The sequence below is a fragment of the Aotus nancymaae genome, unplaced genomic scaffold, assembly GCF_030222135.1.
Source record: "Aotus nancymaae isolate 86718 unplaced genomic scaffold, 86718_ANA_hifiasm-v0.15.2.pri h1tg000040l, whole genome shotgun sequence".
NCBI lineage: Eukaryota > Metazoa > Chordata > Mammalia > Primates > Aotidae > Aotus > Aotus nancymaae.
This window is the reverse complement of record NW_026988454.1, coordinates 56,346,657-56,453,017: the sequence shown is the minus strand read 5'-3', so window position 1 is coordinate 56,453,017 and position 106,361 is coordinate 56,346,657. Positions and strand designations below refer to the sequence as shown.

Genomic DNA, 106,361 nt, shown 5'->3' with positions numbered 1-106,361 from the left:
TTCCGATTTAAAACGCAGTACAAACTGTCATGTCAGGATTAATTATTTCAACAAGAAAGCACAAAAACCCTGCAGCCTATGGGTGGAGGTTGGCCACCACCTGAACCTGTTTCAACACAGTGTCTATTGTAAGAAGTGAAACTGCCTTAGGTGTTTTTTGAAAACTTATCTAGAGAATTCTAACAGCTGAGGAGTTTTTCCCACATTAGCTAAATGCCCAAATATTTTAGTTCTCTTATTTCCATAAACACCAAAGTTTTATTGGTTTCCTTCCACTGTACATGCACACACATACTTTTTCTTTGAATGTTAATTTTGGTAAAAGTTATAACTTAAAGAAAAGCACGCTGGTATGTAAAATATTTCAAACTTATGGGATTCTTTCTCCATAAAACCTATATTAATTCCTAGGTTTCTGATTGCTATTTTTTTTTCCTTGAGACAAAAGTCTCATTCTGTTGCCCAGGCTGGAGTGCAGTGATGTGATCTTGGCTCACTGCAACCTCCACCTCCCGGGTTCAAGTGATTCTCCTGCCTCAGCCTTCCAGAGTAGCTGGGATTACAGATGCGCACCACCAGGCCCAGCTAATTTTTTTTTTTTTTTTGAGTCGGAGTTTCGTTCTTGTTGCCCAGGCGGGGGTGCAATGGCATGATCTTGGCTCACCGCAACCTTTGCCTCCTGGGTTCAAGTAATTATCCTGCCTCAGCTTCCCAAGTAGCTGGGATTACAGGCACGCACCACCACACCTGGCTAATTTTGTATTTTTAGTAGAGACAGAGTTTCTCCATGTTGGTCAGGCTGGTCTCGAACTCCCAACCTCAGGTGATATGCCCACCTTGGCCTCCCAAAGTGCTGAGATTACAGGTGTGAGCCACGATGCCTGGCCTAATTTTTGTATTTTTAGTAGATACCGGGTTTCACAATGTTGGTCAGGCTGATCTTGAACTCCTGACCTTGTGATGTGCCCACCTCCACCTCCCAAAGTACTGGGATTACAGGGGTGAGCCACCACACCCGGCCAACTCTGATTGCTATTTTTAAAAATCATTTGCTTTTATTAAGTAATATTTGTACACAGTATATTCAACAATCGAATTCATGAAAACACAAATGGTACAAAAGGGTAGAATAAAAAGTCACTCTCTCTCTTATCTATATTCCCACCCAATTCCCTTTCTCAAGGTGTCCAGTTTGCCAGTTTCTTGTCAGAAAGTCTACGCATATACAAGCGTGTGTGTGTATGTGTGACTACACAGAACACAGTCTTAGTATCTCACTTTAAAAAAAAAAAAGTTTGCTATGTATATATATACACATTAGCCATTAAAAAAAAAACAGGAAAAAACAACAACAACTATAGGCCAGGTGAAGGGGCTCATACTTGTAATCTCAGCACCCAGCACTTTGGGAGGCCGAGGTGGGTGGATTACCTGAGCCCAGGAGTTCAAGACCAGCCTGGCCAACCTGACGAAATGCCATCTCTACTAAAACTACAAAAATTAGCAGGTGGTGGTGAGTGCCTGTAGTCCCAGCTACTCAGGAGGCTGAGACATGAGAATCACTTGAACCTGGGAGGCAGAGGTTGCAGCCAGCTGAGATCACACCAGCCTGGGTGACAGAGTGAGACTGTCTCAAAAAACAAACAAAGAATCTATACATTTTTTGCACCATGAAATATTATTTTTTTTAAACTCTATTTTTAAAACAGTTAACATATTCATGTGTTAAAATTCAATGTTTCCTTTGTTCCCTCCCTGTCTAGGAGGAGAAAATCTGTTAGACAAATTCTAAAAGAACTGTACAATTCAATAGGTTTCTCTTCTACGTTCTTGCTTCCATCTAGTTCTCCTAAACAACCAGCATTTCCAGTTTGTTGTGTTTTCTATGCATATACAGCTTGTTTTCCACTGATAACACAATCTTGCTCCATAAATTCAGGGACTCTGTCTATCTGGTTCACTGTTTCTTAACTGAATACAGTACCTAACACAGTTCCTGGCACATAGTAAATGTTCAATAAATCTTTTGGGGGGGCTGGGAGCAGTGGCTCACACCTGTAATCCCAGCAATTTGGGAGTCTGAGGCAGGTGGATTGCTGGAGTCCAGGAGTTGGAGGCCAGCCTGGGGAACGTAGTCAGATCCCATCTCTGCAAAAAGTAAAATAATTATCTGTCTTCTGCACAGAAAAAAAAAGAAAAAATTAGCCAGATCTGGTGGTACAAAACGGTTTTCCCAGCTACTTGGGAGGCTGAGGAGGGAGGATCGCTTAAGTCCAGGAATTCAAGGCTGCAGTGAGCTATGATTGAGCCAGAGAACTCCAGCCTGGGTGACAGAGCAAGACCCTGTCACTAAATAAATAAATCTTTTTGGAATAAAATAATGTATTTATCTTCCTATACCTTACCTCCATTTCCAAATATCTCTAGCAAGTCTAATTCTCTCATGTGAATTTTCTCAGCTTCATCCCTTTCTTGCTTTTTCTGTGATCACAGTCCCAGTTCAGTCTAATCACTATATGCCTTAGACCATTACTACGTCCTGATGAATCTCCTGTCTGTCTACCACACAGATACATAGCTCTGTGAAAGAGAAGCCATGTCACATGATGGTTAGAAGAGACACCAGGTTTAGATTCAGACAGCCTGAGTTTGTATTCCAGGTCTGCTATTTAGAAGCAGTGGGACATTGGGAAAACAAGTTACCCAGGATCTGTGCCTCAGTTTCCTTGCCTGTACACCAGAGATGACAGTGTCTTCTTTATGGGGCAGTTGTAAGATTAAATGGGCTAATATGTAAGGCACTTACATATAAGACATATAAGAAGTGTTCAACAAATATCAATTATGGCAAGAATATTCTTCTTCAAACACTGAATACTAAGTCCTTTTTCATAAACCTTTAATTGCTTTTAGCAGCTCTTCATATAAACTTTATTTAAATTATTTACACTAAAGCTCCTTATCAATTTAGCTCCTCCTCCTACCTACTCAACCAGTTTTTTTCTTTTTCTTTTTTCTTTTGAAATGGAGTTTCACTCTTGTTGCCAGGCTGGAGTGCAATGTCACAATCTTGGCTCACTGCAACCTCAGCCTCCGGCTTCAAGTGATTCTCCTGCCTCAGCCTCTCAAGTAGCTAGGACTACAGGCGCCCACCACCATGCCCAGCTAATTTTTATATTTTTAGTAGAGACGGGGTTTCACCATTTGTATGCTTTTATATATTTTAAATTGTGTGTATCCAGATTATCCCAGTAGATTATAATGTCTTTAAATCTGCCTATTCTTTTGTTACATCTTGTACATTATGTTCACAATGCATAGAAAAATATTTTCATTTCCTCCTTCCCTTCTTCCTTCCCTTCATTCCCTCCTTCCATTTGATCCTCCTCCAAATCCCCTGGCTTTCAGGAAAATGAAGACAATAACATACAGAAAAGCCTATGCCTGGGTATGGTCTCAGGCTGCAGGAGTCTGGAAGGGAAGCCTGTAGCAAGGTGAGAGCAAAGCTGTCACTCCCAAAGCGTGTTCCTTTTAGAAAATTTGTATCTGAAGTATTTCTGGGGGTTGATATAAGCAACTGGTAAACCTTTAACAGTAAATCACTTATTATTGATCATCAGGATCATCATCAAATATTTATTTAGCAACTTTGTTATGAAGGCACCATGCTTACAGGATACAAGGGAGACATTACATGCTTCTTCCCTGTGCTCAACTAAAAATCTAATGTGCTGAGATGGGAGGATTGCTTGAGCCTAAAAGTTCTAGTCCAGCATGGGCAACATAGGAAGACACTGTCTCAGATAAAATAAATAATAAGTAAATAAATAAAAATCTAATGTGGTGATAGAGAACCCACCCAATATGCTAAGCCACCTGAACGGTACAATAAATAAGAAAATGACATCAATAAGTGCTATAACAACCAATTAGTACTTCATAGAGAAGGATGACCCTCATCTGACCCCTGAAGAAAGGATCAAATATTTTCTTATTTTTATTTATTTATTTTTGAGACAGAGTCTCGCTCTGTCGCCCAGGTTGGAGTGCAGTGTCGCAATCTTGGCTCACTGCAAACTCTGCCTCCCAGGTTTAAGCAATTCTCCTACCTCAGCCTCCTGAGTAGCTAGCATTACAGGTGCATAATCCACAGCTAATTTTATCACACCAAGCTAATTTTTGTATTTTTAGTAGAGATGGGGTTTCTCCATGTTGGCCAGGATGATCTCGATCTCTTGACCTTGTGATCTGCCCGCTTTGGCCTCCCAAAGTGCTGAGATTACAGGCATGAGCCACCATGCCCAGCCCCAGGATCAAATATTTAACGAGCATAAGGAAAACCAAATATTTTAGGTGATGGGCACTATATAAATATTATATTTTAAAAAATTATATTATTTAATGTGAAATGCCATTTAAAAACCAAGTTTCTCAATTATTTACTAGACAGAGATCATCAAAGGACATTTATTGAGTACCCACTATCTGCAAAGTATTAGGTAAGGTACAGTGGGGTATAGATATGCATAGGATGTGATCCCTGCCCTCCTGGAGATTACAGTATAGTAAAAAACACCAACAAACTCCTGCAATGTGTACTATTTTATGCTTGACATCAAAGGACACAATAAGGAGACTGGTCCCATACTCTCATGTTGCTTATCAGATAGTGGGCACTGTCTCATGGAACACGAGGTTCATGACAGACAAATAGATCCTGTTAGTTTACTGTAATGCAGGTAAAAAAAAATTTCTTCTTCCTAAAGTAAAGTATATCCAAAGTTATCAGGGGCTGGCCGGGTGTAGTGGCTCATCCCTGTAATGCCAGCACTTTGGGAGTCCAAGGCAGGCAGATTGCTTGAGATCAGGAGTTCCAGACCAGCCTGGCCAACGTGGTAAAACCCCAACTCTAGTAAAAAAATACAAAAATTAGCTGGGCATGGTGGCAGGCACCTGTAATCCCAGCTACTCAGGAGGCTGAGGCAGGAGAATCTCTTGAACCCAGGAGGGGGATGTTGCAGTGAACTGAGATCGTGCCACTGCACTCCAGCCTGGGCAACAGAGCAAGAGTAGTCTGAAAAAAAAAAAACCTACAAAAAACAAAACAAAAAAACCCCAACAACACAAAGTTATCAGGGGCTTATGAAAAGCTGCTGATGATGCCTGTTTGTGCTCCCAAGTTAACAGAGTGACTTCCATGTAGAAAATTATGTGATGAATTACTATAGGATACTGTGATACTGAAGGAATCACCTTTCTTTTTTTGTTTTTTCTTTTTTTTACAATAGACACCTGACAGTAATCACTTCACCTCCTTTCTTAAAAAAAAAAAACAAAGGCTAGGCGAGGTGGCTCATGTCTGTAATCCCAGCACTTTGGAAGGCCGAAGCAGGTGAATTACAAGGTCAGGGGTTCAAGACCAGCCTGGCCAACATGATGAAATATGTCTCTACTAAAAATTAAAAAAATTAGCTGGGCATGGTGGCGGGCATCTGTAATCCTAACTGCTTGGGAGGCTGAGGCAAAGAATTGCTTAAACCCAGGAGGCGGAGGCTGTAGTGAGCCGAGGTTGCAGTGAGCTGAGATTTTGCCACTGCACTCCAGCCTGGGCGACAGAGCAAGACTTCGTCTCAAAAAAAAAACAAAAACAGCCGTGTAACACCTGAGAAAACAAATATAAACTGAAAAACAGAGCATGAAAGAGTGGTGTTCATTGCTTAAAGATGTCCTTTTTTTTTTTTTTTTTGACACAAGTTTCGCTCTGTTGGCAGGCACCAGGCTGGAGTGCAGTGGCGCCGTCTCAGCTCACTGCAACCTCTGTCTCCCGAGTTCAAGCAATTCTCCTGCCTCACCTTCCCGAGTAGCTGGGACTACAGGCACATGCCACCACGCCCAGATAATTTTTGTATTTTTAGTAGAGACGGTGTTTCACCATGTTGACCAGGATGGTCTCGATCTCTTGACCTTGTGATCTGCCCGCCTCGACCTCCCAAAGTGCTGCAATTACAGGCGTGAGCCACTGCACCCTGCCCAAGATGTCCTTTTTTTTTTTTTTTTTTTTTTTTTATGAGAGAGGATCTTGCTCTGTTGCCCAGGCTAGAGTGCAATTGCAGCCTCAACCTCCTGGGCTCAAGTGATCCTCTTGCCTTAGACTCTCAAGTGGCTGGAACCACAGGCATGCACCACCATGTCCACCTAATTTTGAAAATTTTTTTTGGGCCAGGCATGGTGGCTCATGCCTATAATCCCAGCACTTTGGGAGGCCTGAGGCAGGAGGATCACGAGGTCAGGAAATTGAACCATTCTGGCCAACATGGTGAAACCCTGTCTCTATTAAAATTACAAAAATTAGCTGTGAGGCCGGGCGCGGTGGCTCACGCCTATAATCCCAGCACTTTGGGAGGCCGAGGTGGGTGGGTCACAAGATCAAGAGATTGAGGATCCAAGATGGCTGATCACTAGCAGCTCGGGCTCATAGTTCCCAGTGAAAGCGCAGAGAATGAGAGGACGCCACACTTTCAGACGAATATTTGTTGCTCACGGACCAAGAGATCCCCAGCGGAGGAGCCCCACGGGTTGCCAGGGCGACTCTTGTGGCCGGTGAGGCGGTTTTGCTGGCACCTTAGCGTGGCAGTTCTTGGTGCAGAGTCCGGAGATTCCCGGGCAGAAAAGCACCATCAATCTTAACACTGCTGTTTTGGCCGGCGCAGTGGACTGCTCAGATTTCGGCGCAGGGAATCAACAAGTTGGACGTCTGCTCAGAGACCTAGTTAGAAAGTCGGTAATTACAAAGACGACAGAGGGATAAATATATAATGAAGGGAAGAAACCAGGCTAAAAAGGCAGAGAATACTCAAAATCAGAATGCCTCTCCCTCTACAGGGGATGGCAATTCCTCATCAGTAATGGAACAAGGCTTAATGGAGAACGAGTGTGTTCCAATAACAGAAGCAGGTTTCAAAATGTGGGTGATAAGAAACTTCTGTGAATTAAAAGAACTTGTTCTAACCCAATGCAAAGAAACTAAGAACCTTGAAATAAGGTTTGATGAAATGTTAACGAGAATGGACAATTTAGAGAGGAATATAGGTGAATTGATGGAGCTGAAAAACACAACACGAGAACTTCGCGAAGTATGCACAAGTTTAAAGAGTCGAATTGATCAAGCAGAAGAAAGGATATCAGAAGTCGAGGACCAGCTCAGTGAAATGAAACGAGAAGACAAGATTGGAGAAAAAAGGATAAAAAGGAATGAGCAAAGTCTCCAGGAAATATGGGACTATGTGAAAAGACCTAATTTACGTTTGATAGGTGTACCTGAATGTGATGAAGAGAATGAATCCAAGTTGGAAAATACTCTTCAGGATATCATTCAGGAAAACTTTCCCAACCTGGCAAGGCAGGGTAATATTCAACTCCAGGTAATACAGAGAACACCACAAAGATATTCTTCAAGAAGACCAACCCCAAGGCACATAATCGCCAGATTTATTAGGGTTGAAATGAAGGAGAAAATACTAAGGGCAGCCAGAGAGAAAGGTCAGGTTACCCATAAAGGGAAACCTATCAGACTTACAGCAGATCTCTCAGCAGAAACCCTACAAGCCAGAAAAGAGTGGGGACCAATATTTAACATCCTTAAAGAAAAGAACTTTCAACACAGAATTTCCTATCCAGTCAAACTAAGCTTTATAAGCGAAGGAAAAATTAAATCTTTTGCGAACAAACAAGTACTTAGAGACTTCACCACCACCAGGCCTGCTTTACAAGAGCTTCTGAAAGAAGCACTATACATATAAAGGAACAACCAATATCAGCCTTTCCAAAAATATATCAAAAAGCAAAGAGCATTAACGCAATGAAAAATTTACACTAACTAATGGGCAAAACAGCCAGCTAGCATCAAATGCCAGTATTAAACTTATATATATTCTAATTGGATAAAAAGCCAAAACCCATCGGTATGCTGCATCCAGACCCATCTCACATGCAACGATACACAAAGACTCAAAACAAAGAGAAGGAGGAAGATTTACCAACCAAACAGAGAGTAAAAATAAACAAATAAATAAAAAGCAGGAGATGCAATTCTCGCCTCTGATAAAGTAGACTTTAAAGCAACAAAGACAGGCAAAGAAGGACATTACATAATGGCAAAAGGATCAATGTAACAAGAAGAGCTAACGATTCTATAGATCAACAAGACAGAAAATTAACAAGGATATCCAGGACTTGAACTCAGACCCGGAACAAGTAAACAAAATAAACATTTATAGAACTCTCCACTTCGAATACACAAAACATACATTACCACCTCACACCTATTCCAAAAGTGACTACATAATTGGAAGTAAATCACTCCTCAGTAATTGCATAGCATTTCATAGGTTTAAATGAAATATTGGTTAGCTGCTTGTTTGTTCTTTTCTTCCCTTATTCCTTCCTGTCTACATCATTAAGTATAATTATTGGTATAAAAGAGGTTTTCAATACCCATTACTAAACTGCATTCTAGCCTGGGCAAGAAAGCAATACTCCCATTCTCTCTCTTTCTCTTCCTTTTTCTTCCTTTTCTTCATTCTTTAAAAAAAAAAAAAAAGAGATCGAGACCATCCTGGTCAACATGGTGAAACCCTGTCTCTACTAAAAATACAAAAATTAGGCCGGGCGCGGTGGTTCACGCCTGTAATCCCAGCACTTTGGGAGGCCGAGGCGGGTGGATCACGAGGTCAAGAGATCGAGGCCATCCTGGTCAACATGGTGAAACCCCGTCTCTACTAAAAATACAAAAAATTAGCTGGGCATGGTGGTGCGTGCCTGTAATCCCAGCTACTCAGGAGGCTGAGGCAGGAGAATTGCCTGAACCCAGGAGGCGGAGGTTGCGGTGAGCCGAGATCGCGCCATTGCAGTCCAGCCTGGGTAACAAGAGCAAAACTCCGTCTCAAAAAAAAAAAATACAAAAATTAGTTGGGCATGGTGGTGCATGCCTGTAGTCCCAGCTACCTGGGAGACTGAGGCAGGAGAATTGCTTGAACTTAGGAGGCAGAGGTTGCAGTGAACCAAGATTGTGCCATTGCATTCCAGCCTGGGTAACAAGAATGAAACTCTGTCTCAAAAAAAAAAAAAAAAAAAATTAGCTGGGCATGGTGGTTCGTACCTGTAATCCCAGCTACTCGGAAGGCTGAAGCAGGAGCATCACTTGAACCAGGGAGTCAGAGGTTGCAATCAGCCTAGATCACGCCACTACACTCCAGCCTGGTGACAGAGCAAGACTCCGTCTCAAAAAATAAAAAAAATTTTTTTTTTGTAGACAGAGGTCTTGCTATGTTGCCCAGGATGGTCTCAGACTCCTGGGTTCCAGCAATCCTCTTACCTCGGACTTCTGAGTAGTTGGTATTACAGGCATGTCCACTGTGCCCAGCTAAAGCACTTACTCTTTAGTAAATATCTATTGACCTAAAAGACTATATCAATTATTCTTATAGCTAGATTTTTATCTACCATTGTTCACGTTAGAAGATGCTACAATTTGAAAATGATGCTATCAACAATGATTATTATCTGAGTGGGTGTTGCTGAAAAGATGATACTTACTCTATAGTTAATTGGGTACTGTATATTTTTTCCAGTTAAGGATTAAGGTTAGAAGGGCATTATGTCTGCAACTTACTCTTAAGTTACTCAGAAAAAAAAAAAAAAGACATATATATGTAGCATCTAATCTGTATAAAATCTATAGATGAGATTTTCTACAATAAGATAGGCTTTACAAAGAAATGTATATATTATAATGTTATAATGACTATCTAGAAATTCATTGTACTGTTCCTGCAACGTTTCTGTACATCTGAAATTATCTTTAACTTAGAATAATGGTTTATGCAAGTGGATTATACATTTGATGAGTGACAGAAAATTATAATTATTTTTAAATTGATAGATAATTCAGGCTGGGCATGGTGGCTCACATCTGTAATCCAAGCACTTTGGCGGCCAAGGTGGGTGGATTACCAGAGGTCAGGAGTTCAAGACCAGCCTGACCAACATGGTGAAACCCTGTCTTTTTAAAAAAAAAAAAAAAAAAAAAAAAAAAAAGATAGACAATTCATATAACATAAGTCATTATTTTAAAAAAGAATCAAGATTCATTAAAACATCAACGAAAACTATTATGATCCTGATGGGCATGGTGTGCCCACCTGCAGTCCTAGGTACACAGGAGGCTGAGGGGGGATCTTTCAGCTCAAGAGTTTGAGGCTAGCCTGGGCAAAATAGTAAGACTTAATCTCAGAGAAAATTACTATGATCTAAAATAATTATAAAAAATATTACATAAGCAGAATATGTATGGTAAAAGAAAAAAGAACAAAAAGAAAAATATGTATTCACAGGCGCTTTATTAATTCTATATCTTATGTTTAACAGCAAAGCTTCTATTATACTTTCATTAGATAAAATACTAGAGAATTATACTTCGTGGGCTCTTTGTGTTTGTTTTGACTTTTGAGACAGGGTCTGGATCTGTCACCCAGGCTGGAGTGCAGTGATGTGATCTTGGCTCACTGCAACCTGTGGCTTCCAGGCTCAAGCGATCTTCCTATCTCAGCCTCCTGGGTAGCTGAGACCACAGGCGTACGCCACCATGCCTGGCTAATTTTTTGTATTTTTGGTAAAGATGGGGTTTCACCATGTTACCCAGGTTGGTCTTGAACTGAGCTCAAGTGACCCGCCTGCCTCAGCCTCTCAAAGTGCTGGGATTATAGGCATGAGCCACTGCGCCAGACCAATTTGTGTTTTTTATTCACTAGCTAGATTGTCAGAAAAATAAGTAATACCAAAAATAAAATATCAATGGCACTTACATTTTTGGCCTTCAGGCAAAAATTTCAGTAATTCTCCAATTTCAGCTTCAACTTTGTGAATTGCAAAATTAACTAAATTCCCCAAGTTTTATTCCTGGCCCTACCACTTACAAGCTCTCTGGGATCTAGCCTTTATAAAATGCAAGGAGTCATATTAAGTTGTCTTAAAAAGTCCCTTTAGCACTGACATTCTATTGTAAGTTTCTTTTTATAAATAGGGAAATAGAAATTCTAATTTTAACTAACTTTGAAGAAGTCACATGATTAGAGGAAAGCCTAATTTAAAAGAGTGAATTATTAGCTTCAAGTCAGTGAAAAGTTAAAAAAAGAAAAAAAAAGATAAAAGAGTCAATTAATCATATCCAGACTGGATTCAGACAACAAGGAGCCCATTGTAGAAAAACTGTCTTCAACTTCCCAGGCACACCTGCTCTCAAGGATCCATCCTCGAGTGATCCGTTGCCAAAGCTCATCTCACTCTATAAGGGGCGGGGGATGGAAGTGCTAAACCCTCTAGTTTGGTCTTGGGAATGTTTTCCATCTATCAGAGGCTCACAAACCTCCTGGAGACAGGAGTAGGAAGGAAGAAGAGGCCGTGGAGTCAACACAGTCTCCACAGAGACTTGGGACAGGGAATGACTTGGCCAAAGGGTTGTTGCTACAATAGGCTTTGTGTTTCATTATCCTTTCATTAACCACCCAAAAACTTTGGTGAGTGAGAAAACATGTTAGGCTCATTTGAATCCCTGCCCTTTTTATGTGATCTTAATTATGTGGAAGCTGTACAAAGATTGAGCTCTGATCCTCTGGCTCATCAGCATTTGGTAATGATCTTAGCTTTCTTTGTGCAGTTGACTCCACAATAAGGAAACAGCCTGGTTTGAAGTATCCACTGCTCTAAAACAGAAAAGGAGAAAAGAAGAAAGGACAAAATCTGTCGGTTGAGTTTTCTACAGTAAGATAAGCTTTATAAAGAAATGTACTTTTTTTTTTTTTTTTCTGAGGTGGAATCTTGCTCTGTCTCGCAGGCTGGAGTGCAGTGGCACAATCTTGGCTCACTGCAACCTCCACCTCCCAGTTCAAATGATTCTCCTGCCTCAGCCTCCTGAATAGCTGGGATTACAGACGTCTGCCACCATGCCCCAATAATTTTGGTATTTTTTAGTAGAGACGGGGTTTCACCATGTTGGCTAGGGTGGTCTTGAACTCCTGACCTCAAATGATCTGCCTGCCTTAGCCTCCCAAAGTACTGGGATTACAGGTGTGAGCCACCATCTCCGGCCTGTGAAATGTACTAATTGATGGAAAGTGGATACTTAAAATTTTGATAGGCCGGGCGCGGTGGCTCACGCCTGTAATCTCAGCACTTTGGGAGGAGGAGGCGGGCGGATCACGAGGTCAAGAGATCGAGACCATCCTGGCCAACATGGTGAAACCCCGTCTCTACTAAAAATACAAAAATTAGCTGGGTGTGGTGGTATGTGCCATAGTCCCAGCTACTTGGGAGGCTGAGGCAGGATAATTGCTTGAACCCAGGAGGCGGAGACTGCAGTGAGCCGAGATCAGGCCACTGCACTCCAGCCTGGCCCCTGGTGACAGAGTGAGACTCAGTCTCAAAAAAAAAAAAAAAAAAAAAAAAAATCTGATAATGGCAAATATATACATTGAGCTTACACTGTCAGGCTCTGTTCCATGCACCTTACATACATTGACTCACTTAATGTTCACAACCTTATGAGGTAATTATGCTGTTTTTGCCCATTTTGTAGATGAGAAAACTGAGGCACAGGGAGATTAGTGTGATCAGATCATACATTTAGTAAGTGTAAGTTTTTGGTTAGATGAATCTAGGAAGTCTAGCTCCAGTGCCTATGCTCTTAACTGCTGAGCGGCTACCCTCCTGAGCCTTATTTATTGGTTTTACCTTATATTTAGGGCAATGGTGCTCAAACTTTAAAAAGCATCATAATTACTTGAAGCATTTGTTAAAAGTGTATATTTCTGGTCCATACACCAACACTCCCTCCCCATTCCGATTCTAGTAGGTCTGTGGTGTAACTGAAGAATTAATATTATTTTAATATTTTATTTTTATTTTTTATTTTATTTTATTTATTTATTTTTAAGAGATGGGGTCTCGCTATGTTGCCCAGGCTAGAGTGCAGTGGCTATTCACAGGCTCAATCCCACTACTAATCAGTACAGGAGTTTTGACCTGCTCTGTTTCTGACCTGGGCCGTTACACCCCACCTTAGGCAACCTGGTGGTCCCCCACTTCCAGGAGGTCACCATACTGATGCCGAACTTAGTGCGGACACCTGATCGGCATAGCGCACTACAGCCCAGAACTCCTGGACTCAAGTGATCCACCAGCCTCAGCCTCCTGAGTAGCTGGGACTACTAGACACACGCGCCACTGTGCCTGGCTATTTTTTATTTTTTCGAGACAGGGTCTCACTTTGTCACCCAGGCTGGAGTGCAGTGGTGTGATATTGGTTCACTGTAGCCTCAGCTTCCTGGATTCAAGTGATTCTCCCACCTCAGCCTCCCAAGTAGCTGGAACTACAGGTGTGCACCGACACACTTGGCTAAGTTTTGTATTTTTTTGTAGAGATGGAGTTGCATCATGTTGCCCAGCTGGTTTCGAACTCCTGAGCTCAAGCAATCCCACCACCTTGGCCTCCCAAAGTGTTAGGATTATAGGCATAAGCCACCATGCAGGGCTGGATCTCTTTCTCTCTATATATACATATATATATATATATATATATATATATATATATATATATATATGTATATTATTTTTTTTAATTTTAATTTTAATTTTAATTTTTTTTTGAGATGGAGTCTTGTTCTGTCACCCAGGCTGGAGTGCAGTAGGGTAATCTCGGTTCACTGCAACCTCCGCCTCCCAGGTTCAAGCAATCCTGCCTCAGCCTCCTGGGTAGCTGGGATCACAGGTATGCACCACCACGCCTGGCTAGTTTTTGTATTTTTAGTAGAGATGGGGTTTCACCATGTTGGTCAGGCTGGTTTCGAACTCCTGACCTCATAATCCACCCGCCTTGGCCTCCAAAAGCGCTTGGATTACAGGCATGAGCCACTGCCCAGCTGGGATCTATATTTTTAACAAGCATTTCAGTGATTATATTACAGGGTGTCTAGTACCACACTGAGAAATACTGACTTAGGCAAAGAGGGTTCTTTCTTGTAAGAGAAAAAATTTTTCTTTGTAACTTACTTAAGAAGTATTTATTAAGTACCCACTATAAACTTTCAATTGTATTAATTGTAAAGTTGCTATGTGTAGACTGAAAAGAACTTTTGGACAAAACTGTTTGCAAAATACAAAGTAAAGCAGAGTACACAGTGCCTCATGCCTGTATTCCCAGCAATTTGGGAGGACAAGACAGGTGGACCACTTCAGGTCAGAAGTTCGAGACCAGCCTGGCACACATGATGAGATCCTGTCCCTACTAAAAATACAAAAATTAACCAGGGGTGGTGTGTGTCTGCAGTCCCAGCTACTCGGGAGGCTGAGGCTCAAAAATCACTTGAACCCAGGAGGAGGAGATTGCAATGAGCCAAGATCGTGCCACTGCACTCCAGCCTGGGTGACAGAGGGAGATTCCATGTCAAAAATAAAAATAATAAATAAATAAAGCAGATTGTAATTTGAGCCTGGATACCAGATTGTTTACATCAGTGAGTTAACTAATGAGACAAAGCATCAGAGGAACAGAACAAAGGATGATGGATTTGGAAGAAGAATCTTCAGCATGAAAATCTCTTAGCACCAGCCCTTCTTCTGAGGCGATAATCAAGATGTATATCGAATTATAGCAGAGAGTTAGCTTTTAGGGTCAGTTAGATCAGGATTAAAATTTAGACCTTATGGCTGAGTGCGGTGGCCCATGCCTGTAATTCCAACATTTTGGGAGGGCAATGCCGGAGGATTGTTTGAGGCCAGGAGTTTAAGACCAGCCTGGGCAACATAGTGGGATCCCTGTATCTACAAAAAATTTTAAAAAAATTAGCCAGGCATGGAGGCATACACCTGTAATCCCAGCTACTTAGGAGGCTGAGACAGGAGGACTGCCTAAACCAGGAGTTCAAGGCCTAGTGAGCTGTGATCCTGCCACTGCACCCTAGCTTGGGCAACAGAGCAAGACCTTGTCTCAAAAAAAAAAAATTAGACTTTGTCACCTATTGCCTATGTGAAGCCTTGGACAAGACACATTTGTCAGCCTCCATTCCTCCATCTGTAAACTGGGGATGGTAATAATCTACCCTCAGGCTTCCTATAAGAACTGAAGAAAAAAATGAACATCAAGGATTTGACAAACTTCCTGGTTTATTTACTTAACTGGTGGTCATTATTATTAGGTGTCTTACTGGGAAAATAATGAGGTAAACCCACACCCCCCAAGATGAATAGGAAGAGACTGGAAGGCCAGGCAAGGTGACTCATCCTGTAATCCCAGAACTTTGGGATCACTTGCATGTGATCCTCCCACCTCAGCCTCCTGAGTAGCTGGGACTACACGCGAATGCCACCATGCTCAGTTAATTAAAAAAAAATTTTTGTAGAGATGAGGTCATGGCATGTTGCCCAGGATGAGCTCAGACTCACTTGAGCAATCCTCCCACCTCAGCCTCCCAGTGTCCTGGATCACAAGTGTGAACCACTGTGTCCAGCCTGAAAATTTTTTATTTGTAAAGACTGGAGCAGACACTACTAGCTACCTTCCCTCTATTCATTGTCCCTTTATTTATTTATTTATTTATTTATTTTGTAGAGATGAGGTTATTTATTTTTTTCTTTCTGAGACAGCAGCAATATTGCTAACTATAGAACTACATTTTCCAACCTCCTTCACAGCCCAGTGTTGGTCAGTAGGACTTATATGAAAGTCTACTGGATTCTCTTTTTTTATCTTAATTTCTTTTTCATTCTTTTTTTTTTTTTTTTGAGACAGAATCTTACTCTGTCTCCCAGACTGGAGTGCAGTGTTGCAATCTCAGCTCACTGCAACCTCTGCCCCCCAGGGTTCAAGTGATTTTCCTGCCTCAGCCTCCTAAGTAGTTGGGATTACAGGCACGCGCCACCACGCCTGGCTAGTTTTTGTATTTATAGTAGAGACAGGGTTTCACCATGTTGGTCAGGCTGGTCTCGAACTCCTGACCTTAAGTGATCTGCCCATTTTAGCCTCCCAAAGTGCTGGGGTTACAGGCGTGAGTTACCATGCCTGGCCTCTAATGGACTTTCTTTTCTTTTCTTTTCTTTTTTATTGTGATGGAGTCTCACTCAGTTTCCTATGCTGGAGTGCAGTGGCACCATCTCGGCTCACTGCAACCTCCGCCTCCCAGGTTCAAGCAAAAGCAATTCTCCTACTTCAGCCTCCCAAGTAGCTGGGATTACAGGCGCATGCCACCACACCCAGCTAATTTTCCTATTTTTAGTAGAGATGGGGTTTTGCCATGTTGGCCAGGCTGGTCTTGAATTCCTGACCTCAGGTGATCTGCCCTCCTCAGCCTCCCAAAATGCTGGGATTACAGACGTGAGCCACCATGCCAGGCCTGGACTTTCTATTTTATTTTCTCCTTACCGCTTTCTTCTACTTCCCTGGCACAGGACATGGGCTGGGGTGCAGAGGCTATCTTTTGATCAGAAGAGACAATGAGCAGAACAGAAGACAGAAAACATAAGATACAAGAAGAAGAGACACTGGTGACATGATGGAGACACTGCCCCTTGAGATCACATACTCCAGTTACCTATGTGAGAAGATTAAACTCACGTGGTGAAAAAAAAGAAAAGAGAGACATAATCGCCAAATACTGAGAAGCCAAAGTCAGCCTGGTGAAGAAAATGGCATTAGCAAAGGTCCAGTGGCAAAAAGAATAATGAGGCAGGATGTAAAGTTTCAACAGATCATCTTGGTTGGAACGAAAGGGCCATTTGGTGGGTGAAAAGGAAGAATGTGAGGTTTTGATAAGGTGTGGTGGGTTCTGATACAAGTCAAACTGTCATAACAAATGAAAACACTGGTAACACCCTAAGTACAACAGTTTTGTTCTTGTAACTTTTACTTCCTTTCTTGAAATGTGTTGGTAATAAAACATTAACTCTACAAGACCAAGCTATTTATTATTTTTTCATTTTTATTTTTGAGACAAGGTCTTGCTCTGCCGCCCAGGCTGGAGTGCAGTGGTGCAAACACAGCTCATTGCAGCCTGGGCTCAAGTGATCCTCCTGCCTCAGCCTCCCGAATAGCTGAGAACACGAGCATATGTCACCATGTTCAGCTAATTTTTAATTTTTTGTAGAGATGGGGTTTTGCCATGTTGCCCAGGCTGGTCTCAGACTCCTGGGCTCAAGCAATCCACTCCCCTTGGCCTCCCAAAGGGCTGGGATTATAGATGTCAGCTTTCACACCCAGCCCTAGACCAAGCTATTTAAATAAGTTATATTTTTTAAACAGACTAAAGGGCAATGCCATCAAGGTGACAAAGCAAATAAAATGGCATGGCAATGTCAGGGATGGAAAGGAATTTAGAGATATCTCTTTTAATTCAACCTCTCTTTTACCAGGTAAGAGGTTAAGAATCCTGGCAGTATAGGGTCCCGTCTGAAGTTTTGACAATGCCAGACAAGGCTGATGCCTTGTTTACTAACAGTTGATGGTATCTTTATGTTTACAACTCTACCTGAATTGCACAATTGTTATTCTCTGAAGATCAATATGAAAAATATGAAACATATAAAAAATTAAAGAAACAAAAGACAAAGACACTGGCCGGGCGCGGTGGCTCACGCCTGTAATCCCAGCACTTTTGGAGGCCGAGGCTGGTGGACCACGAGGTCAAGATATCGAGACCATCCTGGTCAACATGGTGAAACCCCGTCTCTACTAAAAATACAAAAAATTAGCTGGGCATGGTGGCACGTGCCTGTAATCCCAGCTACTCAGGAGGCTGAGGCAGGAGAATTGCCTGAACCCAGGAGGCGGAGGTTGCGGTGAGCCGAGATCGCGCCATTGCACTCCAGCCTGGGTAACAAGAGCGAAACTCTGTCTCAAAAAAAAAAAAAGAACTAAAAAGTGCCCCTAATTTTTTTTTTTTTTTTTAGACAGGATCTCACTCTGCCACCCAGGTTGGAGTGCAGTGGCACCATCTTGGCTTATTGCAGCCTCCCACCTCCCAGGCTTAAGCAATCCTCCTGCCTCAGTCTCCTGAGTAGCTAGAACTACAAGCCTGCACCACCATGTCCAGCTAATTCTCATATATTTTTTTGTAGAGACAAGGTTTCACCAAGTGACCACACTGGCCTTAAATTCCTGAGCTCAAGCGATCTGCCCACTTCTGCTTCTCAAAATACTGGGATTACAAGTGTGAGCCACCTTGCCCGGCCAGCCCATACTTTCTTTTTTCCTTGAGACGGAGTCTCACTCTGTCGCCCAGGTTGCAGTGAAATGGTGTGGCCTCAGCTCACAGCAACCTCTGCCTCCCAGGTTCAAGCAATTCTCCTGCCTCAGCCTCCTGAGTAGCTGGGCTGGGACTACAGGTGTGCACCCCCAACCCTGGCTAATTTTTGTATTTTTAGTACAGATGTGATTTTACCATGTTGGCCAGCCTGGTCTTGAACTCCTATCCTCAAATGATCTGCCCACCTCCCTCCCAAAGTGCTAGGATTACAGGCGTGAGCCGCCAAATCCATAATTTTTAAAGTAATTCTCTTTGTTAATTTAAGCTCAATCTACTTTGAAGCTATACGGGTTAAGTATCCCTTATATGAAATGCTTGGGATCAGAAGTGTTTAAGATTTCTGGCCAGGTGCAGTGGCTCACGCCTGTAATCCCAACATTTTCAGAGTCCAAGGTGTGTGGATCCCTTGAGCTCAGGAATTTGAGACCAGCCTGGCCAACATGGCGAAACCCCATGTTTACTAAAAATACAAAAATTAGTTGGGGCTGGTAGTGTATACCTGTGTTCCCAGCTGAGGGCAGGAGAATCACTTGAACACGGGAGGCGGAGGTTGCAGTGAGCTGAGATTATGCCACTGCATTCCAGCCTGGGCAACAGAGTGAGATCCTGTTTAAAAAAAAAAAAAAAAAAGTCCCAGCACTTTGGGAGGCCGAGGCGGGTGGATCACGAGGTCAAGAGATCGAGACCATCCTGGTCAACATGGTGAAACCCCGTCTCTACTAAAAAGATACAAAAAATTAGCTGGGCATGGTGGCGCGTGTCTGTAATCCCAGCTACTCAGGAGGCTGAGGCAGGAGAATTGCCTGAACCCAGGAGGCGGAGGTTGCGGTGAGCCGAGATCGCGCCATTGCACACTCCAGCCTGGGTAACAAGAGCAAAACTTCGTCTCAAAAAAAAAAAAAAAAAAAAGTGTTCTAGATTTCTGATTTTGTTCAGATTATTGCATATGCATAATGAGATATCTTGGGGATGAGACCCAAGTCTAAACACGAAATTCATTTATGTTTCACATACAGTTTATACACATAGCCTGAAGGCAATTTTATACAATAGTTTAAATAACTTTGTGCATGAAATAGTTTTCTTTTTTAAAAAAAATCGAGGGGCCGGGCGCAGTGGCTCACACCTATAATCCCAGCACTTCGGGAGGCTGAGGCGGGTGGATCACGAGGTGAAGAGATCAAGACCATCCTGGTCAACAAGGTGAAACCCTGTCTCTACTAAAAAATACAAAAATTAGTTGGGCATGGTGGCGCATGCCTGTAGTCCCAGCTACTCGGGAGGCTGAGGCAGGAGAATTGCTTGAACCCAGGAGGCGGAGGTTGTGGTGAGCCGAGATCGTGCCATTGCACTCCAGCCTGGGTAACAAGAATGAAACTCGGTCTCAAAAAAAAAAAAAAAAAAAAAAATTGAGATGGGATCTTGCTATGTTGCCCAGGCTGGTGTTGAACTCCTGGGCTCAAGTGATCCTCCTGCAACAGAGTCCCAAAGCACTGGGAAAACAGGCTTAAGACATGTGCTGGTTGAAGCAAAGTTTTTTCTTTTTTTTTCCTCCTTCTTCTCCTCCGAAACAAACAAAAACAATTTTAAGCATTCCAATCTAGGAACATGGGATACTTTTCCATTTATTTAGTTCTTTTTTTTTTTTTTTTGAGACAGAGTTTCGTTCTCGTTACCCAGGCTGGAGTGCAATGGCGTGATCTCGGCTCACCGCAACCTCTGCCTCCTGGGTTCAGGCAATTCTCCTGTCTCAGCCTCCTGAGTAGCTGGGATTACAGGCACACGCCACCATGCCCAGCTAAATTTTTGTATTTTTTTAGTAGAGACGGGGTTTCACCATGTTGACCAGGATGGTCTCGATCTCTTGACCTCGTGATCCACCCACCTCGGCCTCCCAAAGTGCTGGGATTACAGGCGTGAGCCACCGCACCCGGCCTTTTTTTTGTCGTAGTTTTTTAAGACAGAGTCTCTGTCACCCAGGCTGGAGTGCAGTGATGCAATCTTGGCTCACTGCAACCTCTGCCTCCTGGGTTCAAGCGATTCTCATGCCTCAGCCTCCCAAGTAGCTGGGATTACAGGTGTGTGCCACCCAGCTAATTTTTATATTTTTAGTAGAGATGGGTTTTCACCATGTTGGCGAGGCTGGGCTGGAACTCCTGGCCTCAAGTGATTAACCTGCTTTGGCTTCCCAAAGTGCTGCAATTACAGGCATGAGCCACCATGTCTACACTGAAACCGAGTTTTGACTTTGACCTGTCACATGAGGTTAGGTGCGGAATTTTCCCTTGAAGCGTCACATTGGCACTCAAAAAGTTTTGGATTATGGAGCATTCTGGATTTTAGATTTTTGGATTAGGGTTGCTTAATCTGTATCAGCTTTTCAGGTTTTAGGAACACAGATTTACTGCTGCCATCTCAAGTAGTAGGAAGTCTCTCCCTATACATATTTTATAAAGAAATGAGGGTCTTGCTATCTTGCCCAGGCTGGTCTCAAACTCCTGAGCTCAACTGATCCTCCTGTCTTAGCCTTCTGAGTATCTGGAAAGAAGTCTATTTTGAGGATACACATGACAAGAAAGATGAGAATATCACAGGAACTTAAGGACAGCAATGTTTTAAATGAAAGTTGCCAGGAAATAAAAGAAAAAACAATGAAGGACAGCAATGTGGTTAGACTGCAGTTGGGAACTAAAATAAACGTGGAAGTGGACAACAAATTCTACACACACGTACAGACTGGGTTAAGTGTCACTCTCAGCTGCAGCAGGCATGCAGTACTCCCCAGCCCCGAGGGTGTGTATCACCATTTCTCTCTGTCTCTATGACTATGATATGACTAAGCTTCTGCTTAGTCATAATTCCAGTTTACTCATATCATAGTCTTTCTATAACCACTTACAACCACTTTCAGCTTCTGTCCCCACATTCCACAGACTGATTCTATCTGTATATTCAACTTCAAATTCCTTTTTTCTTTTCTTTCCTTCTTTTTTTGAGACAGAGTCTTACTCTATCACCCAGGCTGGAGTGCAGCGGCATGATCACAGCTCACGGAATCCTTGACCTCCCAGGCTTAAACAATCCTCCCACTTCAGCCTCTTGAGTAGCTGGAACTCCACCTGGTGCCACCATGCCTGGCTAATTTTTTAATTTTTTTGTAGAGACAGTGTCTCACTATGTTGCCCAGGCTAGTTTTGAACTGGTGGGCTCAAGCAATCCTCCTGCCTCGGCCTCCCAAAGCGCGGGATCACAGGCATGAACAACCATACCCTGCCCAAATTATTGAAAGAAAAAAAAAACCTGGCTGGTCTTGGTGGCTCATGCCTGTAATCCCAGCACTTTGAGAGGCCGAAGTGGGCAAATCACTTGAGGTCAGGAGTTTGAGACCAGCCTGGCCAACGTGGTGAAACCCCGTCTCTACTAAAAATACAAAAAAAAAATTAGCTGACTGTAGTGGTACGTGCCTGTAATCCCAACTATGCGGGAGGCTAAGGCAGGAGAATCACTTGAATCTGGAAGGTGATGGTTGCAGTAAACCGAGATCCTGTCACTGCACTCCAGTCTGGATGACAGAGGGAGACTCTGTCCCCGCCCCACCCCCCCAAAAAAAAAGAAAAGAAAAAAGAACAAAATTTGTCTGGCTTAGTTCAGTTTTCAAAAAAAAAAAAATTTTTTTTTCCTGAGACAGAGACTTGCTCTGTTGCCAGGCTGGAGCACAGTGGTGCGATCTTGGCTCATTGCAAACTCCTACTCCCTGGTTCAAGCGATTCTCCTGCCTCAACCTCCTGAGTAGCTGGGACTACAGGCACGCACCCCCACACCCAGCTAATTTTTGTGTGTTTTTTTTTTTGTTTTTTTTTTTTAAGATGGGGTTTCTCCATGATGGCCAGGCTGGTCTTGAACTCCTGACCTCAGGTGATCCACCCACCTCGGCCTCCCAAAGTGATAGGATTACAGGCGTGAGCCACCGCGCCTGACCTAATGTTTGTATTTTTAGTAGAAATGGGGTTTCACCATGTTGGCCAGGATGGTCTCAATCTCCTGACCTCGTGATTCTCCCGCCTTGGCCTTCCAAAGTGCTGGGATTACAGGCATGAGCCATTGCACCCAACCTCAGTTTTCAAAATTAAATATGCATCAGAACCTGGCCAACATGGCAAAACCTGTCTCTACTAAAAATACAAAACTAGCTGGGCGTGGTGGTGTGTGTCTGTAGTTCCAGCTACTTGAGAGGCTGAGGTGGGAGAATCACTTGAACACAGGAGGTCAAGGGTGTATGCAGTAAGCCGTGATCACACCACTGCACACCAGCCTGGGTGACAGAGCAAGACCCTGTCTCAAAAAAAAAAAAAAAAAAAAGGTGCAACAGAATCATCTGGAGAACTTAAATCATAAGTTGTAGAGACCCTTCCCAGCGTTTCTGATTTAGTCATCTGGGGTACAGCTTGCGAATTTGCATTTCTAACAAAATCCCATGTAACGCTGACTACACTGATCTGGGGACCACACCTGAGAACCACTGGTCTGGTTAATCATCATTTTATCTGTTTGGATAGAGCAATTTGGGCAAGCTACCTCATGTTGTCAGTACCATATTTCTAAACTGACTCAGGCTCATAACTGGAGATTTTCTTCCTCCTCATTTAGGCAGTCACCCAAGTCTTATGGTTTATAGAGAGGTCTCTGACCTCTCTATCTTCCTCAGTCACTGCTCTCATCCAGGGTCTCATTTCCCCATACCTGGATCACAGAAAAGCTTCCTGTTCCAGGCTTCCCCAGACACACCGCTTCCAAATTACCTTCCCACTAACAGTCCTCAAAGGCTTATGGTTTCCCTGAAATACATCAATCAGCCACCTTTAGGTATCACATTAAGTTAAATTGTGGAACACCTCTAAACTTTTGCTTTTGAGTCAATAATATCTATTTAATTTATTTTTATTTTTTGAGACAGAGTCTTGCTCTGTTGCCCAGGCTGGAGTACAGTGGCACAATCTTGGCTCACTGCAACCTCTGCCTACCAGGTTCAAGCCATTCTCCTGCCTCAGCCTCTCAAGTAGCTGGAATTACAGGTGCATGCCACCACGCCCAGCTAATTTTTGTATTTTTAGTAGAGATGGGGTTTTGCCATGTAGGACAGCCTGGTCTTGAACTCCTGGCCTCAGGTGATCCTCCTGCCTCAGCCACCCAAAGTGCTGAGATTACAGGCATGAGCCACCATGCCCGGCCTTAAGTCAATAATATTTAAATGTTTGAATTTGTTTTTCCATATTGACATTTTTTTTTTCTTTTTTCTCTTTTTTTGGAGACAAGGTCTTGCTCTGTCACCAAGGCTGGAGTGCATGGGTGACATCACAGCTCACTGCAGCCTCGACGTCCCAGGCTCTAATGATCCTCTTGCTTTACCCTTCCAAGTATTTGGGACCACAGGTGTGCGCCACCACATCCAGTTGATTTTTAAATTTTTCGTAGAGATGGAGGGGGAGTCTCACTATGCTGCCCAGGCTGGTTTTGAACTCCTGGGCTCAAGTGATCCTTCCACTTGGCCTCCCAAAGTGCTGTGATTACAGGCATTAGCCACCATGCCCAGCCTTATATTTCCTTTCTACCATGACCTTCTACCCTTTCCCTTAAGGAACCCTATCTGAAATTCAGAACCATGTTTTAGGAAAAAGCTTCAACTTTTTTTTTTTTTTTTAAATAAAGGTGACTCTGGAACCGAAACTTAAAAAAAAATATTTTTGGCCAGGTGCAGTGGCTCACACTATAATCCCAGCACTTTAGGAGGCCAAGGCAAGCGAATCACCTGAGGTCAGGAGTTTGAGACAAGTCTGGCCAACATGGTGAAACTGTCTTTACTAAAACTACAAAAATTAGCTGGGTGTGGTGGTGAGTGCCTGTAGTCCCAGCTATTTGATAGGAGAATCACTTGAACCCAGGAGGCAGAGGTTGCAGTGAGCCGACATAGTGCCACTGCCCTCCAGCCTGGGCAACAGAGTGAGACTCTGTCTCAAAAAAAAAAAATAAAGAAAAAAGAAAAGAAAAAGAAAAAGGTTATGTAGATTTTGCAATCTTCTCCATCTATTTTTGCTTTAATCTAAAATGTTAATGGGTACAGTGGCTCACGCCTGTAATCTCAGTACTTTGAGAGGCTGAGGCGAGTGGATCACTTGAGGTCAGGAGTTCAAGACCAGCCTGGCCAACATGGTGAAACCCCTTCTCTACTAAGATACACAAATTAGCTCAGTGTGGTGGTGGGGCCTGTACTCCCAGCTACTTAGGAGGCTGACGAAGGAGAATCACTTAAACTCAGGAGGCAGAGGTTGCAGTGAGCTGAGATCACGCCATTGCACTCCAGCCTGGGCAACAAGAGCAAAACTCCATCTCAAAACAACAAAAACAAAAACAAAAACAAAAAAACTCCACTCACTGCAACCTCCACCTCCAGGATTCAAGCGATTCTCCTGCCTCAGCCTCCCACGTAGCTGGGATTACAGGCATGTGCCACCACACCCAGTTAAGTTTGTAGTTTAGTAGAGACAGGGTTTCACCATGTTGGTCACACTGGTCTCAAACTCCTGACCTCAGGTGATCTGCCTGCCTCGGCCTCCTAAAGTGCTGGGATTACAGGCGTGAGCCATTGTGCCAGCCAAGTGCTTTCTTTTGAATTCAAGGCCTTCAAAGACGGTAATTCTCGTCTGATTTCTAACACTACATTACTTTCTAGCAAACTGGAATACTTTAATTAGTGTGTCAATATTTAATTGAATCTGATTATTGGCAACTGGTGTTTACTTCTACTATTATCTAGTACAGTGGTTCTCAAAGTGTGTTCCCTAGACCAGAGCATCAGAATCACCTAAGAACTTGTTAGAAAGGCATATTTTCCGCAGTGGCTCACACTTGTAATCCCAGCACTTTGGAAGGCTGTGGCAGGTGGATTGCTTGGTCAACATAGTGAGACCCCTGTCTGGGCAACATAGTGAGACCTGAGCAACATATTGAGACCCCTGACTCTATTTAAAATACACACACAAGGCCGGGCGCGGTGGCTCACGCCTGTAATCCCAGCACTTTGGGAGGCCGAGGCGGGTGGATCACGAGGTCAGGAGATTGAGACCATCCTGGCCAACATGGTGAAACCCTGTCTCTACTAAAAAATACAAAAATTAGCTGGGTGTGGTGGCGCGTGCCTGTACTCCCAGCTACCTGGGAGGCTGAGGCAGGAGAATTGCTTGAACCCAGGAGGTGGAGGTTGCAGTGAGCAGAGATTGAGCCACTGCACTCCAGCCTGGTGCCTGGCAACAGAGGGAGACTCTGTCTCAAAAAAAAAAAAAAATACACACACACAAAAATAGCCAGGTATGGTGATGCATGACTAGTCGGGAGGCTGAGGTGGGAGGATCACTTGAACCCAGGGGATGGGGGTTACAGTGAGCAGAGATTGCACCACTGCACTCTAGCCTGGGTGACAGAGTGAGACCCTGTCTCAAAAAAAAAACAAAAACCACAAAACATATTTTCTGTCCTATATCAGATCTGTTGGGAATCCATGAGCCCCACACAGGGTGCTAGAATGTAGGGATCCATGAGCCCCACATTGGGCACCAGAATCTAGGGAGCCAGCCCTACATCACCTGTGGCTACCCTGAGCTTGGTGGCAACAAAGGAATGAGAAAAAGACAGATTAAGAGAGACAGTGGGACCAGAGGGCCATCACTTATTACTTTGGAGGAAACAGTGAAGGCCCCAAACACTGATCATCCACACTATTTATTGATTACAATCACTTTGATCTGTAGGGTACTGGTGGAGTGATGGTGGAGTGAATCAGTGAGCCAGAACTGGTGTGTCATTCTAAAGATTGATAACAGTGGCAGTTTGGGAGTTTCACAAAAGAAGAACCTGTGGTTTTCTTTAGCCTATTATCTATGTGCAGCTGCTGGAACTCGGGCCTTACAAGGACCCTACAAGTCTGGCTACATCATAGTGCTATGAAGGGGTTTTACGTCCTTGAGCACAATGTTTATGGTAACAGAGTTGAGGTCACCCTGCACCGGAACATGAAGCATGGAGAGGCCTTCCTCCTCAGAGGCCTCCTGTGGCCTTCTGAAGTTTGTTGTTCCTTGTTTATATGTTACTCATAACCAGTTTACGTAGGCACTCTTTAAGTCCTTTCTCCTTTGCTGTGTTTCCCAACAAGACCTGCTCAATCAGAAACTCTGGGGGTGGGGCTTGACCAGTCTACATTTTAATGAGCCCTCCCGATGATTCTGATGCAGCTGAAATTTGAGAACCACTGGATTAGCATTTAGTTTTCAATCGAAAACAGAATAAGATAAATTTAAAAGCCCTTATTGCCCTTAAATGGACTATAAACTACTACATAAGTGTAAAATTTTGATTTTTTTTTTTTAAAGATGGGGTTTCACCCTGATGGCCAGGCTGGTCTTGAACTCCTGACCTCAGGTGATCCACCCACCTCGGCCTCCCAAAGTGCTAGGATTACAGGCGTGAGCCACTGCGCCTGGCCAAAATGTTGATTTTTTTTTTTCTTTTTTAAAAATTGTTTTTTGCTTTTATTTATCAGCCCTGCAGAAAAACAAAATGTTGATTTTTTAAGACAAAATGTTGGCTTGGGGGAGATGGCTCATGCTTGTGATCCCAGTGCTTTGGGAGGCTGAGGCAGGAGGATTGCTGGATCCCAGGAGCTCAAGACCAGCCTGGGCAGCATAGTGAGACTCCATCTCTATAAAAAATTTTTTCAAAAGTAGCTGGGCATGGTGGCATGAGCCTGTAGTCCCAGCGGAGGCTGTGGCAGGAAGATCGCTTGAGCCCAGGACATCAAGGCTTCAGTGAACTATGATTGTGTCTCTGTACTCTAGCCTGAGGGTCAAAGCAACACCCTGTCTCTGGAAAAAAACAAACAAACAAACAAAAAACCTCAAAAACAAGGCTGAGGCAAGAGAATCGCTTGAACTCATGAGGCAGAGGTTGCAGTGAGCCAAGATGGTGCTGCTGCACTCTGGGCAACAGAGCAAGACTCTGTCTCAAGAAACAAACAAAAAAAGAAAATGTATTCTAAAAGAACAGATTAAACAATTTTAGCCGGGCGCGGTGGCTCAAGCCTGTAATCCCAGCACTTTGGGAGGCCGAGGTGGGTGGATCACGAGGTCAAGAGATCGAGACCATCCTGGTCAACATGGTGAAACCCCGTCTCTACTAATACAAAAAATTAGCTGGGCATGGTGGCGTGTGCCTGTAATCCCAGCTACTCAGGAGGCTGAGGCAGGAGAATTGCTTGAACCCAGGAGGCGGAGGTTGCGGTGAGCCGAGATCGCGCCATTGCACCCCAGCCTGGGTATCAAGAGCGAAACTCTGTCTCAAAAAAAAAAAAAAAGAGAAAAGAAAAAACAATTTTTAATTCATTTGTCTCCTCCTAGTGGCAGGCTTTTAAATATAGAGCATAACGCTGTACTTTATTTCTCATAAATTATATTTCTAAAATATTTTTGTGATTCTTGTTTTTTTTTGTTTGTTTTTTGTTTTTTCTTTTGAGACAGTCTTGCTTGTTGCCAGGCTGGTGTACAGTGGCCCCATCTTGGCTCACTGCAACCTCTGACTCCCTAGTTCAGGGGATTCTCCTGCCTCAGCCTCCCGAGTAGCTGAGATTACAGGCCTGCACCACCACACCCAGCTAATTTTTGTATTTTTAGTAGAGACGGTTTCACCATGTTAGTCGGGCTGATCTTGAACTCCTGAACTCAGGTGATCCGCCTGCCTTGGCCTCCCAAAGTGCTGAGATTACAGGTGTGAGCCATGCCCAGCCCCTTACAGGATTTTGACACCACCCAGGCGTTTGTCTTTTACACTCTCACTGCTACTCCCTTTCTTGCAATACCCCAGGAACCACACAAGATCTCCAGGATACAATAGCCTACTCTGCCACCAAATCTCTTTATTTTCTCTCTTTGAGACAGGGTCTCTGTGATCTAGGCTGGAGTGCAGTGGTGCAATCACAGGTTACTGCAGCCTCAACCTCCCGGGCCCAAGTGATCCTCCCAGCTCAGCCTCCCAAGTACCTAGGACTACAGGCGTGCACCATCATGCCCAGCTAATCTTTTGTAGAGGCAAGGTTTTGCCATGTTGCCCAGGCTAAACTCCAGGGCTCAAGTGATCTGCCCGCCTCAGCCTTCCAAAGTGTTAGGATTACAGGCATGAACTTCTGCACCCAGCCCCAAATCTCTTTTCAGTGAACACTTTGAGGCCTCAAGCTTACAGGTGAGAACAAATCTTTTTGACTCTTTGGTTTTTCTTTTTAAGACACGGTCTCACTCTGCCACCCAGGCTAGAATACTGTGGTGGGATCATGGCTCACTGCAGCCTTGAATTTCTAGGCTCAAGCAATCCTCCCACCTCAGCCTCCCTAAATAGCTGTGACTACAGGTGGGCACCACTTCTCCTGGTTACCTTTGACTTTTCTTTCTTTTTTTCTTTTTTTTTTTTTAAAAAGAGTCTTGCTCTGTTGCCCAGGGAGTGCAGTGGCATGATCTTGGCTCACTACAACCTCCACCTTCAAGGTTCAAGCAATTCTCCTGCCTTAGCCTCCAGAGTAGCTGGAATTACAGATGCATGCCACCACACCCAGCTAATTTTTGTATTTCTTTAGTAGAGACAGGGTTTCACCATGTTGGCCAGGATGGTCTGGAACTCCTGACCTTGTGATCCACCCGCCTCAGCCTCCCAAAGTGCTGGGATTGCAGGTGTGACCACCACACTCAGCCACCTTAGACTCTTAAAACCAATATGATTTTTAAAAAACCCAACATGATAAAGGCTGGGCATGGTGGCTCATGCCTGTGATCCCAGCACTTTGGGAGGCCAAGGCGGGCAGATCACTTGAGGCCAGGAGTTCAAGACCAGCCTGGCCAACCTCTATTAAAAATACAAAAATTAGCCGGGCATGGTGGTACACGCTTGTAATTCCGGCCACTTGGGAGGCTGAGGCAGAACTGCTTGAACATGGGTGATGGAGGTTGGCAGTGAGCCGAGATTGTGCCGCTGCACTCCAGCCTGGGTGACAGAGCGAGATTCCATTGCAAAACAAACAAACAAAAAACCCAACACGATAAGGTTCAAATTTTTCAAAGGCTTTTAGTGATTTGGCAGGATAATTTATGGAGACACAAATGCCCTATATTTTCCCCTTTATCCCTTCCAGGCAGGTAGGTAAGCAATCTGTATTCCTTTTTCTGGAATATTTAAAGAATAGAAAGCTAGGTTGGTGCGGTGGCTCATGCCTGTAATCCCAGCATGTAGGGGAGGCCAAGGCGGGTGGATCATGAGGTCAGGAGTTTGAGACCAGCCTGGCCAAGATGGTGAAACCCCATCTCTACTAAAAATACAAAAATTAGCTGGGCATGGTGGCAGGTGCCCATAATCCCAGCTACTCGGGAGGCTGAGGCAGAAGAATCACTTGAACCTGGGAATAGAGGTTGCAGTGAGCCGAGATCTCGCCATTGTACTCCAGCCTGGGTGACAGACAAGACTCAAAACAAAACAAAACAAAGAAAGAAGGAAAAGCAGTGGTTCATGCCTGTAATACCAGCACTTTGGGAGGCTGATGCGGGTGGATACTTGAGGTCAGGAGTTCGAGACCAGCCTGGCCGATATGGTGAAACACTGTCTCTACTAAAAATACAAAAATTCGCTGAGCGTGGCGGCTCATGCCTGTAATCCCAACTACCTGGGAGGCTGAGGGAGGAGAATCACTTGAACCCAGCAGGCAGAGGTTGCAGTAAGTTGGGACTATGCCACTGCTCTCCAGCCTGGGTGACAGAGCAAGACTCTGTCTCAAAGAAAATAAATAAATACAATTTTAAAAAATAATAAAGTAATAACAAAATAAAAATTGAAGAATTAACCAGGCATGGTGATGCATGCCTTTAGCCTCAGCTACCAGGGAATCTGAGGCAGGAGGACTGCTTGAGCTCAGGAGTTCCAGTGAACTGTGATCACCCCACTGCACTACAGCTTGGGCAACAGAGCGAGACCCTGTATCTAAAACAAAAAATAAAAACTGCAGGAGGAAATGGAGATTTCCTTAGGCTGGGAAAGAACTGATATGTCTCTTCTCTCCCAGCAGTGCCCTGAAGTTGTGCTAAGACCTAACCTAAGAGTCTAACCTCAGAAAGGCCAGACCTCTAAACTTCAGGGGTTCCAAACACAGCAGGGATTCCCACGCTTTACTGAAACATAATGTCTGAAATTGAAGGGTTTGTGTGGCTTCAAGAACCACGGGAATCTCGGTAGTAGCCAATACGGATTAAAGAGTGGAGAGGTCTCTTCAAATACTATGCCTGATCTGGTGGCATAAAGGAGAGGAAATTGACTGAGATTAAATTTTCCTGCCAGCTTGATGTGATAGGGGCTCAGAGTCAAGCTTAATTTAAGGAAAGTAAGGAAACATGGTTTTTCTTAAATATCCAAGTTTGTGGTTGCAGTTCACACCCCAGGAAATACAGTGAAAAACAAAGCAAAAAGAGATGAAGAACATAGCAATGGACACGTTTACAGAACCAGGGTTATTGATCCTAATGTCATGAAAGTCTTACCATAGGATGATGTGGCTGACCCAGTTTTATCAGGTGTGTGGCTCCCTAGCTCTTGAACTCCCCTTCAACTCTGTTAAGACTGAATGTTCGATCCCATTCTGTTGACTCTAACTAGCCTGATACAGAGGTTGGCATCTCTACCAGGTCAGTTAAGATTCTCCTGCTTTCCCAGAAAAGACAACAGAGTGTAGTAAGTCAGGTAAGTTTCCTAATTTTCTAAGTGTCAGTTTTCTGAAGTGTAAAATGGAAGTTAGACTAATGAGGGCTGATATTTAGCTTGTATGCACTGGTAAAAACATACCAGTTGTTAAATTAGAGACATTTTTCCATATCAGTCAGTAAAAAGAAAACACTGCAAACCTTTAGCTCACTCCAGGCCTCCCCAAGATCCAAGTTTCCCAGGATCCTACCCCAGCATGACTGAGTGGTTGTGCCCTGCTAGTTAATTGTTAAATAATATTCTTGATAATTCATTAAACGTCATTCCTGATAATAATTACCTTTTGAGACTGTCATGAGGCTCATTACCTATATGTCACATTTTGTAGTTTACTTTTAAAGTAAACAGGCTTCCAAATTAACTTGCCTTGGGGAGGTCTTGTGATTCATGGCAACATCCTGTCCCTGAGTCAAGAATCTGTGAGCTCTTCAAATTGTTGACATACTGATTAATGCATAACCTACTGACACTGAAAAGGACACTGACTTCTGATCATAAAGTTTTACTGATTGTCTTGCACATAGACATTTTATCCTGCATGTTGTAATCTGTAGCCAGTGACTGTAACTTCTGTATTATATGTACTCTCCAACAACTTTGGTATAAATAGTACTCTTCCCTTTTTCTTCCCTCCCTCTCCTTCTTCCTTCTCCTAAAAAGGCTGTCTGCTGCCTTTGAAAAGCCTGTTCCAGTAACTAACTTGTAACAGACTTTAGAACACTCCTACCTCTGTAGGTGTGTCTTCCCAGTTCAGTCCTCACAATTTGGCTTCGAATAAATGTTTATCAAATTGTTTCTGCCTCAGCAGCCTTAGTTTCAGCAGACAAGCTTAAAGTGGGTTCAGATAAAGCAAGCTAATAACACTTGACCCTTACCAACTTTTCTTCCCCTCAGACATGGGTCCTTAAGCCATCTTTTTTGAGTTCAGAGCCAAAGTACATTTCTATGCAGCCACCATGTTTCTAGCCCTGATCTAGCTTTCAAAGAGTTTTCCTTGATCACTCCAAGCTAATTTTCTCTTCTCTGTTCAGTTTAAAACCATTTCTATTCTTCTTCTTAAAAAAAAAAAAGGCTGGGCTCAGTGGCTCACGCCTGTAATCCCAGCACTTTGGGAAGCCGAGGCGGGTGGATCACGAGGTCAGGAGTTCAGGACCAGCCTGGCCAACATGGCAAAATCCTGTCTCTACTAAAAATACAAAAATTAGCCGGACGTGGTAGTGCATGCCTATAGTCTCAGCTACTCGGGAGGCTGAGGCCGGAGAATGGCTTGAACCCAGAAGGCGGAGGTTATAATGAGCCAACACTGTTCCATTGCACTCCAGCCCGGGTGACAGAGTGAGATTCCGTCTCAAAAAAAAAGGCCAAGATACATTCATATACCATAAAAATCACCCTTTAAAAACATACATTTGTGTTTTTTTGGTACATTAACAGAGCTGTGCAACTATCGTCATTAATTTCAGAACATTTTCATTACCCAAAAAGAACTCCAGGTTGCTCTACCTATGGAGTAGCCCTTCTTTATTCCTTTACTTTCTTGATAAACTTGCTTTCACTGTACTCTATGGACTCTCCCTGAATTTTTTCTTGTGTGAGGTCCAAGAACCCTCTCTTAGGGTCTGGATCAGGACCCCTTTCCAGTATTGTGTTCCTGGTGAACCACGAAGGGACTAAACTGAGGAGACCCCCCAACCCAGAGGAGATAGACTGACGCACCAACTGGCTGACTCTGGAATCAAGAATTCCTTTGAGCTTTACAGCCTTTAAAAATTGAGTAAAGTCTACTCCTGTGAAGTAACTTTGGAGCATTTGTTTCTCTCTACCTGTTTTCTTGAGAATTGGAAACTATATCACCTTTTGTCAGAACGCAAGAGTTAAGAGTGGCCCTCGTCATACTGATGCTTTCTGACTCAGCTTCTCTCTACCCTGAATACAAGAGACCCTAACAGGCAGAAATATAATTGCCCTTATTCAGCCTGAAAAAGTTACAGAAAATGGATTTTCATCCCTCTACAACCCTTAGCATTAAAGGTTCCCTTGTAAAAGGGAGGGGTGAAATTTGTCAGAGGCGTTTGAACTAGAGCAACTCCATCTTGTACAGGGCTGGTAAAATAAGACAGACTTACTGGGCTGCATTCCCAGGAGGTTAGGTATTCCAAGTCATAGGAAGAGATAGGAGGTCATAAAGACCTTGCAGATAAAACAGGGTGAAGTAAAGAAGCTGGCCAAAACCCACCAAAACTAAGATGGTGAGGAGATTGAACTCTGGTCCTCCTCATTGCTCATTATATGCTAATTATAATGTATTAGCATGCTAAAAGACACTCCCCGGTGGCTCACGCCTGTAATCCAAGCACTTTGGAGGCCAAGGTGGGCGGATCACCTGAGGTCGGGAGTTCAAGACCAGCCAGACCAACATGGTGAAACCCGTCTTAAAAAAAAAAAAAAAAAATTAAATTAAAAAAAAATTAAATAAATAAATAAATAAATAAAAGACACTCCCACTGGCACTGTGACAGTTTACAGATCCTATGGCAACTTCCAGAAATTACCTTATATGATCTAAATGGGGGAGGAACCCTCAGTTCTGGGAATTGTCCACCCTTTTCCTGGAAAACTCATAAATAATAAGCCATCCCTTGTTTAGCATATAATCAAAAAGTAACTGTAAGTATTATCAGTAGAGCAGCCCAAGCTGCTGCTCTGCCTATGGAGTAGCCATTCCTTTATTCATTTACTTTTTTAATAAACTTTCTTTTACTTAAAAAAAAAAAAAGAAAAAGAAACTCCATATCCAGTAGCAGTGACTCTTCATTTTGCCATCCTCCCAAACACTGGCAACCACTAATCTTCTCTCTCTCTCTCTTTAAAGAGAGAGATGAGATCTCCCTATGTTGCCCAGGCTGGTGTTAAACTCCTGGCCTCAAGGGACTCTCCTACCTTTGACTCCCAAAGTGCTGGGATTATAGGTGTAAACTACCAGGCCCAACCAACGATTTCTCTTTATAGGCTTGCCTATTCTGGAGAGTTCATGTAAATGGAACCCTTCAGTATGTGGTCCTCTGTGTCTGACTTCTTTCACTTAGCACACCGTTTGTTTGTTTGTTTGTTTTGGCAGGGTCTTACTCTATCAGCCAGGCTGGAGTGAAGTAAGAGGCACGATTGCAGCTCCTTCTAGCCTCGAGCTCCTGGGCTCAAGTGATCCTCCCACCTGAACCCCCTAAGAACCTGGGACTACACACATGTGATACCATGCCTGGGTAATTTTTTAAATTTTTTGTAGAGACAAGGTCTCACTATATGGCCCAGGCTAGTCTTGAACTCCTGGGCTCAAGCAGTCCTCCCGCCCCAGCCTCCCAAAATTTTGGGATTACAGGTATGAGTCACTGCACCTGGCTCCTTTTAATCTTTTTAAGAATTCTGTCATTGAGAGTAGATTGTATTAAGAATGGAGTCCCACTGTTATATTGTGGAAATTCCTCCCAATCACCAAAAGCCTTCTTTGTCTCCCTCTTTCAAAGCTGATGCTGATGGGTTGTTGTGCCTAATAAACTCCTGTTTTGAGCCTGAGAGAGGTTTCAAACTTTTAGCTTATTTTCACAGGGTTCAAGCTCTAGACCATGAAGTCATTACTATGATGTCTTCCTTCCTTCCAAAAGAATGGTTTTCCAGTCTATGTGCCACATTATAATATTACAATTATTGGCTGGGCGCAGTGGCTCATGCTTGTAATCCCATCACTTTGGGAGGCTGAGGCAGGTGGATCACCTGAGGTCAGGAGTTTGAGGCCAGCCTGGCTAACACCATGAAACCCTGTCTCTAATAAAAATACAAAAATGAGCTGGGCATGATATCGTACACCTGTAATCCCAGCTACTCAGGAGGCTGAGGCACAAGAATTGCTTGAACCCGGTCGGGGGGGCAGAGGTTGCAGTGGACTGAGATTGTGCCACTGCAATCCAGCCTGGGTGACAGAGTGAGACTCCATCCAAAAAGAAAAATGGCTTGGGGGATGTGGGAGGGTGTCGCAAAAACACCCGCCCCTTTCCTTCTCTCTTTAAAAAAAAAGTAAAAGAAAAAAAAAGCCTCACTTTTAACTGTGTATTCTTTTGTAACTCATTAAAAGTAAATAAAAATAATAATTACTTCGTAAATACTGAACAATAATAACCTTTGCTAGAAGTATGAGGCTTGTTTATTTTAAAAAGGGACATCTTGAGTTATAACACACTAATCTTCCAAAATGTACATATTTTCATTCCTCTGTAGCAGGACAAGCTGCAGAACCTCCGAGACACCAGAGTTAAAGAATGAAGTGACTTTTATTTGGCCGGGAGTATTGGCAGACTTGCGTCTAAAGAAATGAGCTCCCTGACAAAGAAGATCCTAGCCCTTTTAAAGGCTGATAATTCTAGAAAGTACATGTGACAGGGTTGTGATGGATGAAGGAGGTGTGGCGTACCTGACTAGGTGGGGGTTTGAGCAAGATTGAGCAAGAACAATGGAGGGCGTTTCTCCATACTATGCCTTCAATCCTTAGATCCAGTGCGATTAAGGGTGGTGCCCAGTCTGCTAGCCTTTACTTTTTTCTAAATATAGTTTACAACCTAGCCTAGAATGCAAGATAAACTTGCACTAGGGAGGGATTACTTAAATTCCTTTGCCTCTGTACAACTCTTCTTTTTTTTGAGAGAGAGTCTCACTCTGTCGCCCAGGCTGGAGTGCAATGGCATGATCTCAGTTCACTGCAACCTCCACCTCCTGGGTTCAAGCGATTCTCCTGCCTCAGTCTCCCGAGTAGCTGGGATTACAAGCCCTCGCTACCACACCTAGCTAATTTTTGTATTTTTAGTAGATAAGGGGTTTCACCATGTTGGTCAGGCTGGTCTCGAACTCCTGAGCTTGCGATCCACCTGCCTCAGCCTCCCAAAGTGCTGGGATTACAGGCATGAGCCACGGTGCCTGGCTGCCGCTGTACAATTCTTAAATGGCCTTTACTTTTAGTTAACTAGTACTTATGTTATGCTTATTATTTAAACTACTCTGTTCATTTTATTTTCCTTCAACATTTAAGCCTTTGCTTCTGCTGTTCCCTCAGCTTGGATTGTCCACTCCTCCCTGTCCTCCCCATATCTGGGGAGGATGTAATTTTTCAATTTACTAAGCATTTTTAGATATACGATTGAGTTTTTGCTTTCCAAGCGAAAAAGACACGGTAAGTATAAATATTTTCTTTCTTTCTTTCTTTTTTTTGATACGCAGTCTTGCTCTGTCACCAGTCTGGAGTGCAGTGGCGCAATCTCGGCTCACTGCAACCTCCGCCTCCTGGGTTCAAGCAATTCTTCCGTCTCAGCCTACTAAGTAGTTGGGACTACAGGTGCATGCCACCACGCTTGGCTAATTTTTGTATTTTTAGTAGAGACGGGGTTTCACCATGTTGGCCAGGATGGTCTCGATCTCTTGACCTCGTGATCAGCCTGCCTCGGCCTCCCAAAGTGCTGGGATTACAGGTGTGAGCCACCGCGCCCAGCCTAAGTATAAATATTTTCATCCTCATATAATAAGAAAACTGAGGTTGGAAAAGTTCACAATTATTAAGTTTCAGAGCCAGAATTCAAATATACTTCTCACAGGTCCAGTGTTCCTTCTACTTTTTTAAGCTATGAAATTCTATACATTTAATTAGGCAAATGGACAAAAATATACACAAAAGTGTTTACTACAGTGTTATTTACAATATCCACAAATTGTAAATAACCTATGTGTTAAAAAATTGAGGATCAAGTTATGGCACACTCATACAACAACCATTATGTAAAGACAGGCGCTGTGGCATGTACCTGTGGTGCCAGTTAGAAAGCAGAGGTAGGAGGCCCCCTTTGAGCCCAGGAGTTTGAGAGTACAGGGAGCTATGACGGCACCACTGCACTCCAGGCTGGGTGACAGAGCCAGACTCCGTCACAAAAAACAAAGGAAAGAAAAAACAGAGAGAAAGAGAGAGAAATAAAGAAATACAGAAAGAAAAAGAAAGAGAAAAAAGAGCATCATACTAAAATGAAGAGGGAGACCTAAGCATCTAAGCCCACCTTCCCCTTGACTTCCGCATTTCATTTCAATAGGAGAAGTAAAGCCTGGCAGACCTGTGCCACCTTAATCACCCTCCTATAAATCTCAGGCATGGTATGGAGGAATCTTTCAGGAAGGCATTGTTTTTACTTAAACAGGATCATATCCCCACCCCATGCCTCTCTATGGACCAAGACACTTTCACATGCAATTTCTAAAGCTGTAAACCCAAGACCCTTTCAAGGGTAATCTCTAGAGTTGTAAACCTTTATAAGGGCAGGGTCTTTCTTTGTTAGATGAGCTTGGCTGTGAGGCAGTTATACTGCCTTGCTCCCGGCTGAATAAATCACCCCTTCCTTCCCAGTTCTGAGAGGTTTGTTTCTTGCTGCGGTTCCTGCTTTAAAAACATTTATATAGGCCAGGCATGGTGGCTCATGCCTGTAATCCCAGCACTTCGGGAGGCCAAGGCAGGTGGATTACGAGGTCAGGAGTTCAAGACCAGATTGGCCAACATGGTGAAATCCTGTCTCTATATTAAAAACAAACAAACAAACAAACAAACAAAAAACCATTTATACATTACTACTAATAATAGATTCAATGCACTTTTTTTTTTGAGATGGAGTCTCACTGTTGCCTAGGCTGGAGTGCAACAGTACAATCTCGGCTCACTGCAACCTCTGCCTCCTGGGTTCAAGCGATTCTCTTGCCTCAGTCTCCTGAGTGGGATTAGGGGTGTGCCCCACCACACCCAACTAATTTTTTGTATTTTTAGTAGAAACAGGGTTTTACCATGTTAGCCAGGCTGGTCTCGAACCCTTGACCTAGTGATCTGCCCACCTTGGCCTCCCAAAGTGCTGAGATTACAGGCGTGAGCCACCGCGCCCAAACTAAATGCACTTTAAATGCTTACCATGTGCTGAATACTGGGCCAAATTTATTTTACATGTATTATCTCATTTAATCCTCACAATAACCAATCTGCCCAAAGCCTTGCTGTTAAAATGCCGCAGAACCTGACAGGTATTAAAATCCAGAGCTCATGATCTTAACCACTAGATCATGCTATCGTTAAGTACGAAGACCATTTCTTTCATAATCAGAAACATCTATGGGATACTTTAAGAAAATTCTGTTCAAACTTCTCTTGCCCAGGTCTCTGTATTTCCGTAACAAACTGTACCTCTTACAGCACTTGCTTGGGTTCATTTATACACCTCTAACAGATCCTATGCTCCTGCAGGCCTTAAATGTAAGCCCACTTTCTATTTTTCATAGCTCCTGGTGCAGTGCTTTTTACTCTGCAGGCACTCGTTACTTGTTAAACTGCATGTGCCTTTAACTTGGCTTGGGGGACATTGAATAGAAGATTAGCGCTCACACAGTATTAAGAATTTCTTTCCAAGAAATGTATTCGCGTCAACACAAGGTCTCTCTGTCCATGATCCCCCGAAAACATGGTTTCCTTGCTTTCACCTTGATCCCCTCTGCCCTGCCAGTCCTCCCCACCAGCGGGGCCCGGAGCCTGGCGACTCCCTAGGTCGCAGGTCCTCCCTTGCGTGACCGAGCGGCCTCCGCGGCCGACGGCAGCCCACTGCCGCCTTTGCTCTCATGCACCGAGCAAGGAGGCGGCCGTGCGGGTCTCTGCTACGGCACCGCCGCCCCGGACACCCTTAGCCACCCGCCCACCGGAAGCCGACATCTCGGGTCCGGGCAGGAGCGGTTTGCGCGGCGAGGAGCAGAGCAGCAGAAACCCAGAGAGCTGCTCCGCATGGGAGCTGCTGCCCGTACTCAAGATGGCGGTTCCGGGCGGGTGTGGCCAGTGACTGGGAGGCGAGGCGGCGAGTGAGCATGGCGGCTGTCGACGAGCGGAGTCTGGAGGACGAACAAGAGGAGGAGGAGGAGGTAGTAAGCGCTACGCCGAAAGCCTACACCACGGTGGCGGTGATGTCTGTGCCCGCTGTGTGTGGGGAAGGGAGTCGGGGCGCTGCCGGCGGGAGGGAGGCCCCGCCGCGTCTCAGTGGCTTCTTGCACCTGGGCGCGGGGAACCGGGCAACGTGGGACCTCAACCCTAATCGTCACCCCGTACTTAGGATGGGAAGTACTGGGAAGTTACCTTAGGTAGCGTCGCTTCCTCTTGTTGAAAACACGGTCCGGTTTTCACAAAGGTGGGATTTTTGGCTTCTTTTGCTAATTGCCTCCTCCTGCCTGCTCGCGTGCTACCATGTTAACCCCTCTTTCTTTCACCAGGAGCAGTTGGTTCTGGTGGAATTATCAGGAATAATTGATTCAGACTTTCTCTCAAAATGTGAAAACAAATGTAAGATTTTGGTGAGTTTTCTAGACTTGGGGATTGTTCCAGAGTTTCTTAAATGTAAAACAAGAATGAATGGTGAAATACCTGTCCACAAGTATTGATATATTTATTTCACCTTACAAAGCAGTGAACTCTAAGAATAAGACGTACACTAAGTATAATTAATTCATATATAATTAAGTATAATGTAGAAGTCCAGGGGGGACTATGGGAGCAGATAGGAGAAAATGTCTAACTTTGCTTGCCTGTCTCAATGTGTGGCTGAAGAGAAAGTTAAAGATTTGGAGGAGGTAACATTTTGGTAAGGAACAGTACGTGTATTCCTGTCATCTCAGCACTTTCGGAGGCTGAGGTGGGAGGATCACTTGAGCCAGGAGTTGGAGACCAGCCTGGCCAACATAGTGAGACCCCCTCTCTACAATAATAATAAAAAATTAGCTGGGCATAGTGGCAACTGCCTGTGGTCCCTGCTGCTCAGGAGGCTGAGGCGGGAGGATTGCCCAAACCCTCGTGGTCAAGGCTGCAGTGAGCCATGACCATGCCACTGCATTACAGCCTGGGCAACAGAGCAAGACACTGTCTCAAAAAATAGACAGATGATATATAGATTAGACTCTTTGCACTAATGTTGACAAAACTTCCTCTGTTCTTAGCTTACTCTTGAAGAGGATATTGACTGAAATAGACCTTGTTACTTTACTATGAATTAAGGAGTCTTCAGGTTGCAGCTGCTGTGATCAGAGCAGTTGTAATTTATCCTGTACTTGGTAGGACAAGATGCTCTAGAGGTTCCCCGGTTTTGGAGATTAGTTTCCTTGGTAGCAAGGTTACAATGTTGAAGCCTTTTTCTAATGATGTTTTTCAATGATCTTTTATTCTGTTGTAGGGCATTGACACTGAGAGGCCCATTCTGCAAGTGGACAGTTGTGTCTTTGCTGGGGAGTATGAAGGTAGGAGGATGTCAGATTGGTGGAACTCCTGTTATGGGCCTTTCAGAGATGGTAGCTCTTCTCAACAATTTGTCTTCATATTTTTCTGCAGACACTCTTGGGACCTGTGTTATATTTGAAGAAAATGTTGAACATGGTAAGTGATTGTTAGCCCAGCCCTTTTTAATATGAACTATTTCAGTCATACACAATAAACATTAAATATCTCATGTATCCATTGTCTAGCTATAGCATGTCCTACCATTTTGCCAAACTTGACTCAGATTATAATTAAAAAAAACATTCCAGGCTGGGTGAGCGAGCTCAATCCTGTAATCCCAGCACTTTGGGAGGCTGAGGCAGGCAGATCACTTGAGGCCAGGAGTTCAAGACCAGTGTGGCCAACATGGCAAAACCCCATTTCTACTAAAAATACAAAAATTAGATGGGTATTGTGGTGTGTGCCTGTAGCCCTAGCTACTCGGGAGACTGAGGTATAGGAATTGCTTGAACCCAGGAGGTGGAGGTTGCAGTTAGCCAAGATCACACCAGTGCACTCCAGCCTGGGCAACAGAGCTAGACTGTGTCTCAAAAACAAACAAACCCCATTCCAGATATATTTGAAATCCTTCTGTATCCCTTTCCAAACTTATTTCTTTCCCTCTGTCTTCAGAGATGTTCACTCTCCTGAATTTATCTTTTTTCTTTTTTTGAGATGGAGTCTTGCTCTGTCGCCCAGGCTAGGGTGCAGTGGCAAAATCTTGGCTCACTGCAACCTCTGCCTCCCAAGTTAAGGCAATTTTCCTAACTCAGCCTCACGAGTAGCTGTGATTACAAGCGCCTGCCACCATGCCTGGCTAATTTTTACATTTTTGGTAGAGACAGGGTTTCACCATGTTGGCCAGGCTGGTCCCAAACTCCTGACCTCAAGTGATTCACCCATCTGGGCCTCTCAAAGTGCTGGGATTATAGGTGTGAGCCACCACTCCTGGCCAAGGAATAAAAAAAGGGCTACTTCATAGGCAGAGCAGCCTACTTTCTAAAGTGTGGTATCAGTTTACACTCACAGTAGCAGTATATGGAAGTAGGTGCTTCATATCCTTGGCACAAGGGCCTCATCCTCCCTCCTGCCTAGGCATACAGTTTTTTGAAAGTTTCAACTCCAGGCAGCAGGTTGGCAGCAATTTTTTTTCTCAGCCCTTCATGATTGAGAATGTCCCTACTCCATACTTTGCCTTCAAGTAGTAAGTCTGACTTTAGTCCTTCATTTTGAGTGGTAGAATTTTAGATCCCAATACCGTATGGGGTACAATTCCTGGCCCCAATTTCCCACTTCAGGGATGAAGCCTGTTAGACCTATGGGTTTAATCTCACTCATAAATCTGTGTTTCTGTCCCATGGAGATGTTTGTTACTTTTGAATACAGTGGTGCTTTCAACTGTTAATGTATTTTTTTTTTTTTTGAGATGGAATTTTGCTCTTTTGCCCAGGCTGGAGTGCAGTGGCACGATCTTGGCTCACTGCAACCTCTGCCTACCAGGTTCAAGCGATTCTCCTGCCTCAGCCTCCTGAGTAGCTGGAATTACAGGCATATGCCACCACACCTAGCTAATTTTGTATTTTTAGTAGAGACGGGGTTTTTCCATGTTGGTCAGGCTGGTCTCGAACTCCCGACCTCAGGTGATTCACCCACCTCAGCCTCCCAAAGTGCTGGCATTACAGGCATGAGACCCCGTGCCCGTCTCTGTTACTGTATTTTATCTGTCATTTTTCTGTGCTTAGAGCAGAAGGCATTAGTTATACCTTGAATTTACTACACTATCTTGACAGGAAGTAGTTTAGTCTGACTCCCTGGAATTATTAAGGCTTCATCATTGTTTTATTTGATGTCATAAGCAGTATACTAATGGAGTTCATTTCTGTTCTAGCTGATACAGAAGGCAGTAATAAAACAGTGCTAAAATATAAATGCCATACCATGAAGAAGCTCAGCATGACAAGAACTCTTCTGACAGAGAAGAAGGAAGGAGAAGAAAACATAGGTTAGTATTCTCTGAAAATAGGTGATCCAGTATTGTCTATAACAATGATACATTGATGCCAGGACAGTCCTTGTACTTTGTAGTAATAACTATACATAATGTTTTCTTTTTTTTAAGACAGAATCTTGCTCTGTTGCCCAGGCTGGAGTGCACTGGGACACTCTCAGCTCACTGCAACCTCCTCCTGAGCAGCTGGGATTACAGGCACCCGCCATCATGCCTAGCTTTTTTTTTTTTTCAGCAACTGCATCTGCAATAATTTTATATTTTTTAGTAGAGATGGGGTTTCACTGTGTTGGCCAGGCTGGTCTCAAACTCCTGACCTCAAGTGATCCACCTACCTCGGCCTACAGAGTGCTGGGATTATAGGTGTGAGCCACGGTGGCTGGCCTCATAATTATGTTTAATATATTAAAATTGAGGGTTCTCCATGTAAAGTACCAAGTGTAGAGTTAAAATTCAGTTGAACTCAGATATAATTGAGGGCACTGGGGACATAGAAATCTTTATCTGCTTTGCATTGGAAAGAACTGAGGAGTTTTCAAAGAAACTTGATATCTAAGCCCTAGGGAATTCAGCAGTTCTTCTGCTGTCTCCCTCTCCTCCTTCCCCCTCCCCCTCTTTAATTAAACATTTCCTTATATCTTTTTGTAGTTCATAAGCGTGATGATGTGTTTACACTCATGTATAAGATGTGCCTCCCTCAAACCTTGTTATGATGTCAGCATATTACCTGTCTGACATGTAGGGGGAAAAACTTCCTTGTAAGTGAAGTGAATATGATCACAATAGTTTTGAATTCCCAAGTTGAAATCCCCTGGAAACTTTTTGCAGCTGCAATAGCCTTCCCCAACGGGCTCACAGCTGAAAAAAGCTTTTTTTTTTTTTTTTTTTTTGCGACAGTCTCGCTCTATTGCCCAGGCTGGAGTACAGTGGAGCCATCTCAGCTTACTGCAACCTCCCACTCTGGGTGCAAGTGATTCTCCTGCCTCAGCCTCTGGAGTAGCTGAGATTGCAGGCATGCACCACTACGCCTAGCTAATTTTTGTATTTTTATTAGAGACAGGGTTTCACCATGTTGGCCATACTGGTCTTGAACTCCTGACCTCAGATGATCCACCTGCCTCGGCCTCCCAAAGTGCTAGGATTACAGGCGTGAGCCACCGCCCCTAGCCAAAACTGTCTTTAAATGTGGGAAAGACTCTAGGACCACAGTTGTGTTAGTCCTAAGTCTAGTTCTTTTTAAAAATTTTTTATATTATTTTTTTGAGACGGTCTCACCCTGTTACCCAGGCTGGAGTGTTGGGGCCCGATGTCATCTCAATGTGACCTCTGCTCCCCATCCCCCCACCTCAGCCTCCCCAGTAGCTGGGACCACAGGCGCGTTCCACCATGCCTGGCTATTTCTTTGTTTTTTTTTGTTGTTGTTTTTTGTTTTCTTTGAGATGGAGTTTTGCTCTTGTTGCCCAGACTGGAGTGCAATGGCACAATCTTGGCCCACTGAAACCTCTGTCTCCCAGGTTGAAGCAATTGTCCTGCCTCAGCCTTCCGAGTAGCTGAGATTACAGGCATGCGCCACTATGCCCGGCTAATTTTGTATTTTTAGTAGAGACAGGGTTACTCCATGTTGGTCAGGCTGGTCTCAAACTCCCAACCTCAGATGATCTGCCTGCCTCGGCTTCCTAAAGTGTGAGCCACTGCACCTGGCCTTTTTTTAAAATAGAGACAGAATACTATGTTGCCCAGCTGGTCTCAAACCCCTGGGCTCAAGCAATCCTTCCACCTCAGCCTCCCAAAGTGTTGGGATTACAGGCATGAGCCACTGCACCAGGACTTTTAGTCCAGTTCTCAGTTCTTTTTCTTTTTCTTTCTTTTTTTTTTAAATAGACATGGGGTTTCACCACGTCGGCCAGGCTGGTCTCGAACTCCTGACCTCAGGTGATCCACCTGCCTCAGCCTCCCAAAGTGCTGGAATTACAGGTGTGAGCCACTGTGCCCGGCCTGAGTCTAGTTCTTAATTTGCATCCACTTATTCTTCTTCACTCGCTGGTCACCACATACTCAAGACTTTTAGACTAGTGCTTTTTGCACCTGAAGCAGACCCATGTTTGTGGAGCTCAACAAATAATCATTTGATGGTTTAAAGGTTCACTGCTCAACAACATATTTGAAATTCTAGTAAATAAGATTTTCATGATGAGTATAGCTTAACAAGGAATAAACATTTGAAGGTACATTGATCTTATAAAATTAATTACGTGACTGTGCTGAGCGCGGCGGCTCATGCCTGTAATCCCAGCACTTTGGGAGGCCGAGGCGGGTGGATCACGAGGTCAAGAGATCGAGACCATCCTGGTCAACATGGTGAAACCCCATCTCTACCAAAAATACAAAAATTAGCTGGGCATGGTGGCGTGTGCCTGTAGTCCCAGCTACTCAGGAGGCTGAGGCAGGAGAATTGCCTGAGCCTAGGAGGCGGAGGTTGCGGTGAGCCGAGATCGCGCCATTGCACTCCAGCCTGGGTAACAAGAGCAAAACTCCATCTCAAAAAAAAAAAAAAAAAAAAAAAATTAATTACATGACCTATATACAACTATATAATAAAACTTTGTTCTTATCATGTGTATCCCCAAACTATGCCTTCTTTTAGGAACTTTGTAATAATTGTAGGAAGAAAGAAGTACTAGGTTCTAGAATAAATTTGAAAGGCTGACATGTATCATAAGCTTAGGTATTGTTGAAATATTCTTATTAAAGGAAGTTATGAGTTTCCTCCTAGTTTTTAAAAATCTGACAGATCTTTGGGAATGTTTGGGTGTTTTGCTTAGTCAAATAAATGAGCAACCAACAATTCAAGTCTGCATTAGTTATCTACTGCTGCATAACCAATTACCCCTAAATGTAACGGCTTTAAATGACAACAACAAAACCAGTATCTTACAGTTTCTTTGAATCAGGAATTTGGGAACAGTTTAGGTAGGTGGTTCTGGCTCTAGGTCTCTGATGAAGTTGCAGTCAGAATGTTATCTGGGCTGTAGTCATCTGAAGGCTTGAGTAATGCTGGAAATCTGATTATAAAACGGCTTATTCATATGGCTTATAAATTTGTTTTGGTTGCTGGCAGGTGGCCTCAGTTCCTCCTCGTAGGACTGTTGTCCTCCTCACGGGACTGTTTGAATGTCCTCCTGATATGGCAGCTGGCTTCTTTGAGATAAAGTATTCCATGAAAACGAGGTAGAAGCCACAATGTCTTTTATGAACTAGTCTTAGAAGTTCTTGGCCACAGTCTTGGCCAGGCACGGTGGCTCATGCCTGTAATCCCAGCACTTTCGGAGGCCGAGGTGGGTGGATCACCTGAGGTCAGGAGTTCAAGACTAGCTTGACCAACATGGTGAAACCGTGTCTCTACTAAAAAATATAAAAAACTAGCAGGGCATGGTGGTGGGCACCTGTAATCCCAGCTACTCGGGAGGCTGAGGAAGGAGAATCACTTGAACCCAGGAGATAGAGGTTGCAGTGAACTGATATCATACCATTGCACTCCAGCCTGGGCGACAAGAGCAAAAAACTCTTGTCTCGGCCGGGCGCGGTGGCTCAAGCCTGTAATCCCAGCACTTTGGGAGGCCGAGGCGGGTGGATCACGAGGTCAAGAGATCGAGACCATCCTGGTCAACATGGTGAAACCCCGTCTCTACTAATACAAAAAATTAGCTGGGCACGGTGGCGCGTGCCTGTAATCCCAGCTACTCAGGAGGCTGAGGCAGGAGAATTGCCTGAACCCAGGAGGCGGAGGTTGCAGTGAGCCGAGATTGTGCCATTGCACTCCAGCCTGGGTATCAAGAGCGAAACTCCGTCTCAAAAAAAAAAAAAAAAAAAAAAAAAACTCTTGTCTCAACAACAACAACAACAAAAAGTCACAGTCTTGGTTGGGCACAGTGGTTCTCGCCTGTAATGCCAGCACTTTGAGAGGCCAAGGCGGGCAAATCACTTGAGGTCAGGAGTTCCAGATCAGCCTGGCCAACATAGTGAGACCCCGTCTCTACTAAAAATACAAAAAATTAGCCGGGTGTGGTGGTAGGCACTTGTAATCCCAGCTGCTCAGGAGGCTGTGGTGGGAGAATTGCTTGGACCTGGGAGGCGGAGGTTGCAGTGAGCTGAGATTGCGCCACTGCACTCCAGCCTGGGCGACAGAGCAAGACTCTGTCTCAAAAAAAAAAAGTTGTAGGGAAGTAGTAAGTTTCCTTAAAGGCATGAGATGGCAGAAAGTGCTCAAATTGTTTCTGAGAATGAGCTGAGAACTGAACTCTGGAAAAAGGCATGGAATAGTCATTGAAGTTGGTAATGTGTAGTGATTTTGATGGTATCTACCCAATAGGCATTCCAAGGTCTCCAGATAAGATGGAAATTATATTTTATCAGTGGTTACAGATACCATGTTCCTTGCTGTATGTTGGGCTTTCAGTCTGACATGTATTTATAGGATAGAAATTTAAATTAAAGAAGAATACACTTTACTAACTTTTTTTAATGTGTCTTTTTGTTTATTCCTCACCCCTCCAAATTAGGTGGGGTGGAATGGCTGCAAATAAAGGATAATGATTTCTCCTACCGACCCAACATGATCTGTAGCTTTCTACATGAAAATGAAGACGAAGAAGTGGTAGCTTCAGCCCCAGATAAACCTTTGGAATTGGAAGAGGAAGAGATTCAAATGAAAGACAGTTCAAACCTGAGTTGTGAGCAGGAGAAACCACTGCACTTGGAAATAGAAGATTCTGGTACTCTTATTGATATACCTTCTGAGACAGAAGGTTCTATTTTTATGGAAACTCAAATGCTGCCTTAGAAATCAGTCCTAGATGAAATGTTTCTCAGAATAACTTGTCAACTACTTTTTAGAGTTCTTACATAAAAATAATTGCTGTGTAGCTTTCAGTCTTTTAATATTTTATTGCATTTTATTGGCTGTACACACATATCCAGTCATAACACAACTTATTTTACCAGAACCATTTGGGACCAGACATGAACTGGATTTTTAAAATACAGTTTAGGCTGGGTGCAGTGGCTCACACCTGTAATCTCAGCACTTTGGGAGGATCACTTGAGCCTAGGACTTTGAGACCCACCTGGGTAACATAGAGAGGCACTGTCTCTACAAAATTTTTTTTTTTTTTTGAGAGAGAGTCTCACTCTGTCACCAGGGTGGAGTGCAATGGCGCAATCTCGGGTCACTACAGCCTCCGCCTCCCAGGTTCAAGTGATTCTCCTGCTTCAGCCTCCTGAGTAGCTGGCATTACAGACATGTACCACCACATCCAGTTAATTTTGTATTTTCTGTAGAGATGGAGATGGGCTTTCTCCATGTTGGTCAGGCTGGTCTTGAATTCCTGACCTCAGGTGATCTGTCCACCTTGGCCTCTCAAAGTGCTGGAATTATAGGCAGGAGCCACCATGCCTAGCAAAATGAAATATTTTTAAATGACTTTAGGGACCCTTCTGAGTCCTTTAAATTCAAGGTTTTATTAAGGTAAGTAAGTATATAAGTTTTCCTTTCAGGCTGTTACAAATACTACTACAAACTCAGTGACTTAACACAAATGAATCGTCTTATAGTTTTGTAGGTCAGAGGGGTGACATGATTCTTACCTGGGCTAAATTCAGGGTGCTGGCAGGAATGCCTTCCTTTATGAGGGTTTTGGGGCAGGGGGCAAATCCATTTTCTTGTTTATTTAGTTGTTAGCAGATCCTTCTTTGCAGTTGAAAGATCAAAGTCTCCTTTTCTTGCAGCCTGTTAGCTGAGGGTCATTTCTAGCTTCTGAAGGCTGCCTTCATTCCCTGGCTCATGGTCCCCTTTTCTTCAGAGCCTACAATAGTGGGTAAAGTCCCTCTTCCATTTTGAATCATTCCTGTTACTTCTTCCATCATCCCTCTCTCTGACTTAACCCTTCTGTCTTCTATATTTACTGTTAAATGTCTATTTGATTACTCTGGACCCTCTTGGATAATCTCCCTATTTTACAGTCTGTAATTTTTTTTTTTTTTTTGAGATAGGGTCTCGCTCTGTCACCCAGGCTCGAGTGCAGTGGCGTGACCACAGTTTACTGCAGCCTTGAACTCTCAGGCTCAAGCAATCCTCCCATCTCAGCCTCCTGAGTAGGTGGGACTACAGGCATGCACCACCATGCCTGGCTGGGTTTTTTGGAGACAAAGTTTTGCTGCTGTTGCCCAGGCTGGAGTGTAGTGGTGCAGTCTCGGCTCACCACAACCTCTGCCTCCTGGGTTCAAATAGCTGGGATTATAGGCATGCGCCACCATGACCGGCTCATTTTGTATTTTTAGTAGAGTCAAGGTTTCTCCATGTTGGTCAGGCTGGTCTCAAACTCCCCACCTCAGGTGATCTGCTTGTCCTGGCCTCCCAAAGTGGTGGGATTACAGGCATGAGCCACCACACCTGGCCACCTGGCTGTTTTTTAAAAATTTTTTTTGAGAGATGGGGCCTCCCTTTGTTGCCCAGGCTGATCTTGAACTCCTGGGCTTTAGTGATTCTCCTGTCTTGGCCTCTCAACGTGCTGGGATTACAGGTGTGAACCACTGTGCCCCGACAAAGGAGTCTAACATTAATTCCATCTGCAAAGTCTCTTTTGCTAGGTCATTTAACATATGCAGGCATAATACTAGGGATTAGGGCATGGAAATCTTCGGTGCCTGTTTTTAGTCTACCACAATAAGTATTTAATCTAGGAACAGAAAAAGAATTTTGAAGTGCTTAAGGATAAAGGAACAATTCCAAATATTCCAGATGTAATTTCGCTCCTTTCCCATTTGAGAAAAATTACTGGAATTCAGCTGTATTAGTCATTTTACTATGGCAGTAAACTAAATCTGTGTTAGTTTATATTTTTTAAGTAAATTATTCACACCCTTTGATACTTTCTTACAGGTTGAGCTGTGTAAATTGCCAATATTTGATTGTTTCTGACTACAAAAAACAGGAATTTCCTATAGTTTAACCTACTGCTAGTAAGTTAAGACATACCTGATATTAATTACATCTCACAATCGATGATTTAACTATTTTACTTTTTTTTTTTTTATTTTTCTCTGGAAGTCTTGGCTCTTCAGGGTGATTTAAGTATTTTAATAGATTAGAGAGCTAATGTTCTGGGATGAAGAATTTTGTTGTTGTTGTTTTTGAAACAGAGTCTTGCTCTGTTGTCAGGCTGGAGTGCAGTGGTGCGATCTCAGCTCACTGCAACCTCTGCCTCCTGGGTTCAAGCAATTCTTCTGCCTCAGCCGCCCGAGTAGCTGGGACTACAGGTGCGTGCCACCACATCCCGCTAATTTTGTATTTTTAGTAGAGACAGGGTTTCACCATGTTGACCAGGATGGTCTGGATCTCTTGACCTCATGATCTACCCACCTCAGCCTCCTGAAGTGCTGGGATTAGAAGGCATGAGACACTGTTCCCGGCCCAATTTTTTTTTTAAAACAAGTTCTGGCTCTATTACCCATGCTGTAGTGCAGTGGCACAATCTGGGCTCACTGTAACCTCTGCCTCCTGGGCTTAAGCCATCGGTGCACCTCAGCCTCCCTAGTAGTTGGGACTACAGGCATGTATCACCATGCCCAGCTCATTTTTGTATTTTTGTAGAGATGGGGTTTGACCATGTTGCCCAGGCTGCTCTTAAACTCGTGAGCTCAAGTGATCCCCCTGCTTTGACAAAATGCTGTAATTACAGGTGTGAGCCAGCATGCCTGCCCCAAAGAATGTCTTTCTTCAAAAAGTTTGTATTGGGAAATGACTTACCTTGATAAAAAGCAGTATTTTCGTTCTTTCTTTTCTTTTTTTTGACAGAGTTTTGCTCTGTTTGGAGTACAATGGTGTACAATGTTTGGAGTACAATGGTGCAATCTCGGCTCGCTGCAACCTCCACCTCCCAGGTTCAAGCAATTGTGCCTCAGCCTCCTGAGTAGCTGGGATTACAGGCATGCACCCCTACGCCTGGCTAATTTTGTATTTTTAGTAGAGATGGGGTTACTCCATGTTGGTGAGGCTGGTCTTCAACTCCTGACCTCAGGTAATCTGCTCACCTCAGCCTCCCAAAGTGCTGGGATTACAGGTGTGAGCCACCGTGCCCAGCCAAAAGCATTTTCAAATCATAAGCAGATATATTATATCTTCCCAATTTCTATATGAGTTTTTTATTTTCTTATTTTCACTCTTGTTGTCCAGGCTGGAGTGCAGTGGCACTATCTCAGCTCACTGAAACCTCTACCTCCCAGGTTCAATTATGCCTCAGTCTCCCAAGTAGCTGAGATTACAGGCACATGTGACCACACTCAGCTAATTTATGAGACTTTTTTTAAGTTTCAGCTTTTAATAAAAAGCTTATTGTTCCCCCCATATATATGTTTAGGAGAGAATGCTAATTGCCTGACCCAATTATCTGTTCTCCCTTTTTGGCTTTGTGTCAGAATCCCAGAATTTACTCAGGTTAGCAATGTGCTTAGCTTTCCTTGCAGATACACGTGGTCATATGACTAAGTTCTGGCATTGACATGGAATAAGAAATGCTGAGTTGTGGGGAAAAAAAGAGGCAGAAAAAAACAAGTGCTGAGTGGTGCTTCTAGGAAGTTTCCTTAAACTTAAAGGCTTAAGATGAAGCAGTTGGGCTTATCTGTTCCTGCTGAAACATAGATGTGGTAGCTAGAGCTCCAGCAGGATTCTTAGACTTCAGAGTAACCTTGGAAGCAGAAGCCATGAATAGCAGAGCAGCAGTAGAGAAGACTGGATCCTGATATGTGAGATTACCCTGGACTGCTATGAGTAAAGGGTTAATAAAACCCTTTTTCTTTCTCCCTGGTGAAATGACCTCGAGTTTGCCTTTCAGCATTGTTTCTCTGGAAACCTACTAGGCAAGGTAATAATGGAATGTCAGCTATAATATTAGGCAGTATTGTTTATGATTAAAAATGAGCCCTTAGCTGGGCGCCGCAGCTCATGCTTGTAATCCCAACACTTTGGGAGGCCAAGATGGGTGGATCACTTGAATCCAGGAATTTGAGACCAACCTGAGTGGCATGGCAAAACCCTGTCTCTATAAAAACACAAAATTAGCTGGGCACGGTGGTGTGTGCCTGTAGTCCCAGCTACTTAAGAGGCTGACGCAGGAAGATTGCTTGAGCCTAGCAGGTGGAGATTTCAGTGAGCCGAGATCACACCACGCCACTGTACTACAGGGAAAGACCTTGTCTCAAAAAAAATAAAAATATAAAATAAATAAATTTGTGGTAATTTGTTACTACAGAAATAGGAAATTAATACCAAACCCTCTTACATTGCTCATGGGAATGTAAGTGGTACAGGTGCTTTGGAAAACAGTTTAGCAGTGCCTCAAAACGTTACACTTAAGAGTTAGCAGGCTGGGCACAGTGGCTCAGGCCTGTAATCCCAGCAACCCAGTCTCGACTAAAAATACAAAATTAGCTAGGTGTGGTGGCACATGCCTGTAATCCCCGCTACTTGGGAGGCTGAGGCAGGAGAATCGTTTGAACCCCGAAGGTGGAGGTTGTGGTGAGCCGAGATTGCACCTTTGCACTCCAGCCTGGGCAACAAGTGCAAAAAACTCTTGTCTCAAAAAAAAAAAAAAAAAAAAAAAAAAGAGTTGGCATATGACACCACAATTTTACTCCTAGAGAATTGAAAACCTATGTCCACACAAAAACTTTTACACCAATATTCAAAGCAGTTAGCCAGGTGTGGTGGCATGGGCTTGTGGTCCCAGCTTCTCAGGAGGCTGAGACACTAGAATTGCTTGAACCTGGGAGGCGGAGGTTACAGTGAGCTGAGATCGTGCTACTGCACTTCAGTCTGTGTGACAGAGACTGTCTCAGAAACAAAACAAAGCAAAACACAACAAAACAAAAAAACAAAGCAGCATAATCCATAGTAGCCAAAAAATGTGAATCACTCAAATGTACCTAAGTTGGCTGGGCATGGTGGTTCACGTCTGTAATCCTAGCACTTTGGGAGGCCGAGGCGGGTGGACTGCCTGAGCTCAGGAGTTAAAGACGAGCCTGGCAAACATGGTGAAACCCTGTCTCTACTAAAAAATATGACTATTAGCCAGGTGTGGTGGTACATGCCTGTAATCCTAGCTACTTGGGAGGTTTAGGCACAAGAATTGCTTGAACCTAGGAGGTGTTGAGGGTGCAGTGAGCCTAGATCACACCACTGCACTTCAGCCTGGACGACAGAACAAGACTGTCTTAAAGAAAAAGTACCTAAGTTGATGAATGGATAAATGAAATGTATATCCATACAAAGGAATATTATTCAGTCCTAATAAAATGGAATTACTGATCCATGCTACAAGACATATAAACCTTAAAAACAGTAAGTGAAAGAAGTCAGACACAAAAGGCCACACATTGCACAAATCCATTTATTGGATTTCAGAATAGGCAAATCCATTGAACATAAAGTAGATTATTGGTTGGCAACCTCCGCCTCCCGGGTTCAAGCAATTCTGCCTCAGCCTCCCCTGGAGCTGGGACTACAGGCGCACGCCACCACACCCAACTAATTTTTTGTATATTTAGTAGAGACAGGGTTTCACCATGTTGGCCAGGATGGTCTCAATCTCTTGACCTGGTGATCCGCCCACCTCAGCCTCCCAAAGTGCTGGGATTACAGGCTTGAGCCACTGCACCTGGCCAAAGGGGTTCTTTTTGAGGTGATTAAATGTTCCAGAATTAGTGGTGATGTTTGCACATCTCTGTGAATACACCAAAAACATTGAATTGTGTGTGTGTGTGTGTGTGTGTGTGTGTGTAGGGGGTTCTTTTTGAGGTGATTAAATGTTCCGGAATTAGTGCTGATGTTTGCACATCTCTGTGAATACACCAAAAACCACTAAATTGTATACTTTAAAGGGGTAAATTTTATGGTATGTGAATTATGTCGTAACTTAAAAATTGAAGAAAAATCACGATCAGCAGTATATTTTTTTATTTTCTATTCAAAGCAACCACAGGAGAAAGCAGTATATTTTAAGTGCATCTTTTATGTACTAGGCAACTGTTACACTGATCGCACAGTTGTCAACAGTGCCCATTTCACATTAATGTTTTTAGTAATTATGCGAGTACCTACCATGCAATCAATCTTTCTAACGCCCTGGGAGTCCCTGAAGAATACCTGATTCCAGGTATACACACTAGCGTGTACATGAAACTGCGAGTCTATGTTACTTTTTTTTTTTTTTTTTTTTTTGAGACAGAGTTTCGCTCTTGTTACCCAGGCTGGAGTGCAATGGCGCAATCTCGGCTCACCGCAACCTCCGCCTCCTGGGTTCAGGCAATTCTCCTGCCTCAAGCCTCCTGAGTAGCTGGGATTACAGGCACGCGCCACCATGCCCAGCTAATTTTTTTTTTTTTAGTAGAGACGGGGTTTCACCATGTTGACCAGGATGGTCTCGATCTCTTGACCTCGTGGTCCACCCGCCTCGGCCTCCCAAAGTGCTGGGATTACAGGCGTGAGCCACCGCGCCCGGCCTACTTTTTTTTTTTTTTTTGACACGGAGTCTCGCTCCGTCGCCCAGGCTGGGGTGCAGTGGCATGATCTCGGTTCGCTGCAACAACCTCCGCCATGTCGGTTCAAGCAATTCTTCCTGCCTCAGCCTCCCGAGTAGCTGGGATTGCAGGCGCCCGCCACCACGCCCCGCTAATGTTTGTATTTTTAGTAGAGACGGGGTTTAGCCATGTTGGCAAGGCTGGTTTCGAACTCCTGACCTCAGGTGATCCGCCCGCCTCGGCCTCCCAAAATCCTGGGATTACAGGCATGAGCCACCACGTTCGGCCAGTGTTACTTAAAAGTATTACTTCGCACCTGTAATTCCCGGGAGAAGAGCCGGGGCAAATATCCGTAACCAAGGGAACAGGGCGCGATTCCAATCAAGATGGCCACCGGCGCCTCTAGGCGCCCTCGGCGCGGCCGTCCCTGGAAGTGGCGTCACGCGCAGCTTCCGGTTCCGCCTATTCCGGCCCATGTAATCGCCAGGGGCACGTGCATTCACCCAGTTAAGAGTTGCAGGTAGCGGTAGCGATGGACGCTCTGGATCGAGTAGTGTAAGTGCGCTGGGTCTCCGTCCCGGGGAACGTTGGGGTAAAAGCGTCCCGTGATGGGGTGGTATTGCCTCGGCCTCTCACCCTTCCTGGTCACCCCTCTTCTTGCCTGGTTGGGGTCCAATCGATCACCATCCGGGGTCTTCCTCAGCGCGACCTGCTTGCCAGGAAACTGAGGAAGCTTTCAAGTGGGGGCAGTGGGATGGGAGGTGGGATAGAAGCGTTGGCCGCTTTTATCCTAGCCATTTGAGAAACGTCTGGCATCCGAAGTGTGAGACAGATGGTAGAGTGAGGGGTTAAAAGCACAGCCCTCGGAATCCGACAGATCTGGTGACAGTCGGCGCGTCCATTTAAAATTTAAAGCTCTGTGACTTTGAGTCATTAAATATCTCTAAATCTCAGTTTACTCTGTAAAAAAGCCCTCATCATAGTCATACTTCATAGAGCTGTGAGAGTTAGTTTCGAGATTGTATGTAGAGCTTTTGCTGCAGAACGTGGAAATGTTCATTGGTTTTCTTCTTTTCCTTCCAACTTTGTACACTTCTCTTGAGTTATCCTCGAATGATACCTGTTTTAAATTTGTTCAAGAATATTTATGGTGCTAAACAGCCCTGCTGTTATTTGCTGTGGTTTTCTTGCTGTTTACCTAGGTCAACATATATCCAAAACGACAATTGTAGCCATTCATTCAGAGATTTTGTGCACCTGCTATGCCTCTAGCTGTTTGGACTAGAAAGAAAACTGGTTTACTAGGTATTGGGACTAGTTTACACTTAATTGGGGGCTAGACAGCTTATAAAATGTTAATTGCTATTTGCATTTGTTGCTGTTAAATGAGATACAAAAGATAGAAATAGTTTGTATCTTTATCAACCAGTAAATGATTAGAAACTTTATATGTGACATTATATCTGGAGGAGGATTTTTGGAATCTACGTGGGAAACTAAAGTGTGTGTATTTTCTCTTTTTCTTCTCAAAGTGTCCATGAGACTGGACGAGGGAGGGTCATAATTATTTGAGAGGAGGAATTCTTCCAGTCGATGGCAGAGACTGTCTGAAAAGCAAGGTGCTCATTGTAGAGGAAGCAGAGGTGAAGCCCATTTTTTGAACAGAAGTGTATAAAAACATGCCACTCCTGTTGTCACATCATAAAGTCAGAATAATGAATTTATTTTCCCTTCACATTTTACAGGGTAATTGGTCTAGATGAATTTTTAAATCTAGCTTTTTTTTTTTTTTTTTTTTTTTTAATTTTTTGAAACAGGGCATCTCTCTGTCACCCAGGCTGGAGTGCAGTGGCCTGATCACAGCTTACTTCAGCCTTGGCCTCCCTGGGATCAAGCAATCCTCCTACCTTAGCCTGCCAAGTAGCTCAGACTATAGGCATACACCATCACAACTAGTTATTGTATTTTTTGTAGAGACAGGGCTTTGTGATGTTGCCCAGGCTGGTCTCAAATTTATGGGCTCAAGTGATCTGCCCACCTTGGCCTCCTAAAGTGTTCGGATTACAGGCTGTGAGCCACCACCCGCCCCTAGCTCCTTTTAAAGATTGGCCTGTTTACTTGCTGTGTGATCTTGGGCACATTACCTGTCTGTTCAATTGCCTCATCTGTAAAGTGAAGATAGGAATTGTAACTCTTAGGATTGTGGTGAAGATTAAGCCTTAATAGAGTGACTCCATGTAAACATCAACCTTATTATTCCCTATTGTTGATAATGTTGACATTCTCAGCCATGATGTTGGAGTGTAGCCGGTGTATACTTCCTGGCAGGCATTGTGGTCTTAAACCTAAAAGAAGGCTAAGCGGTCATTAGTCTTATGTTTAGTAAATGCCCACAGGTTGATCAACAGTTGATGCTCAATTCTTTGTATTAGGGTACAGGATGCAGTTAGTTTGAAGAAGAAAGAAGAGTAAAAATAGTGACAGTATTTACTTGAGACCTTTATTTTTTGCTTAAAAAAGATTTGAAAAAGAACAGTAATAAAAGAATGGGAATAGAAAAATGAAAGCTTTTTTTTTTTAAACTAACAAAACACTATTTAACAGTAATAATAACATATCTTTTACTAATATCTCCCAAAAAAGTGAGCTTTTGGCCTGGCATTGTGGCTCACGCCTATAATTCCAGCACTTTGGGAGGCTCAGGCAAGTGGATCACGTGAGGTCAGTAGTTTGAGACCAGCCTGGCCAACATGGCGAAACCCTGTCTCTACTAAAACTACAAAAATTACCTGGGTATGGTGGTATGTGCCTGTAATCTCAGCTACTTGGGAGGCTGAGGCAGGAGAATTGGCTTGAACCCAGGAGGTGGAGGTTGCAGTGAACCGAGATTGTGCCATCGCTCTCCAGCCTGGGCAGTAGAATGAGACTCTGTCTAAAAAAAAAAAAAAAAACAACAGATTTTGTTTAAGGGTGGAATCCTAAATGACAAATATGTTAATGTCTCAGTTAAAAAAAAAGTCTCAGTTTTTAAGAATTTGGATATTCATTAAGTCATGGCTTTGCAATGTGAGGAAAATGTTTAAATAGTTATGAATTGTGCTTTTCTAAACAGAAAGCCCAAAACGAAAAGAGCCAAGAGATTCCTTGAGAAGAGAGAACCGAAACTCAATGAAAATATTAAAAATGCCATGCTGATTAAAGGGGGAAATGCAAATGCAACAGTGACACAAGTACTTAAAGATGTGGTAAGTATATATACTTAATCTTTAAAAGGTACTGAAGTCATTTTAGAATTTTCAGCATGCTGGGTTGGGCTGCCAGAGAAATACAGATAAACTTGCCTTAAGAACTACTAGTCTTAGAAAAGAGCTAAAGTTGAGGGGGTTATTTACCTTTCAAGGCACCGACTGCTAGTTTTTATTAAAGCAACTCGTTTTCTTAGTAAATTTTATTTTATTTTATTTAGTAACACAGGTGAGTCTGTTAGGGTGAAGGTCTCCCTTAGTAAATATAAACTGTTTTCAGTTGCTAGAATTTGGCTTACATTTTAGGAAACAAATTAATTTGTAAAGAGAAATAAGTGCATATTGCTGTATATTTAGTCATTCAACAACACCAGTTACTGTGCTAGTGCTGCAAATTAATAGGTGAGACACAGCCCTTTCAGTGAGCTTAGAGAGATAGACGTGTGAAAAGTTCTCTCATCGTGTTATACTGGAAGCATGGACAGGGTAGGATGGCAAACAGTTAAAATCACATAGGGGGACCTCTGCACAGGGAAGATTCCCCCAGGGATAACACTTCAGCTTCATTTTGAAGGGGAAGTTGGAGCAAGAAGTGGGAGAGAAAGAGAAGACCCTCTGAGGCTGAGAAAGAAGTTTATGCAAAAGGGAGTATGAAGGAGCATTAATGCATTTGGAGAACAGTAAAAAATTGAGCATGGTTAAAGGATAGTGGGCTAGGTGAGGCTAGAAGAGGAGGCATGGGTCATATAGTAACATGGAGTTTGAATCTTAATCTGAAAGCTCTGTGTAGTCATTGAAAGATATTAAGCAAGAGATACCATCAGTCCTTTTAATTGGCTTGATTAGAGAGGGTTGAGAGCAAATGTAGGAAACTAAGCCGTTGCTGCCAGCCAGGTGAAGAGCATCTGGAGTCCAGTGGTGGCAATGAAAATGAGAAATGACCAGAAAGAATAGATGTTGAGGGTAGAGTTGGGAACTAGTGAGAAGTTTGACTCCCAGGTTTTTGAAATGAGTGCCTGATGGGCAATAATGCCAATTAGAAAATGTATCAAGTGGGGCAGGTTTGGAGGGAAAGGTGAAAGGTTCAGTTTGGAACATGTAATTTAAGTAATGAAAATAAAAGCTTTGTTTTTTTCTACCTCTGTAGCCTAGTGTCTAGCCCAGTGTCTGGACCTAGTAGGTACTCAATAAATATGTAATCAATGAATGAAAGGCATAGTGTGTGGAGACATCTCGTAGGTTATTTGACTATTTAGGCCTTGAGTACAGCCAATAGATCTTATTTTAAATCAATAAATCAAGTAATTGAATACATTTTTGTTGTTGTTAATGAGATGGAGTCTCTCTCTGTCCCCCAGGCTGAAGTGCAATGGTGCCATCTTGGCTCACTATAACCTCTGCCTCCCAGGTTCAGGTGATTCTCCTGCCTCTGCCTCCTGAGTAGCTGGGACTACAGGCTCACGCCCCCATGCCCAACTAATTTCTGTGTTTTTTTTTTTTTAGTAGAGATGGGGTTTCACCATGTTGGCCAGGCTGGTCACGAACTCCTGACCTGAAGTGATCCACCTACCTTGGCCTCCCAAAGTGCTGGGATTACAGGCGTGAGCCACCACGCCTGGTCTTGAATTCATTTTTAAACTTGACTAAACTCTATGCCTGATAAGCATGGTCAGTTCAGATGTCTGAATGTCTTATATATACCCATCCCTTTTTTGAAATGTTTGTCTGAGTGTCATTGTGTTGATGGGACACTGCCCCTCTCCTTTCAGTATCCGTCAGCAAACTGACCCTTTAAGTAAGCTTTAAAAGCAGCACAATATTACCGATTACTACGATAATTAAAATTCATCATGATGACTCTGAGTTATCAAGAAGAGGTAGCAATGTTTATTACGCACAAATAGGGAAATAGTTGGCCAAGAATCATGGAAAGTTTTAGTACTTAAAAAGGTAGATTTTACTGTTGCATTTCCTTTGTTCACCAACTCTGATAGTTGATGAATGATCTCTGTTCTTAAAAAATGATCTTATTTTTCATTGTTTCCCTCATTTACTCATTTCTCTAATTCAAGGTAGTACCTGATGATATGTTTGTTATTCTCTATGGTAAAGCAGTACTGGCATACAAGTAGTAAATGATTATAGGCCAGGTGTGGTGGCTCACACCTGTAATCCCAGCACTTTGAGAGGCTGAGGTGGGAGGATTACTTAAACCCAGGACAACAGCCTGGACAACAAAGTGAGACCCTATCTCTATAGATTAAATTTTTAAAAATAATAAAATATAGCCTGGACAACATAATGAAACCCCATCTCCACTCAAAATACAAAAATTAGCTGGGTGTGGTGCATGTGTCTGTACATGAGAGGCTGAGATTGGAGGATCACCTGAGCCCGGGAGTTTGAGGCTGCATTAATCTTTAATCACGCCATTGAGCTCCAGCCTGGGCGGCACAGTGAGACCCTGTCTCAAGGAAGAAAAAAAAAGAATGATTATTAGTGCATGGTTAGGAGTAGGAAATTAAGAAGAAGAATGTTGAATAATAGGCATTTTTTAAAGTGCTGTGTTTAAACTCTGGCTTGTATTCTGATTGTCATCATTGTGACTGTTTCTAAGTTTTCTTATCTCCACACAACATTGTTTCAATCTATCAGCCTTTCCTGATAGAATTTAGTTTTTGTGGTTTTGTCTACTTTTTTTTTTTTTCTGAGATGGGGTCTCACTCTGTCACCAGGGCGGGAGTGCAATGGCGTGGTCATGGCTCACCACAGCCCCAACTTCCTGGGCTCAGGTGATCCTCCCTCCTCATCTTCCCAAGTATCTGGGACTACAGGCAGGCACCACCATATCTGGCTAATTTTTGCAGTTTTTTTGTAGAGACAGGGTTTTGCCATGTTTCCCAGGCTAGTCTCGAACTCCTGGGCTTAAGCGATCTGCCTCGTCCTCCCAAAGTGTCAGGATTACAGGCGTGAGCCACTGCACCTGACATTGTTTCCCTAGAGGGAGAATGGACTAAGCCAAGTTTAAAGAAATAAAGGAAATTGTTTAAGTTTGATAGACTATGGAAAGGGCATAGAAACTTTTATATTGAAAGTCTAATATGGGAATGCTAAGCTTATGTCATACGTTATTGTAAGTGATCAGAAGGGAGCCAAGCAGAAGGCATCAGAACAAGATTCAGGGCCCAGAGCAATCTTGTAGAGTGACTGTTATGATGCTTAATTTTATTTCTGCTTTTCAGAATGTATTTTGTTTTGAAAGCTATAAATTTTGTTTTACAGTATGCACTGAAGAAACCATACAGTGTACTGTATAAAAAGTAAGTCATGATTTCCTTTACTGAATTTTAAATGTTTTGTTTCATTATAAAAGTAACCACTTTATGGAAGATTTGGAAAACAATTTTTTTAAAGATACTAAAATTCCTTACAGTTTTTAATATTTTAATTTTTTCTTTTGGTCATTTTTTTTTCATTTGTATTGAATGTTGTCCTTGCATAGTTGTAACCATAGCATATGTATTGTATTTTGAAATAATTATAAATTTACAGAGAAGTGCAAAAATAATGCAGAATTCCTGTATATCCTTCACCTGGCTTCCCCTAATGGTGCATCTTGCATAACCATATGCAGTGATCAAAACTAAGAAATTAACACTGATTCACTCATGTTAATCAAATTACAGACATAAGGTTAGCACCAGTTTTTCCTTTTTTTTTTTTTTGAGATGGAGTTCTGTTGTTGCCCAGCTGGAGTGCAGTGGCATGATCTTGGCTCACTGCAGCGGCATGATCTTGGCTCACTGCAGCCTTCATCTCCTGGGTTCAAGTGATTCTTCTGCCTTGGCCTCCCATGAAACTGGTATTATAGGCACGGGTAGCCATGCCTGGCTAATTTTCGTAATTTTTTAATTTGAGATGGAGTCTTGCTCTGTCGCCAGGCTGGAGTGCGGTGGCCTGATCTCAGCTCACCGAAACCTCCAACTCCCTGGTTCAAGCAATTCTCCTGCCTCTGCCTCCCGAGTAGCTGGGATTACAGCCACCACGTCCAGCTAATTTTTGTATTTTTAGTAGAGAAGGGATTTCACCATATTGGCCAGGATAGTCTCCATCTCCTGACCTTGTGATCTGCCTGCCCTGGCCTTCCACCACGCCCGACCCAGTTTCTTTTCTTTTCTGTTCTTTTTTTTTTTTGAGATGGACTCTTGAACTATCACCCGGGCTGGAGTTGGCGTGATCTTGGCTCACTGCAGCCTCCACCTCCCAGTTCACTCGATTCTCCTGCCTCAGTGTCCCGAGTAGCTAGGATTACAGGCACACACGACCACACCCGGCTAATCTTTTATATTTTTAGTAGAGATGGGGTTTCAGTATGTTGGCCGGGCATGGTGGCTCACACCTGTAATCCTGCACTTCCTTTGTCTATCGAATACTGTCAGTCTGTGATTGTTCGAATCCATGGATGCAGTAGGATGCAGAATCCATATGGACAGAGGACTGTATTTTTCCACTAGAGTATAAACTCCATGAAAGCCAGCATCTTGTTTCATGTAGTAGTATAAGATCACTAGTTACTAGAATGGTGCCTAGCATATAAGAGGCACTGAATAAATATTTGAATTTATTTTGAATTGAATGAATATTTTTTGAGTTGAATGAATATTTTTTCAGTTTTTTAAATCTGAATACAAATTACCTTAATATATTAATTGTATATACTTGAGATTATTAAAATTATGGTCACTTTTTTGATATTCTTAGGAAAAATATCACAAGACCTTTTGAGGATCAGACATCACTGGTAAGTAAAAGAATATGATTTAAGAGAGCATATAAATAGTAATTATCCAGACTAATTCATTTGTACTCCAAATTTGTGATTTTTTTAAATTAAAAGTCATCCTATGTGAGGAAATTTTGATGTAAAGTGGAGAGGAAATACTTTTAAAAATATCCCTAAAGATATTTCATTTCACTATGGCTGGGAAATGTTATTCATTGCCTGCATTGATAACATTTTTTATTGATAAAATTTTTAAAAATTGAATTGCATTTAGGCCAATCAAGGTGGCTCACAGCTGTAATCCCAGTACTTTGGGGAGGCCGAGGCGGGCAGATCATGAGGTCCGGAGTTCAAGACCAGCCTGACCAACATGGTGAAATCCTGTCTGTACTAAAAAAAACAAAGAAACAAAATAAAAATTTGCTGGGTGTGGTGGTGTCTGCTTGTAATCTCAGCTACTCAGGAGGCTGAGTCACGAGAGTTGCCTGAGCCTGGGAGGTGGAGGTTGCGGTGAGCCAAGATAGCACCACTGCACTCCCTCCTGGGTGACAGAGCGAGACTCTTGTCTCAAAAAAAAATAATAATAATAATAAAATTGAATTTCATTTAAAGAACGTAATGAATTTTTAAAAGAAGTTTGCTATAGATCTATTTTGCTATAGATCTATTTGTGATCTGCCTGCCCTGGCCTTCCACCACGCCCGACCCAGTTTCTTTTCTTTTCTGTTCTTTTTTTTTTTTGAGATGGACTCTTGAACTATCACCCGGGCTGGAGTTGGCGTGATCTTGGCTCACTGCAGCCTCCACCTCCCAGTTCACTCGATTCTCCTGCCTCAGTGTCCCGAGTAGCTAGGATTACAGGCACACACGACCACACCCGGCTAATCTTTTATATTTTTAGTAGAGATGGGGTTTCAGTATGTTGGCCGGGCATGGTGGCTCACACCTGTAATCCTGCACTTCCTTTGTCTATCGAATACTGTCAGTCTGTGATTGTTCGAATCCATGGATGCAGTAGGATGCAGAATCCATATGGACAGAGGACTTCCTTCAGATATGTTTGCTTTTTTTTTTTTAAGACTGGGTCTTGCTATATTGCCCAGGCTGGTCTCAAACTTCTGGGCTCAAGCAATGCCTGTCTCCCAAGTAGATGGAACTACAGGTGTCTACCACACCCAGCTTGGATACTTTTAAAACAAAGAACACTACCTGAATTATTGCTAACAGATGTCCCTTGGTTTGCTAGAGTTAATCAAATTCTTTTTTGAGTGTGTAGTCAACCAAAACTAAATGAAAAAGACTAGGAAGTGAAATCAAAGGTTGTTTATAGTAAATGAGGAATGATGAATGGACTTTCAGTATGTGATGATATTGGTTTCTTCCTTAAGAAAATCATCAGGGGCTGGACACAGTAGCTCACACCTGTAATCCCTGCACTTTGGGAGGCCAAGACAGGAGGATCGCTTAAGCCCAGGAGTTCGAGACAAGCCTGGACGACATATCGAGACCCCATGTCTATTTAAAAAATAAAAATTAAAAAAAAACTTAATATGATTATGTTTTCTTGATAGGAACCCGTTATTTATTCTGAAATAAGGTCTGGCTCTGTCACCTAGGCTGAAGTACATTGGAATGACCTCGGCTTATTGCAGTTTCCACCTCCCAGGCTCAAGCCATTCTCCCACCTCAGAAACAGGAACTGCAGGTGCACGGCACGATGCCTGGCTAATTTTTGTAGAGACAGGGCTTTGTCATGTTGTTGCCCAATCTGGTCTTAAACTCCCGAGCTCAAATGATCTGCCTGCCTTGACCTCCTAAAGTGCTGGGCTTATGGCTGTAATTATACCCAACCAGGAACCCATTATTTGTTGCTTTTTTTCCCTTTTTTTTTTTCCTTTTTTTTTTTTTGAGATGGAGTCTCACTCTGTTGCCTAGGCTGGAGTGCAATGGCGTGATCTCAACTCACTGCAACCTCCGCCTCCCAGGTTCAGGTGATTCTCCTGCCTCAGCTTCCTGAGTAGCTGGGATTACAGGCACGTACCACCATGCTCAGCTAATTTATTTGTATTTTTAGTAGAGATGGGGTTTCACTGTGTTAGCCAGGATGGTCTCGATCTCCTGACCTCATGATCCACCCACCTGACCTTTTTAATGTTCTTTTTCCTTGTAGTTAGCGAATTTAAAAGAAAGAACTTTTGCATAAAATCTCAGCGATTAATTTGATTAAATCAAATATCTTATTGTAACTAACTGCAGTGAAAATTAAGAAAAGTATCGATAAAATACATTTTGCTCAGTTTTTTCAAATTACTTTGTCTCATGTTTTTTATAATCATTTGTTGAAGAGATCATGAAAGTAAAAATATAAGATTTATCTTAGAATTCTCTCTTTCATATACCACTTAATCAAGGCCTGGTTTTGTCCTTTGATACCATAATGCTTTTAGTTGCATGACCACTTTGTGGTAGTGTTATGTAGTGAATTCTCTAGCACTTTGAACTTTTTTAGTCTAGTGTTGATACAACAGCTTTTCCTGTACTTGAGGTTGTGACATTCTCTCTCTTTGCTCTCCTACCTCCAGATACAGGATATATTTATTAGCTCTATGAATCCCAGACCTACAGAGCTAAAAATGACTAGGGAAAGAGTGGTTGTGTTAGAAATAGTGGTCAATTGTCTTTTTCCAACCCTCTCCACACATTTCTTTCACTACAGTCTTGGAGAAATGAGCTTTGCTGTTTTAGAACAGGGGTTGGCAAAAATATACTTCTTGGAGACCAAATTCCTCTTTGTGTGAGGCTCATAAGCTAAGAATGGTTTTTACATTTTTAAAGAGTTGGTTAGACCAGGCTCAGTGGTTCACACCTCTAATCCCAAGCTTTGGTAGAATGAAGTAGGAGGATTGCTTGAGGCCAGGAGTTCTAGACCAGCCTAATGCAACATATTGAGATCCCATCTCTTAAAAAAATAAAAATAAAAAGATTGACAAGGCATGGTGGTAGGATCCCCAGTACTAACTACCTGGGAGACCGAGGCAGGAGGATCACCTAAGCGAAGGATTGTGAGGTTATAGTGAGCTATGACTGCACCACTGCACTTTAGCCTGGGCAACAGAGTGAGACCCCGTCTCAACAAAAAAAAGAAGAGTTGGTTAACAACAAAAGGATAAGCCTGAAATATTTATTATATGGCTTTTTGCAGATAGTTTGACTACCCCTGCTCAAGAATTTTAAGAAATAAAAAGCAGATTTTGTAGAGAACAAGATAAGTTTACACACACACACACACACACACAAGTTCACACACGTGTGTATGTATATAAAACAAGTATATATGAAGGGTGTTTTATGGAAAGCTTTGGGATGTCAGTCGTAACATGAGAATGTTTTTAAAATTTTAAGGAAGTAATTCCATTGATTTAGACATACAAAAAAAGTATGTGTGTGTGTGTGTGTGTGTGTGTGTGTGTGTGTGTGTATATATATATTTTTTATTTTTATTTTTATTTTTAATTGAGACAGGGTCTGTGTCACGCAGGCTTAAGTGCTATGGTGCCATCTCAGCTCACTGCAACCTCCACCTCCCTGGTTCAAGTGATCCTCCCACCTCAGTTCTCCCGAGTAGCTGGGACCATAGGTGCATACCACCACACCCAGCTATTTTTTTTGTATTTTTAGTAGAGACAGGATTTCGCCATGTTGCCCGGGCTAGTCTCCAACTTCTGAGCTCAAGCAATCCACCCACCTTAGCCTCCCAAAGTGCTGGGATGACAGGCATGAGCCATCACGCCTGGCCATAAAAAATATCTTTTGAACACCTACTTTGTTCAGGACATTCTACAACATTGTACAAGGTGGTTCACATATGACATCTCATGTGGCCTTTGCAGGTTTTTGCAAGAGGTGGTATTATCCTTAATGATACAGTTAATTCTCAGAAAAGATTATTTGTCCAGATACTTAGTGGCAGAGCCTGAATTCTTAGACTCTCTGACTCTGCATCCCTCACGCTGGTTGTGGACGGGTCAGGTGGGTAGTTGTTTGCCCTTTATGCTTCTGTTTAGAGACTAGAATGAATGATAAACTAGGGGCCCATACCTCAGAGAGTCTTTCAAGCAGTAAAGTTGAGGGTTATGACTCTTTCATCTGTTCTTTTTTAAATATATATATTAATCTAAGAGGCTTTCCAATTGACTTTTGGACTAAAACATGTTGATTCCAATTTTCTTGCTAAGAGTGGTGATCTCAGTAAAGTGTCTGGGATGTGGAGACTATAGGCATAATGTAAAAAGAGCTGCCTGGGATTGGAACTCCACACTTATATTTTACTACTCTTAAATCTGTAATGGAAGTCCATACGTCTGAGAGCCAAATGGATAAAATCTCTCTCTCTCTTTTTTTTTTTCCCAAGATGGTGCCGCTCTGTCACCCAGGCTGGAATGCAGTGGTGCCATCACGGCACACTGCATGTAGCTTCGATCTCCTGGGCTCAAGCAATCCTTCCTCCCTCCTCAGCCAAGTAGCTGGGACTATAGGTGCTCACCACCATACCTAGTTAATTTTTTGTAGTTTTTGTAGAGACGGGGTTTTACTATGTTGCTCAGGCTGGTCTCAAACTCCTGATCTCAGGCCATCCACCTACCTCAACCTTCCAAAGTGTTGGGATTACAGGCATAAGCCATTGCACCCAGCCAGATATCTATTTTTTTTTTTTTTTTCTGAGACGGAGTCTAACGCTTGTTTCCCAGGCTGGAGTGCAATGGCATGATCTTGGCTCACTGAAACCTCTGCCTCCCAAGTTCAAGCAATTGTCCTGCCTCAGCCTCCTGAGTAGCTGGGATTACAGCCATGCGCCACCATACCCTGCTAATTTTTCCATTTTTAGTGGAGACAGGGTTTCACCATGTTGACCAGGCTGGTCTCAAACTCCTGACATCAGGTAACCTCAGGTGATCTGCCTGCCTCAGCCTCCCAAAGTGCTGGGATTACAGGCACGAGCCACCTTGCCCAGCCCCATGTGTATTTTAAATGTATGCAATGATAGTAATGCTATCCTGTGAATAAAAGAGATTTGTTCAGCAAATGAAACACTTGGTGTACTATTCCAAAATGACAGCATAGCAAAATAAATGGTCTTATTTTATTTATTAACCTAATAGTTTTCGTGTATTCTTAGTCTTGAAATGTACATCTTTTCCCTAAGTACTCCAAATCAGAAAACTTGAAGTAAAGCTAGAAATGCTTTTCCTCTGTATTTTCCTTTCTGGTTCATTAAGTCTTCATTAAATTCCACTGGGAAAAAAAACTGGTATAGTTGTTTTTTTTTGAGACGGAGTCTTACTCTGTCCCCCAGGCTGGAGTGTATTGTCACATTCGAAGCTCACTGCAACCTCTGCCTCCTGGGTTCGAGCAATTCTCATGCCTCAGCCACTAGAGTAGCTGGGATTATAGGCGTACACTATCACACACAGCTGCCTTTTATATTTTTAGTGAAGACGGGGTCTTACCACATTGGCCAGGCTGGTCTCAAACTCCTGACCTCAAGTAGTCCACCCTCCTTGGCTTCCCAAGTGCTGGGATTACAGGTGTGAGCCACTGAGCTAGGCCTGAGTTTAAAGATAAGATTCTTAAAGTTCTTAAATGTATGCGTTGACTAAATCGGATTTATTTGGTTTTATAGGAATTCTTTTCAAAGAAGTCAGATTGTTCTTTATTCATGTTTGGCTCCCATAATAAGAAGCGGCCAAATAATCTAGTCATAGGTAAGTATAATTTACTTTTTAATGTTTTCACTAAGAGTCGACTGGTTAGCAGCAGTGAATTTGTACGGGTCTGCCCTGCAACTTGGTTCTTGCCTCTTCAGAGAAAGAACTCATCCAAGGGGCATAGGCAGAGTGAGAGACTGAGGCAAGTATTTTTTTTTTTTGAGACGAAGTCTCACTCTGTCACCCAGGCTGGAGTGCGGTGGCGTGATCTTGGCTTACTGCAACCTACGTGAGGCAAGTATTTGAACAGGAGTGAAAGTTCATTAAAAAGTTTTAGAGCAGGGGCTGGGCATGGTGGCTCATGCCTGTAATCCCAGCACTTAGGGAGGCTGAGGCCAGGAGTTTGGGACCAGCCTGGCCAATGTGGCAAAACCCCGCCTCAGCTAAAAATACAAAAATTAGCCAGGCATGCTAGCGCATGCCTGTAGTCCCAGCTACTCAGGAGGCTGAGGCGTGAGAATCGCTTGAACCTGGGAGGCAGAGGTTGCGGTGAGCCAAGATCCCACCACTGTACTCCAGCCTGGGTGATAGAGTGAGACCCTGCCTCAAGGAAAAGAAAAGTTATAGAGCAGGAACAAAAGGAAGAGCGCCACGCAGGCAACTTGAGAGATTCGAGTGTGCTATTTGTCCTTTGTGCTGTTTGGCATTGTATGTTGGTATGCTTCAGGGGTTTGGTGTCTCTCTTCCCTTGATTTTTCTTTTTTTTTTCCTTTTCTTCTGAGACAGAGTCTTGCTCTGCTCCGTTGCCCAGACTGGAGTGCAATGGCTCAATCTCAGCTCATCGCAACCTCCACCTCCTGAGTTCAAGCAATTCTTCTGCCTCAGCCTCCCGAGTAGCTGGGACTACAGGCGCCCGCCACCACACCCAACTAATTTTTGTATTTTTAGTACAGACAGGGTTTCACCATGTTGCCCAGGGTGCGTTTGAACTCCTGACCTCAAGTGACCCACCCGCCTTGGCCTCCCAAAGTGCTGAGATTATAGGTGTGAACCCACATGCCTGGCCTCCTCCCTTGATTTTTCCTTGGGATGAGCTGTCTGCCTGCACAGTGGCCTACCAGCACTTGGGAGGGGCCGCATGCACAATGTGTTACTGGAGTGGTATGGATGCTCATGTGAAGCATAGAGCAAGGTCATATACCTGTTAAAGTCTGCCATTTTGCCTCCTAGTTTGCATGTTTGAGCCCACTCACTCAACTCCTGAGATCTTACTGGGAAATTGCTGATCACTAGCCTCAGGTGTTTTCTATTTCTTGGGAGCCTGCCTTTCCCTGGCACTGGCTGCAACCAATTATTATTTTAGAGAGTTTAACAACTGATCATCACCTGATGGTTGCCTATCACCTGATGGTTGCCTGACATTTCTGGTTGGGGTGGGGTGAGTGGGCAGCCTCTCCTGTCTTGCACATGTCTGCCTATCTGTTGTAACAAGATCTGTTACTCAGATTAACTGATGGTGTTGAGGAATCAAGAGTAATCAATAAGCTGTAAACTAGTTTGGTGAGGTCTTTTTGCTTTCACTTTGTGACACTAAAAAAAATTTTTAGATCAGGCTGGGCGTGGCTGGGCACAGTGGCTCATGCTTGTAATCCCAGCACTTTGGGAGACCGAGGCTGACGGATCACCTGAGGTTGGGAGTTCAAGACCAGCTGACCAACGTGGAGAAACCCCGTATCTATTAAAAATACAAAATTAGCCAGGCACGTTAGTGCACACCTGTAATCCCAGTTACATGGGAGGCTGAGACAGGAGAATTGTTTGAACCCGGGAGGCGGAGGTTGCGGTGAGCCAATATCATGCCATTGTACTCTAGCCTGGGCTACAGGACAAGACTTCATCTCAAAAAAAAAAAAAATTCTATATCAGTCTGCAAGTAAAGCATGGGGCATATAAATAAGACCCTGCCAATACAGTGAAGTGCCACAAGTAAGAAAGAATAATGAAAAGGTTCCTTGGTAATTCATGTTTTAGAATGCCATTGCCTTCTGTCTCTGTCGGAATAAAATTCTGGTTTGAACAGGAAGTGTGGCCTGTTTGGGCTCTCAGCATCCCTGCCTATTGAGTTGTAGATGCAGCACCATTACCTTGTGCTTGCATTGAGTGTCTCTGATCTCCTACACAGCATGGATCCATTGGAATTGGTGGAAAAAATTACCCTAAGTTGTAGATTTTTTAAAAATATGAAATATATATGTACTAAATCAATATTAGAGTTAGAAAAAAAAAGTGTATTGACCCGCAAAAATTAACCCTTCTGTAATGTCTATTGCATAAATAGATTTGAAAAAGAACCTTTGCCTCGGTATATTGAGATTGAGCCTGGCGTGCTCACTGGCTTAGGCAAGCCCTTTACCTTCTGTGGGCTGTCATTGATTCTTCTATAAAATAAAGGGGTTGGGCTAAGTAATATCTAAGATCCTTTCCATGACTAATATCGTACACTCAATAAGTAGAGTTGAAAATGGAAGAAAGTGGGATATGTTTGGGGGGATGTAGGGAGAAAGAAACGAGGCAGATAGTGGGACATTTTGAATACATAGATCATGTGGGTACATGTAAGGTGGCTCTTTGGGAAAAAAATACATGCTTAAAAATACATTTTCCTTCCAGGTCGTATGTATGACTACCATGTTCTGGATATGATTGAATTAGGTATTGAGAATTTTGTCTCTCTAAAAGACATTAAGGTAAGATACTGATCATAGAAATGAAAATATTTTTTAATGCTTCTCTAGGCCAGTAGTGACATCTTGTGGTGAAGAGTACTGATAGAGTGTTGTAGATCAAGAGCTTTGTGTTTTTGTTTTTTTGCTTGGGGTTTTTTTTTTTTTGAAACAGAGTGTCACCCAGGCTGCCATGCAATGGTGTGATCTCACCTTACTGCAGCCTCCACCTCCCGGGTTCAAGCAATTCTCCTGCCTTAGCCTCCCGAATAACTGGGATTACAGGTGCCTGCCACCATACCCGGCTAATTTTTTTTTTTTTTTTTTTTAAGTAGAGACAGGGTTTCACCACGTTGGCCAGACTGATCTCGAACTCCTGACCTTGTGAACTGCCCGCCTTGGCCTCCCAAAGTGCTGGGATTACAGGCATGAGCCACCACGCCTGGCCAAATTTTGTGTTTTTATTTTGATATGCTTTAGGATAAAAATACAATTTTAGACTGGGTGTGGTGGCTTACGCCTGTAATCCCAGCACTCTTTGGGAGGCTGAGGTGGGCGGATCACGAGGTCAAGAGATTGATACCATCCTGGCCAACATGGTGAAACCCCGTCTCTACTAAAAATACAAAAATTAGCTGGGTGCAGTGGTGCACACCTGTAGCCCCAGTTACTTGAGAGGCTGAGGTGGAAGAATCGCTTGAACCCGGGAGGCTGAGGTTGCACCACTGTGCTCCAGTCTGGCGACAGAGCAAGATTCCATCTCAAAAAAAAAAAAATGCAATTTTATTTTATCTTTCTTTTAGAAAGAGGAATATATTTGTAGTACATAGTAACGTATGTTGACCTTGTGGCTGTTAGACTTCAGACTGTGGTTACTAATTCTTGTCTAGGCCATGGTTTAAAGTTCGTTTATTTATTTATTTTTTTGACTTTTTTTCATAGTTTGATTTTTATTTATTTTTTTAGACGGGGTCTCACTTTGTCACCCAGGCTGGAGAGCAATGGCATGAACATGGCTTACTTCAGCCTCAACCTCCTGGGCTCAAGCAATCCTCTCCCACCTCAGCCTCCCAAGTAGCTGGGACTATAGGTACATGCCAGCACGTCCAGCTAATTTTTTTATATATTTTTTTTGTAGGGACAGCATTTTGCCATGTTGCCCAGGCTGGTCTCAAATTCCTGAGCTCAAGGGATCTCTGTCTGGTGTGAGGCAAGGCACCCATAGGCCTATAGTTTAAATGCTGTCCTCTTCCTCTGAATTATCACAGCACCTATTTTATGGAACCTTAGAAAAACCTGTAGAATTTTCAAATTGAGTCCTGTTCTAAACCCAGGAAAGTCTTTACTGATACTATAGTATTTGGTTACTAACCACCAAATGGCAGCTCAATTCACCCTTGGGGAGTTGCGTCTTTGTGTTGTCTTTGTTTTAATGGTGTTACGAAATAGAAAGTAGTAAATAGTAGTAAAAATACTCTTAGAAAGGTGGGAAGAGGTTTCTAACTCAGCTCCTAAGTACAAACTGCTTCTAACTCAGCTCCTAGGTACAAACTCAGAACTCTGCTTCAGGCTTAATCTATCCCATCAAATACATTATTTCACCTAGACCTCACAGCCATTTGGATAAGGCCTAAATAATTTTCTTTTTTGTGTAGATTTGGAGATTGAGGCCCATATGTGAGAATCACACATATGGTCAGTATAACCAAGATTAGGACTCTAGGGCTTTGAGAGAAGTGATATTTTTGTTTGTAATAGAAAGTTATATAACTGCTCTCAGTTTATGAGTTTTTGAGGCTCATGGTCTAGTAGAAAGAATTACAGCAAAAATATATAATCAGTCTTTTCCCAGCCTGACTTTAAGAAGAAGATTTGCTTTCCAGGTTGGGTAGAATTCCTGTACTAAGTAACTTTATCCTGTGAGTTTGGAATAAAAGGTGTTTACCAGATCCCCATTTAGTGAGTCACTGCAGTGTCCTGCTCTACAGGCAGAGCAGTGGTCTGAAATTGCATTAGAGGCAGAACACTTGGATTTGAGGCCTGTCTTGGCTATTCAGGTGACATCTGGTGCTGTGACATGTCAGTGGCTTCCTTGACCTTCAATTGGAATCACATATAAAATAAGTATAACAACACCAAATGAGATAATATATGTGAAAATGCTTATCAGTAAAGATAATATTTTGTAAAGTATTTTGTAAAGTACCTAAACTGTGATGCTTGATTACAATGGAAGCCCTCATATTATTTTTCTTTCTTTTTTTTTTTTTTTTTTTTTTTTGAGACAGGGTCTCACTCTGTCACCCTGTCTGGGAAACAGTAGTACGGTCTCAGTTCAATACAGCCTTGACCTCCTGGGCTCAGGCAATCCTCCCACCTCAGCCTCCCAGGTAGCTGGGACTATAGGTGCATGCCACCTCGCCTAGCTAATTTTTTTGGTAAAGATAAGCTCTCACTATGTTGCCCAGACTGGTCTCAAACTCCTGAGCTCAAGAGATCCTCCTGCCTCAGCCTCCCAAAGTGCTGGGGTACCCAGCTGTCATATTATTGTAGTGTCTCTTTGGGGCCATCCAGAAATCCCTGGAGATGACCAGCAAAACTCCATTTCACCTTTACCACTGCCATTAGCTCATCATCAGCTTAGTGGGAGTGGGAGGGAGTGCTAGCTGATGAGTACATGCCAGCTCCTCTACTTCTTCCATTTCACTTCCAAAGCAATGAAATACTTGAGTCACTGTGCGCTTCTGAACTGGACCCCAGGCTGGGCTCTCACAGCCTCACCTCTCTAAAAAATTTTTTTTTTTTTTTTTTTGAGATGGAGTTTTCCTCTTGTTGCCCAGATTGGAGTGCAGTGGTGCAATCTCAGCTCACTGCAACCTCTGCCTCCCAGGTTCAGGCGGTTCTCCTGCCTCAGCCTCCTGAGTACCTGGAACTGCAGACGTGTACCACCATGCCAGCTAATTTTTGTATTTTTAGTAGAGACAGGGTTTCAACATCATAGCGAGGCTGGTCTCGAACTCCTGACCTCAGGTGATCCTCATGCCCCTGCCTCCCAAAGTGTGCCCTGTCGACGCCTCATTTCTTAATTAAAAAAAGTCTTTGGAATATTGTGTGATTAAAAAATTTTTTTTTATTTGTTATGAAACAGAGCCTTGCACTGTTGCCCAGGGCAGAGTGCAGTGGCATCACAGCTCAGTGTAGCCTTGATCTCCTGGACTCAAACAGTCCTCCTACCTCAGCCCCCTGAGTAGCTGGGACCATGGGTATGCACCACCACAGCTGGCTAATTTATAAATATTTTGTAGAGATGGGGGTCTCACTGTGTTGTCTAGCTGGTTTCGAACTCCTGGGGTCAAATGATCCTCCCAGCTTTAGCCTTCCAAAGTGTTGGGATTATAGGTGTGAGCCACCGTGCCCAACCAGCTCATCTGTTGTAGTCTCCTACCTAGTTCAGGGTTTTCATGATGTGCATGTGACTAGTATTTTTTAAAAATGGAATAGATTAAAAAATATCAGTGCCGTATGTATTAAGTATTAGGGTTTTTCTCTGGAGACAGGATCTTGCTTTGTTGCTAGACTGGAGTGCAGTGGTGCTATCTTGGCTCACTGCAACCTCCACCCACGGGCTTCAAGTGGTTCTCTTGCCTCAGCCTCCCAAGTAGCTGGGATTACAGGCATGTGCCACCACACCTGGCTAATTTTTGTATTTTTAGTAGAGACGGGGTTTTACCACGTTGGCCAGTTTGGTCTTAAACTCCTCACCTAAAACCGAATTATCTACCCACCTCAGCCTCTAAAAGTGCTGGGATTACAGGTGTGAGCCACTGTGCCCACCCAAGTATTGTTTCACATAACTTGTGTTTATTTGTATTTTTGCGTTGTGTATACTGGGTGACAACTTCAAAATTTTTTCAAAATTACTATACATTATGGTCAGGATGGTTTGAAAGCCGAAAGTTGTTGTTGATGAATCTTTTTGTTCCCTTCTTTACACATAAATAGACCCCATAGACCGAGGGTCAGAATGGCATTGCTGGAAGCATGGAAGAGTTCTTAGATCTGGAAGGTCCTTTCAACTTCTCTGTCTGACAGACAGATGTTAGGCACATCTCTATCTCCTAAGTATAGACAGTTAAGGTTCAGGGTTTGGAAGCAGAGAATGTCAACAAGAGTGGTCACAGTGAGCAGCAAAGCAACAGGTGACCTCTGGTCCTAGGGCAGAGGGTGTTTGGTTTTTGTACTGTTTTGTTGCTGAATTTTGGATAGTCCTTGATTTTTTGTCAGAACAGAGAATTAATAGGAAGCTCAGACCAAAAGTCATTCACCTTCCTCTGTAAATTACTCCTTCAGTTAAAGAATTTTTACTATTTCATTTATTCCTCTTTGGTGGCTTCTAAATCATCTTTTTAATCACATCACATTCTATTTGATATAGAAAATCTAGAACTGGGGAAAATACTTTTTTTTTTTTTTGAGACTGAGTTTCACTTGTTACCCAGGCTGGAGTGCAATGGTGTGATCTCGGCTCACCGCAACCTCCACCTCGTGGGTTCAAGCAAGTCTCCTGCCTCAGCCTCCTGAGTAGCTGGGACTACAGGTGTGCGCCACCATGCCCAGCTAATTTTTGTATTTTTAGTACAGATGAGGTTTCACCATGTTGACCAGGATGGTCTCAATCTCTTGACCTCGTGATCCACCTGCCTCGGCCTCCCAAAGTGCTGGGATTATAGGCGTGAGCCACTGCGCCCGGCTTGGGAAAATACTTTTTATAGTAAGAATCTCAACCCTGTTGATGAGAATTGGCCTATACTTTCTATAGCTTATGTAAAATTATATTGCTTCTCATGTGAATGTCTAGGTAGTTTAATTTAGCATTCATTTTATTTTTATTTATTTATTTTTTTGAGGGTCTCACTCTGTATCCCAGGCTGGAGTGTAGTGGCGTGAGCATGGCTCACAGCAGCCTGGACTTCCCTGGGCTCAGGTGATGCTTCCACCTCAGCCTCCCAAGTAGCTGGGACCATAGGTGTGCACCACCATGCCAGGCTATTTGTGTGTTTTTTTGTTGTTGTTTGTTTGTTTGTTGTTCTTTTGAGACAAGAGTCTGGCTCTGTCGCCCAGGCTGAAGTGCAGTGGTGCAATCTCAACACTTTGCAACCTCTACCTCCTGGTTCAAGTGATTCTCCTGTCTCAGCCTCCTGAGTAGCGGGTACTGCAGGCACACACCAGCATGCCTGGCTAATTTTTGTATTTTTTAGTAGAAACAGGGTTTCACCATGTTGGCCAGGCTGGTCTCGAACTCCTGACCTCAAGTGATCAGCCTGTCTCTGCCTCTGAAAGTGCTGGGATTACAGGTGGGAGCCACCGTGCCCAGCCCATAGCCTTCATTTAAAATTACTTTTTATAGGATATAGTGGTTTTTTAGTATAGAAGTCTAGAAGCTTAAAAACATCATTTTATTTGTACCACTGTGCCTTTCATATATAAAAGGTATTTTCCTATAAAATAGGTATTTTCCTTTTATAGGAAAGGCACAGTGGTACAAATAAATTATAATTTTATTTATTTATTTATTCGCTGAGACAAGGTTCTGCCCTGTCACCCAGGCTAGAGTACAGTGGCATGATCATGGCTCACTACAGTCTCCACTTCCTGGGCTCATGAGATCCTCCCACCTCAAGTTCTAAGTGGCTGGGACCATGGGCACTCACCAACATGCCCAGCTAATTTTTAGAAGTTTCTTTTTTGGCCAGGCGTGGTGGCTCACACCTATAATCCCAACACATTGGGAGGCTGAGGTGGGCAGATTACCTGAGATTCAGAGTTCGAGACCAGCCTGACCAACATGGGGAAACCCCGTCTCTACTAAAAATACAAAATTAGCTGGGTGTGGTGGCGCATGCCTGTAGTCCCAGCTACTCAGGCAGCTGAGGCAGGAGAATCACTTAAACCCGGGAGGTGGAGGTTGCGGTGAGCCGAGATCACACCCTTGCACTCCAACCTGGTCAACAAGAGCAAAACTATCCCCCCTCCAAAAAAAAAGTTGTTTTGGAGAGGTGAGGTCTCACTATGTTGCCCAGGCTGGTCTTGAACTCACTCCTGGCTTCAAGCTGTCTTCCCTCTTTGGCCTTCCAAAGTGCTGGGATTTTAGGCATAAGCCATCACACCTGGCCTTAAATTTATTTTGATTAGGATGCTGGCCATCAGAAGGCTATTTTTGATTTGTTGGTTGGTCCTGTTTTGTTGTTTTTTTTTTTTGGTTTTGCGAGTATAATGTTTAATATTATTCTTTGCATAGACTAATGTTAAAAAAAACCATTTATGTGATTCTTTTGCCATCTTTTATTTGATAATGTAAATGAGTGGGACAAAGAATGGCTTTTTTAGTATAGAAGTCTAGAAGCTTAAAAATGTCATCTTAGCCAGACCCGCAGCTGTAGTCCCAGCTATTTGGAGGATGGCTTGGGCCCAGGAGTTTGAGTCCAGCCTAGGCAACACAGCAAGACCCTGTCTCTTAAAAAAAAAAAAAAATCCCACCTCTGTTTTTAACCTCTAATGTCAGTATTCACAGACGTGGTTTTAGGACAGTTAATAGAATGTGAAAATAAGTAAGTATTGACTACTTTGAAATTGGTATAGGCCAGGCACAGTGGCTCACACCTATAATTCCAGCACTTTGGGAGGCCGAGGCAGGTGGATCATTTGAGGTCAGGAATTTGAGACCAGCCTTACTAGCATGGTGAAACCCAGTCTCTGTGAAAAATACAAAAAAATTAGCAGGACATGGTGGTGTGCACCTGTAGTCCCAGCTACTTGGGAGGCTGAGGCAGGAGAATCGCTTGAACCTGGGATGCGAAGGTTGTAGTGAGCTCAGATTGTGCCACTGCACTCTAGCCTGGGTGACAGAGTGAGACTCTGCCTCAAAATATAAAAAAATAAATAAAATAAAATAAAATAAGTATATAAACAGTTTAGACTTTGGTAATTATATAATTGCAATTTTTTTTTTTTTTTTTTAGAACACTAAATGCCCTGAGGGAACAAAACCCATGTTAATATTTGCCGGTGATGATTTTGATGTAACAGAAGATTATAGAAGACTAAAAAGTCTTCTTATTGGTAAGTATTTTAGTATTTATTATCTACAGGATAGCTCAGGAAGGCAGTCTCAGACTGTCACTGGTGGCACTTTGCCACTTTAGGTTTCTAACTTCTTTTTTCTCTAATTTTTAAAATAATTTAGATACTTAAAATAATGGAGTGCTTCACAAACTTGCATGCCATCCTTGTGCAGGGGCCATGCTAATCTTCTCTGTATGGTTCCAGTTTTAGTATATGTGCTGCCGAAGTGAGCACAACTTCTTTTTTCTCCTTTTCTTGGACCTCTCTTAACCCTTACCAGCAACAGGAAAGTACCTAATTATCTTAGGAGAATTAAAGGGGCTGTCGTACTGTGTAGATGATTATTTCTGGATGTAAATTGGTAACTGAGGTATTATTTATATAGTGTCTTATAAAATTCCTGCACCTATCTCCTGTCATTCCTAGCATGATTTCAAATTAAATTTAGAAGGTTGAAGGATTAAAATTTCAAGATTGTATGTATCACCGACTTCCAACTCAAAAATCTTTATTAGTTTTTCTGACAACTATACAAGGCCTTTCACAGTATGTAGCCAATGTAACTTGCTTTCTTGATCTCCTATTTCCTTTTTTTTCCATTAAAAAAGGGTTTATTGCTAATATATTATTCACATTTCTGTTTATTCTGGTATCATTCTTATTTATCCAGTTTCTACCATTCATTTAAGTGTCAGATCAAGTTTCTTTTCCAGGAAGGCCTCAGTGACCTCTGCTTTGTTGCCTAGGCTGGAGTGCAATGGCTCTCAGCTCACTGCAACCTGCGCTTTCTGGGTTCAAGCGATTCTCCTGCCTCAGTCTCCGAAGTAGCTGAGATTACAGGTGCCCACCACCACGCCTGGCTAATTTTTTTTTTTTTTTTAAGTAGAGACGGGGTTTTGCCATGTTGGCCAGGTTGGTCTTGAAGTCCTGACCTCAGATGATCCACCCTCCTCGGCCTCCCAAAGTGCTGGGATTATAGGCATGAGCCACAGCACCAGGCCCCGGCTCCTTTTTACTTCATTACCATCATCATCCTAAGTGCCAAGCATATAGTAGGCACTTCATATACACTGCTTCATTCTAACAAGAAGCTTGGGAGGTAGACATGGGTTATCTGTAGGACAATGATGGTAATGAAGTAAAAAGGAGCCATTTTTGGGATTATAATTTTTAGAATTTATTTCCCTTATTAGTAATAACTACTTTTTAAAAAAAAACTAAGAACCACTATTATCTGTTTAATCTTTACAAAAGTTCTTGAGTTCAGTGACATTCCCGTTTTACAGATGGGAAAACAAACGAGGGCTCTGAGAGGTTAAATAAGAGCTATTAAGCAGGTAAGGCTGAGTTGAAACCCAAAGCTTCCAAAGCCTGAGCTTTTCTTCCCCTGCTGTCTATCTTGCCTGTGGTGAGCATATTCCCATGATCCCTTCTAGAGTCTTTTTCTCTAGGTTCTTATCCATATTTTCCATGAATTAAATTCACACGTGAAAGACAGTAACCAATATTTCCTTCTCTCAATATTATATATCCCAAATTATCAAGGGTATTTTTCTTTTTCTTTTTTTGAGATGGAGTGTCACTCTGTTGCCCTGGCATGATCTCAGCTCACTGCAACCTGTGCTTTCTGGGTTCAAGCGATTCTCCTGCCTCTGTCTCCCAAGTAGCTGAGATTACAGGTGCCCACCACCACGCCTGGCTAATTTTTTTTTTTTTTAAGTAGAGACGGGGTTTTGCCATGTTGGCCAGGTTGGTCTTGAAGTCCTGACCTCGGATGATCCACCCTCCTCGGCCTCCCAAAGTGCTGGGATTATAGGCATGAACCACCATGCCTGACCAAGGGTATTTTTTCAGCCAAAATGTCAGCCAGATTTTCAACTAAGATTTCCATTACTTGCACTCCATTGACCTAGGTTTTCTGTCTTTTTCCTTTTTCCCCCCAGGTCTTCCATATAATTGTTTGTTGTCAGTGAGGCAGGTACTTAAAATTTGTTGTAATAGAGCTTTTGTTTGCATTTGTTTAAATGCATTTTGTATTTTAATATTTTAATAAGCCCTACCTTCTCATTATTTTGTGCTTCCACTAGATGGCAGGAATGATCACATAATTCAGTGATGAGGGGAAGAGTGAAAACCAAAAAGGAATCTGGACGGAAGCAGAAAGGTAGAAGAGGAATAGATTCAGATTGTAGGGCACCAAGGGACCAAGGGAAGTTGGGTTTTTAGTATAAATATGAAGTAAGACAACTGCTCCTTAGTTTATGTTGTGTGTTTCAAATGAAATATCAGTAGGGAGCAAGAAATATATGAAGGGCTTTTGTTTAGGAAGTTCCTTTTTTTTGCACGCATATTTGACCGAAAAGAAAAGTTGGCTTTGTTTTTTTTTTTTTTTTTTTTTTTTTTTTGAGATGGAGTTTCACTCTTCTTGCCCAGGCTGGAGTACAATGGTGTGATCTCGGCTCACTGCAATCTCTGCCTTCTGGGTTCAGGCAATTCCCCTGCCTCAGCCTCGAGTAGCTGAGATTACAGGCTTGTGCCACCACACCTGGCTAATTTTGTGTTTTTAGTAGAGACAGGGTTTCTCCATGTTGGTCAGGCTGGTCTCAAACTCCCAACCTCAGGTGATCTGCCTGCCTCGGCCTCCCAAAGTGCTGGGATTTACAGGCGTGAGCCACTGTGCTTGGCCGACATTTGTTTTTTGCGTGTCTGTAAGATACCCATTTTACTCATTCTGAATTTTGTTTTCATCTGTTTTTTGTTTTTTTGACACAGGGTCTCATTCTGTTGATCAGGCTAGAATATAGTGACATGATCATGGCTCATTGTAGCCTCAATTTCATGGTCTCAAGTGATCCTCCTACCTCATTCCCCTCAGTAGCTGGGACCACAGGTACATGTCACCATGCCCAGCTAATTCTTTTTATTTTTTGTAGATATGAGGTCTTGCTACATTGCTCAAGCAGTTCTCCAGCTTCAGCGTCCCAAAGTTGGAGGTGTGAGCCAATGTGCCTGGCCTATTCTTCCCTTCTTTTTTTTTTTGAGATGGATTCTTGCTATGTCGCCAGGTTGGAGTACAGTGGTGCGATCTCGGCTCACCACAACCTCCGACTCCCTCGTTCAAGCGATTCTCCTGCCTCAGCCTCCTGAGTAGCTGGAATTACAGGCATGCGCCACTACGTCCAGCTGATTTTTGTCTTTTCAGTAGAGATAGGTTTTCACCATATTGGCCAAGATGGTCTCTATCTCCTGACCTCATGATCTGCCCACGTCGGCCTCCCAAAATGCTGGGATTACAGGTGTGAGCCACTGCACCCAGCCCCTTTATTGCTTAAATGGTAGGATACTAAACTAAAAAAAAAAAAAGAAAGAAAAATGGTAGCATAGTATATATGTAGTTTTTTTTTTAAATTTGGAGTAGAGAAATTTTTAATTCTGATTTTCATTACGCGATTGAGAAAACCGAGGCCTGGACAGGTGAGTACCTTTTCTAAGGTCATATATTAACCAAGTGGCATATTAAAGTTTTGAGCTTAGGTCTCTCCAAAATACATGCTTTTATTTATTTATTTATTTATTTATTTATTTATTTATTTATTTATTTTAATTTTTTTTCCCTTAATGCCACTAATAAGCCAACATGCTTTTATTTTTTATTTATTTATTTTTTGAAATGGAGTCTCGCTCTGTCACCCAGGCTGGAGTGCAGTGGTGCAATCTTGGCTCACTGCAACCTCCATGTCAGCTGTTCAAGCAATTTGTCTGCCCTAGCCTCCTGAGTAGCTGGGATTACAGGCGTACACCACCATGCCTGGATACTTTCTGTATTTTTTGTAGAGATGGAGGTTTGTCGTGTTGGCCAGGTTGGTCTTGAACTCCTGGCCTTAGGTGATCCACCTGCCTTGGCCTCCCAAAGTGCTGGGATTACAGGCGTGAGCCACTGCACTCAGCCATGCTTTTATTTATACAGTATTATTATACTTTAGGTTCTCAGGTTCATAAAGAGTTATTTAGCATACTTATTTCATGTTTGAAATCCTAACAGTGTGTATACCACTTGGCGTGAGATCTTTCCCAACTAGAAATGATCTTTCCCTCCTCAGAACTTCCAGAACAGTTTATACTGTTCTCCTTTTAATGTGCTTCTTTAAATTGCAGTGGTTTGTATATATTCATATCTACCTAGAATGTGTGGGGCACCTGGTAGAAAGATGCTGTATGTCATTTATCATTACGCATAAGAGGTGCTCTGGTACAATTTGTTAAGTGAATGGATTCTTTTCAATGGTTGTGTAAACAATACTCTGTTGTTTTCTATCCAGAAAATATCATGCTGTTAGACATATTTGCTTTTCAATTACTAAGCACTACCATTTATGCCCTCCCGTTTTCATTCATTACTTGTTTGTGTTACCTTGATGCATTTCGAACTTTAGTGAGATTTCCGTTTGGTGGTTAAGAGTAAATGTTGTAATAAAAGGATGACTACTTACAACTATTGGATACAGACTGAAAATTCTTTTATATTCATAGTCTTAGAAATTTTCACTTAATAAAGAGTACTTTTCTATGTGCTTATTGTGTTCCTAAAGTTTTCTCCCTTTGTATCATTCTTAAAAGCTTACAGAAAAAGCACAGATGCCTTGAAAATTTTGCTTTATGAAAGTTGTTTTGCCGGGTGTGGTGGCTCACTCCTGTAATCCTAGCACTTTGGGAGGCCAAGGCGGATGGATCATGAGGTCAGGAATTCGAGACCAGTCTGGTCAACATAGTGAAACTCCATCTCTACTAAAAGTACAAAAACTTAGCTGGGCTTGGTGGCGGGCACCTGTAATCCCAGCTACTCGGGAGACTGAGGCAGGAGAATTGCTTGAACCAAGGCAGAGGTTGTAGTGAGCCGAGATTGTGTCATTGCATTCTAGCCCAGGGGACAGTGGGAGACCCTATCTCAAAAAAAGTTATTTCAGAGCAGACTGGAATGTATATATTTTGTTCCCCAGAACTACTATGACTTCAATAATGCCATACCAATGAGTGGGCTTCATTAACTTGGCCACTGAAGGAGAGTCAGGCTTTGGCAAAATCATGGGAAAGCTCTTTATTGTGATATTTAGATTAAAATATCTTGAAAAGTGCAAACTTGTTTTATAAAAATGTCTCAGGCCAGGCAGGGTAGCTCATGCCTGTAATCCCAGCACTTTGGGAGGCCAAGGCAGGAGGATTACTTGAGCCCAGAAGTTTGAAACCAGCCTGGACAACATAGTGAGACCCCATCTTTATATATGTATAAATGTAGGTAATATATGTACATTTTTTAAAAATTAAAAATGTCCATTGGGGTTTTTTTGGTTTGGGGGAATAGAGAAGGGTGGTGTATAAATGTGCTTATATACTTGGGTTTGTTTTGTACACATTAATGCTGTGATTTTCTTTTGGTTAACTACAAGAAAGGAAAAGCAGATGACAAAAGATGTGTACATCTGTGCACATGGAGATAATCTTCATTTTACAGGCTAATGGGAAGAGGGAAGGAAAATGCTAGGTGGCTACAGAATGAGACCAGATAGAATTTCCTGCTTCCTCCATTACCTGCTTTGGGTAGCTCTTCCTAAGCAAACTTGGATAAACTTTTATATAGAACTTTATCTTAGTCAAATGTTATTCATGAATTCACATTTAGCCTTTTGGAGGTTCGATTTTGTCAGCCGTAAAATTAAGATACCGCATTTGTTTTCCAAACTTCTTTCATAGCCAAGTCCGTGTAGTACCTGTAGCATGCCGTTCGTTGGAGATTTTCTTTTAATTGACTCTGCTTTTTATTTGATTTTTCGAGACAGGGTTTTGCTCTGTCGCCCTCACTGGAGTGCAGTGGTAGAATCAGTGATCCTCCCACCTGAGCCTCTCCAGTAGCTGGGAATATAGCCTGCCTAATTTTTTTGTACTTTCAGTGGAGATGGGGTTTCACCATGTTGCCCAGGCTGGCCTCAAACTCCTGAGGTTAAGCGATTCACCTACCTCAGTCTCCCAGAGTTCTGGGATTACAGGCATGAGCCACTGTGCCAGGCTGACTACTCTTATTTATTTATTTATTTTTAGACAGAGTTCCGCTCTTGTTGCCCAGGCTGAGTGCAATGGCGCAATCTCAGCTTACCACAAGCTCCACCTCCCCAGTTCAACTGATTCTCCTGCCTCAGCCACCCGAGTAGCTGGGATTACAAGCATGTGCCACCACGCCCGGCTAATTTTGTATTTTTAGTAGAGATGGGGTTTCTCCATGTTGATCAGGTTGGTCTCAAACTCCCCACCTCAGGCAATCCCCGCACCTTGGACTCCCAAAGTGCTGGGATTACAGGCGTGAGCCACCGCTCTCAGCCAACTACTCTTTTTAAAGGGACACCTTATGTCCCTATCGTAAATGGAGAATGGTACAGGATAAAAGAAATACATAGTAAATTATATCTGGCTTTGTGCCACCAGTGGTATGATTACCACTTTGTGAGAAAAGAGCTTATCACCGATCTCCAAGGTTCTTTTCTGGCATTAACAGTTGATAAAGTTTCTTATCCTTTGCTCATATAATCGATATTTCTTATTAGATTTTTTTTTCTTCTTGGCCTCCCTCATAGAAGAAAAATTAAGGCTAATTTGATTTTAATAGTCAGTTTGAACAGCCATTTTTATAGAAATTTGCTATTTTCATCTACCAGTAGATTAAAATTTTATGCTTTGATTTACTTTTTTTTAAGGTTAATATCTGTAATGGATATGATTTTTTGATGCTGAGCTGACTCAGAGGGAGAACTTCAAAACTGAGAACACTGAATGTCTCAGTGAACTGAACGCAGAAATAAAGTCATGAGATTGATGGTTAAGGGGCGAGACCTTCAGACATTTTCCAGGAATCATTTTTTGTGCTATCTTTTTTAGATAAGTGTTAGAGCAAAACTGTTTAGAATGTAGTTCTTAGTAACTGAATTTTGCAAGTATTTTTATTGTTTTGTTTTAACAATTTAATATGTGTTTTTAGATTTCTTCAGAGGCCCCACAGTACCAAATATCCGCCTGGCTGGATTAGAGTATGTTCTGCACTTCACTGCACTGAATGGGAAGATTTACTTTCGAAGCTATAAGTAAGTGCATTTCTTAGCATATTTTCTTGATCTTCAAGGTTAGTGTTTAAAACAGTGTGACTGTTTTATAGAGCCCAAACTTAGAATTGGTATCTGGCCAGAAGGATTTTGGAGAGTTGGCAGGATAGCAATGGCGGCAGCTCTGTGCTGATCCTCAGTCCTTTGCCTCTGAAGCCCTACTTTTCCAGGGCCCCAGAGCATCTGATGCTACACTGTCTCTGAGCCAGGTGCACTAACCCTTCCTAGCTTTATGCAGTATCTCTTTATTGTTCTGGTTGGATTTACAGCACTAAGCCATAAATCCTTGGCCAAAGCAGCTCTCAAAACCCTAAGTCTAAGAAACTGAGTCTAAAAGGAATAAGAAGATTCAGTGGCTAGATTCATTTTATCCTGTCTCTCTAGCCTAGGCCTTCTACCCCTACCACAATATAAATATAAATCTTAACAAGCAGGCGGAGCACGGTGGCTCACACCTGTAATCCCAGGACTTTGGGAGGCTGAGGCTGAGGCAGGCAGATCACTTGAGGCCAGGAGTTCAAGACCAGCCTGGCCAACATGGTGAAACCCCTTCTCTACTGAAAAAAATACAAAAATTAGCCCAGCATGGTGGCACCTGCCTGCAGTTCCAACTGTTCAGAGGCTGAGGTGCAAAAATCGCTTGAACCTGGGAGGTGGAAGTTGCAGTAAGCCATGATTGTGCCACTGCACTCCAGCCTGAGCAACAGAGTGAGACCCTGTCTCACAAAAAAAATCTTAAGCAGATTCTATGTTTATGAAAGAGTTATTGACATGCTTATGAATGTGCTTCTTGAGGTAAGTGTGTGACTTCTCTTTTTTAAGGTGTTGGCACTAGCTGACAGAGCCCACAGTTTCCTAGAGAATACACTGACTCCCACACATTTCCTTTCTCTGTACATTGAGTTCAGATTTTGCTGTACATTTTGAGCTATGATGTGGCTGGTGTTGCAATCTGAGAGCTGATAGCATAATGTTGACAGTGTCTTCTGTACAGAAGTGCTGTTGTGCAGCTGTTTGCATCTAGCATTTCATACATGGTTTTTATTTTGTTTTCCTTCACAATGAAATACATGACTGAAGGGCTTTATGTCCAATGAGTGTCCAGCTGAAACTTAAATATTCACCTCTTGTCAGTTAATAATTTCCATCTTGGGCTCAACTGTATTAAGTCAGAGACACTTGGTTCTTTTTCTCCATATGATTATACTACCGCTTCTGTTTTTCTCTTTTCCTCTCATTAAAAATAAAATAATAAGGCAAAATGCAATAAAATATCTAATGATTATAAGATGTAATTAGAGACTTTATAGTCATTTTAAGCTAGTTAAGATAGAAAGCCCTTTAAGTCTCCTGTTTGAGTTTCTATATATGATTGGGGGCTTCTAAGTATGTGTTATACTATAGAGTAGATGACTGTTATTTAGAGAACAAGAAATGAAAAATCACTAACTAAAATGTTTTTAGGCCGGGCATGGTGGCTCATGTCTGTAATCCCAGCACTTTGGGAGGCTGAGGTGGGTGGATTGCTTGAGGCCAGGAGTTCACAACCAGCCTGGCCAACATAGCGAAATCAGTCTCTAATAAACATACAAAAATTAGCTGGACGTGGTGGCACACACCTGTTGTCCTAGATACTCAGGAGGCTGAGGCAGGACAATTGATTGAGTCCAGGATGCAGAGGTTGCAGAGAGCAGGCAGATCACTTGAGGTCGGGAGTTCGAGATGAGCTTGGCCAACATGAAGAAACCTCATCTCTACTAAAAAATAAAAAAATTAGCCGGGTGTGGTGGCGCACATCTGTAATCCCAGCTACTCAGGAAGCTGAGGCATTAGAATTGCTTGAGCCTGGGAGGCAGAGGTTGCAATGAGCTGAGATCATGCCACTGCATTGCAGCCTGGGCTATAGAGTGAGACTGTGTCTCAAAAAAACAAAAAAGAAAACAAAACTTACATTGACTGGACACCTGTAATCCCAGCACTTCGAGAGGTCAAGGCGGGTGGATTGCTTGAGGCCAGGAGTTCGAGACCAGTCTGGCCGACATAGCAAAGCCCCATCTGTACTAAAAATACAAAAATTAGCTGGGTGTGGTAGTGCATACCTGTAATCCCAGCTACTAAGGTGGCTGAGGCATGAGACTCGCTTGAACCCGAAAGGTGGAGGTTGCAGTGAGCCAAGTTCATGCTTGAGGTCAGGAGTTCAAGACCAGCCTGGCTAACATGGTGAAACCTCATCTCTACTAAAAATACAAAAAATTAGCCAGATGTATTGGCACATGCCTGTAGTCCCAGCTGCTTGGTAGGCTGAGGCAGGAGAATCGCTTGAAACCTGGAGGTGGAGGTTGTGGTGAGCTGAGTTCACACCACAGCACTCCAGCCTGGGTGACAGAGCAAGACTCCTTCTCAAAACAAAAAACAAAAAACCACTTATGTTAAACTTAGAGAGGATACAACAGAGATAAAAATATAATAAATCGTTGAGTGATAAATGAATAATAGCAATCGTCTAAAACTCTTCTGTGTTGAACATTTTCACAGAAAGTATTCACTTGTATCAGAACTTGTGTTTAGTGAAAAGGATTTATTTGTAAAGAAAGATACAGAGCAAATAAAACAAAATAGAGGATTAACAAGTCAGACTTTAGAACAAGAATAAACTGGCCTGTTGTGGTGGCACATGCCTGTAATCCCAGCACTTTGGGAGGCCGAGGTGGGTGGATCACCTGAGGTCAGGAGTTTGAGACAAGCCTGGCCAACATGGTGAATCCCCATCTGTACTAAAAGTACAAAAATTAGCTGGGCATGGTGGCGGGCGCCTGTAATCCCAGCTACTCGGGAGGCTGAGGCAGGAGAACCCAGGAGGCGGAGGTTGCAGTGAGCAGAGATTGCACCACTGCCCTCCAGCCTGGGTGACAGAGCAAAACACACACACACACACACACACACACACACAAAACCCACAATAAACTAGCAGTGTGAATATAATACATAGATCCACCAAACATCTGATTGCTAGAATCACCTTTACACTAGCATGACATCGTTCATAAGGAAAAAAAGTTTGAATTTAAAATCAGAAACCCTAGTGTATACTTTTCCATATGTGCCTTGTAATACTGGTTAGCTATTGATTAGAAGTAAAAAGTGGCCAGTGTGATTGAGGGTGAGCTACTAATACTTGAAAGAATCACTAAACTTGTGGATCAGGTTAGCTTCCAGAGGCTGTGCAACACTTGAGAAGCATTGAGGATGGGAGGAAGGGGTGGTCCTGGGATTCAGCATCACCTCTCAGCCTACTGATCTGGCTCTGAGCTGGGCTTAGCCTGACATGGACAGGTCACCACTTCTCAGTGTCTTCATTCTTTCCTCTGCAAACTGCAACAATAACATTTAGATGATTCTGAGGTCCTCCTGAGATTGACAGTACTTCTTTATAAGGGTGAAGAGGTACTCATAGATGGGGATATGGCAGAAAGTATGTCTGACTTAACTCTGCTTCCCAGGCATTCTTTGGGCTGTACTGTGGAACCCTTTCCATCTCTCTCTCTGCAAATTAGCCCTTAAGCAGTTTGCAAAAGGTAATAGTTAATATTCACACACATTATTTGTGAAGATTAATGAGGCTTATAAAATGGTTTTGAGCTTTTTGGATAAAAGGAACTCTAAACATGAAATTATATTAATATAACATTTAACATGATCTTTTGGGGGAATAAATCATAGTGTTATGACCATTGTTCTATATATTCTATAATTCTTTACATTCTATAATTCCTTGACTGTTTATATCCCTTAGGAAATTTTATTCACTGTAGGGTCAGAGCCATTAATGTGAAACAAAATCATTAGTAATGTCACGTGTGCCTTTGCACAATGGTTAGGGCTTTACGGGGGAAAATATGTAAAACAGAAAGTGTTAGCATACTTTAAAAAGCAAACACAACATTCTAGTAAAGGAGTTTACTTAATGAAAACAGACTTTCAGCCAAAGAGAAGTGTGTAAGAGGGAGGAAAATGAGGGAATTACACTTTGAACAGTAGTAGTAATGTCGCTCTTCCTCAAGAAATAGGCAAATAATATTTAAAAATATGTAGAAATTACCAGTTAGCATATCTATCATCTTGAGCCCATCTGAGAGAGAAGGAACTGGATTCTGTTTGCAGATAACTAAAAGCTAGAAAATATTTCCTTAAATCAGTTTGATCTGCCAGTAAACACACTCACTGAAATGATTAAAATAAGATCATCTACACAGACAAGTATGGCATTGCAACTTAATTCTTTAATAAAATAGTGACATAGGTAGTTGTCATAGTTATTTAGAAATCTTAATTTTATGTACCACTCAAAAAATTATTCATTAGGACACTTGTGTAAATAAGGCACAATATTAAATTATTACATGCACCCTGAAACTGTGTACATCTATTATGCATCAATTTTAAAAATTATTTTTAGTTAATTAAAAGGTGCTTTAGAGGAGTTTTGGTAGTGTATAGTAATACTTGCGTGATCTGAATCTATCAAACATGCCATGAGCTGTTTTGAATTGACAAGTTTTCTACTAGCTGAAATTAGCACTTTTAAGTGGAAGAAAAAATTTTAGTTGAAAATTTAAATATATATCCTTGATTTCTTTTTTCTTTTGTTTTCTTGAGATGGTGTCTCACCCTGTTGCCCAGACTGGAGTACAATGGCCCAATCTCAGCTCACTGCAACCTCTGCCTCCCAGATTCAAGTGATTCTCCTGCCTCAGCCTCCCCAGTAGCTGAGACTACAGGCGTGTGCCACCACGCCCAGCTAATTTTTTGTATCTTTAGTAGAGATGGTGTTTCACCATGTTGGCCAGGCTGGTCTCGAACTCCTGACCTTGTGATCCACCTGCCTTAGCCTCCCAAAGTGCTGGGATTACAGGTGTGAGCCACTGTACCCAGCCCGATTTCTTAACCAGTATACCAAACACATCTTTCTTTGATGACCTCTTTTAGTTCACTATTATGCATATAATTTATTTGGAGACACTAAAAGTGTAGATGCAAATGCAGAAGTTCATGTGATATGACAGAATCAAATGGTCACTGCCTCCATATGCTTTTTTTTTTTTTTTTTTTTGAGATGGTCTTGCTCTGTCACCAAGGCTGGAGTGCGGCGTGCAGAGTGCAGTGGTGTGATCCGGCTCCTGGGCTCAAGCAGTCCTCCCACCTCAGCCTCCTGGGTAGCTGGTAGCGTAGGCACACACTACTACTCCTGGCTAATTTTTTGTAGAGACAAGGTTTCTCCTTGTTGCCCAGTCTGGTCTCAAACTCCCGGGCCCAAGTAATTTCCCCACCGTGGCCTCCCAAAATGTTGAGATTACAGGCATGAGCCATCACACCCAGCTTCTCACATGCTTTGAATTAGCTTCTGTAAGGTTTGTTCTTGGGTTCTTGCCGCGTTTAAAATGAAGAAACTGAGACCAGCACGAAGATAATCCAATGCGAAGGAATTTATTCAGGCTCCCGGGTGAGTTTCTGTGGTCCGGACAGGAGGGGCCGGAGAAGTCGCGCGGACTCCTCTCAGGCACAGGGTTTTATAGGGAGTGGAGGCGTCTGTTTGGTCGTGCCCCAGGTAAGTGGGACAAGATGGAGGGGAGTACGGCCCAGATGGAACAAAATGGAGGGGAGTGGGGCCCAGATAGGACAAAATAGTAGGCAGGGAGTGGGGCCCAGATAGGACAAAATAGTAGGCAGGAAGACAAAATGGCAGGCACGGGGTGGGGCCTGCAGAAGACAAAATGGCAGGCACGGAGTGGGGCCTGGATAGGACAAAATAGTAGGTAGGGAGTGGGGCCCAGATAGGACAAAATAGTATCAGGTAGGTCCTGATGGGGCTTTTTTTCCCCAGGCTTCCGGGGGCGGGGGTGTCCAAGCTCCCGGAAAGGGAAGGGGGTGTGTACGAGCCCTCGGAGAGGGAAGGGGGCGTGTCTGAGCCCCCGGAGAGGGAAGGGGGCGTGTCTGAGCCCCCCTGCGAGAGTAGGAGGCGTGTCCGAGCTCCCGGAGAGGGAAGGGGGCGTGTCTGAGCTCCTGGGGAGGGTAGGAGGCGTGTCCGAGGTCCCCTCGAGGGGAGGGGGTGTGTCCGAGCCCCCGGGGAGGCAACCGGCCTTACAGCTTCTAGAGAGGATTCCCTAATAACAGCCAACTTTAGCTTCTAAAAACACTTTCCCACACCATGGGTCTGATGTGGATACTCTGTCAGGTGTCATATCCTGGAATCACTATGAAGAGAGAGGCAAAAGGGCTCTCCTGTGGTCTGTCCTTTCCCTGTGCTTGTCCCCTTTAAGTGTCATACTGATACTCATTTTATGACTGGGCCTGGTGGCTCATGCCTGTAATCTCAGCACTTTGGGAGACTGAGGCATTCATTGGATTGCTTGAGGTCAAGAGTTTGAGACCAGCCTGGCCAGCATGGTGAAACCCTGTCTCTACCAAAAATACAAAAATTAGCTGCGTGTGGTGGTGCATACCTGTAATCCCAGCTACTCAGTAGGCTGAGGAGGGAGAATCGTTTGAACCTGGGAGGTGGAAGTTGTACTAAACCGAAATCACGCCACAGCACTCCAGCATGGGCAACAGAGTGAGACTCCATCTAAAAAAATACACTTTCATTTTATCTTGTAGTGTTACTAGAACTTTTTGTTGTTTAACTCTTCTTCGTATACCCTAGGCTGGGTTTGTTTTTTTTGTTGTGGTTTTGCTTTATTTAATTTGGTGTAAAGTACAGATTGAGCATACCTAATCTGAACATCTGAAATCCGAACTGTTCCAAAATCTGAACCTTTTTGAGTGTCAACATGACACTCAAAGTAAATTCTCCAAAGCATTTCCAATTTTGGAGTTTCAGATTAGGGATGCTCAAGTGGTATAATGCAAATATTCCAAAACTCAAAAAAATCTGGAACACTTCTAGTCCTGAGCATTTTGAGTAAGGGTTACTCAACTTGTACTGTGTTTAATATAGCGTATCTATTACTATAACTCTTCCTGTAGCCAGAACATGTGCTTCTCCGGGGTGATCTGGGCCCTAAGCTGCCTGCCTGTGATGCGCTTAGGGCCCTGAGGGCTGTTAACAGGCTTTTGCACACTCATTTCTGCTTTCTCTTGTTGGCTGTTCTCTTGGGTATTCCTTAACAGTGCTTTCCTCTTCTGTTCATTCTCTTCTTTCGTGTCACCTGTTGCCTTTCTAGCACTCCAGCTTTTGTGTGAAAAGGCTAATCTCTTATAAACATTGTCATTCGGTCAACCCTGTAGAGACTTGGCTACGGTAACAAATTGAATATAATCTTCAGCTCATTCAGCTGTTCTTGTGGTACCATTCACAAAAGGAATTTGCAAGTCACCCTTCTTCCTCACTCTACCATCACTTTTTTTTTTCAAGATGGAGTCTTGCTGTGTCACCCAGGCTGGAATATAGTGGCGTGATCTTGGCTCACTACAACCTCCATCTCCTGGGTTCAAGCAGTTCTCCTGCCTCAATCTCCTGAGTAGCTAGGATTACAGGCCCAGCTAATTTTTGCATTTTTAGTAGAGACGGGGTTTCACCATGTTGGCCAGGCTGGTCTTGAACTCCTGACCTCATGTGATCTGTCCGCCTTGGCCTCCCAAAGTGCTGGGATGACAGGCATGAGCCACTGCACTCAGCCACTCCACCATCACTTTATCCTGCCTGTACTCCCCAGTTCCCCTCCACCAGTGTTTCCAGATCCAGAGCTATTTAGACATAGGGTATACAGAAAGTTGTGGTTTTGTTATTTTAAGATTTTAAAGCTCACTTCAATGTAAGGAAGTTAGTAAATGTCTGTGCTATGAGGAAAAGTTGATTTTGAATGGGTTGGTTTAACTCCTGAAGTCTTAGATAAGAACTTGTTACTCATATAAACATACAATTTCAAAGAAAAAGCCGATTAAAATTATTTATACTTACATAAATCTATGAGTAAGATGAAGTCAAATGAAAGGATTTCATTTCATTTCTCAGAAGAATTTTATGTCTCACTTGCTGTTTCTCAACAATATTGTATAATTTTATTTCTAATTTTTAAAAATAAGCAAACTATCCTTTAACTCAATGGGAAAACAATTTCTTAAAACTTGTTTGGTATTTGTGTGACCCTTTAGCTCAGAAAGGGATAAAAGATTTATAAAAATAAGTGAACCAAAGGATACACTTGGCTCGAATGTATGAAGTATTTAAGTAAGTCTTTCTAAACATTTTCTGTCATTTGATGGAATTGTAAATCCCCTGAACAAAAAATATTTGGTGGGGAGGACTTTTATGAAAGTCAAAGCAACATTTCTTTTTTCCTATTTCCTAAAGGCTGCTGTTGAAAAAATCTGGTTGTCGAACACCACGGATTGAATTGGAAGAGATGGGACCCTCTTTGGATCTGGTTCTGAGGAGGACACACCTGGCATCAGATGACCTTTATAAATTATCTATGAAAATGCCAAAAGCTCTCAAGGTATATGACTTAGAGCTTGGTGCCATATTTATTTGTATATTCTACTTTAATCCTTCTCTTTCCAAAAAAGGATTTGTGGCATATTATACTTAAAGGCAAGGACATACATAAATCAACAAAATAGATTAAACTAGGACTCTCAGAGCCAGGGAAAGGAGAGAGAACCAAATAAGCCAACAATAAGGGATAATAAAGAGCTGCAAAACCCGGGCATGAGGTTTGACTGCGTGCTTTCTGATAGTCAAGACTGCTGTTTTCAGCAAAAAAAAGAGTTGTTTGGGACACTGTGAAGACTGGGGATTTAGAGCACGGGGTATATAAACCATATGTGTATAAAATGTGTTTTGACTTTTTAAGTAGTTTTAAAAGCCAAGTAGAAATGTAATCTCTAAAATGCCAGTAAAAATTGGTATAATAGTCACAACTCCTTAAGCTAAATACAGGATATTCTCTTGATGTGTGGCAGTGGTTAGTGTAGTCTATAGTTTTATTTTTTAAAGTGTGACCTAGCAGTTTACCTGGGAATTGTGCAGAATATCAGGCCCTACCCTAGACCTACTGAATTAGGATCTGTATTTTAGCAAGATCCCAAGTGATTTGTATGCACACTTATGTTTTTTTTTTAATTAATTTTTTTTTTTTTTTTTTGGCTGGCATAAGAAAATATGCATACTTAAGTTTGAGAAGAAAGGTGTACAAGGCTATACATTCTGTGTTATTGAAGGGGTAGGCACTAGTAGAAATTGCTACTAAGATAGTTGTTACAGACTAGGTTTTTACTGACTCATTATAGTAGAAGGCCATTAAATATATACATATTCTTTTATCATAGCCAAAGAAGAAGAAAAATATCTCCCATGATACTTTTGGTACAACTTATGGAAGGATTCATATGCAGAAGCAAGACCTAAGCAAACTACAAACCAGGAAAATGAAGGGGTTGAAGAAGCGACCTGCAGAAAGGATAACAGAAGACCAGGAGAAAAAGTCAAAAAGAATTAAAAAAAATTGATAGAACTTAGCCAACCACTACTGTTTCATTGTGTTCTACCTGAGAATTGTCAAGCGCCAATCCATTCAGAGTTTCTTACAAGATCTTATTATATATTTTAATAACATAATAATTTTACTATATATTATTATGAACATAAGGTACTAGTATTAAGTGTAAAGTAAGCCTCTTACTTGAGACATTACACCCTGGTGTGCCATTTTCTCTTGTGATATCCCCTGCCCTCCACAAATTCTTCTTTCTCATTGGGTGGATGGGTGTGTGAGTAGGCTCTCCAACCATTGGGATTTTTTTGAATTTCTGTCCTTAGCTAAAGAAAGCCACAGAAAGCGGAAATGACCCACAGGAGCTGTGTGCACACTCTTAATATGAACTACCTAGAAAATTAACCTCCTCTCCCAACATAGATCTACAACTCCATTTTTATTTTTCACTTTTCTGTTATTTTGCCTGAAATCTTACCAGTTGACATTTGAGATTTTAAACTTTGTGTCTGAAAATATAGATCTCTGAGAGGGGTGTTTACTATCTAATTATTGATACATTACCCAGATTGTTTTAAGAGACTTTTCTACTAAGTAGATCCCCACCCTGCTTCTCTGAGAGGAAGCCTGTGTTTTTTGGTTTGTTTGTTGTTTTTAAGAGATGGGATCTTGTTCTGCCACCTAGGGTGGAGTGTGGTGGCACAATCAGCTAATTGCTGCCTCGAATTCCTGGGCTCAGGTGATCCTCCTACCTCACTGGAACCACAGGAACCACAGATGTTAGTCCACTGTGCCTGGCTTGGTAGAAAGGAAGGTTGTTGTTTGTTTTGTTTTTTTTTTTTGAGATGGAGTCTTGCTCTTGTTGCCCAGGCTGGAGTGCAGTGGCACGATCTCAGCTCACTGCAACCTCTGCCTCCTAGGTTCAAGCGATTCTCCTGCCTCAGCCTCCTGAGTAGCTGGGACTGCAGGCGCTTGCCATCATGCCTGGCTAACTTTTTGTATTTTTTACATAGAGATGGGGTTTCACTGTGTTAGCCAGGATGATCTTGATATCCTGGCCTTGTGATCCACCCGCCACAGCCTCCCAAAGTGCTGGGATTACAGGCATGAGCCACTGTACCCAGCCAGAGAGGTAGTTTTTATAGGGGTAGAAATGAAAAAGTTGGAAATAGGTTAGTTTTAAGGCGCAGGGCACTTTAGGGTACTGGGTAGCCCTAGGTAGCTAAAGGTTGCATGAAGAACCTGGGTGTTCGCAGATGGTATAGAAGCCAGCCAAAGCCTAACTACCTGTTTTGAAAGTTTCTTAAAGATAGGCCCTGTGCCTAGGAAAATAGATTTCTTCATCCTACTAGTATTGCATACTTGTTTTTCTAGAATAGGGTGTTAAGTTCCTTGATTCAGTCCCTGACAAAGAATCTCCTTTATACAAGTGCCAGTTAATGTTGTAAAAGTACAGACATGCAAATCATAATTTGTCACATGAAGTAGCAATGCTTTTATTTTTGTTGCTTTTTGAGACAAAGTGTTGCTCTGTGGCTCAGGCTGGAGTGCAGTGGCATGATCTCAGTTCACTACAACCTCCACCTCCCAGGTTCAAATGATTCTTCTGTCTCAAGCCTCCCCAGTAGCTGGGATTACAGGCGCCCACCACCATGCCTGGCTAATTTTTTGTATTTTTAGTAGAGACAGGGTTTCACTTCAATTCCATATCAGAGAGCTCCTCCATGCCTGTGTGTGCATGCATTTATTTAAGCTTGCTTGGCTACAGAACAACAATGCTGGCACTAAGCAAAAATTCAAGCCTCAGCTCTACCTCTACCCTTCCCCTTCTCTTGTGAATCCATTCCTTAGCTTTCCCTAGTCTTCTCCAGATGGCTGTTATCTCTTGCCGGAAAAATGAGGGAGCTGGTATCTTTTATACTTTTTGTTTGATTATACTTTTTTTTATTATACTTAAAGTGTTCTAGGGTACATGTGCAGAACGTGCAGGTTTGTTACATAGGTATACACATGCCGTGGAGGTTTGCTGCCTCCATCCCGCTGTCATCTACATTAGATATTTCTCCTAATGTTATCCTTCTGTACCCCCTGCTATCCCTCCTCTAGCCTCCCACCCCTTGATGGGCCCTAGTGTGTGATCCCCTTCCTGTGTCCATGTATTCTCATTGTTCAACACCCACTTATAAGTGAGAACATGCGGTGATTGGTTTTTGTTTGATTGTATATTTAGTCAAAGACCATACAGTCTTGTATCTGAATCAGGCATTTGCACTTTATATCTAAATGAGAAGAAAGGGCTAAAATAATTTATTTGCTGCCATCTACAGGTAGATGGACAATAGCTGAGGAGAAGCGGAGCCATGAAAAGAACATCAGGAGTGATGGATGCATAGTCCTTCCCCAAAGCCTCACTCCTCACTGGTAGGAGGCAAAGCAGTGGGTCCTCCTCACCAGCCGCTTACAGGACCCTGCCATACCTGGACCCCTCTATCAGGAAGACCTACCCCAGCACTTCTGGAAAATCAGCCAGTCAACCCAGAGACGGCCATGTTTTCTGTATGTGAGATGTCTCAAGGGTGTTTTTATCTGTTTTAATCAGTAACCCTCTTGTTTGAGATTTAGCAATACATCTCTATTTTCTAGGTCATTTCTATGTCTGATGATAGAGAATCTAATAAGTATTGGAATGCTTTCGCTTTGCTAATAGAAGTACTATATCTATTACTGAAGTTTGTTGAGAAGACTTGTAGTATTGAACCATCTGTTAACTCTTGAGCCACCATTTATATCACTTTTGTGGAAAGCACATCTTAATTTTCAGTTGTCCTTAATTTAGAATACAACATATATAAATTAGAGACCATGTATTCATTTCAATGGAGGTGGTAAATTGCCTGTTTTAAGTTTTACTTAATGTTGTATTTTGGTAGATGAGGAAAGCAGTTTAATTTTTTTTTTTTTTTTTAAATACCAAACTTCTTATATTTCTTTCTTGAATATTAATACTATTACTAAGCTATTTATTATTTCATGGAATTTAGGTTTTTTTCTTAAGTGTTGGTTTGTTTTTTTTGAACATAATCCAAAGTAGAGATGTTATTACCTAATTCAAGAAAAGAAAGGGGTAATAAAACTTAGCTTTAAGTCAGTTTTCATTTATCTCATTAGCTACTTATGATCTCTTTCCTTTGTATTTTAAGCTATTTCAGGCTAAGAAAGGAAGGCTTTAAAATGGAAGAAGTTAAAACTAGTAAAGCCATTGCTAAGATCTGAACAACAAAGGAAAGTTTGCTTTTATTGAGTTTCAGAAGTTGGTGCTTTGTCCACCATAAAATTAAGAGACAGTGCAAAAAATACAGGCTTCATTATGTTCTTAATGCACTTTTACTTGGAAATAGTCAAAACGTAACTGCATTTAAGACAAATTCATCCTAGTATACATACCTTATGAAATTATTTAGAATACTGTTCCATGTTCATTGAAAGAAGCTATTCTGAACAAGAAGATAAAATGAGCTTGCTGACTTAAGGTGCATGCTAGCTGTGAGAAGAAAATTAGCTTGCTTGCATTTAGATGTTAATTGTGTCTCATACCAACAATTCGAGCTGCTCATTTAAAAACAGCAAGGATGTCTTTGTGTTTCCTGTATCATCCAGAGTGTGCCAGTTAGCCTATGTTAGAAATTTTTATTTTGCCATCATTGAATTGAAGCTATTCTGCACTGTTTTTCCATTTCAGAGCTCTTTGGGAAAAAGTTTTTATTTTGTTATTATTTTTTTGGAGACAGAGTCTCACTCTGTCACCCAGACTGGAGTGCAGTGATGCGATCCTCGGCTCACTGCAACCTCTGCCTCCTGAGTTCAGGTAATTCTTGTGCCTTGGCCTCCCAAGTAGCTGGGATTACAGGCATGTGTACCATACTTAGCTAATTTTTGTATTTTTAATAGAGACAGGGTTTCACCATGTTGGCCAGGCTGGTCTCAAAGTCCTGACCTCAGGTGATCCGCCTGCCTGAGCCTCCCAAAGTGCTGGGATTACAGATGTATGCTACTGTGCCCAGCTGAGAAAAAGTTTTTAAATATAGCATAAATACATTTTATTTTATTTATTAGAAACCAGGTGTCATTCTGTTGCACAGGCTGGGGTGCAGTGGTACAGTCATAGCCCACTGCAGCTGGGCTCAAACGATCCCCTTGCCTCAGCTTCCCAAGTACTTGGCACCACAGGCAGGTGCCACCACAGCTGGGCTAGTTTTTTTTGTTTGTATTTTTTTGTAGAGACAGTGCTTCACTATGTTGCCCAGGCTGGTCTTGAACTCCTGGCTTCAAGCAGTCCTGCCGCAGTTTTCCAGAGCATTGAGATTACAGGTGTGAGCCACAGTGCCCAGCCCATAAATGCGTTTTGATTCTGTTCTTGTTCTTCCATTAAACTTCTGTCCTTCCTTCCCCAACCCATCTCACTCCCACCCCGATTCCTCTCACACACACTCAAGGAATGAGAAAGTGGGTTCCAAACAGGGAGAAAATGCTAGTTCTGGTTTCATACAAGCTGAGCTTGTATGAAAGAAGGCAGATAAGGGAGAAATGGCAAAGTATCTAGAACTCAGCGGTTAGGGCTTTTGTCAAGCAAAGATCAACGCCCTGAGCTGTAAGTGCTTTACTGGATTGGGATTGATTCCTTAAACTGAAAACCAGGCTTCTGAGGGCTCAGACAGAAGCAGAGTGGCAGATGTTGGCTCTGTGAAGCATGCCCTCCCACCCAGCTGGAAACAGGGCTGCACAGGCACCATCTGTGGACACTAGACCATCATTGATAGGAGAAGGCACCTGCAAGCAGAGTTAGAGCCGGGCTAAAGTCGAGCGTGTGTTCTGGTAACTCCCTCTGTCCCTCTTACACACTGTAGATAAGCTCTGAAAGAGGTTCCTGAAAGGCAAAGCACAGCCTATATAATTTCTGCATTTGAAATAGAGTTTGAAGATTCACATTTATCAGCTTGAGCAGACAGCTTATTTTCCCACTCTCCTACCTGATTTCCCCTGAGTCACTTAACTGACAAAGCAAATGGCATAGCGACTTGACTGATTAGAGAGAGTTTAGATGATACCACCTGCAACAGCACCTCCGGCTCAGACTTTCAGGGGTAGCTGTGGGTTTATGGCACCGAGAGAAAGAGCATGAGATACTGTCCCCATGAGGCCCCATTTCTTCCATTTGGATCCCCAGTCAAAGCTAGTCAACGCCACAAATATGTTTTGAATTTTACCCCCAGCACCTTCCTCCATTAAGGGGGACCTTGGGGAAGGATTGGACAGAATCTTGAAAAATCCATCAATAAAGCTCAAGTGGCAGCATCACCATATGGGCGGGAGAGCATGTGGGAGTGGCAGACAGGACAGTGTTGTGGAAAGGAGTGCAGTATTAAAAAAACCACACATGGGGAAGCAAAACACCGGGAAAAAAAAAAAAAAAAACGACACAACCCTCTCCTGCTGTTCTCTGAGAGCTCAGCTGAGATTTAAAAGGACAATTAAAAGATACAACACATAAAACCATGGGCAACACCAATTAGTAATATGATTCTTTAAGGGGAGTAGGAAAATGTTTGCAGACTCAAGAAAGGCAAAGGGCAATCAGTGTGGCTTTGTTTTGTGTTAGTAGCAGTAGCAGTATGACAAAGAACTTCAAAAGGGAACCTGATAAGTCAATTGGTGTAATACTGACTGATGAAATTCCCATGTTATCTCCATTCTTAGAAAATGAGAGGAGTAGCCATCATGAGTGAGAAATGGGGCTCCCGAAAGTAATTTCATCCTAACCTCAAGGTGGGAGACATATGGCATGGAAAGTCCTGGCTGCTTGAAATAACTGAGTCTCCATCCCTAACATGCACATTCAGTTAATCTTGAAGGAACTGTGGGGACGTAGAATGAGGCAGAGAACTGGTGACAGATATCTTCTACTTTTGACTCTGGCAAAATTATAAGAAGAATCATTAGGTAGGTAATAAGAGCTCATGAGCTCTTACTCAGAATTGGAAATAGTCAGTGCTAGGAGCCAGCCTGGGATCCCTTAAAGCTAAGAGTGTTAACCCATTTCCTTTTTTAAAACAGGTGCTTTCCTGGTAGCTAAAGCGTTGAAGTCAAATCTAGGTTCTAGATGAATCTCTAAATTTGTTTTACTTGGGAGAAAGAATTGTAACCATAATAAATTCGTTGCCTGAGGCACACAGCAAGTCAATAAGCTGAGACACCAGGTTGCAGCAGAGAAAGAAGAATCATAGAAATTTGAACCAGGAGGCCGGGCATGGTGGCTCACACCTGTAATCCCAGCACTTTGGGAGGCCTAGGTGGACGGATTGCTTAAGCTCAGAAGTTCAATAACAGCCTGCCCAACATGGCGAAATCCTGTCTCTGCTAAAAATACAAAAATTAGCCGGGCACTGTAGCGCAACTACTCAGGAGGCTGAGGTAAGAGAATCGCTCCAACTCAGAAGGTGGAGGTTGCAGTGAGCTGAGATCGCACCACTGCACCCCAGCCTGGACGGCAGACTGAGACCCTGTCTCGAGAAAAAAAGAGAAAAGAAAGAAATCTGAACAAGGAGTTGGGAAGAAACCTCAGATACAACTCAGGAATTTGAGGGTAGGAGTTTTTAGGGTTTTGGAGATTGTTAATTGATCAACGAGTACAGGGTGAAGTCATAGGACAGGGAGATGAAGAAAATATTTTCATGCTGATCTCCTTCCTCTGGAGGGATCTTCAAACTGGTTGGCATCAGTTAGTTTTGTTGCAATTCAGGGTCTGAAAAACATCTTCTGTTTGTTTTTGTTTTTTGAGAGAGAGCTTGCTCTGTCACCCAGTGTGATTATAGCTCACTGCAACCTCGAATTCCTTGGGCTCAAGCGGTCCTCCAAACTCAGCCTACCAAATAGCTAGAACTACAGGTGGACACCACCAGAGCCAGCTAATTTTTTAATATTTTTGTAGGTAGATACGGAGTCTCGCTATGTTCCCCAAGCTGACCGAACTCTTTGCCTCAAGCAGTCCTCTCTCCTTGGCCTCCCAAAGTGCTGGAATTTCAGGCTCTCACCACCACACCTGGCCCTGAAAAACATTTTAAGTGATCCTTAAACAAAAGTATTATGATTCCAGATCCTGTCTGAAGGAACAATGGGAATGCAAGTCAATTCTTAGTCTTATGATCCTGATGTCAGGGATGCAGATGGTCAGTATCTCGTGCTCTGTGACTTAGCAACAAGGAAGTAGGCCAAAGTGCAGCCTGATTTATGCTAAATTATATACATTTCTGGTCAGAACTTGGCATGCAATTCTTGTTAACCCTATGGGAGCGGTTTGAGAATTGTAAGTTGGGGCATACATGCAGACTGAGTGGTCTTCGGAATGTCTGAAGAACAAAGAAAAGGCCAGAGGTTTTATTAAATAGGAGAAATGTTACATATTGCTCTTTGAGAAAGTTTGTTGGCACTAGTATGGGTTTGGGGAGCTGGCAAGCTCTGATTGGTGAGTGACAGCAGAGGGCAAAATGAGTCCTAGAATTGTAGCAAGTTATCTCAGAAGCTATAGATAAAACCGGTTTCAGCTTACAACAAGCAGTTTCAGCAGCCAGGCTTACAAATAAATGATATTCTTATATCATGTTTTATATCATGTTTATATCGTGATCATCTTATAGCAATGTTTTGTACCCTGAGTGCTTTTTCCTCCTGGCTTCTCGACTCTTGTTTTAGTTGGATCTGACAAGAATGACCCAGTTCTTTTTTTTTTTTGCTTTTTTTTTTTTTGGGACAGAGTCTTGTTGTGTCGCCAGGCGCCAGGCTGGAGTGCAATGGCGCAATCTCGGCTCACTGCAATCTCCGCCCACTGGGTTCAAGCAATTCTCCTGCCTCAGCCTCCCTAGTAGCTGGGACTACAGGTACGCGCCACCGTGCCCAGCTAATTTTTGTATTTTTAAATAGAGACGGAGTTTTACCATGTTGTCCAGGATGATCTCGATCTCTTGACCTCGTGATCTGCCCGCCTTGCACTCCCAAAGTGCTGGGATTACAGGCGTGAGCCACCATGCCCAGCCAACCCAGTTCTTATTGATCAACTTTCACAGGGCATAACCATTCACTCCACATTTATCAAGCATTATTATGTTTCAGGCATTGGGATAGAATAACAACTGACACTGTATATGTTTACAATTAAGAAAGCATTTTCTCTTTTTTTTTTTTTTTTGAGACAGAATCCTGCTCTGTTGCTCCAGGCTGGAGTGCAGTGGTTCAGATCTCCACTCACTGCAACCTCTGCCTCCTGGGTTCAAGTGATTCTCCTGCCTTAGCCTCCTGAGTAGCTAGGATTACAGGCACCCGTCACCACGCCCAGCTAATTTTTGTATTTTTAGTAGAGATGGGATTTCGCCACATTGGCCAGGAACTCCTGACCTCAGGTGATTTGCCCGCCTCAGCCTCCCAAAGTGCTGGGATTACAGGCCTGAGCCACCATGCCAGGCCAAGCATTTTCTTTCAAATACAAGGAATATTGTTTCTGATTAAAACAAACAAACACAAAAACAATTTTTTCTGATAATGGGAAAGTTGCAAAGATGAAAATAAAAGTCACCTGTAATCTCACTACCCAGAGATACCATTATTAACATTTTGCTGTATTTCTTACTACTTTAAAAAAAATGCATAGTCTTAAGCTGGGTGGGGTGGTGCACCTGTAGTCCCAGTGTAACTGTCCAACGGGTTCACCGTGCCGGCTGCTTAGACAGAGCCGATTTATCAGTACAAGGGAATTGCAGAGGAAGATTAATTCATGCAGAACTAGCTGTGCAGGAGACCAGAGTTTTATTGTTACCCAAATCAGTCTCCCTGAGCATTTGGGGATCAGAGTTTTTAAAGATAATTTGGTGGGTAAGGACTTAGGAAGTGGGAAGTGTTGACTGGTCGGGTTGGAGGTGGACTCCTAGGGGGTCGAAGTGAGTTTTTCTTGCTCTCTTCTGTTCCTGGGTGGGATGGCAGAACTGATTGAGCCAGATTACTGGTCTTGTGGTGTCAGCCGATCCATCCAGTGCAGGGTCTGCAAAATATCTCAAGTACTGATCTTAGGTTTTACAATAGTGATGTTAGCCCCAGGAGCAATTTGGGGAGGCTTAGACCAATTTCTAATCTTGTAGCTAATTTGTTAGTCTCACAATGGCAGACTGGTCCCCAGGCAAGAAGGGGGTCCCGAGGCAAGAAGAGGGTCCCCAGGCAAGAAGGGGATCCTCAGGCAAGAAGGGAGCTAATACCAATTTTGTTTTAGAGTCAAACCATGAACTGAATTCCTTCCCAAAGTTAGTTCAGCCTACACCCAGGGATGAACAAGGACAGCTTAAAGGTTAGAAGCAAGATGGAGTCAGGTCTGATTTCTTTGGCTGTCATAATTTCCTCAGTTACAATTTTTGCAAAGGTGATTTCACCAGCTACTCAGGAGACTGGAGTAGGAGGGTCCCTTAAGCCCAGGTGGCTGTAGTATGCTATAATCATGCCTGTGAATAGCCACTGTACTCCAGCCTGTGTAACATAGCAAGATCCTGTCTCTAAAAAAATAAAAATAGGACCAGGCACAGCAGCTCATGCCTATAATTTCAGGAGTATTGCTTGCGGCCAGAAGTTCAGGACTAGCCCGGGCAACATACAACTGAAGGGCATACAATATGCCCTTTATGTTTTTTAAAGACAGATTCTCACTCTCACCCAGGCTGGAGTACAGTGGCATGATCACAGTACACTGCAGCCTCAATCTCCCAGGCTTAGGTGATCTTCCCACCTCAGCACTCCTAGTAGCTGGGACTGCAGGCACGTGCCACTGCCTGGCTAATTTTTTACAACAGAGGTCTTGCCATGCTGCCCAGGCTGGTCTTGAACTCCTGAGCCTCCTCCATTGCAATTCCCCTGTCTTGATAAATTGGCTCCGTCTAGGCAGCTGGCAAGGTGAATTTGTTGGGCAGTTACACTGGGACTATAGGTGCACCACCACACCCAGCTTATCACTATGCATTTTTTTAAGTGGTAAGAAATGCAGCAAAATGTTAATAATGGTATCCTGTCTCTACAAAAAATTTAGAAAGTTAGCCAGTCATAGTGGTACATACCTATATTTCTAGCTACTCTGGAGACTGAGGCAGAAGGATCATTGGAGTCCAGGAGTCTGAGGCTGCAGTAAACTATGATTTCACCACTGCACTCCAGCCTAGGTGACAGAGCAATACACTGTCTCTAAAAATATTTAAAATAGATATCTTAAAAAACCCAGAATTTAAAAATAAAACTATGGGGTCAGGCGCAGTGGCTCATGCCTGTAATCCCAGTGCTTTGGGAGGCCAAGGCAGGCAGATCACTTGAGATCAGGAGTTTGAGACCAGCCTGGCTAACATGGCAAAACCCCATCTGTACTAAAAATTCAAAAATTAGTCAGGCATGGTGGCATGTGCCTGTAGTTCCAGCTACTTGGGAGGCTGAGGAAGGAGAATAGCTTGAACAATGGAGGCAACAGGAAGTGAGACTCTGTCACACTAAATAAATAAATAAATAAATGACAAAACTGTAGTCTTATTTTGAGTTCTGCTGTTTTATTCTTAAATAGATATGTGTATATATATATAGCTAAAACCTACATGTATGGAAGTGTTCATATGAGCAAAACATAATGAATTTTTACCAAGTGAACACACTTGCATAACCATTATCCAGATCAAGAAATAAAAATAGGCCGGGCGCTGTGGCTCCCGCCTATAATCCCAGCACTTTGGGAGGCCGAGGCGGGTGGATCATGAGGTCAAGAGATCGAGACCATCCTGGTCAACATGGTGAAACCCTGTCTCTACTAAAAATACAAAAAATTAACTGGGCACCGTAGCACGTGCCTGTAATCCCAGCTACTCAGGAGGCTGAGGCAGGAGAATTGCCTGAACCTGCGCCATTGCACTCCAGCCTGGGTAACAAGAGTGAAACTCCGTCTCAAAAAAAAAAAAGGAACAGAAAACCAAATGCCACACCTTCTCACTTGTAAGTGGGAGCTAATACTTTGTGACACTTAAGACATATTACTGAGAATCCACTAAACTAGGAATTAGAAGACATGAGTTCTAGGTCCACATTTACCTCTTTAAGTTGTATAACATTGGACAAGATTACTTAATTCAAGCCTCTGCTTCCTCGACTGGAAATTGTATAAAATAGCACCTGCGCTATTCAGTTAATGAGATTTTTATTTTTATTTTTATTTTTTTCTAGACGGGGTTTCACCATCTTGGCCAGGCTGGTCTTGAACTCCTGACCTGTGATCCACCCGCCTTGGCCTCCCAAAGTGCTGGCCATGGCGCCTAGACAGTTTATGGGATGTTTTAACTATCAACTGAAAATATCCTGTGAAAATACTTTCCAAAAAAGATTGTGCTTATATTATTTACAGTGTCAATAGGAAATGCCAATAATGCCCAACAATAGAATGACTAAAATAAATAACATATCCACATAATCAAATAGTATGTAGCCATCAAAAGTAGTGTTTAAAAAAATAGCTAATGAATGACGCAAGAAACTGCTTACATATAACATTGATTTTAAAGAGCAGGGCAGGCCAGATGCAATGGCTCATACCTGTAATTCCAGCACTTTGGGACCCTGAAGCGGGAGGATCGCTTGAGCCCAGGAGTTCAAGACCAGCCTGGGCAACAGGCAAGACCTCTGTTGTAAAATATTAGCCAGGGGCAGTGGCACGTGCCTGCAGTCCCAGCTACTAGGAATGCTGAGGTGGGAGGATCACCCAAGCCTGGGAGATTGAGGCTGCAGTGTGCTGTGATCATGCCACTGCACTCAAGCCTGGGCAAGAGTGAGAACCTGTCTTAAAAAAATAAATAAATAAAGGGCAGGACACCTACTTGTGAACCCTTGGGCAAGGGCTAATGATGGGAGCAGGTACAAGGGGACTTCTGTGGGTCTTTACAATATTTGTATTTCTTTTTCCTTTCCAACTTAGATAA

The 106,361-nt window shown here is 42.8% G+C and overlaps 2 protein-coding genes and 2 non-coding genes across 8 annotated transcripts; 3 read left to right on the top strand and 1 right to left on the bottom strand.

Annotated features, from left to right (window-relative positions):
- The first annotated feature begins 38,985 nt into the window (after positions 1-38,985).
- On the top strand, positions 38,986-47,466 carry GTF3C6 (general transcription factor IIIC subunit 6). The gene is made up of 6 exons (XM_012438469.2): positions 38,986-39,155; positions 39,501-39,581; positions 40,454-40,517; positions 40,609-40,653; positions 42,425-42,538; positions 47,104-47,466. The coding sequence occupies exons 1-6, from the start codon at positions 39,102-39,104 to the stop codon at positions 47,382-47,384; spliced, it is 639 nt and encodes a 212-aa protein (XP_012293892.1). The 5' UTR covers positions 38,986-39,101; the 3' UTR covers positions 47,385-47,466.
- Positions 43,181-43,281, top strand: LOC135268593 (small nucleolar RNA U13). Its single transcript, XR_010336897.1, has one exon. It is a non-coding gene; the product is annotated as a small nucleolar RNA U13 (small nucleolar RNA).
- On the top strand, positions 47,231-104,931 carry RPF2 (ribosome production factor 2 homolog). Of its 5 annotated transcripts, XR_010336649.1 has the most exons (11): positions 54,589-54,670; positions 57,228-57,360; positions 60,643-60,680; positions 62,122-62,161; positions 67,824-67,905; positions 70,519-70,595; positions 77,591-77,690; positions 84,718-84,820; positions 93,189-93,333; positions 94,166-96,885; positions 102,137-104,931. XR_010336649.1 is itself a non-coding variant. In XM_021670487.2 (10 exons), the coding sequence occupies exons 2-10, from the start codon at positions 57,304-57,306 to the stop codon at positions 94,343-94,345; spliced, it is 822 nt and encodes a 273-aa protein (XP_021526162.1). In that variant the 5' UTR covers positions 47,231-47,316; positions 57,228-57,303; the 3' UTR covers positions 94,346-100,030. The 5 variants fall into 5 exon arrangements, 4 of the variants coding, with proteins under 4 accessions (XP_021526162.1, XP_021526164.1, XP_021526161.1 ...); XM_021670487.2 differs by lacking the exons at positions 54,589-54,670; positions 102,137-104,931 and adding an exon at positions 47,231-47,316 and having other exon boundaries at positions 94,166-100,030; XM_021670489.2 differs by lacking the exons at positions 54,589-54,670; positions 102,137-104,931 and adding an exon at positions 49,507-49,561 and having other exon boundaries at positions 94,166-100,030.
- On the bottom strand, positions 77,821-77,927 carry LOC135268485 (U6 spliceosomal RNA). Its single transcript, XR_010336801.1, has one exon. It is a non-coding gene; the product is annotated as a U6 spliceosomal RNA (small nuclear RNA).
- Positions 104,932-106,361: the final 1,430 nt, after the last annotated feature.

Coding starts and splice junctions, on each gene's coding strand:
- GTF3C6 (XM_012438469.2), top strand. CDS start 39,102: ATGGCGGCTGTCGACGAGCGGAGTCTGGAGGACGAACAAGAGGAGGAG. Junction 39,156..39,500: donor AACAAGAGGAGGAGGAGGAG/GTAGTAAGCGCT, acceptor TTCTTTCACCAG/GAGCAGTTGGTTCTGGTGGA. Junction 40,518..40,608: donor CTTTGCTGGGGAGTATGAAG/GTAGGAGGATGT, acceptor ATTTTTCTGCAG/ACACTCTTGGGACCTGTGTT.
- RPF2 (XM_021670486.2), top strand. CDS start 54,648: ATGGACGCTCTGGATCGAGTAGT. Junction 54,671..57,227: donor GACGCTCTGGATCGAGTAGT/GTAAGTGCGCTG, acceptor TTTTCTAAACAG/AAAGCCCAAAACGAAAAGAG. Junction 84,821..93,188: donor ATTTACTTTCGAAGCTATAA/GTAAGTGCATTT, acceptor TATTTCCTAAAG/GCTGCTGTTGAAAAAATCTG.